The sequence below is a fragment of the Pteropus medius genome, unplaced genomic scaffold (genome assembly GCF_902729225.1).
Source record: "Pteropus medius unplaced genomic scaffold, Ma_sr-lr_union100, whole genome shotgun sequence".
Lineage (NCBI taxonomy): Eukaryota > Metazoa > Chordata > Mammalia > Chiroptera > Pteropodidae > Pteropus > Pteropus medius.
Genome location: NW_024351730.1, coordinates 34,250,278 through 34,394,456, shown reverse-complemented (window position 1 = coordinate 34,394,456; position 144,179 = coordinate 34,250,278). Strand labels below are relative to the sequence as shown.

At 36.3% G+C, this 144,179-nt stretch overlaps 1 protein-coding gene and 3 pseudogenes across 3 annotated transcripts; all 4 read left to right on the top strand.

Moving 5' to 3' along the window:
* Nucleotides 1–45,987: 45,987 nt before the first annotated feature.
* On the top strand, nt 45,988–112,304 carry GPRIN3 (GPRIN family member 3). 3 transcript variants are annotated; one of them, XM_039845709.1, is made up of 3 exons: nt 45,990–46,122; nt 56,363–56,449; nt 101,222–112,304. In XM_039845709.1, the coding sequence occupies exon 3, from the start codon at nt 101,336–101,338 to the stop codon at nt 103,682–103,684; it is 2,349 nt and encodes a 782-aa protein (XP_039701643.1). In that variant the 5' UTR covers nt 45,990–46,122; nt 56,363–56,449; nt 101,222–101,335; the 3' UTR covers nt 103,685–112,304. The 3 variants fall into 3 exon arrangements, with proteins under 3 accessions (XP_039701642.1, XP_039701643.1, XP_039701644.1); XM_039845708.1 differs by lacking the exon at nt 56,363–56,449 and having other exon boundaries at nt 45,988–46,122; XM_039845710.1 differs by lacking the exons at nt 45,990–46,122; nt 56,363–56,449 and adding an exon at nt 46,252–46,375.
* Nucleotides 49,993–50,111, top strand: LOC120588436 (uncharacterized; annotated as a pseudogene).
* LOC120588662 (uncharacterized) lies at nt 81,527–81,645 on the top strand (annotated as a pseudogene).
* On the top strand, nt 84,887–86,045 carry LOC120588321 (low molecular weight phosphotyrosine protein phosphatase-like; annotated as a pseudogene).
* Nucleotides 112,305–144,179: the final 31,875 nt, after the last annotated feature.

The following is a 144,179-nucleotide window of genomic DNA, read 5'->3' as shown; positions in this document are numbered from 1 at the left end:
GAAATATAAGCACTCACAAGTCTAATTACAAGAGAAATGAGAAATTCTAGAAAAGAAGCATATATGTTGTCCTATAAGAGCACAAAATTATAAATGAAATAGAAGAGAAAGTGTTGAGCATAGGCTGAAAAGATAACTAATCACCTCCAAGTCTCTCTTCAGAGCCCCATACTTGGAGTGCCACTATGGGCATTCTATTCCAGGAACTCTCAGTGTTCACTGGTGTCTTATTTACCTTGGGGCTGTCGTAACAAAATATCACAGATTGGGTGGCTTAAACAACAGAAAATTCATTTCTTACAGTTCTGGAGGCTGGGAAGTCTAATTTTGAGGTGCTGGCAAGGTTGGTTTCATACTGAGGCCTCTTCTCTTGGCTTATAGGCAGCTGTCTTTTTGCTGCATCCTCACATAGTGGAGAAGGAAGTTCATATGTCTTTCTTCTTTTAAAGACACGAATCCCATTATGGGTCCTCTACACTCATGATTTTATCGAAACCTAATTATCTTTCAAAGACCCTACCTCCTAATACCATCACATTGGGGATTAAGACTTCATTATATGAATTTGGGTAGAACACAAACATTCAGTCCATTGGTCTAACACATGGGCATTAGAAGTTAGAAGTAAGAGGACAGCAAAAATATTGCACTAAAATTAAAAAGTTGAATTTTTTTTCTAACCTTTTAGAGAGTAGAGAATTGATATCTGGAGAATTTGGGGGCAAATTTAAAAGAGTAAGTGTATGAATAAATAATAAATAAGTGTATAAATGTCTAACTTTTAAAATTTTAAATAAAAAACTAAAAAAAACAAGTGGAAAAGTTTGAGATGTTAACTTTGGAGGAATAAATCCGATTTTGAGAAAAAGTGGTGTTAATCATTCAACAATAAAAATACTTACTATTTTAAGTCCTATGAAAAATATAGTCATAAATATGACATGGTTTTTTAGTGCAGAGAACATATTATCTTAGAAGCAAAGAACACATTTGCTTCTAACCGTAGCACCCAACACAATATAAGTGACATATCGCTCAGTTCTAAATTGTTGACTCAACATTTCTGGTTTAAGATGTCTGGCTTTATCTTTCTTCCTTCAAAAAAAAATCACACTGAAATGACATAAAAAACAAGTACTCAGCAATCCTGTCAATCCAGGAAATTTGTCATCAGCACACCAGAACAAAAAAGTGTTTCTGATGAGAATAAACTAACAGAAAAATGCAATAGAGCTGAATTACAAAATAACAATAAGTTTAAAGGTAATGGGGCCTAGAAAAAGTGGCTTATGGTTCTTTTTGGCCATAGCAGTCCCCTCCTTCCAGAAACTAACTTGGAGCAAGTACCTTCCACAAGTTGAGTCTTCTGAAAATGGGAGCCTGTGGATGGAGAAGCAGAACAGTGTTCCAAGTGACCTAGTGCAGCCATAAAGAACACAAAGCCCCTGACCATAGAAGATACATTCCCCAAAAGAAAGCCAACCTGGCCATGTTATTGTCACATGCACAAATACTCACACACACATGCACATGCACATACACAAGGAGCGAGGTTTCATCTTCTGAATCTGTATTCACTGCCAAGATGACATACTTTCATTGGAATATTGAACTATTTTCCTCCTGCCAAGAGCAATCTAAAATATCAACTATAGACATAAGAGACAACGAATATTCAGCAACGGTTTGAGAAAAATCAACAACATGAAGGAAAGCTAATAAAATTTATAAACATGCCCCAAGTAACCAAGGAGCATTTGAAAAGGAGCACAACTAGTAACTTCTGAAAGATTCAAAAAGATAACTCATCCATTAAGAATGAGGTTGCTAAGAGAAAGAAATTACTGAAACAATCAATAAGAGGGTTAATTAGAAAATGAAATGCAGCTGAAAATCAATCCTATATATTGCCCTTGAATGCCATGTAAATAAGTAAAGAAATAAAACCTAAATGATCAAAAGTATAAGAGAAGAGTTAGGAGACCGAGGCATGGAGTATAGATCTAAGAATTCCAATGTCCGTCATCCAAATGTTTCTTTGCAGAGGGAGAGTGAGGGTTAAGAGAAGGAGAGGGAGGGGATAGGAAGGGAGGAGAGAATAAGAAGAAGTAAAAGAAAAAACTAAAATAAAATGTCCTATACTTCAAAAATAGTTTATAGTTTTAATGGCCCCAACAATTCTGGTCTATAAATTAAGTCAAGTTCATCCAAAATTTGTATAAAAGAGTAAAGGACCAAGACAATTTGACAGATAAAATAAGAGGGCTTGCCTTCTCAGATAGTAAAACACAATAAGCTGGAATAATTAGACAGTGTGGTTTAGGACAAGGGAAGATAAATGGTGTTATGAAACCTAGTAGAAAGTCAAGAAACAGAGTGCTGCCTTTCGATAACCTAGCACATAACTAAAGTGGTAACAATCAGTGAAAAAGGAATGGGTTGCTCAATAAATGGTGCTGGGACTATTGATTAACCACATGGGAACAGGATCCCTAACTCATTTATAAAGATAAAATCATTTCCGTGGGGTTAAAAAATGTGTAAATTGAAACTTTAAACCTATAAAAGTAAATTCAGAAATATCTGTCAAAGAAAATATAAAAAATGGAAAGTCGTGGTTTGAGTGAAATTGGCTCCAGCACTTTGGAGAGCAATCTGGCCATATCTACTTAATATGCATTAATGATAATTTGAATTGAAGGTGTGCATATTCTCAGACCTAGCAATTCTATGTCTAGATATTTGCCTTAGAAAAGACAACACATATTCTCAAAAAGATATCACAGGGTTATTTAAATGGCAAAAAAAATAGAAAACAAAATAAATAAAATGAAATTTGAAAACATAAACATCAATCAATAGCAGAATAAATAAATTGTGATATATTTATAAGTTACATGATGTAATCAGTGAAATACTACATAGTAAGTATAAAAACAAATCAGAGCTACTTGTATCAGCATAAATAAATCTCAAATAAAAGCAAGCTGCAAAATTGTATATATAGTATAATACTATCTGCTTAAAGTATAAAAAAATACAAAACGTCCTATTTACATGTACGTGTATTCAAAATATGTAAAATTACATGGGAATAATGAGTACCACTTCACGGTAGTGGTAGTAGTGAAGAAGGTAAGGTATTAGGATCAGGATGGCATACACAGAAGGCTTCAACTGCGCCTGAAGTTTTTTTCCATATGTATAGAAAATATGGCAAAATGTTAAGATTTGATAAAATGGGTGAATAATAACCATTTGTTTTTTATTTTTCTACACATTTTTGTATGTTTACAATGTTTCATTGTAAACATACAAAACATTTTGTATGGACAAACATTTTACGATTCATTCAAAAACAATAAGTATATTTTAAAACAGTGAACAAATAAATCTGTAAAACTTGTCATTAGTCTAAATAAGGGTTAATGCTCAGTGCCTTTTCAATGTCTCAAAATTAATAAATGGCAGAACCAAAATTTAAACTGAACCTTTCACTGAGCACCTCACTCCCCTGCTTAAAATACTAGAATAAAATATAGAAGCTAATTTTGAATGTTGGGTTGGGTAGGCCTTCTTAAATAAGATATAATACCCAAAAGCCATAAAGATGAACAGCACTATTAAACAACTAAAACAACTTTAGAACAACTAAAACTAAAATACAAATAAATACTGAGAGAAAATACTCAGAAAATAAAGAGCTTCGACTCTGAAAGAAAAAGATGATGTAATAAAAAATAAAGCATATGAAGAAGCAGTTGATGAAAAAAAGAAATACGAAGGGTCAAAAAAATGTATGAGAAGATGCTCCAAAATAAAACATTAGATAAAAAGAATTCAAACTGCTCATCACATGCACTGCTGGCCAGAGTATGGAAAACACTTCCCTGCATTATTGTTGGGACTGAAAACTGAATGGTAATTGGGTAGGGCCTTTCAAAACTAAAACTACATGTCTTGTGTAGTTCGAGAACAGTTTTCCCACAAAAATGCAAATGTATAGCTATATTATTGTTTGAAATAAAGAAAAATTAAAGTGTCAAAAAACCATCAATAGGGAAATGGTAAGAGAATATTCACTTTATGTAATATAGTGCAAATATACCATATATTATATATATAATTATATATAAAAACCATGTATTATGTCTGAAATCATGAGCTATATACATGCGTACTGAAATAGAAAGGTCACCAAGGAAAAAGTAAGTAAAGTGAAAAAAGCACATCAAAGAATAATTTAGGCTAATTCTATTAACTTTAAAAAAGAAAATAAACAAAATTCAATTAGATTATATATATGTTTTACTTATATATATGTATATGTTTTATATATCATCTATGTTATGTATGTATATATTCTGTATGTAATGCATATAATCACAACATGTTACACATACATATGGATATCTATAAATGTTTTCTGGGGAAGCATACCGAACTATCTCTACCACGGATGACCTGATTGAGAGGGGTAAAAGAACAAATAGTAGAAGAAAATTTAACATTTTACTCTGTGGGCTTCTATTTTTCACAGTGTGAATGTATGACTTTGATTTACTTTATGATTGAAAATTATGAAACATTCAAAATATAAATTTTATGCTTTCATTGTAATAAATAAATGCATGCTGTTATGGATTGAATTGTGTTCCTCAAAATTCACATCTCGAAGTTCCAACCCTCAGCACCTCAGAATATAACTATATTTGGAGATAAAGATTTAAAGAATTGATTAACTTAAAGTGAGGCCATTATGGTGGGGCCCTAATCCAATAAGACTAGTGTTCTTACAAGAAGAGGAAGAGATACCAGGGATGCACATGCACAGAGGAAAGACCATGGGAGGTCACAGAGAGAAGACAGCCATCTACAAGACAAAGCAAGAGACTCTGGAAGAAATCAACCCTGCAGACACCTTGATCTTGGACTTCTAGCCTACAGAACTGTGAGAAAATAAATTTCTGTTTTTTAAGCCACCCAATCTATGGTATTTCTTTAGGGCAGCCCTAGCAGACTAATTCTCATGCTTAGGATTGCATTTGGCTTTGCCTATGCAGTCATGAACTTAATAGAAGATTAATGGTAGAACAGTACATGGGTTGGTCCTGTGACTATTGTAGAATTCACTCTTTTCTTACCTTGAATATAGTTATCTGGCAAATAAATGCCTTCCATGGCAGTATCGATAAATTCTAAACATTATTAAATACTTATAATATACTATCTAAGTGCACTACATAAATGATCTCATTTATTACTTACAACAACCTCTTGTAATAGATGCAAAATTTATTCCCATTTTATAGACTCGAACACTAAGCTTGGAGAGGTAAGGTGAAGTTGGGATTCAGACCCAGGCAGTCTGGCTCTAGGGCTTGCTTTTGCAACCACTGCCCTCTGTAGCTTTATTTCTTTTCATCTCTTCTGTATTGTCTCTGCTGCCTTTGGAACAGTGGGATATATCTAAGATTAAATCAGTATGTTATGATAACACTTAAATCCTCAAGTTTAATAAACTCGAACAAAATTCAAAATGAACTGGCCATGCATGATATTACTAATTTACACACTGTACCAGTACTAATTATTCCTTTGAATAGACTATAGGTTATTGAGTTAAGACACCCTGTCAATTGTTATTTGGGTATTCTTTTCTTTTATTGACTACTCTGGCAGCCATACTTCATTCAGAGTGACAGTAAGTACTACCTTACTTACCTCTTTTGTTACAGAGCATCAATATTGATTCTTTTTCTAGCTCAACACTCTTAATATGATTGAATACTTACTGCTAGTCTTGACTGAAAGTATAATAAATGATGATAACATATCAAATTTTAGAAAGTCACAAATTTTGGAAAAGACAAAAATATATTAGATTTAAAAGATAGCATTTTGAGAGTTTTTCTTTTCTTCCACTGAACTATAATCTGAGAATCAATTCACTGTCTCTTCCATTGTTATTCTCTTCTACTTTAATTGGTGGAAAAAAGAGGTTTATCAAGTATTTGTTTTTGAACCATCTTTCTGCTAGCTAGCTGCTTACCCACGTAATATGCTCCAGTCACCTCTTTAGTTCTTTTGGGCCACAGATCGCTGATGGGCCTACCCTGAATCCTGGATTATAACAGGATCTTCTGCCTGGGCATCATTGGAGAGGTACATATGAGATGTGCCTCATGTTTAGTTACTTACATGTCTCTTTATTCTCCATATCACCATCGGAATATAGTTGTGAATCAGAATTTATTGAAGAATTAAGACAAACACATTAAAATTGAATATAGAAAGAGAAAAGAATTAACTATGCATGTGCATTTTTTTAATAGTCCAAGAAATAAGCATCAGAAAGAGTTGGTCTTTTATCTTTGGTCTTTGAGTACCTAGTCATGCTTCTTGAGCCTCAGGTTCACATTTCATTACATAAATACCTCTCTACGTAATGCAAGTTAAATTATAGGTTTCATTCAAAAAATTTTTTTCTTACCTTAATGTTGAGCAGGTTTATATTGTCAAAGAAAATAGAATTAATAACCTAGAGAGAAGTTTGTAGTTTTCTAATTGAATAATCTCTGTAGTCCACTCTTCCCTGAATTAATCTACTTTCTTAGTTTTATCATTACACAGAGGATTTCCTGTTGAAAATGGTATTGACAAATATTCAATTTATAACATATGATATTTTAGGAGATGATTAGAAATATGTATTTCAGAACAACTTATTTGCATGTTTAGGAGTTGAGTTTTCTAAGCATATCACTTTTTACAATAAAGAATAATTCAGAATGGATGACAAGTTCTCCACAACTTGAAGATTCTCCTGATTGAACAAAATGGCCTAGTTAGCAGAGAGGAATATAAGTAAGCTCCATAAGGGCAGGAATCATTCTTTTGCTGATTGATATATTTTAAGTACCTAGGATAGGCCTGAGTTGATTAGCAATAAACACTTGTTGAATTATTTAATTAATTAATTAAAGGTCAATATTTTTTCATTTATATATAGAGAATGAAATTGAAATGATTTGCCATTTAGTTGCCATACTAAAGAGTAAGTTCTCATTTTTAGAAGAGTTACAAATCATATCATCTAGGTCTTGGTCCTTCCGCCCTCACACACAATTAGGGACTGATATCAAAATGCAGGAGGGAGTTCCTTGGATAAAAGTAGGAGCAATTATAAAATTAGAAGGATTGGGGGGCATCGTGGACTTGAGGGGTTGATTTGGGGGCTTTAAAATCCTTTATAGCTAATAATTTTGGTGTTTTTCATTCAACATTCACTAAATAATTATTGAATACTGACTGGGTCCCAAGCATAATTTTAGGCACTGAAAATATAGCAATGATTAACAAAGGTGAAAATTCTTCTCCCATTCAATTGGGGTAAAGGGGAGGGAGATAGATAAGCAAAAACAAAGAATATAAAGATTGATTAACTGATTGATTGGCTGATTTCAAATGGTAATAAATGCCAGAAAGTTAGTTTTAAATGGACTAGGCTGATATGCTGGCATGTGACAGGTGGGGGGCATGCACATATTAGAAAGGGAAGTCAGGTAGTACTTCTTGAGGAGATAAAGGAAGAGCCAAGATCTGAATGATGGGTGGAGTCAAGAGTGAGAAGATATGAAAAATGTTTTCCATGCAGAGGGAGAGTAACTGAAAAGGCTCCTAGACAGAAATAATCTTGGCAAGTTCGAGGATCAGATCTATGCCAACATAACCAGCAGATAGCAAGCCAGGAGAGATGAAGTAATGGGGAATAAGATCAGAAAGGAAGGGCATGCAGCCATGGAAGTGCATTTCCAGTTCACTGGGAAGCCACCGAACATTTTAAAGCAGGAAAGTAACAAGTCTGGCATTTCTAAGAAGATCATATTAATTGTTTTTGTTTTTGTTTTGTTTTGTTTTTCTGTTGGTGCTGTATCTTTTGCCTAGAAAATATCTTTAGCTCTAGAAACATAAAGAGAGTAGGGTAAGGTCCAGGAGAAAAGAAGAGCTAAGAAAGGATACTTAGTTTCGAATTCTTAAGGTCACCAAGAGTGTTTGTTTAAAATGCAGATACCTGGAACCTACTCCTAAGAGATACTGATTCAGGGGGTCTCGAGAGGAACCAGGAGTTTGAAATTTGAACAATTACCTCGGATAATTCAGATGTAAGTGGCCTACAGTTCGCTTTGGTGCAGCAGTGAACATTTCAAGTTAAAGAGAGAAGAGTTAAGTTTTTAGGTTAACCAACCCAGTTCACCATTAGAGGAATACAGCAGGAATTTGGTCAAGGTACTCTGTCCAGAAAACAACTGGACCCTTGATAAGAATTGGATCCCTAATGCAAGTTTTCAGATCTTTCTTTAAAAGGAAGAGGAAGAGACAGAGACAGAGACAGAGACAGAGACAGTGAGGCAGAGTGTACCAATATGCTCCACAGTGGCCTGATGCTTTAAGCAGAGCACCACATTAAAGCAACACATTTATTTATTCAATGACTCAGTTTCCTAACCCATGCTATGCCCTTCATACTTCAATCCTTGTCCCCGTTCTCTCCACAATTGTGATTATAGTCGTCATTGTTCATGAAGCTCTGGCTTCTCTTCCTTGAATCACTGCAAGTCTCATCTTTCAGGATTACAGGTCTTTGATTCTGGCTTTTGCATCTCTCAGCATCACACAAACAAGCTACTGTGGGTAATGAGCATTTGGACTCTCCCCTGTTTTTTCTTTCTCAAGCAATATTCAAGATGACTTCTGATTTTTTTATAATTGGGGGAAGACACACACAAAAAAAGTCATTTTGCTCATGAAATCAAGGGCCACTTTACTTTAAAACTGTACCCATTTCATTCTGCAACTGTGGTGGCAGAAATTCAAACCTGGCTTTTTGTCCCCAAGAAAACACAGAGAGCTGAGCATGAGGTTCACTGAAAAATTCCACATACTTTCACAAGATGTGGTCTAAAAAATGTTGAGCATATGGCTTCAAGGAGGGTTGGCAAGTTTCCTGTGTGACAACTAGATCTGGATGTCATAGGCAGGCAGCCAGGCCAAACTGTGGCATATTGTCTAAACCTGTAGGACAGGCTGGGCAATTGCATATCTTAATAGCCTGTCAGGTCCAGGGTCCAAGCTGCCCACCATCAAATTTAAAATGGCGCCAATGCAAACAGAGCAAATCTGTTGCCCACAGCCAAGAAAGCATGGCCTGAGAAGTGGGGTGGGTTGGGACACAGCGAAGTTATCATACTCACTGTATCTACTGGGGGCCTAGATATATGCCAGGAGATATCCTGCCTGCCTGGAAGGAAAGAACTGTGCACACTTATCAATTTCCTCTTTCACCCCTGAACTTGATTCCTTCATCTGAGAAAGGGAGCTAGAATACTCAGAGCTGGTAGTCTGAAATTCCTATTCTTGGAGAATAAACTCAGGATACTAATTCAGTGGTAATGCTGAAACAGTCTTAGACCCATTTCTACACATACTTTCCAACTTGGATGTTTCGCCCTTCTAGGTATAAATACCAGAGTTTTTGTTTTGTTCTCTGTCCATCCAAGCTCTTTTTCCTAACTAAGAGGACAAAAGAAAAATGAGATAGAGCTGGGTTATTCATAACTATTAAAATGACGTTTTTATTAATACTACAAAAGTCATATATGTTTTTAATAGGGATTTTATTAGAATTGTTTGCATATTTACTTGGGTGTCACCATCTAAAAATTGATTTCTCTTTTTATAAACATGCACATAAGCCTGCTGTAACATTTTATTGACCTAAGTTACAGAAATTTGGGGCCATGCCACCTGCATGCAGGCCTAAAGGGATATTCAAATAAATAGTTACTTAATAAATTTTAAGAAAAATAATTTCTTTATAATTTTGGGGAGAGGGAAATATTCTTCTTTCTAAACAGGTATTTAGTGGCAATATCCAAGAATGTCCATTGCCTCAGCTTCCTCTATCCTCACCATTACCGTATCTCTCCTTCTGACTCTGATTTCTTCCCTTTGACCCATTCTCTAAACTGCCAACAAGATGTTATTTCTAAAATATAAATTTATTCATATAATTATCTTGCTTCATACTCATAGGAATAAAATCTAAATTTTTTTGTCTATGCTCAGGTTCTTAGAGTTCCTTCACTCACACTATTTTTGAGCTATACCAACCTATGGGCATTTTCAAGTTCAACACCTCTTACCTTACATGCAATTTGTTTTACCCAGAATATCTCCTCTCTTGTGCCTGGACGACACCTACTCTTTCTTCAAGGCTGCTCAAGAATCAGCTGACCCTGGAAACTGTCTATGAATTCATCCACCAGAAAAATTTATTCACTGAAAACACAGCCTTTGGTTCACTCTTCTAATGTATTATGCTGTGCATAGTAGTTTAGAAGCCAGCTGGGAAGCCAAACTCTTTGCAATGGAATTCCTAGTTATCACTTAATTTGTAAGCTGTGTGACACTAGGCAAGTTACCTAACTGCTCAGTGTCCTAGTTTGCTCACCTATAAAGTAAGCGGCAGAAGATAGTTGGGAAGGTTAAATGAGCCAATATATAAAGTGTCTGATAACTAATGTGTTCAATACACGATGGCTATTATTATTACTAAGCAAATTTTATATTGAAGCAAAACATACATAAAGTACACTATTAATAACAGTACAACTTGATGAAACATAGTGAAACACACCTGCATACCCACCCAGATCAAAAGTAAGAAATGGAACCTCGCCAGCACTCAAAAAACCTGCTTCCTGGCCCTGCCCATTTCCCATCTCCCCAAGGTAACCACAATTCTTACTTCTATCAGCACAGGTTGATTTTGCTTAATTTTAACTCTATACAAATAGGATGATACAATATGTAATTTTGTGTCTGGCTTCATTCATTCAACATCGTGCTTGTGTAATCCCGCCATCTCGAAGCAATAATTATACCAATAATTCATTTATTTTCATTACTGTAGAGCAAAGGGTAAATTCTGTTATCTGAACACACCCAATTGAATTATTCATTTTACTGGGGTTTTGTTGTGGTTAAAAAAGACATACTGAGATCCACCCTTTAACTATAAGTACAATATTGTACAGCAGATATCTAGAACTTTTTTATCTTGCATAGCTGAAATTTTATACACATTAAAAAAGCAACATCCCACTTCCCCAAAATTGCAATCTCTGGCAACTACCATTTGCTTTCTGTTTCTTTGAGTTTGACTACTTTGGATAGCTCATATAAGTAGAATCATACAGTATTTGTCCCATGAATGACTTACCATAACATCCTTAAGATATATTCATGATGTGGATGAATTGCATCCTCGTTGCATATGACAGTATTACCTTCTTTTAAAAAGCTGAATATTATTACCTTGTATGTATATACCACATTTTCTTTACCCATTAATCCACTAATGGTCATTTAGGTTGCTTTCTCATCTCAGCTATTGTGAATAATGCTGCAATAAACATGGGAGTGCAAATACCTCTTCAAGATCCTTATTTCAATTATTTTGGATAAATACACAGAAGTGGGATTGTTAGATCATATGGTAGTTCTATTTTTAATTTTTTGAGGAATCTCCATACTGTTTTCCATGGCAGCTGCTTCATTTTACATTCTCATAAATAGTGCACAAGGGTTTCAATTTCTCCACATCCTCACCAACACTTGTAATTTTTGTTTCGTTTGTTTGTTTTTGATGGTGGTCATTCTTACTGGTATAAGATGACATCTCATTGTGGTTTTGATTTACATTTCCTGATGATTAGTGATACTGAGCACCTTTCCATATACCTACTGGCCATTTATATTCTTCTGTGGAAAATATCTTTTGGAATCCTTTGTCCATTTTTTGATTGAGTTATTTGTTTTTAGCTTATTAAGTATAGGAGTTCCTTATATATTATGGATATTAACCCCTCTTCAGATATGTGTTTGCAAATATTTTCTTCCATTCTGTACGTAGCCTTTACATTTTGTTAGTTTCCTTTGTTGTGCAGAGCTTTTTAGTTTAATGTAGCCCCACTTGTCTATTTTTTCTCTTGTTACCTGTGCTTTTGAAGTTATTTCCAAGTAATCATCACTAAAACCAATGTTATGAAGACTCTTCTTTATTTTTTCTTCTAGTAATGTTAAGGTTTCAGGTCTTACATTTAATTCTTTAATCCACTTTTGAGTCAATTTTCAAATGATATAAATAGGGGTCCAATTTCATTCTTTTGCCTGTGGATATCCAGTTTTCCCAGGACAATTTGTTAAAAAGACTGTCTTTTCCCTATGGTGTATTCTTCATTCTGTTGTTGACAGACAATTGGCTCATTTCTAATTGTTGGTTTGAGGTTTCTTTTTGTTGTTATTATTGTTGTTCTGCCATTATAAAGAGTCCTTTTATTAACATTTTTACTCAAGTCTTTTGGTAAACATGTACACATTTCTCTTGTCTAGGAGTAGAATTGCAGTCTTTGAGTATTTTGTAATCAGCATTCACACTGCCATTTTCCAAGCTTGTAGCATTATATCTTCACCAACATTTGGTATTGTCAACTTTTTGTTTTTGTTTTTAATTTTCTTGTATAGGTATCTCATTGTTATTTTAATTTGCATTTCCATGATGACTAATGTTGATCCCCTCTGCAAATGTGTATTGATTATTTCTATTTCTTATTATGTGAAGTACTTATTCAAGTGTTTTGCCCATTTCTGATTATCTTTCCTAGAGTATTTTTCTTAAATATGTATAACTAGTCTGGACATAGTTCTTTGCCAGATATACATATTACAAATGTTTTCTCCTAGTTCTTATTTTTAGTAAAGCCCAATTTTCAGTTATTTTCCTCTAGGTTAATGCTTTTTATGTCTGTTTTATGAAAAATTTTCCTACCAAAATTATAAATATATTTTCTGTTATTTTCTAAAAGTTATTGCTTTAATTTTTACATTTAAATCTGCAACCCATGTGATTTGAATATGGGGTGAGGTAGAAGTAAATTAGATAACCAATTAACTCAGCACCATTTTTTTAATTTAAAAAATCCTTCTCCCCACTATACTTCTATCATTATTACATCATAGTTCTATCATTATCATTATCATCACCATCATCATTTGTTTAAAACCTTGTCTTCTCCACTAAAGTATTAGCATCTTAAAACAAGATTATGTTTTAATTACCGTTGTTTTCTATACCTAACAGAGCTACCAGTTAAGAGTTTATATTCAATAAATGTTTATCTAATAATTATGTCATGTCAATTTATAATATAGGAAGAGATGTTGTAAAAAAGCACATGAGTATTTTTAAAGTTAAGACATCCTATCTCAATGTATTACATGGAAAGACGTTAACAGTGTGTGGAGGACAGTGAATCACTACTGCACATCTGCAGAGAACAAGAGAACTGCTAAAGACTGGCTATAGGCTAATGTTTTAACTTTTGTACTTTTCTGGTGAGTTTTATGTGGATTCTTAGAAATACTCTCAAATGAATGTTAAGAACATTAAAAATGGAATAAAAAATTCTAGGAGCCAATATTAGTTAACTAAGAACAACTCATGACTAGATTTAATTGCTCTTTTATAACATATTTAGCTTGGTACAGTAAAAAATATATGTAGTTTTTGTATTTTAGAATGCATTTAGTAAGCTCTCTCATGATACTCTAGTGAGTAAGAGCTGTAAGTAAGACAATAAGTTTCTTTGAGGATAAAAGCTATGACTTTTTAACTATGTACTATGCTGGCACTTAAATGTAATAAATCACTGTTAATGAATGACTTATAATAGAGTTAAGAAGGTTTTTATACAGCAGAGTGTCTTTGCTGAGCACGAACCTGCACTCAGAATTTGGCTATTTGATAACCTGGCAGTTTAGTCTATTTGTGTAATTTGATAATGCACAGAGCTTTTGTTTGGAAGTGAAATAGAATGGAGAAGTTTGAAAGCATAAGAAGAAAGAAGAGGGAGACAGGGTTGGGTAAAACAGGGATGACTTGGATCTCTCCCTTGCTCTGGCTTGAGATACTAGATTTCAGTGGTGATGATTAGAGGGATTAAGGTCAGAAAACTTAGCGGATGTGTTCATAAAGGAGCTGAGGTTATGGGCACAAATGTTAATGCTCCAGGTCTAGGTGAACATTTCCCCCCAACTTTGTCATGGACTACTAAGAGGCTTTGGTAGCCAGCTGGTGTGCTCAGAGGAGCCACCTCGAGAGATTCTCATAGTGAACATGACAGCAGAGGTCATGGTGATGTGACTCATGAAAAACATGAGCCAACTTGTTTCTGGGTACAAGTAGCACATCCCGATATCCCAGAAATAACTAGGGGTGATTTCGACAGGGGCAAAGAAGTCTTTCAAAGGCAAAGGCCACATCACTATAATTTGGAAATTAATGCTAATGTGACTTGACTTGAACAGGCTGGTGAGACATACAGGAATTCTAGAACACGTAAATACTAAATGACCATGTATAATATTGCAATTATTGAAATCCTAATCAATCCCAAAATTTCGTCTATAATATTTTACTTAAATGCTTCATAACCCTGCTAAATAAGTTTCATTAGCAATAAATTTAGTTCTTTTTGCCTATTTTTCCAGATAAACCTTGGAAATATTTGTAAAATGGTTGCTTTTTAATCCTATTGAATTTTAGTTAGTTATTTTTGCATAGGTCCTCAGATATTCCAAAGATGTATGTCTGTTTTTTACTCTTTTAAAAATTCATTTACTTCATATAACCTCTGCAATTCTTGATAAGGTTATTTCTAACATGTTTTGTGTCTTTTGCCAATACAGCTTTCCCCTACTAACAGAAAGCAAAGCCTTCCTATGAAATCTTTCATAAGCTAGAGTGGTGGAAAGCAAAGTGTATCTCCACTTTCTAAAAGTTCAAGTTAGGCTAATTCACTTTTACAAAAGACCCACATTAGTATGGTAAGAGCTTTTTCGTAAATGTGAAAATGATCTTTGGATTTCATTTGGTTAGGGAAAACCGGTGTTAATGTAGGTCTTTTGTAAAAGTGAAGTGACCTAATGCAAACTTTCAAAAAGTGGGGGATACTTGTACTGCGAATGAGCTATTCTGTCATCATATTTTCTAATTGGAAATTGCTGGGGTAACACACTATTGTTAAATGTTTTCCACATGTGCCATTTTACTGAATTTTCTTTATTTTAAAATTTAGTCATATACATTTTCTAGGTATACTTCACACCTGTAAATAATAATGTTGCCTTCCCTTTTCCAAAATTTATGTATGACTTATTTCTATTTCAATCTTATTACATTAACCAGAACTTACAGAACACTGTTAAGTGATAATGTGGTTGTCAGCAGAACTGTCTATTTTTAAACCCTCCCATGTGGCAAAATGGAAATAATTTAAATTCTTCCTAACTCACTTATAATTAAATTGAAAATCAGAGGAGAAATAATCCTAAGGGAAGGATGGAAGGTGGGAGGGAGACAAGCATATGCATTAATCTACATATGGAAAACTGAGAAGGAAGGTACAAGGGGAAATCTGGGATCCGATAAAGTCAGCATAAATGAATATAACAGACCCTTCTCTGAAACCAGATCTTGAGAGAGAGAAGCAAAGAATGAATGAGAGTGTTAGAAATAGTGTTGTGAGGCAAGGTGGCAGGTGCTAAAGAAAAGAGAGAGTGGATCATATAAAACAATTCTTGTTTTCCTCATGATTTCACTTGGGATCCAGCTTGAAAACGCATATGACATATTGTATGGTGCTAATTTTCAATGTTAGTCAGAGTAACAAGTTCATATATTTGATCTCTGCATTCCTATTTTGAAATAAAAGCAATATTTTATTGTTGCCATCTTAGGCATGATCAATTTAATTCATTATGGGAATGGGAGGAATGTTTTTTTCTGAGGAATTTGTGATAAGAATAAGGATGAGGCTTAAAGTCAAGGCAACAAATAATTAAGAGAAATGGAATGAGTTTTTTCCACAAGGATAGCTTGAATTTCTTAAATGGAATCACTGTATTGGCAGAATTTACTGGAAGAGGATAGTTAATTAGGATTGACTACACAATCACACTAAGATATACTTTTATAGTAGATGTCAAACCTGCAGATAGAACCTGTGACTCTAGTTTTTTTTTAAGTTGAGGTTATTCTTCTTACAGAGAGAAGGCTTTAAAGATTTGAGAAGATGCTCCCCACAGTTGACAATTGTGAATCTCTTCTTTATAGAAAAATGTTCTTTTTCAGTCAGTTGCTTTCTTTTCAGATAATTAAATTTTAGGGAGCTGGGTTGGGGCATCAAGATTAATGAGTGGAAAGAGCATGTCTTTTGGAAATAAAATGTCATCTTGAATCATGGCCTGCCCCTGCCACTTAATAGTTTGAGCAAGTAACTTGAAACTCTGTAAACCTCAGTTTATACATCAGTAAAATGGAAATAAAACTATTCATACAATAGGATAGTGTGAAGATTGAGCAAAATCTATAAATTTCATGACCTGATGATACCTGGAGCCCTTAAAGGAAATTAAAAGTGTTAGTTCTTCTTTGTTGTTATTTGTACAGCATTTTGAAATATGTTATTACTTTATGTATTTATACTTTTTAAATCTTTGTTCATGATCTTCTCCTTATTAGCCAGAAGTGTCCTTTGCCTCAGAGTTAATATTTTTACAGCTGGGATGCAAGCATAAACAAAAATTTATGTTCATTTCTGGACTTCCAAAATAGGAACTTGAAGTCCATCTGTGAAACAATAGTCCTGAAATCCAGGCTTTTGATTGTAACTTCTGGGGCCTTTGTGATAAAAAGAAAAAAAAAAAAAAGGTTCTAAATTCCAAAAGCTTCTCTTTAAACATCAAGGAACAAAACTTACAGGTCAGAATATAGTATTTTTGCTATAAACCATAGACCAGGAAAGTACAGAATATGGTACAAATACATACCCTACAGCCAGGAGATTATAATTAGCTGAAACATACTCATTTTGTATTCCCAGTACTTTAGATATATTAACTCCTTCATCCTCATAATAATCTTTTGTATAGGTAAGAAAACTGATGCTCAGAGAGGTTAATTACCATATCCTAGTTTACACAGCTTGTAATGATGTCCCTGATATTTGATCCTATGTGAACTGGCTCTAGTCTGTGCTCTTAACTATTGCGTGGTGCTATAAAAGCTGTTTCTGGGCTTGGGAGGAGGTATTTGGAGAATACTGGAAGGAACAATCTAAAATTCCAAATACTTGGAGGGCGGGATTTAAAAATATCCAGTCATGTTTAGAAATTCCAAAGCAGAAAAGGCTGTGTAGAGATGACCTCACAAACGGCCACACCATGCTCCCTAGGACACCCACACCAAAGAGTAGACACATTGACATAGAGCATTTGATCAGAAAGAAAACTTACAGTAGCATGCTCTCTGCTTCCCACATCATACGTGTCCCTGCATGCCAGCGGGGTACCGTGGATGTTACTGGGGTCAGGTGCTCCTGGAATTCAGAAATGAGGGAGGTGTGCTGAAATGTACTTGCTCACAGAACACTGGCCTAGAAGATAGACGGGGTCTGGACAGGGAGAATACAGAGTTGCTGCTTTGGGGCTGAAGTCCAAGTCCCCGTCATGTCGGCACACAATGCTCACTGTTCACAGGCCATAAGGAGAGCAGGATAGGGAGGGGTCAGAGGATCCGATGTTTGTAGGATTTGGGGACCCCTCTGAGAAAAAAGAATACAACATGATAAATACAATGCTAAGAATGAAAGTGAATATTTCTTTAAATTGAGAAAAGAAAACAAATATATAAAAGCTAACAAGTATCATTAAATCTAGATAATAACAATTTTTATAAATTAATTATTTGTTTATACCTCAATAATACATTTTTCCTACATTTCCGTATCCTTGTGTTGACTTGCCCCTAGCTAGAGCTCCCAAATTCCTACAGCCCCTCTAGAGGGACTGCAGAGTCTTTGATCACCTCTTGATGTGGTAATTATTTTATAACATATCCCATAGAGAGAATAAAAAAGTAGCTAGTTCAGATTTTTCTCTAGGATAGTTGATTGACATTTATTTTTTATAACTGATAGTTGGAAAGCATAAATCATTTGCCCTCACACACAGATGCGCCTGCTTTTTGTGCCTGTGTCCTACAAACACAAGAATTCTATTTTGCAAAAGTTCAAAAATAATATATATGTAATATTTATAATTGTATATGCTGTATTATTCAATGTATTCTTGGCCTGAAAAATCTCTATATCAAGTTGTCGATGAGAACCGAATCCTCTACTTAAAATTTTACCCTCTGATGTCACTGGAGTATCAGGTACTCCTGGAATTCAGGCTTTTTCCAAGGCTTTGTCCCAAGCCTTTTTCTCCTGTACTCCCACATGCTTCTAATGCCAGGCATTGTAGGCACTGTATCCTGATACCACCTCAGCCATGCACATTTCTGAGATGGTGCAGCAGGTAACGGGAATATTTCTAGAAGCCATTTCTACACAAGCTTAACCAGCATATAACTTAACTATTTACAAAAGCGGTAGTAAAGCACATAAATACATCACACTAAATACAAATTGAACATATCCTTGTGTCGACTTGCCCTTAGTTAGAGCTCCAAAATTCCTACAGTCCCTCTAGAGACACTTTATACAAGAGAAAGTTTTGATAGAGTGGAAATCAAGTGGTAAGCAACAGTGGTCTTAATCAATTGCTGTTAAAATCTTTTACTTCTGTAAATGCTATAAAACCTTACCATATGAACCCATCACTGCAGCCCCTTCCAAGGGCTCAGAAACAGCCCTGAGAATGAGAAGTCCTGCAGTTTAAGCTTCATTACCTGCATGGTAAATGCAACTCTCGGTATGAGCCACCTCAGGAAGACCAAGGAAGACAGGAGGACAGAACAAGGACTAGGGGCCTTTTCCCAAGGATCTAGATCCCATCCTGGGAGCAAAAAAGGGAGCAGAAATACTGACTTACCCTGAAAAAAAAAGGAAGCTTTAAACTGAAAGTGACTTTGAAAATTTAGATGGACAACTTAAAATCCTTCATTATTCCTGAGCAGAATTGGGGGAGGATGTGGGGGTGCAGGGAGGGGGGCAGGGGGCTCATGGGCAAGTTGAGTTCAGTTACAGAAAATAAAATTACATTTCTGCATTTCTAAGTAGTGACTTTAAATATAAACCCCACTACATATGAAAAGAAAATGATTGAAAGGGAGAAAAAGCCAAGGAATTTAACCCTCTGTCCTAAAAGAATTGTAAGTTAATATGAAATGCTAAAAAAAGGAACAGATAACAGCTTGGATATCTTTAAATAACTTTCCATGGTATCTAAATCCCCAAGGTTTTGGATGATTTTGACAGAGATGTGGACCCAGAATGGGTTTATCTTGTCTCGGATTGAATGTGACTCTGACTGCTGATTGTTCCAGGTTTGGAAACACCACCTGGTGATTGGCACGGATGCTCACCCCTATTTTTACCCTTCTCTCACCAGAAAGAGTGATGATGCAGCTGAAAGAAACTACTCCATCAAAAGACAATGTAAAAAATAAATTCTGTTGGTCCCTGCTATGTGCTAAATTGTATCCCCACCCTCCAAATTCATATGTTGAAGTCCTAACTGCCAGTACCTTACAGTGTGACTTTATTTAGAGACAGGGCCTTAAAAGAAGTAATTAAGTTAAAATAAAGGCTTATGGGTGGGTTCTAAACCAATATGATTTGTGTCCTTTTAAAAAGAGAAGGTTCGGACAGAGACAACATAGAAAAGACAATGTGAGGACACAGGGAGAAGACAGATGTCTTTGAGCCAAGAAAGGACTCAGAAGAAACCAACCCTGCCAACTCCTTGATCTTGAGTTTCTAGCCTCCAGAGCTGTGAGGAAATAAATTTCAGTTGTTTAAACCACCCAGTCTGCAGCACTTTGTTATGTCCACCCTGGCAAACTAATACAATCCTCAACTGAAGTCTAGGTAAAATAGTAGGTTCTCTCTATGCCCATAAATGACCATGATATTCATCAAAGTTTTTCTTTAATAGTTGCAAACCTATATCTACTATCTTTACCAATTTTTCTCTCATCTACTGATCCCCTCTAGGCATTTCTAAGCCATTTTCTAAGGTAAAAAATGTCCTAAAAATTAACTTTGCAGTAGGATTAACACCCTTGCTGTCAGGCATCTTAAACACAGGCTGTGGATCCCAGGGACTAGTGACAGTTTCTATGTAAAAATTATTTTTTCTCTGTGATTTCTATGCCAATTTAATATTTCTTTGGTAATTTAATATTTTTACCTTTGAAGTAAATTGCTGAACCTATATTTGAGATGGGGTTTTCTCCCATTAGTTTTGTAAAATATATATGTGTGTGTGTGTGAACATGTGCACATGTGTTCGTTTGCTATATAAAATACTAGCACTTCCTTTTAGTGCCAAAAGAAGTTGTCAGCATTTGAGGATGGGCACATGTTTTACAGGTCAAAAATGGGAAAAGAGTTAACTCATTTTCTATATTTTATGAGCTTTTGTGTAAAAGTAAAGTCACCATTTAAGCAGTTAGTAGGACTATGGTTCATTGTTGAGGTATCTACGTGTGCCATGGCATTGATGAGGCTTCTCATTGGAAAAGATCTAGAAGGCTGGGATATGTCAAGCCCTGCTCTTTTTCCCCTGCATGAGCTTCTGCTCCACAAAGCAGGGTGTGGTGGGCTGAAGAATGGCTTTCCAAAGAAATCCACAGAACCTATGAAAATGTTATCTAAACTGGGCAAGAGGACTTTGCAGAAGTGATTAAGTTAAGGATCTTGAGATGGGGAAATCATCCTGAATTACTAGATGGTGTGATGTGATCACAAGGATCCTTCTAAGTGAAAGAGGGAAATAGGAGAGAAAAGCCGAGGTCAGAGAGAGATAAAGAAAGATTTGAAAACACTACACTTTGAAAATGAAGGAAGGGGCCACAAGCCAAAAAACACAGATGGAAAAAGCAAGGAAATAGATTTTCCCCTAGAGCCTCCAAAAGGAACACAGCCTTGCTGATCCATTTTAGACATATGACCTCCTGAACTGTAAAAGGATAAATTTGTGTTGTTTTAAACCACTAAATTTGTGATGATTTGATACATCAGTAATATTCAGTGTATACTGCAGTACCCTCTTGCAAGCCACAGCCCTTTCTTGGTCCTGAAAATGTCATGAAAAGACCCTTAAAGAGTTCCACCCACTACTAGAACATAAATTAAATTATGCTGTCGGTCTGACTTAACAAATAGCCTACAGGGAAGAAACATGGTGATTTTGCAGCCTTTGAATCCACAGTACTTCCTGTCTACCCCTTCTTCCCCAGTCTGTGTGGGCCTCTTCTCAGCACAGAGCTCCTATTTTGAAGCCCCTTCTTCTATCTTGACCAAGGCACCTGGCTTTCAGAGCCATGACTACATAACTCATATAAACTTAGCTACAAGGTACATTGGGAAGGAGGGCCCCATGCTGACATAGAGCAGGTCTTAAAGCAGAGCAGAGAAGCTAAACCCTTTTAGAAAAGGATCAACATCCTAAGGCTGAGAGCAACTTCTTAAAGTCTAGTCTAGTAGAAGAATATAAATAATAGGTAACATTTCTTCGAGTGCCCAATTTGTACCAGGAACCTTACCTACATTATTTTTTTTTAATCCTCATGGCAATACCTATGAGGGGGTATTGTATTACCCCCATTTTACAAATGAGGAACCTGAGGAATTCAGGAAGATAGTTAGTTTGCCTAATGTGACAAAGCTGGGACTTGAGCCCAGGCAGTCTAACTCAGAACATCTGCAGAAACTTTTAGCCAGCAATGTGGGGTCGTGGGCGGATGTTTCAAAGCTACACAAGTAATACAGTCAGCAGTTACCACCTCCTACTTTAAGGAAGCTTTAAGAAGCTAAGTGGGGAGGATGTGAGAGACTTAGGGCCCCAGATAAAGGGGATGGAGTTCAGGACAGGTCCCCAGTCCTAGAGAAGCACAGAATGAAGGCAGAAGAGGAAACCGCAGAAAGATCATCTGCAATGGAACCTGGAGCACAGTGAAGCTGCAGCCCTCCGCTCACCAGGGAGCCTGGGTGAGCTAAATTCCTCCAGTGCACATCAGAGGGTGGTGAAGAGCAGCAAATTTTCTCAGACTTCACTAACAAGGAAGTTCCTACAGTATTTTCAGTGCTGGTTTTTACTGGCTTGGGGTGCAAGAGGGGCTGAGGCTTTTGGTGTTTGGCCACTTTTACTGGCTACAGGAAAGGATAGATAGGACAAGGGGGATAATAAGATATGTGATAGAGTGGTGATGAGGATGGGTAATGGAGCCCCTCTGGCTGGGCTCAGGTCCTACCCTGTTTCTTACTAGCTGTAAAACCTAAGCAAGTTACTTAGTATCTCTGGTCTCAGTTTTCTGATTGCAAAATAGGGATAATAATAGAACCTACCTGATACGGCTTTGAAAGAATTAAATGAGAAAATACATGTACTATAAAATGTTTACAACTGTGTATGACACATAATAAGCTTGCATTAAATATTAGGTATTATTTTTACCTGGCCCTTGGTATATTTCTTCTTCCCTGTCCACCAAGCATTGACATGTGGAATTTCCTTTAACAACAACCTCCTATCATGCTTGATCAGGCTCAGTCATCTTCTACTCCAAATAGCTGTGTTCACCACCTGCTCACACATCTTATTTAGGTAGCACTTTCCTCCAGGCCACTCATTAACTAAGGCTGGTGCTGGGAAACAGAATAGATCTGAACTCAGATTTTGAGAACCTGGGCCAAGGATTTGATTGTCAAAGTGCAAACTTAACCACTTCACATTTCACGGTTATAGCATATGCTAGACATCCCAACAAGCCTTGGAGAGCAGTGAGCTTTCCTATCACTTCAGGAATCCTTGGGGAAGAATTGTTCATGTGCAGGAGAATTTCCTCTATCCTTCAGCCTTTAAAAAAATTCTGAATAACAATACAAATTATCTCAAGAGCCTTTCCAGGAGGATTCTATACATAAGATCTTTGCACTCTGCCCAAGAACACTGGAAAAATAAAGCCTCCCAGTAGCTTGGATGCTCAGGAAAATCTCTCCCAGAAAACATATACATATGTCCTTGAAATTTTGCCCAGAATCTCAGGTGGTTCGCAGTACCCTTGAAATTGGCCATGGATCCCAAGTTAATTCCTAATTGTCAGTTATAAAGCATTTCCCTTATTATTCTCTAATTTTTTGTCATTTTTCTCTCACCCCAATTCATGCATACTTACTTCCCAATTTTAACAATCAAACCACGTACAAACATACATATGCACTCTGTATCTTGATTTCTAAACAAGTATCAATCCAAGAAATTGTTAGCAGCTAATTATAGGCTCAGCACAGATAAAACAGTGAATTAGAAACATTCCCTGACATTACAGAGCTTACAGACTATTAAATTTATCAGTAGGAGATATCTCTCTATAAAAAGGGAATTGAGAAGAGAGATGTAGAAGTTCAGAATCATATCCATCATGACTAATAAAATGAAACTAGATTTAATGGAAAGCATCAATGAAGGAACATCTTGGAAGGGTACAAATTTCATGATGGCAACATTGCTAGTCTGACTTCACTTTATCTTTGGTTTATGTTAAATTAAAATTAATTTCAACCATCATTGATATATTTAAAACTATTAGGGGTTTCCTCAGAGCTAAATCAATAAGAAGGCCTAATGGCTTCAGAACAAATTGATCAAAATTCATTTCAAGTCTGACATTTAAAGCAGAGAGTTACAAGTAGCTTACTGGCCCTTAAGGAAAACTTAGATGTAGAAGTGCTGTAACTTAAACTGTTCTTTCAACGGTGAGGAAGATTGAGATTTATTAAAATGATGATAATGATGATGATGATGATGATAAAGACATCCGCCTTTCATTAAACACCAACTATATGCCAGACACTGGTAGGTCTTCACATGCATTGATCTCTAGTCCTTGCAACAACTCTAAAAAATAAGAACTATTTATTTTACATAGGAGAAACTTGAAGAAATTTGCTAAAAATCACACAGATGATATATAAAAATGTGCGCATAAACGAGCAATATTTACATGAAAGATAAGTCACTTTGCTTTATTTGTATGAATATTTTATAACATGCATTATTTAAAGACCACCTACTTTGTTTTCTCTTATTCCTGCAACTTATCTTTCTATCTTTAAATATCAAATCTCTATATAGTATTTCCCCCAAATTCTGAGAAACAATGGTAGATAGCTATTCCTTTTGACTGCCAAGCATTCACACCCCCTTTGAGTAATACCACCTCTGTCCACCCTCAGTACGTGTGATTAAGGTAGGCCTGACTCCATCTTCTGGCTCCAGAGCTGGACGTATGAGTCATGCCTAGCCAATCAAAGCACTACATTACCCTGGCTACAGGGTAACTAGTTCCAAAGTGGTCATATGACCAAGCAGGGCAAAAGAGAATTCTCCCTTCAAACTTTGATTGAAACTATTGAGAAAGAGAACCTTTCTTACACTAGAGTTGCTAGAATGACAGGGCAAAAGCCTAGAGACAAACAACCTGCCTGAATTTTGTAATTAGCGCAGAGAAATAGAGTGTCACGTGATGAAGAAAAGCAAATTCCTGGATCCACCTGTGCATGAAGCCATCTGGGCTTCTCTATTTAATGATCTAATGAATATCTTTTTTTCTCACCTCAATTTCTTAATTAAATCAAAAGACTTCTAATACAGAGCACCGTTTTAGTCTATAATTTTCTACTGTTGGTCATTTTTTTGGAAACACTAAGACAACAAAAATCACTGAGCAGATTCTGTAGTAGGTAGAAAAATAACCCCCTCCCCCAAAGATGTACATATCCTAATCTCCAGAACCTCAGAATACGTTATCCTACATGGAAAAAGATCTTTGCAGATGTGATTAAGGATAAAGAACTTGAGATTAGATGGCCTGATCTAATTCTATAAATCCTTAAAAGTGGAAAAAGGAGGCAGAAAGAGGTCAAGAAATGAGATGAAAGAAGAATGAGAAAAGATGCTAATCATGAGAGAGACTCTACCTGCCATTATTAGCTTGGAAGCTGGAGGATGCAGGCATGAGCTAAAGAACATGTTGTCTTCTAGAAGCTGGAGACAGCCCTCAGCAGGCAGCAAGAAAACAAGAACTTCCATCCTACAACCACAGGGAACTGAATTCTGCCAACTACCTGAATAAGTAGGAAATCTATTCTCCCCTACAGCCTCCAGAAAGAAACAGAGCCTGCTGGCACCTTGATTTTAGTCCGATGAAACCCACACTAGACCTCTGACCTAAAAACTGTAAGATAAGTTCATTTTGTACAAAGTCACTACATTTGTGTTAATTTATTAGAGCAGCAATAGAAAAATAATACAAATTCTCATCTCTGCATTTGTCTTGGAAAGTCTGGGATATTAGACCATAACACCAACATTTCTGTTAGTAGGATTCCCTGGAGTTTGGGGTAGGAGTGGGGACTTTGGACCTAATCTGCAGGCAGATGATGTTAGCACACCCATATCGAGAGGGAGGGTGGAAGGAGAAGCCTCACAAATATAACAGAAGAAAACCGTAAGATCTTAGGCTGATAAACATGTGTCTCATTTTGTGTCACTGCACAATCATTGATGAGGAATATATTTGCTATGCTACACTTGGGCTTTGGCAGTCATGTTCAAAATTTCTAATACAGCATTAGTAAGGACAAAGCAGCAAAGCTGGGCCTTGGAGGCCTACAAAGCACTAAATCATGATGGAGAAATTTCTCTCCATCACTGTTAATACCAGCGGCAGAGGTTTTGACAGCAAGGAAAATAAGCGATATAAAGAGAGAGCAGCAAGGATATTGATTGAGAGTAGCAGCAGCAGCAACACTTTCAGGCCTGGAATGATCTGGGCTTCAGTAGTAGCAACGTTATAGCAGCCACTGAGAAAGAACATGAAGTCCCCAGAACCCTTCAAGTAAGAGTGGAAAGAAAGTGCCGGAGTCCCAATGAGAATTCTGGGAAGGATGCAAAGGAACCAAGAAAATACTGTTACAATTATAATACAAGTCCTCAGTATCCCCAGAGCCCCCAGTTTGGCAATGTAAGGGTCACCATGCACGCCGGTTTATATTTACAGAACCTTAGAATATTTTAAATGAGCTCATGTCCATTTTTTCAAAACTGTCGCTGTCTTCAAGAGAATGCCTTGAAGGCCCTCTCAAGGTCCATTATTCAAGGCTTCTGAGTATATTAATAACAGGTTTGTGCTGGCATGGCAAGGCATCAAGGTTGCAAACTTACGACTTGCTTGTGTTGATTTGATGCAGTGGAGAAAAGGCCTAGGTACTTCTGGCATGTTGTTCTTTCTACTTCTCAGTTTGGTTTCAGAGGTCCTCTGAGAAGAATTAATCAGGGAGTTGTTTAGCTACAAATCTCTCAAGATAGTACTTGAAAGAAAGAAACGAAGCTTATAAAGTAGAAATCTTAATAAATGTTTTCTTCATTCAAGGAAAGTAACATTTTTTACTAAAGCATCCAAGCCAGCTTTCTCTCTTAAGTAAATCGATAACTTTTCTTTCTTTTTTGTAATGTGCTTGGATTATACACTTAAAATGAAAGGTTATGTCATATGAAAGATTATCCTATATTTGAAAAATCCTAAGAATATTTGAATTATTCATTTAACTTCTTAAAAATACCAAAATCCTATTTAAAGACTCTTCTAGCTATTTGGACTTAGATATTACATGGGTCAAGAAAGAAACAACAGAGTAATTAACAATAGTAATAGCAACAAGAATTGGTTAAGGACTATGCTTACTGAGGAATCATAAGGAATTTATAAGGGATTAATACAATATATTTTAAAAGTCGTAGCCTAGAAGTTTTCTCCATATATTCTTTTACTTATTTATTCATACAGAGCTACAAGGTCTTTATCCATTAATGACTCAGTTGAGCTGATCCCACATAATGTATAAAATGAGAACTACTAGCCTCTCTATATACAGTTTGGAGGAAAGGATTCTAGTTCATATTTCTTATAGTAGTCGGAGCTTGGGAAATTTTAAAGAAGACAACTGGAAATAGTTTTTTCTGTAAAGCTATATTTAGTTTTATTTGTTTATCTTCCTTTCTGCTTAATTGAAATGTAAACATGAAATAATCTGATTTCTAGTTTACCAATCTACATCTGCTAAACAGAAGACAATGGCATGTCCTTTCGAACCTCCAGGGTTCTCTGAGCTGGGAAAGGCAGTTAATTGCACTCAGGTTATCCAGTGTAAAGAGCCATACACTGCTTTCCTTTGCTCATTAAGATCAATTGTTCTTTGTAATTCCCAGAAATAGAAATCTGTAAGGTTAATAATACACAGTAACACAATGTAAGTTTTTCTGTCCTTTGTTTTTCTTAACAAATAAGGGCAAGAGTTTAAAGACATATTAAGCCAGTGCTGCTCATTAAACTCATCCACTCCACACACTCAAACAAAAAAAACAAACAAACAATTTTATGGCCAAATCCTGTTTTTCTATGAATTATTTTGATTCCAGGGTTTATGAGAAGTCCTTTTATATATCGTAAGACTGAATTTTAAAAATATTTTTAGGAATTGCATTCTCCTTTCTAATTGGTCTTTCTCTCTACTTGCCAAAATTAAAAATTACAAATGAAAACGAAAACCTAACCCAGATCAACAACAACAACAAAAATAGAAATTTAGGTTCCTCTCATTTCATCTTTGCTTGACAAAGTAAGATGACTCAGAGAATTAAAGGGTGGAAAGAACCTTGATATTATCTACTCCATGCTGTCTCTCCCACACCCCACAGCCCTGCTCTCTGCGCAAGGAACATGCCTGGTTTGCTCTCCACTGAACCCCATTACAGAAGAAAAAGTTGAGGCCCGGAAAGTGGTGACTATCATCGCCTCATTATCTATTAAGACTACAGGGTGCCTAACTTCCTGTCCAATTTTTAGTTCCTGCGCCAGGGTCCCTGGAGGATGTGAAAAGTCAGAATAATAATCCAAATAATGATATTGATATAATGTTACAGCTAGAAGGAATCTATTCATCTCATTCAATTCCCATATTTTCTAGATGAAAAATATGAGGCCCAGGCAGATTTTGATTTGCATGAAGTCATTTGCATTGTCAGAGAAAAAAGCGGAACACAATGGTGGTTCTCCCCCAAGTACTACCATCCGAAGTCAACAAGAGCTCTGCGGTGGGACCTGGAAAAGTGTCATCGGCTCCTGGGATCTAACTGGCTCTTTCATCTCTATCTCTCATAGATGAGTTCTGTGTAGGTGACTTACCCCAAATGGAGTGAGTTAAACTATTTCAAAGACCCAAATGATGAAGTCGTTCAAGACTTTCTAAATTCCCATGTTAGTGATGCCATACAATTGGCTTTTGAAAGGAAACACATTAACCTGCCTCTCATTCTTTCTCTGCTCATTGTACATCAAGGACAGGGACATCTTCTGTCCTAACTTGGGGTTGAACATTGTAATTACATTCTGGATTCTCCAATAAAAAATAGCGATTATCAGGTACCACTGAAGCTCCAATATGTTTCTTTTTAGACAAAAGAGGAAACGGGTTCTAGAGGAGAAGCAGTGCTTAAAGAATCAAGAGGAGACTTGCTTTTAGATGTACTTTTTACTTAATCTGTTGCAATGGACTGAATGTCTCACCCTGAAAGTCACATACTGAAATCCTAATCTCCAATATGATGGTGTACGAGGTGGTACCCTTGGAAGATAATTGGGTCATGAGGGTGGATCCCTCGCAAATGGGATTAGTTCCTTATACAAGAGATCCCAGAGATCTCTCTTTCCCTCTTTCCACCCTGCGAGGATATAGCAAGAAGGCAGCTACCTATGACCCAGGAAATGGGCCTTCCCCAGACATTGAATCTGCCAGAACTCGGATCTTGGACTTCCCAGCTTTCAGAACTGTGGGGGAGAAATGTTTATTGTTTAATCCACCTAGTTTATGGTATTTTTTTATAGCAGCCTGAACAGACTAAGACACCTGTAGTCTACATTTTCGATAGGAAGAACAGTGCAATTCACATTACTACACTCTCAAACTCAGCAGGACATTTGGGGACCCTAGTGAGATAAGCATTTGAGTGGGTTTCAGAAGATGTCTGAGCGAAGGAAAACTTGGAGATGGAAGCTTGACACTTCTTAATCAGAATAATATTAAAATCCAAAAAGTGGAGCAAAAATAAGTACTAACTATGGGATAGAGTGGGAGAAGGAAACAATAAGATTAAAAACGTTTTAGAAATACTAAGTAAGATAGAAGGAATGTAGGAGGTGATGAGGGTGATAGTGTGGTTGGCAGGGGTGGAGTTTTGGCATAATTTTAAGTATATACCTAATAAGATTTAAACATGAGCTGTCAGAAGAGTAGTTTCTAGGTTAGAATAAGATATATACAGAGACTCAACAGGATCATAAATTTATCACTGTCTCTTAACTTCTTGTAAAATATTATATAATTATGTTGACTCCCCCAGCAATAAAAATTGACCTACCCTCCACATTAACATGAAAGTTAAATCTTGTCCAAGGTTATTCAACCTTGTAACATTGAAATATTAACGATGAGGACTTAGACTTTATGTTTTTAGTGAGATAAAGAGTACATGCAGTGTAACCTATAAGTAAAAAATGTATTATCTGTTTCCTAGGATTCAGCTATGAAGCTACATACAAAAAAGGAAATCTTTTTATTATTCACCCTAACTTTTACAGGCCTCATTACTATTGTAATTATATTGGCAACAACTGCTCTGAAAATTGTCATTTGCTGTAAAGCAATAGGTAAGTAGATGATGGATGGATGGATGGATGGATGGATGGATGGATGGATGGATGGATGATAGACAGACAGACAGATAGACGGATTGATAGATAAATAGGTAGGTAGGTAGGTAGGTAGGTAGATAATAGATGATAGATAGATGATAGATAGATAGATACATACAAAGATATGCTTATGTCTGTAAGTGTCTGTGTGATATTTGTATACTATATTATTTTAATCAAATTTTGGTTGATTGAAATATTTCTAGACTTCAGAATTTTTAAATACCCATTTCCAGGCTCATATATGACTATTTATGGTTTGGGGGTTTTTCAGTATTAAAATATCATGAAATTATAAAATTACCCTATGTTGCCAGAATCATAAAACATAATAATAATACAAAAAAGAAAACAAAGACCCTTGCCCCTGTATCCCTTCACTCTCACAGACCACTCCTAGCCTGAGGTAACCTTAGCTGTCTTTTCACCTTTGTGTGGTATTCAGCTCAGGTTTAGGATGAGTCCACTTATTTCAATGCATCTGATAGTTCTTAATATTATTTTGTAGCCATTTGGTGATAGAAACATGCCACGTGTCTCAAGGTTCTATCTTACTTAGTGAGTGTAAATTACAAAATTTATACTCAAAAATGTGTCTTGATATTTCTGGAAGCCCTATGAAAAGCTCTGTCATCAAATATGTAGAATATTTGAGGAAATAAGTTCCTATGTTTTAAGTTTTTCCATTAAGGACATCATAGAAAATAAAAAGACTAACCCCTCCCATGGCCTGAATTTGGAGCATGTTCTAAAAGAGAAATGTTTTAAAATGTTTGATCTCATCTTCCATAACCTCTGTGGTTAGTAATGTTACTCAACCAGTCCAGAATAAGATATATCTTTCTTACCATTTCTAAGTAAACTTGTTCTGTACTCTTTTATATTAGCAGTTTATATTATATATTTTAAATATTTTTAGATAAAAGATGAAAGATAAAAAAAACCACTCCATGCTACATAGATTTTCTTTTTCTTATTATTATTGATTATTTTGTTGCTAAACAATATACTCTAAAATCATTAAAAGTGCTATAAGAAGCCAGTGGATATTTTATTCTTATCCTGTCTCAAAATTTTCTAATTCTATTTAACACAATGCCATTTCTGGGCTTTTTGCCCACTACAGAGACTCTCTTTAATGAGCCCTGAAGCATCTATTTGTGCAGAACCTTCAGTGAAATGCAGGTAAATAACTTTTAAAAAACTTTATGCTGTACATTAAATACCTACAAGAAAGCCTGGAGAGGATCACAAACATTAAACTATTTGGTCAGATACTTGGAGAAGAACACACATCAAACAAGCAACAGTTACTGAGTTAAGTTGAAGATGCAAGATAAATATGATATAATTGCTGCCCTCCAGAGATACGTCTAATCTTGACTTAGGAAGAGTTCAACAGCAAGGTACCACTTGGTATAAGTAGAAATTAAGAATGATTTGAAAAATAATCAGTGAGAGGAATCATATTTATGAAAGCAACATGGACAAATCTTTTCCATCCTGGGAGATAACTTTGATGGGCATCATCACGTAAGTCAGCAGTTGGCAAACCTTTTCTGTAAAGAGCGAGGTAGCAAATATTTTAGGCTTTCCAACCCATACAGTCTCTGTTTCAGCTACTAAGCTCTGCTATGTTCCAATTAAACTTGATTTACAAAAGTAGGTTGCAGATAGATTTATACCGAGAGCCATAGTTACTGACCTCTGATATAAATTATTACGATTTCAAACTGATACCATTAATAGAGAAAGAAATAGAAGGAAAGGCAAATTTCATCAGAAAAAAAAATGAGTTTGGTACTGATATATTTGATTAATATGACAAATATTTTCTGAGCACTTACTGTATTCTAGGTAAGATATTATGTGTAAAGGATAAAGAAACAAACAAAATGTGAGCTCTGTTCTCAGGGAACTCACAGTCTGTCATACAATGTGATAAGATTATATCATGGAGTCACAGCATTAGGGAAGTATTGAGTCTTGAAATAACCAAGCCACACTCATGGGTTCAATAAAGTGCCTCCAATCAAATCGCTTTAGTCCACAAAACAGGCTCATGGTTCCGTGCGCTGGGCTGAGATGGGCAAGCTAAAAAATTGCCAGCGAGTGTTAGCAAAGTGAAGATAGGAGCACTTGATGGGTTTTGAATCATGTGGATGAAAATGTAATTGAAAAATCCAGACAAATCAGGTTACTAGCAGCTGCAGTCATGCTTATTCCCCTAAGAAGAGCACTACAAGTTGGAATGGGACATGAAACTTCAAATGCAGAAATATCATAAGGATATTGATATTTTAGGTAAGCATATCAACTACTTCAAATAGGATGTGTTCTGTGTACTTGAAATCACCTGTACCACTGATGTTGTCATATATTAGTATTCACTCAGAAGAGTTTGCCTACATACATGTCACATTTGTGATTTTGATGAAGGGAGTAAACCAGTCCCACTCCTGATGAAGTTGAGAGAAAACGGGAAATAGGATGATTATCTAATCCAATGATTTTTAGGATTTGACAAGTTTATAAACCCTTAGAAAATGTAATAAAAAATAGAGATACTATTATCCCCAAAAATGTGTTTATATATAAAAACAAATGTTCATGTAAATAGAGAGGATCAAAGATTCACCAATTCCTATTCCCTAGAAGTTTGTGCACCAAAAGTTGAGTGATCCTGCCTACAATAAGCCGAATTATTTTAATTATCTCAGTTGATCTTCAGACAACAGAAAACAACAGTTGACTAAGGTCCTGTTATTACCATTTTATAGAGATGAAGAAACTAATGTTCATAGTGGTTAAGGAATTTGCTCCAGATCACAGTCTAGAAAGTGGTAAAACTGGGTCTCTGAACACCCTGCCCGCAAGTATAATGGAACTCACATGTGCCTTCATGTTACAGACGCCTACCTGAAAATTATGAGAAAGAAAATGAAATTGTTTTTTCATAAAACAACTTCCGTTACACTCCAACTGAAACCGTCCCCAAAAGGAAATACATTCTTTGATCTTAAATGCTGAAAAAGTGTGGTAGGCTGAAAAATGTGCTCTATCTTCCCAAAGATATCCAGATCCTAATCCCCAGAATTTAATAATACGTTACTTTACATAGCCAAAGGGACTTTGCAGATATAATTAAGTTAATAATCTTGTAATGGTGAGACTACCCTGGATTATCCTGGTGGACCCAATAAAATGACAAGGCTCATTAAAAGAGGGACAAAGGAAACTCATAGGAGAAGATACTATGATAATAGGAGCAGAGATTAGAGTGATTTGGCCACAAGCCAAAGAAGCCAGCAACCACTAGAAGCTGGAAAAGACAAGGAACAGATTCTCCCCTAGAGCTTCCAGAAGAACCAGCCCTGCCAGCACCTTGATTTTGTCCTGTTAAGTCGCATTTCAGACTTCTGACTTCCAGAACTGTAAGAGAATAAATTTGCAGGGTTGTAAGTCACTAAATTTGTGGTAATTTTTCATCATGGTGACTGGAAACTAATATAAAAAGTAAAACCAAGCTAAGTCATAAAATAATCAAATTACTTTTTTTTTCTTGAGCTTCATGAAAGCAGAGAGTTTTATATTTCTAGAACCTAGAACAATTCAAGAAATAGAGTATATGCTCAATAATAAAAAAAAAAAATGAAGCAATGAATGTTCATAGTAATACCATGACACTTGAGAAAGAATTAAAAACAAAACTAGAGAAACATTCCAGTGGGGGTGGTTAACAAGGCTGTTGGGAACTATAATAACCATGTGTTTACAAAAGATGCAAATGGGGGAGAACTATATCTTTTCAAGGTTAATTTATTAACTATTCAACGACATTCTCCAAGTTCTTTTCTCATATAATCTTTTGTTATTTATGAATGAGGTAGTCCAAACTTCAGTTCTGCTTAATAAATAACTGTATTTTTCTTCTGTGCTTGTGATCACTCCTGCTATTTTTCTTGGAACTAGGCAGAGAAAGAGTTAGGGAATCAGGGGCTTGTTATGGGGAAAAGGCAGATGCTTATCATTCCTATAAGCCTTGAAGTTCATGTTTATAACCCTCAGTGTCATTAGACAAAGAGTGGCTATCCCTTCACTTTAAAACAAAAGCCTTCAGATTGATCTGCTGGGCCACGTAGCTTCTTTAAGGTTTTTCTAGTTGGAGGTAGGGAGCCGATATAGGATAAATTATAAAATAAAAAAGATAATTAATTTAAATACAAAATTTAATAGGTGACCGTTTTCTAACCCTACCTACCACGTAGCTTTATTAGTCAGAGTCAATGGCTGTTATAACAAACCCCCAAATCTTGGTGGCTTAGCATAGTTAACCATTTTGTGCTTATATAAAGTCTAAAGTAAATATTCCTCGTCAATGATCAGTCTTCCATGTGGTTAGTCAGAGAATAGGTCTTGGAGTCCTCCATGAGATAGGAAAGCAGAAAGAGGAAAGAATCCTATAGAACATTTATGTGAATAAATCTTGAAGTCATCTGGGACATCTTCACCACATTCCAGTAGTCAGAACTCTTTCGTATGTATACATATCTCCAACTGCAAGGCATTCTGAGAAATACATGACAGCTATGGAACTAAGAACTCAAGAAAACAGCTTTGGTAAATACAAAGGCTTTATATAAGCTGGCCTCTGGCCACTTCTCCAACTCATCTCCTGTTATTCTTTTCATTTAGTGGGCTCCAGTCATTTTGGCCTCCTCATTGATCTTTAAACATACTAAGGTAAGGTTCCACCTCAGACCCTTTGTATAAGCTGTTCTTAGTATCTGAAATGTTATTTCTCCATTAGATATTCATATGGATTTTCAACTAACTTCATTCTGTTCAAAACTACCTCTTCAGAGATGATTTCCTTGACCATCCCAGCCCATCTAAAATGGCACCCTATCACTCTCCAATCCCTTACTCTACTTTTTTTTTTCATTTATGACATTCATTACTATCTGACATTGTATCATGCGTTTACTTTTTGATTCAATTTTTATCATTTTTATCTATCTCCTCCACTAGAGTGTAAAGGTCAGGGACTTTTGTCTGTTAATTGTATTTGCAGCACCTAGAACATTGCCCAATACATAATAAAATACTCAGTGAGCATTTAATTTAATGAACTATGTTTCTTAATAAGGACTTCCAATATATAAATACTGCAGGGTCTCTATTTTCTGATGACTTAATCTTGAGCACAGCCCAGGTAACCTTCTCTCTAAAATATTTCCTGATCATTCTACTTCATCCCACAAATTCCTATCCATCTTGAATTTAAGTTTCATCTCAAGTATCCTCTCTTTTCCCAAAACTCCAGCTTCCCTGTGCTCTGTAGTACCTCATGCATAGCTCATGGCTGTGTGGAAATCAACGGCTTATACATCTGTTTCCTATGAATTCCTCATAGGCAGGGTTGTGTATTATTCAATTTTGTGACCTCATTGCCTATATTGTCCCTGACATATAGAAGAATCACAACAAAATTCTGTTAATCAGAACTGTTCAGTGATTTTGAAGACAACTTTTTCTTACAGCAGGAAAATTTTTCAAGGGAAAAAAAATATTCACTCAAACTTCACTAAGAAGTTTTAGTAAGAATTTGGCAAAACATTATGCCTCTCAACTTCTGGATTATAAGAATACAAACAAAATTATTTTTGAATCATGTATAATTAATGTAATGGTTATTAGAGCTGGATTGTTTGTTTTAAATAAGTCATTATGATACAGTACAGTTATAATAGTTAAGCTTTATATATGTATGTTGTAGTGCACTGAGATTCTTTGAATAATTGATGTACACATTTACATCACTTTGTAGACTTTATGTCATTTTATAGAATTTCGAACATAATTTTCTTTTAAACAACTGTAGAGATTTTAGTATTTGTTAGTTTTTACTCTGAATCATTTGTTCTTGAATTCATGTCAGAGAAGCCAGGCCTAATGGTAACATTATTGCCATAGGAAAAAAAGATCCACTTCTCATTGATATGCTTTATTACATAACTTCTAGGAATATCTTACAGAAAAGTGAAGAGATTCCTTACAGTAATGAATAATTGGAGAGATAACTTACTCCTAGAATTAACAAATGGAAACAATTATCCATTAGGTGATTAAGAAAATCAAGTATTTTCCTTAACTAGACAAATCTTTTCTTGCATTCATCTTTCATGTGTATAAAAGTTTCCATACAATCTGGCAATATTTAGACAAATGTAATCTTGTCAGAGACACTATCAATCTACAAAAAATATATATATATTATCTATGTATCTATACTTTAGGGATCCCATATGTGCATGTAATACTTTCTATGATATATATACATATGTATGTATATATACATGACACATTAGATGTAAACATACACATATATAACATTTTCTGTGCTATATAATACATATATAATCAGATATATACATATTGGGTAATAAACATGTCCCCCAGGATAAGTGATTATGTCTTTAAGTTCTTTTCCACCATGTTGTTTGCACTTCACGGACTGATTTGATGCTTGGTTCTATCTTCACCCATGCCAAGAGAGCAGGCTTAAGACATGGCAAAACTGTATGTGAGTCCACAAAATGCATTTAGCCCATTTCTATTTGTAATCTCCCCTGAAAATCAGTAATGTCTCGGACACCACTACCTGGTGAGGACAAGCCGTGGAAAACTAAGCCAACTGGATATCATAATGTTAATACAGTCGCTAATGCATATGAATCTATAAGTCTGTAGGAACCAAATAGAGCCTAAATTTCTCTGAAGTATCGAACAGACATCAGCCCCATGGACTTATAAATAATGAGCACTGTAGTGACTTCAGTTTCAAAAAGCGAAGTAAGAGACCTGATACAATCCTACCCTTGGGTAAAGTAAGAGGAAATAATATGAAGAACCACTTTCCTTTGAGATTTCTTGGTCTCCTACCATTCTGGAAGAGTTGTCAGATAAATCAGACTTTCCATTTTGTACAAACCCAGAAAGCACCATTTAGATAGAATACAATTTATGTTGTATCCCTCAAGTTGTGCAATTTCATGATAACTGGATAAACTTAACCAGTCTGGAGCACACTGAATATTTTCATCGATCCACAAACAGTATGCTTATGGCATGAGTTATTCATTCTCTAATTCAGTCCTATTAATAATTGACATAGTGGTAATGCAAATGCCAAATCGCTATTTATTCCTGCAATATTTTCACATCCATTATAAAAAATTAGGAACTATAACTTATTTTAAATTTATTTCTGGCTTATTTTTCTTTTGTGATGCAGTACTACATATTTCCACTAGCAATCTTTATAGTTCTGCATTGAAAAAATAATATTCCACCCAATATATGATAGTTTAGACCTGTCAAAAAGAAAAAGCAAGAGGCCAGCTGGCTGACTGGATGGCTATTTTAGACAGGGTCTTTTGGGGATATAGTACTTGTGTGAGTCTATCACAGGCCAGGTATTTAGCTTTGCGGTTTGCTGAAATCAGTTCTACCAGTTCACCCCCAGTGTGACCAAACTTTGGGGAAATTATTTGGACTGGAAAAACTCACTGGATGGACACACAAACCAGAGTATCAATTTATTTCTATAGGTTGACATATTTGGTAGGTTTAGTGTCATTGATCAGGATACTATACCGAAGAAACTTAATTATAGATGAAAAGGTTACTCCTGATCTCAGCCTTAGAATAATGAGAGTTAAGAATTCTTAAAAAGTATTCCATCAAGGTAAACTAGTTTTTAAAATAATATATTTAAACAGTTTTATTGATGTATAATCTATTGAGATACAATTTATTAAGATAATTCACATATCATACAATTCACCCTTTAAAAGTCTACAATTCAATGTTTTTAGTATATTCACAGGGTTGTGCACCCATCACTCATACCTAATTTTAGAATATTTTAATCACCCCTAAAAGAAATCTCATATCCACTAGAAATCATTCCCCATTTCCATCTCCCTCCTACCCTCCATCCTTAAGCAACACACTAATCTACATTTTGTCTCTAAAGATTTGCCTGTTATGGACATTTTATATCAACAGACTCCTATAACATGTAATCTTGTTCATCCATGCTGTAGCATGTATCAACACTTTGTTGCTTTTTATTTCTGAATAGAATTCTATTTTATGGACATGCCACATATTATTTATCAATTTATCAGTGATGGATATTTGGGTTATTTGTACTGTTTGTCTAATATGTTTTAATTTATCTTGGATATATTCTTGGAGTAGAATTGCTGGGTCATATGATAACTCTATGTTTAACTTTTTGGGAGCTTGCCAAACTTTTTTCCAAAGGCGCTGCACCGTATTTTATTCCCATCAGCAATCATGAGCGTTCTAATTTTTGCACATTCTCACCAGCTTTTGTTATTTTCTGTTGTTTGATAGTAGGTACCCTAATGGGTGTGAGGTAGTATCTCATTGTGATTTAGATTTGCAACTCCCTAATAGCTCTGCTGTTGAATATCTTTTCATGTGCTTATTACCCATTTGTATATCTCTTTGGGAGGGGATGTCTATTCGGATCTTTTGCCCATTTTTTAATTGGAGCACATATCGATATATCATTTATTTTGTTGTCAAATAATATTATATTGTATAGATATACCATATTTTATGTATTCATTCATCAGTTGATGGGCATTGTTACTTTTTTTTTTTTTTTTGGATTTTTATGGAGAATGTTGGGGATCTCAGAGAAATGGAGAAGAGGGAAAATTTGGACTAAGGAAACTAACTTGGTTTATGGGCCTGACTCAGGAAAATAGTGTCTGAAAGAACAGGGCAAATTTTATTACATACGTTAGCATCTTTATTTAAGGTGGTGAGAGGGTACAGGGAGGGAGTTAGAGCAGTCTTAGAAATAAATGAGGCATTTTTGATAGAGAGGTAGGGTATACCCTAATCTCACTGGCAACTATTATATTCAATAGTTAACCAACATTGTTTTTAGTATCTACTATGTGCTAGGTACTGTGTCAGGTTCTAAACATAAACCAAAAAAGAAATACTGTCCTCAAAAAAATCACAGTCTAGGAGTGGTGGTGAATAGGCAGAAAAATAAATAGATAATGAAATAATAAGTGATGAACAGTTATGTTCCTTTGGAACACAAATGGGATAAGTACTTAACCCTATCCCAGAGTCTCAGATAGCCTTTCCAGATTGGCTTTACCTGAAGCTTGAAAAATATACAGGCATTAGACAAATGAAAAGAGTTGCTATGGGGCATGAAATTATGCCAGAAGAAGCAAACCGAAAGAAAGCACTTGATACTTTTAAGGGACTCGATTAAACAGTCAATGGAATGTATCAAGCAGCCAGTCAGATTCTCTTTCCTGGGAAGTTCGAATGTAAGTTGTTCAGAGAGATTCAAGTGTGTAAGCAGAGAAGGAAGAAGCACAGTTAAAAGTTCCTTTGGAGGCTTCAGAAAAAGAAGCAACAGCAGATGGCTGCTTCTAAAGGAACATTGTGACCAAGTCACCAGAGAGTTTCTCACTGGACCATAAGCATCACTGTTGGTTACCGGGTTTGCTGCTATATCCTCAGGGTCATATGAATGAAGTCTTCCTGTGCAGCTATCGTAAGAGCATATAAGAAGTCTTCAGTTGCAGGAGACAAACCCACCTTGAAAGAATAGCCAAACAATGTAAAGTTCAATGGTAGAACTTGAATTCAAAGATGGCTGACTGTAATAGTTTAAATTATATCCCAGCTCTGTTTTCCTTTCCTTTATCTTCATGTATACCTTATGCAAATTTTTTCCAAGTAGTCCCCACTAGCAGTTTCACTTTTACATTTTACTAGGCAGGAGACTATATCTTGCTCAAGAGTTCCAGCAATAGTTTGGGTCTCACACTCATCCCTGACTCAATCACTGTGGCCAGGAACAAGTGGTTCTCCTATTGCTCTGTCCTAGGTCACAGGCTCATTGCTGGACCAGGATTGGTCCCAACTAATCACATGGACTGAGATGTGGTTCCTCGATGGAAAATTGAGATACAGTCATCACCAAGGGGTGAATGAAGCAGAAAGGACAAAAATAGCAGCTGTCATCCATAAATGGTTCCTTGTGACTCCTTCTTCTTTACATCCTTTAAGCAAGTCCTAATTTTTTGCTCCTCATAGCCTAAAAGTAAAAATAATCATTTGAAAAATTGTCCCGTATGAAATAGATTTTCTACTTGTATGACATAGAATTTTGAAATAAAAGGCAATGGTTATCTACAAGTGGATATGGCTAAAATGGCCAAATATACAGATCAAGCACTTTAATATTGCATACCCATGAAGACAGTGTAGACACAAACAGTATTCAGTCTAAAACAATTTAGGACTCCTCCTTTCTCTTAAAGTTAGCTGAGAATATTTTGTTATAAAATGATTATTTGAGTAATATATTTTTAAGTGCCTAGCACAAAACTGAAGCAGAATAAGTACTGTAAAAATTTGCTTGCCTTAAATTCTACAAATGTTAACAAGCAACAGGAATTATGCCAAGTTCGATAACAGAAAATAATATTATATAAAAACTTGGTCTTCACAGAATTCAGAGTTTATTAAAGGAGGCAAATACATAAAAACACGAATTATAGTACAGTGTTTTAACTACAACAAAGATTGATACCAGATATAGACCTATCATAAAGGAAGAAGTGATTAAACATGGGAACGGATAGTTTGGTTAAAGGTTCTTGGAGAAGGGAATAGCTAAACTGGATTTCGACAGATGAATAGGAATTTGATAGGGCATTTTAGGAGGAGGGTGAGGAAATATAAGCAAAATCATGGTGTTGTGGAACAATATACTAGTGTGTTAAAAAAAACTATTGCAGAAATGAAAAATGTGAATTTAGGGAACAAGAGATGACATGAGTAGGAGAAGCAGTGATTTGAGTGTCTCTTAGTTAATCAATTGAACAAATCTACCTTAAGAGTATTCCAGATAGAAATAATCTAAACATTTTAACAATAGGGCATTGATTTTGTATACAACAGAATACTAAGTATGACAAAAATGATGCTGCAGAAGGCTATTTAGTATCGAAGAGGGGGAAGAAAGGAGGAGAAGGGGTGAAGGAAGGAAAGAAGGCAAGAAGGAAGAAAGGAAGGAAGGAAGGAAGGAAGGAAGGAAGGAAGGAAGGAAGGAAGGAAGGAAGGAAGAAGGAAGGAAGGAAGGAAGGAAGGAAGGAAGGAAGGAAAGAAGAAAGAGAGAAAGAGTGGGGAGGGAGGAAATTAATTAGAAGCCAGACTTATTTGGCTTGCCATAGTCTTCAAGAAATCCAAGTGTAGTCAGGTAACATCAAAACGGACCTTAATGTGAGTCTTCAGGGTTTCTGTGCTAAATTTTTTGTGAAAAGGAATTATGCTAAAGCCTATCTGCTTTCTCTCTTACTAATAGAACCTCAGTTTTGATTGGGGTACCAAGATGTCTAGCACAGAAAAATCAAGGCAAGCCCATTCCTCCTTGCTATGTGCTCACTTTCACAGCCTCCCTGGGTGATTTGGTGATTGAATTCTGGCAAGTGATGTGGAAGTAGAAGTGTTAGTCTGGGAAATATTTTTTCTTCTATTAAAAAAAAAATAGAGCTTCCCTTTTCTACTGGAATTCTTTTATTCCTATTCTAAAGGAAGTTTAAAAAGATGTATTTTTCCTCTACCCTATCCCCAGGGTACTAGCCAGAACCAGGCAAAATAAAGATTGATGAGAGAAAAAGAAACAGAGTTTATAAACATGTACATAGATGCAGGAGAAACTCAGTAATGAGTAACTCAAAGTGGTGGTTAGAACTTGGGTTTATATAGCATCTTAACAAAGAACAATAAATTTGTAGGGAAGTGACAAGACAAAGGAAAAGGGGCAGCAAACTGTAGGAAGGGGAACCATGGGATATTTTAGTAAGATTTGTTTGTAGATCCATCTGGTGCTAACTTTCCATATTCTTCATGGCCATAAAATTTCCCCAGAAGAGATTTATGGCTGTCCTTTTATCTCAGAAGTTTCTGCTTTTAGTCAGATAAGGGAAGCTCCAAGAAGGCTTCTTTTTGCATCTGTTGATTTTCATTTGTCTCCAGCTCAAAATAAGCTTTATGCCAAACTGGCATATTTTGTGATGGTATATTCACATCTCCTATACCACCTTGAATGTGATTGGTAAGGATATGATTTTTGGAGTGATGGTAGCCATCTTGTAACCATGCAGTGATATGTCTATTTAGAGCCTGGTATCAGGCAGAATGCAAGGATATAAAGGAAATAGAAGGTATCGTCCTTGAGCCTAAAAGCCTGTAATACAGTGTACTGAGACATGCATGCACGAATTAAATGAGAACAATTACCAAAAAAAACTTGTATTACTCAGTGCCAAGAAATGTAGATGGCAGCCCTCCAGATCTACTGTTGGTTACTCTATCCTGCCAATGCTTCTTGCCAATCCAGATAAACTGATGAAGTTTTTAGAGAAGATTCTAGCCTCAACTTCTTATTTTTTAAAAATGCATTGCTGTTCCGGTTTAAACACCACTAACAAGCTTTCACTCAGAAAGGAAACATAGTATCAAAAAAGTATTGGGCTGGACATTGGGCATTAGTCTTGGTAAAGGCAATTAGTATTTGTAGGACATAGTGAAGGTCATTTAAACATCTGGCATCTGGGTTCCTGATTTGTAAATCAGTAATAATGATTCATTCAACAAATATTTACTGAGCACTTAATAAGTGTTGGACACTGCTTTAATCAATAGGGATATAGCAGTGAACAAAAGAGACAAAGTCCCTGCCCTCATAGACAGTAGACATATAATAAACATATATTCTATCAAGATGTAGTAGTAAATCCAGTGGAAAAACATAAAGTGGGGTGAGAAGGATAGAAGGAATGACAGGTAAGTGTGTAAGGGAGCTGCTATTTTACATAGGATGGTCAAGAAAATCTCTTTGAGAAGTGGTTTGTACTTTCTTATCCATGTGGTGTGTGTGGTTGTGTGTGTGTGTGTGTGTGTGTGTGTGCATGCGCACACACATGCACTTGCTTGCTTGTCTGGGGGCAAAAAGAAGGAAGTCAAATGACTAAAAATATGTAAAAAGCAATTGATAAATTACTTGACACTATGCGAACATAAGGTATTACTGTAGTTATTATTGCAGATTAAGTCTAAGCTCATTAGCTTGACATTTAAGGTCTTTTATAACGCAACATCCCAACCTATCTTTCCTTTATTTCCACTCCTGTATAAACCTAACTTTCAAATAAAATATTCACTTTATCTAATTCACTTGGAAATTTTTTTTCTTAAGCAATTTACAAGTTTTAATACAAAGCAGTCTACATTCATTCCTAAAAGGCTCATTTCCAATAAAAAATATACACCAGTAAAAATATTCTCACAGGAGAACTATGCGGGGGGCTGAAAGGAGCCTGGGCCGTATCCCCAGTTTGAGGACAGGCACAGGAAGAGGTTCCAGGGTGAGGTGGGAGCCCTTCTTCATCTCCAGGTTCCCGTGAGGCGCCCCACGGAGGGAGGGAGGGGAAGTACTCAGCCAGGAAGGCAGGGTGAGGGGGGCACAGGGCTTCTCCTATTGTTTCCTCTATTTAAGTCATTTATTGTTTCATTTTTTTGTGTAAATTATGTGTCCCTCATGAAATAATAAACTATATCAGAGTATTTAAGTACCTTGAGCATAAAAGGTGTTTAATAATATTGATTTAGTTTGACATACTGGTGTAAATTTTATCATCACTTTGAAAATTATCACTCTGGAATTTGGTGTTATATTCAATTTTTCATGAGTTTTGAATTGCTGTATTTATCGTGGAACAGTATACTCTTTGAGAAGCAGAATTTGAAAAATTCCATATTGCTAAAAGGGGCCTTAAATTGTGGTTAGTACTGCTCGAAGGGTTACCTCAGTGTCATTCAGAAAAATAAGCAGCTCCTCATCCTATGTGCCCTTTTCATGACCATAATCCTATGTGACCTGATAGCCTTTTTGTAACCTTGGGGTATTTCTTGCTGGTACATATTTGTTATTGTCTCTTGAATGACTTTCAAGTGAATTGTTCCATTGAAAGAACTTCCTAGCAGTCTGAGAAATCAAGCAGAAGAGACAGATAAATAAGGCATAGTAGAAACTACAGGAAAAAGTACTAAGTGAGGTTTCAGGAGGCATCATAATGACCTTCCAAAAATATCTACATCCCGATCACTGGGACCTATGAATATGTTACCTTCCATGGCAAAAGGGCCTGTGCAGATATATTAAGTTAAGGATCTTGAGATGGGGAGATTATTCTGGATTATCCAGTTGACACAACCGTAATCAAAAGGGTCTTTATAAGAGGGATTTAGGAGGAGCAGAGTCAGAGGAGAGAAGATGATAGAAATAGAGGTTCGAATGATGTGGTCGCAAGCCAAGGAATGCAGGCTGCCTCTAGAAGCTGAAAAAAAAAAACAAGGAAAGAACAGATTTCCCCTTCAGAACCTCCAGAAGGAACGCATGGTCTTGCTGACCCTTTTATTTTAGTTCTGTAACACCTATTTTCAGACATTGAACCTCCAGAACCTGTAAGATAATAAAGTTGTTTTGTATTAAGCCACTAAATTTGTGGTAATTTATTACAGCAGCAATAGATGATACAGTAATAGAATAAAACAGTCTCGTACTAGAAATCTATCACAAATTAGCCCCTACTACATGCATATTAATTTTTTAATCTCAGGAAATCACTCTACCTCAGACACAGCTTTACAGTACTTCCTAACCCACCTTCAGGAAGTTGCTATCAGGAGTTGGCATGGAAGAAGAAACAAAACATTTGGTCCCCCCCGCCAGCAGCATGGGCATCACCTGTGAGCTTGTTGGAACCCTCAGTCCAACCCCAGATCTACTGAATCAGAACCTGCATTTTGACAAGATCTGTGGATGTGTCCTGTGTACTAGTTGAGAGGATATATTTTGGAGTGATATGAATCCCAGCGGTGCAAGTTACTACTGTGTGACCTCAAGTGAAGTGTCTAAATCATCAAAGCCTGTTTTCTCATTAATAAAATGGAGAATAATACCCACATCATTGGGTTGTTATGAGAATTAGGCTGCATATAAGGCAGTTTGCACAGTGCCTGCCAACAAATACTCAGTTAATAATAGTCCTTTTCATTATATCATTTTGCACCATCTACATCTGCTAACCAGACTACACATCCATTCAGTATTGCTGGAGCCACTGGGCAGGGATGATTTCCTAAGCTATCCACGCCCAGGAACGAAAGTGGTAGTGGGGAATTGGGGAGGGGGACAGGACCGCTGTTAGCAATGCCACCTCCACATATGCAGGATACCGTTCATTTTGCAACATGTATTAAACATCAGGTGGTCTCCTTGCTTTCAGATCTTCATTGCACATGGCTTTATTAGAAACCGTCTGCTAGAGTCTGGACACAGCCATGGAGTCTGGTGACCTGTAGGAGGGAGCAAGGGCCAAAATTCCTGCTGAGTTGCTCTCGGCCCCAGCCCTCTGCCTTAATTTCTTTCTTAACTTTCCATCTGCCGCTCGTCTCCCTGCAGCAGAGCAGTAACCTGCCAGCCCCTGCCCAGCTACCCACCTTGGCGCGCAGCAGCCGCAGCTGCAGCCCCTTCCCCCGGGACAGGGAAGGCTGGGCGGGGGTGCGGTGGGGGCGGAGCTCGGCGTCTTGGTGCTGCTGCTGCTGCTACTGCTGCTGCTGTGGCTGCAGCCGCCTGAGAAGCTGCCGCCCCTTGCTCGGATGCTCAAGCCCCGCAGCGCTGCCCTGCGAGGACAGACGTGCGCATCGCGGGCCTGACGGATGAGCTCCCCCGCACCTGCACTCCCACCTCCAATTTGGCTCCGTGCCGGGCGGCAGCGGCTGCAGCCCCGCGGTGGGGGCGGCCCCGCGGTCTCCGCCCGGCTTCAGCGCGCCGCCTCTGCTCTTTGCATAGTAATTTCAGTTCCTGCAAGCACCCAGCTCGCTCCCGGAACAGGTCTGAAAAGGACTGCCGATCCCGAGCACACCGGAGCCATCCGTGTGGCGCCGAAAGCTTCTGCTTGGGATATGCGACGGGAAGCCCCTGCCACAGCGCAGGCAGTGGTCCCGCGGCGCCGGGGAGAGCCTGGCGAGAGCAGGTAGGCAGGCGACCGGCGGCCACGGAAGGAGACGCCCCCCGCGCCACCTCTGCCCAGCGTCTAATCCTGGGGGACCCGAGCAGAGGCGTGCTTGGTACTGATAGGGAATGGATTCGGTTCCACATTTTACCTGGTAATCCTTTGCCTGTTGCTCTTGTCCCCATCCCATGCTGCGCTCCAGGAGGGGCTGTCTTTCTCACAGGTGATGAATTTCTCTGCAAGGTCATTGCTTCCGTAGGCTCTGGCATTGAAGGTAAATGGAAGAAGATGCTTCCGTTTTTGTTCTTAGGGTGGGGAGAAGAAGGAGGTATTTGTAATCAATGGGGTCTGCACATTGAATGTCCCAATAGGGAGGGTGTGTGTGTGTGTGTGTGTGTGTGTGTGTGTGTGTGTATTACACTGGCATGTTTCTCATTTTCCTATGCTTATTCTCTTTCAGGTCAAAGCACTATAGTTAATATATAACATATATGCGTTTGTGTGTATATACAAACACGTTTACATATATATAGTCTTTCTTGAGATAGGTGGAGAGAGAAGAAGGGCGGGCAGAGGTTGATAAAGGAAAATCACTGTAGAGACCTGTTCAGTATCTAGAGGTGAACTTTGGAACCAGATTAAATCAGGGTACTAGAGGCTATAGAAATGGTTCTTTGGAAACGGATTTCGGAAAATATCTGAATACCATCAGCCAATACACACAACAGATCTTCATGCTATCCAGGCAGATCTAAAAGATATAGGCAAAATTTCAGACGCAACAATGGACAGTGAAAGGGGAAAAAAGAGGGCTTCTTAGACACTGGAAAGTGAATTTGGGGTAGTATTCAGGCAGCAAATCCCTGTCAAGTTTAAAGGGGCTTCTGGAGGGGCATTGGGAGGAATCTCTGCTTTAAGTGTAGGCAGTTCAAGGTTAAGAGGATCTGAATGACCAGGAAGCAGCAAAAACGGTGGGGGAAAAGGCAAGAGTTTGGAGGGAGAGGGGAGAAATGGAGCTCTGAGAGTCACCAAGAAGCAACCACATTTTATTAAGGTATCTTCTTCCTGTTACAGCAATACCGTGGATATGTTCCATCTAAATATTTTTAACAAGACATTTGTTAAAGATCCATCGGTCTATGTTTGCATTTTGTTTTTACAAGGAATCTGGGTCATGGTGGGACTGTAAGAAACTGAAGTGTTTACAACACTAGCAAAATTTGGAGAGAGAGTTGATTAAGGCTTAGCTTCATGAAATATTTACACATCTCTTGCGTGGGCTTTTGTTTGCTCTTGTTGGTGCTGCTGCATATTTTACTTTGATAATGATTTGAGTATACTTCTCCCAAATGTGCTTATTTTCCAGTTATAAACTATTCTTTCTTTTCCATTGTGTTCACCATTGGCCTACCCTGAGTAACAATTGTGGGAATAAAGATACATGAGTCACAACATAAAGAAGAAAATCTCTCTGTTGCTATATGCAAATAGCAGGAGTTTGTATTAGACAGTGTTCTTTTGAACTAGAATTATGAGGAATATTTTTTGAGTTTTGTGCGTGCTTAGTAGGGGGAATAGGATGTTGATTCATAAACAGAAAAAAATGTAGTATTTGCCATGCAAGTAGATGTTATGTCATTAGAATTTATTTTGGAAATAGTGCAGAGGAAGTCATGGAGATTCATGTAGAGTGTGTTGTGCTATGGTGAAGCTTCACCTAATCACTAACTAGACTTTTATGAAAATGATGAGGACAAAAATCCTAAGTGCATAGCTTCATGTGAGAAGTGGAAGACTGAAGCATGATATCAATCAGATGAGTCTCAATTAGATGTCAGGTGGGTTCCAACAAGCTGCTTTTGAAATTTGGATTTTTTTAAATTGCCTTAATACGCTTGCCCGATACCTTTTATTATTTGTCCTTGAAACAGTTCTTTGATTGTGTCAAAGAATATATTAGATACAACCGTCCTTCACTGTATGAATCTCATCACAAAATCTACAGCTTACAGGGAAGCATTAAACTATCAGTGATGGAATTACAGCATCATAAAAAATTGTCCTCAGAGAATCAAGACATACAACTTCAGCCCCAGCTCAGACTTGAGCTCTTTCAGTGGCAGCTGTTTCTGCCCTTTATGCTCTCATTTATTGATTCATTCATGCATTTAACATACATTTATCCTGAACTAAACATGGTTCTAGATTGTGGAACCGAAGAGTGCACAAGACACAGTCTTAGCCTGCAAAACTTGGGAGAGAGAGAGGAACAACTTGTTAAGTGCTATGACAAGGTGAGCACAGGGAGCTGTGGAGGCCAGGTTGTGGACGTGGAGAGGACAAGGACAGTTCCCAGGGATATGAAGGACAAGAGGAACTAGTGCGGTAGAGAGAGAGAAAAGCTGTGACCAAATATGCAAAGCCCCAGGAAGAACAAGTAGCTATAGGCAACTGAAAAACTGAGTAGGTAAAGATGGAAAGATGGGGGTAGAGAAGGAAGCAAATCCATCATCAGACTGAAGTCCAGAAGAGCCACTAACTCATCTGGTCAGTCAACTATTTGATCTGGAGAAGTTAGGTAAATTGCATTCATAATGAGGCTGTGCGTTGTTCACGTTAACCACGTTTATATCTTTCAAATATCTAGAAATCGTATTTACCTTAATTTATAATAGCCTGGTTAAAAGAGAGATATATCCTTGAGAAAGCCATAAATCTCTATGCCTCAATTTCTTCACACACAAAATGTCTACCACCTACTTTGCATATTGTGAAAATAAAAGAGAATGAAGAATAGAGATTTGAGTTTTATAGAAGTTCAGGGAATCTTATTTTTATGACAACAACACTCAGAGCAAAAGGATGAAAAATACTGTATATTGTAAGCATTTCATTGTCCCAGGTGACTCCAAAAGAGAAACTGAATAAACAAAAAAATAACTCAGGAACAGGGGCTAAAGACAGCCCGAAGGCCACATACAATTTAAATTTTTTTATTTTAAGTCAAGGAAGTATATACAACAATCCTATAGTAGTAATCAATAAGCATCCTTCTAGAACTGGTCACAACCCATTACGAAGTCAGTTTATTGCATATGATAGCATTTTATTTTTGAAAAAATAAAAGAGTAAAACAGACTAGAAGAGTAAATAAGTATTGTTTATTGAACTTTTTAATGAAATATATACTTATACATATGTACACACTAGACTATGATGTAAAAACATATATCTTAGTATGCCTCATGTTTCAGAAAATCTGAAAGCTACCGCTTTAAATAATAAAAAGAGATGTTTCCAGTTTGCAAGAGCCCAGGAGTCAACTGGGAGATTGGACACACAAGCATTTATGCAAAATTCTGAATGGCAGAATTGCCTGAAGAAAGGCACAACATTGTGACTTACCAGTAAATTCATGGCAGTAAATTCGTGGCGGTACAGTTAGAAAAGAGGGAGATTTTAGGTACTGAACTAGAAAGGCTTCAAGGAGGAGGAGAAACTTGAGCTATTTTACAAAAGATAGATAGATCTGGGTGAGCAGGGAAGAAGGGGTGATGATATAGAAGGAGGAAGTAAAGAATGAGGTAGCGTAATGTGAGGTTTATTTAAGAATCATTTAGAAAAAGAAAAAATAAATATCAGCTTGTGGGGATAGAATTGCAGCAGAATTTCTTTTTAGACTCAAGTATTACTTAGGAGTTGCTATTTATTTTATATCTAAGATTTCTTTTCCTAATATGGGTACTTTAAGAATATCTGGACAAAATGGCTGTAATGTCATAAATCTGTTGTTTCCTTCCTCTTATTTATTTGTTTGTTTGTTTGTTTATGCAATAATTTCCAGGCTAGACCTTGTCGCAATTGAATTTCGTGGTTGAAATATCGAAATTAGTCTGTGGCCACATTTCCCTGAACAAGCCCGATCCTGTCTGATCTCGGAAGCTAAGCAGGGCTGGGCCTGGTTAGTACTTGGATGGGAGACCACCTAGAAAGACCAGGTGCTGTAGGCGTAAAAAATAAAAAATAAGGGATTGTAAGCTGACAAGGTCCTTGCAATCTGTGAGGTCAACCAAGGGTTGCCTCCCCTAAAATATATATACACACACGCACACACACATACATACTGAAATTATGTGATACACCACATCATAGCACGATTATTTCATTTCTCAGAACACAAGTACAAAAAGCACGGGGGGCAAGGGTGATCAAGTAATTGTCATAAATGGAGCAAACCCTTCTATTCGCTTCAACAGATCTCATTTCTTGAGTCTCTCATAGGTACAAAACCCTATGCTAGGTACTAACTGTCCTGTGAAGGTGAACCAGACCACTTAGTACTCATAACCCCAAAACCCCAAGGGCAGAATCTGCTGGATTTCTCTTTTTGGTGCTCTGTGACTTGTCTGTCAACTGACGATAGTTTTGTTTCACTTAAGATTTTTCAGCTTTCTGATGGTATGAAAGCCAGACGCCTTCAGTAGAATCTGTAGTTTGACTTCTGAGTTTTGATCTTTTTCCTGGCTAGCAACATGCGGTAGGTCTCTCTCATGAGGCTGGACAGAGGCAGCAAGCTGCAGTTCCCAGTTAGCCATGCAAACACAAGAGTAAACAACTGATACTCTACAGTGTATGGATTGTGTTAAAGGATTTTGCCAACTGTAGGCTAATGTAAGTCATCTGAGCATGTTTAAGGTAGGCTGGTTAAGTTATGGTGTTCAATGTTTAAATGCATTTTCACCTTGAGATACTTTCAACTTCTTTTGGGTTTATGTCCACCTTAAGTTGAGGAGCATCTGTATTTAAATGTTTGTATGCATTTTAAATGTTCGTATGCATTTTTTTTTTTTTTAGAAATTAACATCATAGTGTTTTGCTTTAGCATAATAGTAATTTGGAGGATATAAAATCAGAGAAGAAAGTCTCTACTTGTGTTTCTGAAAACCTTTCTTGAACTTCTTTCAGCTTGTACTGTCTTTCCCATGGATATTGTTGCCCTTTTAAATAAGGCCTTACCTTTTACCAGAAGAACAGTGCCAGTTAAAATAGAGACTCATGGGCTTAAATAAGTTGATTTGGATTGTAGTCAAATATGGAAATTCACTTTTTTATAAAGATGTCCTGGACTCTTTCATCTTCTTTCTCCGCATCAGAATGTTTAGATTAGTGATAACCTAACTTTTCTTGCATAAGAGTCAAGACTGGGATCATAAAAACATCTAGAGACTGCATTTGAAAAGATATTATTGAATTTCATGGGGAAAATGTACGTACTCTTACAATGTAAATGACTTACTGTCTTGAATGCCAGTGAGAAAATGTTTCACAGCTTTTAGCAGGGCATATTGGAGTTGGCAACACGGTAACAGCTCTCTAATTTTTCATGTCTGTGATAAGATTGTCAGCTTTATTTTGAAGCTAGCAGCGTAATTTGGGGCCTGAATTATTATTACAAAACAATAATAACTGACCCTTAGCTGGAAAGTTAAATACCATGACCTATTGAATCTGAGTCCAAATCTGGAAGGTGATGCTTAGAAATCTCTATTTTACAATGGTCGCAAAAGGATTCCAATAGCCAGCTGTGGCCATCACTGTTTAGTCTTGCCTTTACTTATAAGGAAATAAAAAGGTTACAGATGAATTCCAGACAAGTTAATTAATATGTCCTAAATCATGAGCAGGGGCTAAAATCTGGACCTCCTTTTAGCTGATTCTGGGCTAAAAGGAAGAAGAGTAGGACCCAAAGAGAGGTCTAAGCATCTCCTGAGTGATGTGAGGAAAGGGGATCAAAATACCTAAAAAAATTGAGTCAATGCAGTGAGTCCTTCTAAATGACAATGCAGTGATCTCTGTCCCCAGAGTCTGGTGTGGCAGAAGAATTGTGGGGATCAGTTGTGTGATCTGAGGCAAGGCACTTTCTTGGCTTTACACACCAGGTTCAATTTTAAAATGGTAATTCTTGGACCCTAAACCCAGTGGATACCCAGGCCACCCCCAGTAATCGCTTTAGTCAATAGTCACAACTTGTGACACTTGCAGAAACAAGCAAATGCTGGGGAAAAAAACAACGCTAGAGAGTAAAAATCTATAGTCACAGGAGCCTCCAGGGACCTCAGCGCTGTTGCTAATTCAGTAGCGGACAGCTGGACAGAAAGCTCCAAAACTTCTTTAAAAAAATCACATTTGCATCTTCTAATTTCTGGAGGAAAAGGAGTTGCAGAGAATCTTTTTTTAAGCCTGAATTACAAATGGTCCAGCAAAGTGGGATATCTGGTTTAAGGAGGAATCATCAGTTGTTTTATGTGGATAGATTCTTGAATTCTAGATGTTTTTCAGGATATTGATTTCTAAGTAGCCTAAAATTAAAATAACCATATCGTGTCTATGAAACACTCTCTTTCCTTATAATGTACAACTTTGGGTAAATTAAATGCTTGAGGGAGTTCAGTGTTTGTGTTTGCTTTATTTTCTGAGTAATCAGAACATCTTTTCTGTTTCAATTCTTATCAACAATTTTTCTAAAATGTAATAGCCTGGGTGTGTGTGTGTGTGTCTTAATAAGTACAATATGGCAAATAACATCAGGTTTTAGAAATTTTCATTGCCTCTAGGTTTTTATTCTGAATTATGTGCAGTACAAGCTCCTGAATATAATATAGAAATTTTTAATTGCTTTTCTTTTTTTACTCTGAAATGAATGTTTTCTCATGATACACTTTTTTAAAAAAAAAACTGTTGTTCAAAAATACAAAAGATATTTGATCCATTGCGGCTTCTACATTGCTGACTTTGGTCTTTGCCTTTACCATTATGTCATTTTGGAATACTCATTTCTTCATCCTAATTAGTTTCTCAAGACCCTCCAAACACAGTTTAAAGCTCAATTACATCAGCAAACCTTCTGTGATTCTTATGAGCTATTTCTAACTACTACTTTATGCATAACATGAATTTTATTATACTGTTATATTGTTCTCTAAGCATGTCTTTCTTCGAATCCTATAAATTATTTCCCCTTGAAAACTGCAGGTAAAAATGAAGCAACTAGAATTTTTATGCTAATAAGAATTTTAATTAGAGCCGAGGTTAATAAATGGATATATGCTTCCCCTACATCCTGAATAAATAAAAATTGCTTATGACAAATGAATATGGATAATTCATCTTGTTGTCATGTTGAACATGTTGTGAAAGCAGTCAGAGAGCAGAAATCTGTCAATGTCAGGGTCAGAGACTAAGCTCTGATTAAGTGCATGAAAATGCCTGTGCAGCCTCCTTTTACATGGGGATGTTTCTTGTACACACATATAGATTCTCAGGGCGGAAGAATGCTTTGCCATGAGCATCTCAGAGACCTGGTACCCTTTGCTTAACCTACCCAGACCTCAAATTTGAGGATATAGGTACCAGATCAGAAATTGGAAACTGGCAGTCTGTGGGCTGAGCAGGAAGATCATATTTTATTTGGCCTGCAGGTATATATTTTTAATTAAGCCAATAGTCAAAAATCAGAAGATCTATTGTAAAAAAAAAAAAAAAATGAAGCACAAGCCCATGTTCTAGGCTAGAGCTGAATAATAATGTGTGCTACCTTTTTATTACACTACAGTCTCCACTATTCCCAATTGTCTCCCTGACACTGAGGCTTCATATAAGTCACTTGTACTCAATAGCTTCACTTGTGTTAGCTAGAACCCATAGGTATTGAGTTCGTGAAGTCTAGACTAGATGTTTTCTCAGTTCCATTGAGCTTTACAATGCTCTGACTGTACTCATGAAATTGATGTGACTGTACGAAGTAGAGAGATCATTGTACTGAATTCCCATAAACTATAGTGAGAGTCTAAAAAGTTTCCATCAGCAACGTATGTAGCTTCTATGAAGGTTAATAAATACAAAAAGTTGACCTTGTCTGTAGTAAAAGTATAGTGGATTTTGTTTGTTTGCCTGCTTGCTTGCATTTTACTGTATCATATGTGGCCAAAAAAAATTAACAATAATTTATTCTTTTAACTTGACCAATGACTACAATTTTACATTGGATTGCTTTATGAACTTTTAAATGCACCATATCTTTATTTTATGTACAACTCTTTAGGTATACACTAAACTTGTAATAGCCTCCTGACAGGCCAAATCATATCTCAATCTTCCAGGTAATGGTGCATTTTACTTGATAGGCCTGGCAGTTGAGAATAAACTGTCAGAAGTAGTATTGATTCATATCCCAGTTTGTGGTTGTGTCTGTACAGCTGAGAAATGCTCATCTAACGATGGCAGTCGGCTATGCTTTCAACTCATCAAACCGAAGCTAGTCAGATCACTGCACAGCACAGTTTGGCCACTTGATTGTGTGGAACTGCTCTGTTAATATGGCTAAGAATGAGGTGACTGTGTCAGTGCTGATTTATTCATGTCGTAAATCAAGACAAATGCCCTTTTGAGACAACAAAATGGAAAACTTAGGCAGCTCTCTAAAGTAAAGAAAACTCAATAGCTCTATGAAATCTCTCATTCCTTCTCCACTTCTGCCGCCACTTTCCTTCCTTGTGCACACTTCACTGCATTACACCCCCACATCGTGCCTCCTACTTTACTTCTAAAAACATCCTCACATCTAATTATTAATCCTAAAGTGTCGGTGCTTTAGCAGCTTCACTCCAAGAAGAAAGTGCTGAGAATAGTGTCAGCAGAGGCCAACAGAGGACACTGTGCTACCTCGTCTTTATGCTTTCTTTAGAGAGAGTGCATTTCCTTGTAGAATGATGTCCAAATCTTTAAGTATTAGATGCCATGTCACGTAAAAGACCATAGGTGTTAAAGTTTTCTAGGGATAAAGTTAATTTTTTCTTAATGATATTAAATAACATAAATTTAGTCACACTGAAATTTTGATGCATTCTTGTAAAGAAACTGTTCTCCTATTCCCCTGGTGATTATTTTGATGTTTAAAATTGTAATGGTGGGTTTTTAAAAGATCATCCCTTTGGGCTTTGTGGCTTTTGAGTGGTGAGTCTAAGTCTCAGGAAGGGATTATAAAAATTAACCTGAGCTGGATTGGATTGAGAGTATATCAGTACTTCTGCTTTGTAAGTCAAGGAAGAGCATTTTTCAAACTAGAAATAAGAATTTATTTAGGAGATGAAGTATAGATTGTGAAAGGGGGTTCGCAGAAGGCCCTGATTTAGGGAAAATGGATGCCTGTATCATTTAATAAATTTGTACTTGAGTACTTGAGATATATATATATATATATATATATATATATATATATATATATATATATATATATATATATATATTTACGTATGTGTGTATGTTAGGGATTTAAAGTTGAGTAAAATTATTTGGGAGTCTGAACTCTCAAATAATTCCCAGACACTGGACTACATAAACTTATTAATAAATATGGCTCAACAAAGTTAGAGTGGGCTCTTTTACTGGCCAGGATCTCTGGGAATTCCCCTAGCAGCCTAACGAACCAGGCTCCTTTTTGTGTTCCAACCAGACACCCCCTGTACCTCTCTCTTCCTTCCTGTAGGCTCTCACAATTCAGCTTAATTTCCGTTCCTCTTCATAGATTCACCACCTGCTCCCCACACCTGGGTTCCTTTCTTCCCAGCCAGGCCAACTTGAAAATGAGAGGAGTCTTTCCCACACTGTACTTCTTTAATATCATCAAAAATAAAAACATGGACATGTGTATTTTCTACTTTATTCTGCTAAAAACAACTAAGAAACAGGGTAACAAAAGTGACAGAGATGGGGCAGATAAAAGGTTAAGAAATATAAGTTTCTGCTGGTGGCAAGTCCATTTACTATAGGAAATTTCTTCCCCATGAGTATAGCAGAACATCAGTGTAACTTTTCATCCCCCATCCTTCTTTTTTTCCTGTTCAAGAAAACAAATGCAAGCAAGGTGAACGAGAGTAATATTATTATAGAAATTATTTATCAAGATTAGCATAACTGACAGAGAAAACTGCTCTAAATTATTCTTTAATATATTATTTGCTGTCATTGGTACTTTATCATTGCTCATAAATGGTTTGTGACACACTAGTGTATTTTAAGGTAGTTTAAAGGCCACTGTTTTAGATTATTGCTTAGACTCTCAGATATCACCTCCACCCTAGAGGAGTAATCTTGAATCAGATCATTATTGGGTAATGTACCCATTTCAAAGTACTAAAAATACCAAGCTGTTTTTATAGCTGATTGGTGAAATACCCCACTCTCTCTATCTTTTCTCTCTAAGGTGATTTTCATCACTCTTCCCTGGTCTTCCTCCCCAGGGTTAGAACCCTAGACGTTCAAGTTGGTAATTCATGTTGCTGAAGGCCTGGTGAGTGATTGCATCTCTGTATACTTATTCCAAATGATAGTGGCACTGGAGAAATAAGAAGAGGACACCTAAATTGCAGAACTAATAATGATGAGTAGAAAAGAACAAAAGACCCACCAAAACACATGGGGGAAGAGGAAGTCAAACGATGTAAAGAGTGAACAAGAGACTAAAAGCCAGTCAGGACACTGTCATCTTGTTTCTAGGTCATAAGAGAACCGTAATACATTTCTCTTTATCAGTTTCCTTTTCATTGTAAGGAAATGGGTGATGGAAAGACTACATATCTGTAAACTTAAGGAGATCCAACTCTTTTAAAACTTCATTGTTTAGGCTTCTCTGCCAGTGGCATCCTACTTAAACCAGTTCTCCTGTAAGCAAATCTATGATGTTTGTGCTATCATTTTCTCCATTTTAAAGATCAGAAAACAGATTAAATAACTTGCCCAAGATTCCACAGGTAGTAATCGATTATCTGAACTGTGTGCGAATCCAGAGTCTGCCAACTTCAAAGCCCAACTGTGCTATGTTACAATATTATTAATATTAATACTATGAACACTGGGTCAAAATATGAGGAACAGGTGGGGTTTTATAGACTGATTTCTCCTATCTTGGATTTAATATTGTGTTGCTTAAAAATCAAATGTGAAAGCTTCTAAATCAGTGATAAGTCATTTTTTAAAGAAATAGGGTGAATTCAAAAGTAAACAATTTAGGTTAAAACTTTATAAATCATTGGACAGGCAGTGAAATTGGAAAACAAAACGTTTTATTAAAATATCCAGGTGACACATATGTTCAGCAAATGAGATTTCTTTGTTTCTCAAAAGAAAAACTAAATACATATCACAAAGTCATGTGTACACACATGTGCACGTACACACATATAACAAGAAAAACCAGGCATTTGTCTGTGTTTAGCCCTACCTGTGGACTTTGGACTTAGAAACTATTTATAGAACTAGTGTTTCCGCAATTGATGTTTTAATCATAGACATTCATTTATTTATGAAAGTTGAGCAGTTCCTCATTATAGCTTGCAGCTAAGTGTCCTAGTTACAAATTGAAGGCTAAAAGAGAGGTAATCTGTGTACAGGAGGCCCATCTGAGTCACGTTCCTTCTTAAAAATATATTTCTAAGAAACTAATAGTACTTGACAGGAGGACGAATATACACATCTCCATCCATTTTGAAAATGAAAATCCACTCATTATTTTTAAAGCCATGACTTCTGCCTTGATTTTATTTTTAGTTCCTTAATAAGCAATTGATTTTATTCTAGTTAAAAAAAAAATTGATAGAAGTCACCTACAGGCATTAGTCTTTATTACTGGACTCTTGCCGTCAGTCTGGAATGTCTGTACCACTTTGTGTTGTTTCAAATGAACTCTTTATTTCATTGGATGAAATAAAGATGGCTGGATGCCGCGCTTTCAAAAGTGCAGGAGATTTACATGAGTGATCTGTGAGATGCTCTTAGATAGTATATAGATTTACTTTTTATTTTAATAGTTATGAATTTATTTTGATATAACATGTTAAAATACACTTATAAGGGTATATTTTAAAATATGCTATATGAAAAATATATTGCTGGCACATCAAATCGGATTTTACAGATGTAATTTCTTAAGACTAGGCTAATATTTTCAACTAGTGTACCAGTTATAGTTAATTGAATGGAAAACATTAAGTAAAAATAGTTTAGATAAGAAGCATATAAGTCACAAATCATGAAAGAAGTACATAAATGTCACAATCCACAAAAGTGGTACATAAAATTATGTCATTGCCCCAGGCACTTCAGGTTTTCTAGAAATGCAAAGATTGGTCTAGAAATCCCTAAAATCAACTCTAGCTCTAATGCTCTAATGTTTTTTTTAAGAGTCTTGTACTTTTTTCCCTCAGTCTTAGGCCTATTTTCTGAATTTTAGTTCTTATCAGCCTTTTCCGTAATTTAGAGGTACCCTTATCTCCCCCTCTTCATCACTACCAAGCACTTATGCCTTCATTCATTCATTTATGCTTGTACTCATGAAATAAGCATCCTGTGGTAAATGTATACAATAGGGATTTTGGGCATGAAAGAAAGATTACCAAGTTCTATACCTCTGACTTCTGTGTAAATGAGTATACATGTCTGTGATTCCCATTGAAGTTAAAGCCCTTGAAAGCCCTGGACTTCTGCCATAATCTTTTCTTTGTACTTCCTGAACAACTGAGATATCTTCAATGGAAAGTCCCCTCATTGATAAAAACACATTATCAAGGCTTGTATTACAAATTTAAAACATGTGTTGTGAAAATCCTGAATGGGATTATACATGAGACTGGACAAAGAGGTCTCTATGTTTCATAGCTAGAAAGGTCTAATTCTTGAGCCATTTTGACTACGAAGGGGAAAAAATAGGTACTTTCATGATTTTTGAGTAGATGGTAATGCATCTTTGATCCGTTAGAAATTTTAACAGGTCTGAGTCAGATGGGGAATTTAAAACTTATCAGGTTTTTAAAAATTGGTTACATTGAGGAGAAATTGAATTTCAATCGCATTAATTGTTTTTCTATATAATATACCCCCCAAAAGTGGTTGAGTTGTAACTATTATTATGACTATTTTTTCTTGGAAACTTGTCCTTGAGAGACATTGCTAAAATGTTGTAAAGCACCTGAGTGCGGTGAGTATAAATTGTCACAAGCATCTACGTAATATCAATAGAGCTGTTTTATGCTTGCCAGCCAGCAATTCATATGGTTTTTCTATACTGGTGAAAAGGATATAGCTGTGGTTTCCTGCTTGAGTTTCTATATAATAGTGAGAAAGGCATCAGAGGATGCAGTTGGTTGTGGTCGTTTGCTCATACATGGCTGCTCTTTTCTTTTTTGTAAAAAACAGGAAGCTGAAATTTGTTCTTTACTTAGTTCAAATGATGTTTAATAAGGACTTATCTGGGTGCTACTATGGGAGGATATAAAGATCAAAAGATGTATCCCTGTCTTTAAAGACCATAAAATCTTAATATTAAGAAACATTAAAGAGGTTTAAATACTTATGGCATTATTTATCTACTTTCAGTACATATACATTGTCATAAAACTGATTAATTGAAATTGTTTTCAGATTTTTAATGTTTATGTTTTATCATGAGTAGATATAATTTTCCAAGTGTCACATTAAAACATATATTGAAGAAACAGCTAGTTAGCTCAGGTGGTTTTTAAGTCTAGGAATCACACCAAAGTTCAAATTAATTTGTTAGTTTTGCTCTGTTCTCTCTTGATGGACCAAACTCTCAACTCCTCAGCCCAGTAGTTTTGAGGAGAATTGGGCAAAAGAGCATATTCCACGTCCCTTTCTCAAAAACATGATAAAATAAAATGGCATAATTAAGTTTAATAAACCAGTGTTATTGCATTTGATACTGTCATAATTTTTTTTAAAAAAGGAAGCCATGCACTGAAAGAATATTTATAACAAGATACATATTCTGAATACAAAAGATTTAATGGAAGCCGTATCAGTTTGGAAAATAGAACCACTATGGCGATATGGAATATGGATTTATTATGTTTTAAACCTTACACAATTGTGGGAGCTTATAAAGAAACCTATAGAAAGCATTGCTTTTGTATTGGGCATTGGGTCTGAAATCACCATAGGTTAGCAGAGCTAGCAATTGGGAAGAAAAGCTGGATGTGAAGTGGAGCTGAACAAGGACAAACTGGAACTTGCAAGACAAACCGGAACCTATCTCCTCCAACCTCAGTGACCTGGGAGAACCACGGAAGGAGCCAGCACAATTCACTGAAAAGCTATTTATGCAACTTCCCAGAAGATGGAGATGGGGATCTGATAGGAGATGAAAGACCGTAGCCTGACTCCCACCTAAAGTCACAAAGGTGAGCCAGGAAATCAGCACACAGCACCTGTTGTGCCTCACTGCCCTTCCGAGCACAATAACACTGCTGCTTCACTTCTACCTTCCAAATCTTACATAAATTTCCCTGGTAGCCAACTGTAATGAAGAACTAGCTAGGAAAGGGAATGGATTTTCATCTGAACTAAATTAACACCTAGTACAAAACCACCACAGAGACTAGCCAATAGAAAGAGAAATGTGTAAGGTCAGAAAGTCCCATATTTTTTAATTCTGTAAGAATCCTTTCTGCTTGAAGTACTCAAAATCCAGACAGTTTATTAATTATGTTTAAGATGTTTTCATCTATAGATTTATACAGATTTTCTTCTATACACAACTATAAGTTGTTGGTTTACTTCCATTCAAAATCTAAAGTTTCAAAAGTAGCTGTTAAAAAGTTCCAAGATTCATGTCATATAAGCCACTGAGCTCCATCTCTTCAAAATAGATATCATCTTGTAACATAAAACTTAATAAGATTAACTTAGCACATGGCTGGGTGATGTAACGATGAGCATATTTTCTGCCACAATAGATTCCAAACTCCATTTTTAGATTTCCGTAGGTGCTACAGAAGGTTTGTACAATATAATGTTAGAGAAAAACAAAAGCTTGCATAGAAGGAAGCTGCCTTCCCAGTGTTTCTTTTATTATTTCTTTTTTGTTTTGAGACTCTTTTGCTTCTAGGGATATATGAAATGGTGCTGTATGAATTGGTAAGCTTACCAGTGGTAGTAGTATTCAATCAGCAGCTATAGTCAGAATTCTCGCAATGACTGGTATGTTAGAGAGCTTCTGAGACTCATTCCATTGTTGAGATTCTTTGAGTCTTTATCAGTATCTATCAACCTCTTTTATTTTTTTGCCCCAATTTACTTGATAAGTGATGTTACATGTGGGTCCTTAATTCCAACTTTTTCTCTTTCACCTAAAAAGCACATCGACATGGAAGTAAGTGGTCAAAAACAAAACAAAACAAAACAATTTGATATAAAAAATGGTCAGAGGAACTGAATAGGCTTTTTTTTTCAAAGAATTCATATAGATGGTCAACAGATACATGAAAAGGTGCTCAACATCACTAATTATCAGGGAAGTGAAATTCAAAACCACAATGAGATAGCACCTCATACCTGTTAGAATGGCTATTATCAAACAGATGAGAGATAACAAGTATTGGCAAGGATGTGAGGAAAAGGGAACCCTGGTGCACTGTTGGTGGGAATGTAAGTTGGTGCAGCCACTATGAAAACAGTATGGAACTACTATATGATCCAGCAATTCCGCTTCTGAACATTAATCCGAAGAAAACAAAAACACTAACTCAAAAAGATATCTACACTTCCATGTTTATAACAGCATTATTTATAGCAGCCAAGATATGGAAGCAACCTAAATGTCCATCAATGTATGAATGAATAAAATGTTAGATACACACACACACGATAAAATATTATTCATCCATAAAAAAAGGAAGTTTTGTCATTTGCAACAACAGAGATGGAACTTGAGGGCATTATGTTTAGTGATACAAGTCAGGTAGAGAAAGACAAATACCACATGATCTCACTTATATGTAGAATCAAAAAAAAAAAAACTCATAGATATAGAGAATCAGACTGGTGTTTACCAGAGGGGTGGCAGTGCAAAATGGTTGAAATTGGTTAAAAGGTACAAACTTCCAGATATAAAATAAATAAGTCCTGGAAATATAATGTACAGCACTATGTTTATCATTAATAATACTGTATTGCATATTCAAAAGTTTTTAAGAAGGTAGTTTTTTTTAATTAAGTTTATTGGGATAACATTGGTTAATACAATTATATAATTTTCAGGTATACATTATAGTTTGACATCTGTATATTCTATTGTGTGATTACCACCAAAAGTCAAATTTTCTTCAGCTACCATATATTTGATCCCCCTTACCCATTTCTCCCTCCCCCTAGCCCCCTATATTTGACCCCCTTACCCCTTCTACCTTCCCCTTCCCCACCCCTACCCTACTGGTTACCACTAGTCTATAGTCCATGTCCTTGAGTCTCTGTTTGTCCTATTCATTTGTTGCTTTTAGGTTTATATCCCATATATAAGTGACATGTGATTTTCTACTTTTTCAGTCTGGCTTATTTCACTTAGCATGATTATCTCGAGGTCCATTCATCTTGTTGCAAATGGCAGTATTTCATCTCTTCTTATGGCTCAGTAATATTCCACAGCTTCTTTAGCCAGTCATCTATTGTAGGACACTTCAATTGCTTCCATGTCCTGGCCACTGTGAATAATGCTGCTATGAACATTAGTGTGCAAATATCTTTTTGGATATGGATTTTCAAGTCTTTGGGGTAAATACCTAGTAGAGGGATTGCTGGATCATATGGTAGATCAATTCTTAGTTTTTTTTTGAGGAACCTCCATATTGTTTTCCATAGTGGCTGTACCAATTTGCAGTCCCACCAGCAGTGTATGAGGGTTCCTTTTAAGAAGGTAGATTTTAAAAGTTCTCATCACCAAAAAAAAAATTGTAACTGTGTGATAGATGTTAACTAGATTTACTGTGGTGATCATTGCACAATATAGCTATCAAAACTAATATGGTGTTATATGTCAATTATAGCTCAATAAAAATGCAAATTGGTGTTCTAATTTATAAAATAAATTATAATCGCTTACTAAAGAACTAGTAAGAAAAATCTTATCTTTAATATAAGCACAAGAAATCTTTTACTCAAATAATTCACCATCTCAACCATATTTTTTAATTCTTCCCATGGTAAAGCAAGGAAACAACTCTGTAATTCAGATAAATAGCCACAAAAGCAAATGAAATGGAAATATCCCTAAAAAGGGAGGAAGGTACATAGTTATTAGAATTCCTTTGGTATGTAACAATTGATAAAATTAGGTAATACTATATTACATTTTAAACACATTAGTGTGTCATTGTGTATTGATCTCATCTGAATATATAGAAGCACTTATTTAAGTAGTATATATTACTTGCCTGTTGATGCAAATTGCTACACTTGAGGTGGAGTGGCAGTACATTATATATACAAAGATGGCTAATATTTTTTCCTTACCCATGAATCTGGGAGAGATAATATAAAGATCTAAGTATAGAAGGAAGTGGGGGCTTAGTATGGAAATGGAAATATTATGGTTCTAAAAAGATGAAGTTTCAAAATTCTGCCCATCACTAGAATGTCAAAGACAAAAAATATATATATATTTTTAAAACCCTGACAATACCAACTGTTGGCAAGGATGAGAAGGCAACTGGAGCTCTCATATGTTGTTCGTGGGGATACCAAATCATACAGCTACTATGCAAAATATTTTGGTAGTTTTTTATAATGCTAAATATTCACTTACTATGTGTTCTGGCAATTCCATTTCTATTTACCTAAGTAAGATAAAAACCTATGGTAACACAAAAACCTATTTATAGTGTCTTTATTTATGATCATCAAAAATAGGAAATACTCCAGATGTCCCTAAACTAGGGAATAAATAAATGAACAATGGCACATTTGTGCATGGAATACTACCCAGCAATAAAAAGGAATAAACTTTCAATACACACAGCAACACAGGTGAATTTCATATGCATTAAACTAAATTTAAAAAGCCAGATGGAAACAACGATGCACTTTTATATTTACATGACATTCTGGAAAAAGCAAAACTAGGGATAGAAAACAGATGACTGGTTAAGAGTAGGGGAGAGTGTAACTACAAAGGAACAGTCAAGGGGAATTTCTTGGGAGAGTGATGGGACTGTGCTGCATCTTGATTATGCTGATGGTTATACAACTATGCATTTGTCGAAGCTCATACAACTGTATACAAAAAAAAAGAATAAATATAACTGTACATAAGTTTACTTGATTCTAAAAAAAAGCCTAGCCTAGAATCACGGTCAAGAGTTAAGCAGCCTTCTCATTCTGGGGTCAGAAAAGCAAGCCATATGGAGAAGATGCTAATTCTCTTCCCTGTTTATTGACACAGAAAAATGTGCAGACTGAACAGATTTGTGCTCTCATATCCGGAAATCTTGGGTCAGTTTTGATCTCAAAACTTTCTTTAAATGGATGAAGGCAAGTATCAGGGGACCATGGATATCAGCTGACAATTCTGTTGCTTAAAATAATGTTAACTGTCTGGTGGGTGAGTATGAGAATAGTGTGTACTTGCTGTGTCCTCTACTGTGTATGTATGAATGGGGCATGCTACTCTCTCTCTCCCCCAATTTCATATTAACAGACTGAAAGAAATTGTGTATTCCAAAATTATTTATTGAGGTCTTATTATATGAGAGGCACAGTACTAAGTACCGTGAGGGCTAAACATTGAGCTAGTCAGAGTCTCTATCAAAAATATAGCTTACAACTTAATGTATGAGATGAGACATGTGACTCAATAGTTGTAAGTCAATCAGATAATGACAAATCCTACAATAGATGTTTTCTCACTGTACTATGGCTGTTGAAAGGAGGAAGTCATCACTCTCTGCTAGGAGTATCAGGAAAGACTTATTTTGTGGAGACTGTGGCATTTGTCCTGAGCTTTAAGAATCCACTAGATCCTTAGTTCTTTGATAAATGGATCACTTCTGTCTTATTCACTACTTTGTCTTCATATATAGCTCAGTCCCTGATACACTATTAATACATTAATGTTTTGGAATTAATTAATGAAAGAAAAGACATTTGGCATTTTCAAAGGCAGAGAACACATTCCGGGGGTGGGGGGCATGGCCTGAGTAAATCTTTGAAAAACTGAGCATGTTTGAGAAACTGAGGATAGAGCAATTTGACTGGCATATCAGGTGTTGTGGGAAGCAAAGTTCCAAAACTGTTGAAATCAAACCGGAGAGGGTCTTCAGTGCCAAGTTATGTAATTTGAACCTTTCTCAGTATAGGAAGGAAGCCACCCAAAGCTTTCGAGCTGAGAGTGATGTGATCAGATCTGTGTTTTAAAACAATGTCAATTTGACAGTGATTATGAGACAGTGTCTATTAGTGATTATATATGCTGTATTAGAGCAAAGTAGAGAGACTGTGCCTGAAGCACTGTGCCAGCTTGAGCATGACTTGGAAAAGGCTGTTGTTGGAATATTGCACCTGTAAAACAGGAGTCAGAGGCCCTGGGATCACATCCTAACTCTGCTTCTAAACTGTGGGACAAATCACCTAAGTTTCTAAAGCCTTGGTCTTTGTATCTATGAGGATAATGTGGAAATTATAAGAAATAATATGTGTGAGAACTTTGTATATTTTAAAGAGCTGTGTAAATCTGTGAGGTATTGTTAAGTTCCAGTTATTGAAAAGAAAGTTGCAAATATTTCTGCCAGAGATTTGGCAGGATTTGGTGACTGCATGATTATAGGGTGCAAGGGAGCTGAAGCTGTCAAAATGACTCCAGGATTTTAAATCAGATCTGACTGGGAGAATGTTGGTGCCATTAACAGGAATAAAGATGTCAGGAGGGAAAGTTCTTCTTGACAGAATGATGTCGAACCCTGGGTGGAACACTGAGTTTGGGATGTTGGCACAATATGTAGGTCAGATATCTGGCCCACAGTCACAAAATGGAGGAAGACAGGAACGTGGGGAGAAGGTGATGCCTAGAATTACAGCCATTAGATCAGCACCATTAGATAACCTACGTGTGACAGAGATTTCCTAGGACAGGGAAGGAGAAGACTGGAGGGGAGAATTGCTGATAAAACCCATATTTAGGGGTCAGAAAAGTAATAAGTTTGATCTAAGGCTACAAAGGGACCATCCAAAAGTAGAAAGAAAAGGCAACAAAAGAGAGCATCAGGGAGAAAAGGATCAGTGGTGAAAAAAACCATGACAGGCATTCAAGGTGGATGAGGAATAAAATTCAGTTTGCTCATTTTAAATTGAGAAAATAATACCTCCTTGCTGTCTTGTTGTGGAGAGTAAATAAGAGACAGTACTTAGTGCAATATTTTATACACAGCAGGCTTAAAAATAGGAACTATATTAGTATTGTTATTAGCAATTAATTCTCATTTTCAATATTCTTTAAGAATTTTTTAAAATGTAGCCCAGCCCCTGTAAGTTTTGTATGTGTGCGAGATTGCCTTTTTAAAAGATAAATCATGGGCTAAATTTGCTGCGTAATAACGTCTCCTGACCTTTAAAGGATAAAATGTATTTCCTCCCCAGTTTTAGAAGATCTCCATGCTGTTTTAACAAGAGCTAATTGTCTTTTGGTAACTCTCGTGAGGGTTTTCTCCGTGGAAAAACAGATTTCTTCCATCCAGGCCAAAGTTGAATCATAGCAAGGTACACAGGTTAAGAACTTGCTCATCTGCTTCTTTCGGCCTTGTTATGGGATGTATCATCTAAGTGGAATTAATGCTAAATTTCAGTCCTGAAGGTCATAATGAAAACTTAGTTGACCTATAAAATCATTAAGGGAAAAATTTTAAAAGAATATGGGTTTGTGTATACACTTTTTCATTGTCTTATGACTAAGTAACCAAGGCAGCATAAAACAATCACCAAATCTATTTGTCATGTTGATTATTTTTTAAATTTTTATCTAAGAGGCTGAGCATCTCTGATTCATGTAACAGCCAGTTTGCTCTTCAAAGAGAAAAAGAAAAAGAGAAAAATTCTCTCTTCCAGAATCTCATCTTGTATGTCATCTCAAATTGGCCACCTTGAAAATGTTTGCAATTAAGGAAACAATAAGAAAGCAGAAAAGGCTCAAGAACATCTGCAGTTACTCTGGGGTAAACTATCCAAGGGAAGAAGCAGGATTTCGTGATCTTTAAGGACTCTTGTGGCTCTGAAATTTGGTGGCACATATTTCCTTGTGTTTAAGTGATAAATCAAAAATTATGAGAACTTCCAAGAAAATTGATAAAAAATTTTTTGTTGTCATTTGATAAAAGTTTGCTGACTCAACACTGAAACCAGAGCAAATTTTCTTCTATATTTTTAGTAATCAGTAAAAATCAAGATTATCATGGAATCAGCCTAGTAATCTTTCTTTAGAATTTATTATGATTTTCCTAATATTCAAAAACATTTCTAAATACACACATTTCTTCTCTTTCATTCCACGTTTTAGTTAATGGAGTCATTCATTTTTCTCTCATTTCAAGGTATAGAACTTTGAAATAATTTCTGCAATAAAATCCAATTTCTTAACCTGGCATTGAAGTCTATTCATAATAGACTTGGGCCTAGAGCCATGTTTCCCAACGAGTATCCCAATCTACTCCCAGCTCTCTTCCTTCAGCTAATTTCCTGCCTGAATCCTTGCTTGGGCTCTCCGCTCTGCCATAAGGCTCAGCTTTTAAAACTCAACTCAAATCTTTAGCCTACACTAGGAAATAGCACACAATCCAATTTGGTCATTTTGGATGTATTAACTAGAGGAGATGAACCTCTAATAACATATACCTCAAAATTTCAATGGCTTAATGAAATAAAATTATATGTATATATTTTTTAAGACTTTTACCAGAACCTCCAAAAAGCCTTTTAAGTTTACCCTAGTATTAATTGAATATATGCCATCTTGCAATCCCAGAGCACTTTCCTCGACATGTCTAACATGAGAGTATTTTTAGGGGTATATCATCTCTAAAATGTTCGGTTTTGGAATACCAGCTTTTATTTATCTTTTTATACCTTTGTATAGACCCCACAAAAGTTAGCACAATGCCTAATGCATAGGAATCCTTAATAAATATTTATTGAATTTAGTTCAATTTTCCATTGAGTTCAGTACTGAATTCTTCAAAAATTTGTGGCTATGGGAGAAAATTTTTTAAAAATAATTTGCCTTGTAATTATTTCTGTGGTACTGTCTTCCAGATCTTTGTGAGATTAACAATTGGATTTGTGTGTGTGTGTGTGTGTGTGTGTCTTTATTGTATCTTAGGTGTTTATTGTATTTAACGTAATGAGAGAAAGCACGTATTTTCCTGTCAGTACTTGGTGACTTTTCTTCTTAGAGATTTTTGTTTCTTGATCATTCCAAAAGTCAAGAAGTCAAGAAGTTCCTGGAACCAACAACAAAGAATAAAACAAAAATAGGAAATTAATATGTAAGAGGAGATAGGAAATGTGTACATAGGAAATGGAAATTGGAGTTGCATTGGAGTACACATGAAGAAAAAATACAAAAGAACTGTAGTATTTTTTTGTAAGCTATCCTAATATAAGGTAGATCTTTAAATAAATAGAAAGTATATCTGATGTGATAAAGACAGAATATAGGGAAGCACTAGTAAAAGGTGAATTTGGCTGAAAGTAAAGCCTTTGACAGAGAACAAAAAATTAAAATCATTAAATACAAGATTTTTGGGATGATCATTGTATAGTGGTTCTAATGAGCATCACCCACCTGATAATCAGGCATCATGTTTTTTTAATTTTTATGTACATATACATCAGGAAAACATATCTTCCGTCAAAAAACTAGTGTGATTGAGCAACCTCTACAAAAAGAAAAATATCTAAAAGTTAAGGAAAAAGATTTGTTCTGCTAAAGAAAAAGGGAGCGAGTGAGGAATATGAGTCAAGCTAGAAAGTCATTAATCTAAGTGAAAAACTAGTGTTTTACTTCTTTTTCCACTGAGAATAAATTAAGCAGTTGGAGCAGCAGATTGTAGATTTAGGCAAAGAGTGGGCATTCCAACAAGATACTTGTCTGTGGCAATTCTCTCCCAAACTCCAGTTTGTCCACTGTTCTTCTTGGATACACTGATTTACTTTTTTTTTTTAATTTTTCAATAACAGTTGACATTCAATATTACATTAGTTTCAGGTGTACATCATAGTGGTTAGACATTCATGACTTACAAATTGATCTCCCCGATTAGGCTTACACCTACCTGACACCATATGTAATTATTACAGTATTATTGACTATATTCCCTATGCTGTACTTTTCATCCCCTTGACTGTTTCGTAACTGCCAGTTGGTACTTCTTAAATCTCTCCATCTTTTTTGCCCAAATCCCCAACCTTCCTCCCATCTGGCAACCATCAGAGTTTGTCCTCTGCATCTATGAGTTTGTTTCTATTTTGTTTGTTCATTTATTTTGTTTTTTAGATTCTACATGTAAGTGAAGTCAAACGGTATTTATCTTTGTCTGACTTATTTCACTTATTTACTTTATATGCCTTTTCCCCATCAGTATCAATTTCAGTTTGCCTACAGGTGAATCTTTAGTAATTCCTTTTAGGAATAATTATGGAGAAAGGGCATAGTAAGAAACATAGGTGTGGACTTCTGTGAAAAGTAAAAAGAAGTGATGGGTAACAGTCGGGAACTGAGATTTTTGCAATGCAGCCAGAGATTTCCAACACATTTTCAGAATCAGTATGTCAATTGATAGACCACGATCTTGTTTAATCTGTGATTGTGGAATGGATGGGGGAGAAAAAGGAGATAGGAAAGGGGCAGTGGTCTTGGAAACTACACTTGGTGGTGAGTTAGTAAGAAAGCCCAAATAATCTTCTACCACTAATAGTGCTGCTGCTGCTGCTATTAACACTGTGTGCCAAGCTCTCTTCTAAGAGAGAACAACCCTAGTAGGTAGATACTGTTTTCACCCCTGTATTACAAGTGTTTAAGCCTTAGGCACTGAGGAGTTAAGTAATTTACCTGAGGCCACACAGCTGCTAAGTGGCAAGCTGGGTTTGAGTCCAAATCTGATCCCAGAAGCACACTTTTACACCATGCTAAAACAACCTCTCACAATGAGAAGTGTTTTCAGAAAATAAGGAACACAGTAATTCAGAATGGCTAATAGTTCTCTAATGTGTTGTTTTCAGTCTCCTGCTCATGCTGTTCCTTTTGCCTTGAGTGGCCTCCTTCCCTCCACCCTTTCCTTCACTTGACTAACTCTTCATCCTTCGGGCCTGAGCTCAGGGATCATCTTGCTCCTTAAAGCTTTCCAGACCCTCCTCAAGGTGGGCAGGGTTCCTTCTCTCACAAATTTACGTGGTATCCAATGAATACATTTATCATAGCATTTACCATAGCATCCGGTTACCTTTCTGCCTCATCTTGAAACCTCAGATGCTACTTCTGTCCCGTCCTTCACTTTCAATCAATCATGGTGAACAGGTGATTTGATCTCTTTATTATTTCTAGTACATCCCTTCCTCTCGATTCCTGCAACTGCTGCCCTAATTCTCATAGTACCTTCTACAATAGGCTTTTGTGGGGTTTTTTTTTTAATTAAGTTTATTGGGGTAACATTGGTTAATACAATCATATAATTTTCAGGTGTACATTATCATTTAACATCTGTATATTCTATTGTGTGTTCACCACCCAAAGTCCAGTTTCCTTCAGCTACCATATATTTGATCCTTTTTACCCACTTCACCCTCCCCCTACCTCCCTATATTTGATACCCTTTACCCCATCTACCCGCCCCCGTCGTCCCCCACCCCACTAGTAACCACTACTCTATAGTCCTCTGGTAACCACTAGTCTATAGTCCATGTCCATGAGCCTCTTTTTGTTTGTCCTGCTCATTTGTTGCTTTTAGGTTTATATCCCACATATAAGTGGTATCATGTGATTTTCTACTTTTTCTGTCTGGCTTATTTCGCTTAGCACAATTATCTATCCATCTTGTCGCAAATGGCAATATTTCATCTCTTCTTATGGCTGAGTAATATTCCATTGTATATATGTACCACAGCTTCTTTAGCCAATCATCTATCATAGGACACTTCGGTTGCTTCTATGTCCTGGCCACTGTGAATAACGCTGCTATGATGAACATCAATGTGAAAATATATTTTCGGATATGGGTTTTCAAGTCTTTGGGGTAAATACCAGTAGAGAGATTGCTGGATCATATGGTAAATCAATTCTTAGTTTTTTTTGAGGAACCTCCATACTGTTTTCCATAGTGGCTGTACCAATTTGCAGTCCCACCAGCAGTGTATGAGAGTTCCTATTTCTCCACATCCTCTCCAACATTTGTTATTGCTTGTCCTGTTGATTATAGCCATTCTAACGGGTTGTGAGATGATAGCTCATAGTGGTTTTTATTTGCAATTCCCTAATAGCTAGCGATGTTGAGCATCTTTTCATATATTTGTTGGCCATTTGTATACAATAGGCTTTTGAAATGTACCTCTACCTTCAGTCTCCACATCTGTCTCATCAAGGCACTGACTCTGACCTGGGGTAAAGTCGTTCTAGGCCTAACGCAATCTTGCTTTATGGCTCCCTTTAGCCCCATCTCTTGACAGATGGCTTGTTTTCACCAACAGCCTTGCACCTGGAGCTCTTGCAATGCCTGACTACTTACTGTTCTAACCATACACCACCCTCAACCATGCCTCCCAACAGGTTATCTCTCACATCTGTTCACACATTGTTGATCATGTGCACCTCAAATGCCCTCTGCTACCCATGGGCAAACTCCTGTTCAACTCTTAAGGCAGCTTTGCTGTCATTTTCACTCAGAGGCCCTGGGTGGCCCCCCCTCTTAGATGCGCCAACAGTGTGCTCTCATAACACCCTCTGCCTCACTCTCAAGGGGCTTGCTACCTTGTATTTCAATCGTCCCTTTATGATTCTGCCTCTCTTACTAGATAGAAACTTCCCGAAGGTGAGGACTGGGATGTTTACCATGATATTCTCAGTGTCTGGGACGTAGCAACTACTCAATAAATGTTTGATGAATGAATTAATGAGTTAATATATATGTTAAAATGTCACATATATAAATACATATAAATAACATTATTCTCACCTTTCATGCCTGATGCTTTCCTATTTCTCCTTCCCATGCATTCCTTATTAAACTTGGAGCTGTTCTCGAAGCCCACCCTTGTATGTACCATGATCTGTGTTTACTCACACAGTGTTTCTGATGCTTTTTCCTTCCCAGTATCGCAGATGATTTCTACTGGTTTCCCAGGAAGCCTTCCCAGATTGCACGAGTTGGAATGAGTCGTTCTCTTGTATTACTTTGAAATCTCTGGCGCTGAAATTGTCTTTCTCCCCAGCATATACCAGTCCCTGAAGACAAGGATTGAGTTTTGCTTATCTTTGTGGCTCTCTAGAAACTACCATAGGCCTGGTACTAGTATATATATTTAATAATTGGAGATAGCTAAAAGAAAAAAGTAATATTTTCATGTTTAGTACTTCAGGTCCTTTGTTTAGCATAGGAGTTGCATAAGAGCTGAGAGAATAAGGAAAATAATTACTGTGAAGATCCTGATTTAATCTCATCTCATAGCCTTCAGTTAAACAAGAGGTTTTACAAGCAAAATACAAAGTCCTTGGTTAGCTTTGTTCATTTAGTAACATGTGGTCTTCTTACTCCTGAACATATATGGATGATGTTCATATCACTGTTAGAAAAAATATCCTCCATTACCGAGGGTAATATAACTGTATGTGTGGCAAATAATAATGAATTCTTAAAAGTAAACAAGTCCAGCTTATTATCTCTCTGTGAGGCAAGTTTCCACAGATTTGTAAGTCTCTAACATAAACTCTGAGACCGATTCATAATTCCCATGATAACAATGTGGGAACAGCCCACTAAGCCACTTCAGGTTATGAGGAGCTCATTCTTGGTGAGTAAAGTGCCAATATTTCTGATAAGTGAGTTCTCAGGCTAACATTCTACACACTCAGGATTGATCCTTTCTTAATGAACTCTTATAAATCTGTGGATTTGTCCAAATAAAGTAAGTGAGAGATTATAACTGCTCAATGGTCAGGCTAACAAGACATGATGTAAGTGTTCCTGACTTTCATTTATTTTATTGTTTACAGAGTATATTTTATTACTTAGATATTCATATGATATTTATTTTTGTTATAAACTGCTAGTCAAAGCAGTAAAAAAATGCAAAGCAAACAATTTATGATTTGAGATAGCATGGATACAGTTCTCATCATTGCCAGTGAATAAAATTAACTTCAATAATAGAAACAGCTCTTTTATGTTAAAGTAATTTTGTTGGCAATGCTTTGCACATTATTGGTATAATGTGAAATCTTATTTTTCCCATTAACTTATATTCACTCTACTTGATGACTTGCAATATTCCATTTGAAGGAAATAAAAATCACACTTCTCCTGAGGCATGTTAACATTCACGAAATGCTAACTGCACACCTTTTTTTCTTGCCAGGTTCATGCAGGATACTGAGGCTGCCAGGTAGGCACCCTCTCTACTCTCTTAGAGCTTACCATCTAATAAAGAAAAAACAAAGAAAAAAAATGATGACGGCATAGCAATTATATCATTATGATAGAGATATGCATAGGTGCAGTGGGAGAGCATCTAAATCAGGGGTTGGGAAAAGCTCGGGGATGGGGAAGCACAAGGAAGCCTTCACAGAGGAGGAGATGCTGAGCTGATTTGAGGTTTGCAAGGAAATAAAGAGAAGAAGGGTATATTAGTTTCCTAGATCTGCCATAACAAAATACCACAAACTGGGTGACTTAATACAACAGGAATTTTTCTCTCACCATTCTGTATGCTGGAAGTCTGAAATCAAGCTCAGGGCTGGCTTCCTTCCAGTGTCTCTGAGGGAAAATCCGGTCTACGTTCTTCTCCTAGTTTCTGATGGTGACCAGCAACCCTTGTTGTTCCTTGATTAGTAGATACATCACTCCAGTCTTGCTTGTCTTCACCAGACTTTTTCCCCTGCGTCTATGTCTATGATCAAATTTCCTTCTTATGACACTGGTCTTATTGGATTTAGGGCCCACCCTAACTCAGTATGACTTGCCTTCACTTGATTATATCTACAAAGACCCTATTTGCAGGTAAGATCACATTCACAGGTTCTAAGTGGGTCTGAATTTTAGGGAACAGTATGCAACTCAATACAGAAGGCATTCAGGAAGCTGGAAGCAACATGACTAAAAGTGGAGAGGTTTTGACACCTTTGATCAACCTTAGATCCTTCTCAGTGGTTGGATTGAAAGACTCTGGGGATATTAACAAGTTAGGAGACTTAAGAGGTAACAGGAACCTCACCACAAAGAGCCTGTGTGCCAAGCTCAGGAATTTGAACTTCCTTCAGAAATCTGTGGGTGTCACCGAAGCATTTTAATTTGGGGAGTTACGTGATCATATTTGCATTTTAGAAAAGTCTCCGAGAGCAGTGTAGAGAATTGAAGAAGATACAAATTAGAGGCAGAGAGATTATATAGGAAGCCCTTGAAATAATTCTGGCAAGAAATGGTAAATGCCCACATTACATTAGCAATAGGGAGACCAGAGAGGCGGTGTTAGATAGAGGAGATATTAGAAAGGAAGGATCTATAAGACTTGGTGATTTGTTAGATGTAAGGAATTAGAAAAGAGAGGAAAGAGTTGCTTTGAAGTTTCTGGCTTATGTAAGGAGATGGAGGTGACATTTGCTGAGGTAATTAAGGAAGAACATGCTTAGAGGTAAGAGTAGATGAATTTGGGGCCATATTTAATTTGAGGTATCAGTAACACTTCTAAGTGAAAAGCTGCTATTTTGGAGATCGATAGATGGATTTGAGATTCATGACATATCGGTAATTGTGTTCCCCAGGTTTAGTGTATAAAGTGAGAAGAGCAGAAGGTCTGGAAAATGCCAACATTTAGGAAATGAACTGAGGAAAAAAGAATCAAAGAATGGCTTTAAGAAGGAGACTTCTGTCGAGAAAAGAGGAAAACCAAGTGAGAGCATATCAGAAAAAGAGTTTCCACGAGGACAGAGTCCTCAGAATGTCAATTGTTATAGAAAAGTCAACAAATATAAAAAGAGAAAAGTATTTACAGTCATGCCTCACTTACGGGAATATGTTCCGAGAAATGCACCATTTGAAATGTGTCGTTATGGGAATATTATAGACTTCACTTATACAAACCTGGATGGTAAATCCTAATACACACCTAGGCTATGTCGTATGACCTCTTACTCCTAATCTACAAGCCTATACAGCATGTCACGCTATTGAATATTGTAGGCATTTATAATACAGTGGTTAAGAATTTGTGTATCTAAACACATCTAAACAGAAAAGGTACAGTAATAACAGAATAAAAGATAGGGCATTTATTATGAATACAGCTTGCAGGACTGGACGTTGCTCTGGGTGAGTCAGTGAGTGAGTAGTTAGTGAATGTGAAGGACATTACACTATAGACTTTTAAACATTGTGCACTTAAGCTACACTAAATTCATTTTTTTAATGTTTTTATTTCTTCAATAATAAACTTAGCTTATGGTAACTTTTTTACTTTGTAAACTTTTTAATTTTTAACTTTTCAACTCTTGTAATAACACTTAGCTTAAAACACAAACACATGTTATAGCTGTACACCAATATTTTTTCTTTTTATCCTTATTCTATAACCCTTTTTCTATTTTTTTTTTTTTTTACTTTTTAAATATTTTTGTTAAAAACTAAGACATGAACACACACATTAGCCTAGGCCTCCACAGGGTCAGGATCATCAATATCTCTTGTACCTCCCCATCTTGTCCCACTGGAAGGTCTTTGGGGGCAATAACATGCACAGAGCAGTCATCTCCTATGATAATATTCTTCTGGAATACCTCCTGAAGGACGTGCCTGAGGCTCTTCTTGAAGAGGTATTATTCTTTTCGGTGGTTTGCTTGGCTTGTTTCTTTTTTTATTATAGAATAGTTTGTAAGCAGATAATAAAATATGGATGTTCCTCTCTATTAATGAAAACCTTTTAGTGTTGGAGTTCATGTTTTCACACTTTCCAAGGAGCTTGTTGAGGTCTGCAAGAGCTTCTGCTAAACCCTTCACTGTGAATTTTCAGGGAAGAAGGGTCTTCATTTTATTCTCCTGTGATTTCCTGTTCTCTTGCCTCTTCTTTGTTTATGCATTCCTATTCCAGTTCCAACAACTCCTCATTAGTCACTTCCTCAGGAAGCACCTCTAGGAGCTCTTCAGTGTCACCCTCATCTACACCCAGGTTAAAGTTGTTTGCCATCTCAACCACAGTCTTGTTGACTTTTGCAGGCTCCTCATCTGTGGCAAGTCCTTTGAAGTCATGGACCAACCTCTTGATATCTTCTTATAGTTGCCATTCATACATTCCTTGGTGACATCACCCCAAGCCCAAGCAAGGTTCTTGAAGCAGTCATAGATGTTGTAATTCTTCCAAGCTTGCATCAGTGTCTTCTCAGTGCCATCCTCAGTTGCAGCAATAGACTAGTCAAAGGTTCCCCTCAGGTGGTCGGCCTTAAAAGTGGCTTTAACTCTTTGATCATTTGGATCAAATAGGTAGTGTTTGGAAGTAGAAATCTACTTCGATTTTAGGATAAAGATCACCAATAAAAGGAGTATTACCAACAATAAGGAGTATTACCAACAATAAGAAAAATCTTGAAAAATCTGTCATTCTCAAAACAATTTGTCTCCATTTCACTAGCATAGCAGTTCAGGAGGACATCTTAGAAAAGGAGGTGGGTCATCCATGATTTCTTATTGCTCCTGTAATACTCTGCCAGTATGTGCTTATTGATATGCTTGAAGGCCCTAGGATTCTCACTGTGCCAAATCACAAAGACTTTCAATTTGTACCCGTAACATTACTCCCAAGTAAGATTGTTATCCTGTCCTTAAAAGCTTTGATACCTAGCATTGATTTGGCCACCTTATGGGTGAACACCCTTTTAGGAATTTGTGTCCAGAATAGGGAAGTTTTATCCATATTGAATATTTGCTCTAGCAAGTAATCTCCTCCTTCAATCAGCTTATCTAGAGCACACAAAAATTCTTCAGCTACCTTTACATCAGCACTCACAGACTCACCACTCACTTTCACATAACGTAATGAATAACGATTGTTGAATCATTTAAACCACCAAGAGCTAGCAGTAAATTCAACATTGTACGCAAGGGCAGCTTTTCTTTTAACACTGCAAACATTTTTCTTTGGCCATGATAATCATGGTGCTTGAGGGATATGCTTCTGGATCTGATCTTCAATCTAGGTCATTAGAAGTTTTTCCATGTCTAACAAAGGCCCTTCTCAAATTTTTGGTAGTCTCATTGCCTTCAGTGAAGCAGATCCTTTAACAGCTTCTGTCATTTTGTTCAAAATTTTAGCTGTGGTAGAATGGGATACGCCTGACTGGTGAGCAATAACTGTCACTGATTTTCTACCTTCATCGTTCTTAATCAGTTTAATTTCATTTTCAGGTCAATTACTTGATGTGGCCTCTTACTGGCAACATTAGCAGTGGATTTTGTATGCTTAAGGTCCATAGTGAACAAAACAACATGAGATTAAATCAAGCACAAGAAAAAAATGATGCAATCAAGAGACTTAGTAAATGCAAGATGTATGAGGCTGCTGCCCACGTAACATGGCCTACTGTTTTACAGCAAACATTTTCTATCAGTAGAAAGAGTACATTTTAAAATAATGATAAAAAGTATAGTATAGTAAAGTTTCTAAAACTGTAACATACTCATTGATTATCATTATCATTATGTAGTATTATGTACTGTGCATAATTGTATGTGCTATCTTTTTAAATGACTGGCAGTGCAGCAGGTGTGTATACAGCAGCATCACCACAAACATATCATGCATGTGGTATGACATTATAAGCACTACAACATCATTAGGGGGTAGGAATTTTTCAGCTTCATTGTAATCTCATTGGACAACTGTCATATATGCTATCTGTTGTTGACCAAGACGTCATTCTGCAATGCATGACTGTATTTGTTTTGGCAAAATCTAGTCATTGGTGACTTTAGCAAGGGCTGTTTTGGTGACATGGAAAGAAGGACAGAGGAAGAAACAAGATGATAGATTTGGAAATGACTCTGCAGGAAGGGAGGAATGAAGGGATTGTAGACTATCTTTTCAAGAAGTTGGATAGTGAGAGACTCAAAGCTATATAAGAATCGAGAGCTGCATGAAGTTAGGGAAGAGTTTTTCCCTGATGGGCTCTGTTGAGTGGCTTTGGGGCGGGGGCAGGAGAGGGAAAAGGAGTAAGGACATTCCTTCCAAATAAAGCTGTATACTGAGGACATATTCTTAAGACAGTTGAGGAATTTCTCACACAAGAGTTACCGTTGTGAACTCTTTATTAATATGAATAAAAATCTTCTTTTCTTCTGTTTCATGTAACGGGCATGTTTTTGTTGCCTTCCCATATTCATTTCCCTTCCGTTTACAACAATACTTTCATTTCCTTTTGAGGAATTGATTCTTTCCTCTGTGTGCAGCCTTAGTAGAACTATCAGTCACGGTGCCTGCCCTCACCCAGGCAAGGGCCAACTGAGCCTCTCTCCCAAGATTTTGAATCTGGAGACTTTAACTGATATCAGGTTTTGGGAATGGAGAAGAGTGTTTAGAGTTCATTTACCCCAGTGACAGTTCTCTACTATGCTTTGCTTCTGTAGCCTACCACTAAATTCTATGGTAACATATATCCTTGGATAGGTTATAGTGTCTAAGATTCTGAAACCACAAAGCTTAGGTTCAAATCAAGCTTTGGTCACATCCTAACTGTGTGATCTGGAGTAAGTTCCCTAACTTCTGTGTTCCTTGTTTTTCATAATTATAAAGTAGGACTTGTAACAGTGCCTAAATATAGTCATACACCACATAACAACATTTAGTCAATGACAGACCGCATTGAAGAACTAAATAACTGGAGAGGTATTCTATATTCATTCATAAAAAGACTCAATATTGTCAAGGTGTCAGTTCTTCCCAATTTGATCTATAAATTCAATGCAATCCTAATAAAAATGCTGGCAACTTATTTTGTGGGTATCAACAAATTGATTTTAAGGCTTATATGGAGAGGCAAAAGCCCTAGAATAGCCAAAATAATATTGAAGGAGAACAAAGTTAGAGGGCTGATATTACCCAAATTCAAGACTTCCTATAAAGCTACAGTAATCAAGACAGTCTGATATTGATAAAAGAATAGACAAATAGGTGAATGGAAAAATTGATATGTCATCAGAGTCTAGAAATATTCCTACATAAGTATAGTCAACTGATCTTTGACAAAAGAGCAAAGGGAATACGATGGAGCAAAGATAGTCATTTCAACAAATTGTGCTGGAACAACTGGACATGCAAAAAAGAAGAAAAGATTCTAGACATGGACCTTATACCCTTTACAAAAATAAACTCAAAATGGATCATACACCTCAATGTAAAATGCAAAACTATAAAACTCCCAGAAGATAAGATAGGATAAAACCTAGATAACCTTGGGTATAACAGACACCTTTTAGATACAACACCAAAAGCATAATCCATGAAAGAAAGAGTTGATAAGCTGGACTTCATTCAAATTAAAAACATTTGCTCTGCTTAAGACAATGTCAAGCGAATTAGAAAACAAGCCACAGTCCGGGAAAAAATATCTGCAAAAAAACACATCGAATAAAACACTGTTTTTCAAAATATACAAAGAATTCTTTAAAACTCAACAATACGAAAAAAAGCAAACCAATTTTTAAAAAATGGGTCAAAGATTTGAACAGCTACTTTACCAAAGAAGATATACAAATAGCAAATAATCATATTAGTAGATGTTCAACCACCAAATGCTGGCAAGGATATGGAGCAACAGGAATTCTCATTCATTGCTGGTGGGAATGCAAGATGATGGTACAGCCACTTTGAAAGACAATTTGGCAGTTTCTTACCATATTATCCACTAGATGCACTGCTTGGTATTTACCCAAAGGAGTTAAAAATTTACATCCACACAAAACCTGCATATGAATACTTATAACAGCTTTATTCATATTTACTAAAACGTGGAAGTAACCAAGATGTCCTTCATTAGGTAGATGGATAAATAAACTGTGGAACATCCAGACAATGGAATATTATTCAGTGCAAAGAAGAAATGAAAACCCGTGAAAAGACATGGCAAAACTTTTTTTTTTTAATTTATTTTTTTATGGTGACATTGGTTAACGAAATCTGGTTTCAGTTCTACATTTTAACAGTAAGGCATATATATTTACATTATGTATTCACTTCTCATAATTAGATTTCTTTCTGTCACCACGTATTTCACCCTTTTTACCCTACTTACTTCCCCACCCCACCCCTCTACTCCCTACCCTCTGGTAACCACTAGTCTATTGTCCGTGTCCATGAGTCTCTGTTTGTTTATTCTGTTCATTTGTTGCTTTTAGGTTTATATCCCACTTATAAGTGATATCATGTGATTTTCATCTTTTTCTGTCTGTCTTACCTCACTTAGCATGATTATCTCAAGGGCCATCCATGTTGTCACAAATGGCAGGCATGGCAAAATTTTAAATGTATATTACTAAGTGGAGGAAGCCAATCTGAAAGGCTACATACTGTATAATTCTAAATATATGACATCTGGAAAAGTCAAAACTATGGAGACAGTAAAATAATCAGTGTTTTCCAGGAGTTAGGGGTGGAGTGGGATGGGAAAAAGGATGAAAAGGCAGAGCACAGAGGATTTCTAGGGCAGTGAAAATACTCTGTATGATACCATAATGATGGCTACGTGTCATTATACATTTGTTCAAACTCATATAAGATACAACACCAAGAATGAACCCTGATGTAAACCATAGACATTGGGAATTATGATGAGTCAGTTTCGGTTTATCAATTCTAATGAATGTACCACTGTGGTATGGGATGTTGATAGTAGGGGAGGCTATGCCTGTGTGAGGAGAGGGAGTGTATGGGAAACCTCTATACCTTCCCCTCAATTTTATTGTAAACCTTAAACTGATCTAAAAAACATAAAAGTCTTATTTTTTTTAATTTATTTATTTTTACAGTGACATTGGTTAACGAAATTCAGTAAGCTTCAGCTGTACATTTTAACAATGAGGCATATATATATATATTTATATTTATATTGTGTGTTCAACTCATAGTTAGATTTCTTTCTGTCACCACATATTTGACTCCTTTTACCCCATCTACACCCCCTTCCCCCCTCCCTTCTGGTAACCACTAGTCTATTGTCCATGTCCATGAGTCTGTTTGTTTGTCTTGTTCATTTTTTTAAAACATTAGTGTTTCTCAATAGTGAAGTTAGGGATTTTTTTTTCATTATTACTTCTTCTTTAAATTTTTTGTATTCTAAAGTTTAGTTATAGTCTACAGCCATGCCACCCTGAACGTGCCCAATCTCATCTGATCTTGGAAGTTAAGCAGAGTTGGGCCTGGTTAGTATTTGGATGAGAGACCACCTAGGAACACCAGGTGCTGTAGGCATTAAAAAAAAAAAAGAACTCTTATTAAAATAAATAAAAATAAAGTTTAGTTATAGTTATTGTTGTTGGTTTAATTAATCATACTTCTCAACTGATTATAGTTTATGAGCAGTGGTCTGTAAAGGACCCGATCTTGTTTAGTTAATTTAATATGAATCTCCCTTCATCCTTCTACTTCATTTCTATGCCTCTTCCCTTGAGCCACAATGGCCAATCTTTCCTTTTTCATGTGTTCTTATAAAAAGGATGTCATACTAACGACATGTCTTTCTATTGTATAAAATTTTTAAAAAGAAACTGCTAATTGTGTCTTTTCCAGCTTATCTTTTGACATTTATATATTATATAAATAATAAGGAAAAGGAAAATCCAAATTCTAGTTTATAATAAAAGGATTTATAATTAAGAAAGATTGCATTAAAATATAAATTAGAATGTCATTAGCAAAAGCTATGATAATAATCTAATCAAAATAAATATTCTAAAAAGAAACTAAAGATCTGTGTATAGACAATTAGTAGAATAAATAAGAAGCAAAAGCTGTATAAAATACAATTATACATGATCATACCTGCATACGAGGTGATCAATAAATATTTGTGAAAGAATGCTTAGTGTATTCAAAATGTATTATTAGTATCAAAAATACTCTATATTATTTGGTATGTTGAAGAAAGACAGATAACTCTGAGCTCCAAAACAAGTCATACTGTTTATCCCTTTACTACTAATTTAAGCAAGAATTTCTTGGAATTCAATTCTTCTGAGGCAAGTTAGGCTCACAGAACTTTCCCTTAAAATTGTCTGCTTGACCTTTGTTAATTGTAGACATTATTCATTATGGAACTGAGAGCTCCACATAAACCTGACCCACTGTAGAGATCATTTAGGCAAATTGAGGTTTTGTTTTTCTTTTTTCTTTATGAAATGTGTCAGCAAAATTAACCGGTCTGATTATGATCCCAGATTGCGTTACAGTAATGACGTTACAGTTCATCATTACTGGTGACATGAACACAGAGGCAAATGAAGGTCTATTTCACTAAGGAAGAAATAAATAACAACCAAGGAAGGGGTTGCACAATCATTGTTCCTACAGCTCTTTGCAGGGCTCGTAGAAAATGAGTGAGGAAGGAGGGCTACATTCTGCTCCTTCAAAAATGTATGCAGTTATTATTGTGTTAGCCAAGGCACAGGCCTGCCAGAGCAAATCTTATCCCACTGTCAGGGAATGGTTCTGAAGAAGACGAAAACTATTCTTTTGTCTTTTATCTCTGTTTTGATTCTTTTTCTCCTTCTGATTCTAGGATACTCAAATACAACCTAAAGTTAAAGAAAGTGTTAACTCCATCTAGTATTGAGTGGCTGCTGGCTCTAGGCAGGTTGCTATTATTTTATTATTGATGTAGACTCATTGGTAAAAATTTTGAATTTTTACTGCAATCTTAAATAGCGAAATGTAGACTCATTGGTAAAAATTTTGAATTTTTACTGCAATCACAGGGCCAAACCTGTCTTCTATTCAAAGTCTTTCCTCAAGCAAAGGCACTGCTTTACTCTAAGGTTAGTTGCCTTCTACCCCCACCGCCATGTGTGGGTGCGCGCGCACACACACGTACACACACACACTACACACACACAGACACACAGACACACACACACACACACACACACACACACACAGAGTTTGCCTGGCCCGTTACTAGCAAATATCGAAGTCAGCAGGACATGGTACTTGCCAGAGGCCAAAGTTTCTCTGGCCACATCTATAGCTCCTATGCCTGTCTTGCCTCAGTGACCGTATTGGATGCCAAACCTCAGCCATCAACCTCAGCCATTACTTCAGTTATCTGTCAGTAATTGACCATTCCCAGGTAGGACAGCAGCCACCTGGTCTTCACTCCCCCGTCTCAGTGCCAATCTAAGTATTTGGAAAGGTTATAGGAAGGAGGGAAACACTGGAAAAACAAGGAGATGGGAAAGAAATAATTGCTGGCAGAGTAGCTCCATTTTTACCCACAGCCTCAGCCAGGGAGGCCCCAGTCCTTGCCTGGTCCTATAAATACCTGACCTTGATTCTTTATGAGCTGCTGCCCATCCCAGTTCCTTACACCTCTGTTCCCTGGCCCACTGCCAACTCTCCAGTTCCCATCTTGATAGCAGGCACTGTGGGAGCCCTGGCTTGCACCACTTGGCAGGTGGGAGAGATAGCCAGCCCTCAGGAAATGCATTCCTTCGAGGGCATCTGACACAAGAAGCCAACTGTCTAAGTTACCTGGGGCCATGTTCACTATGTAGCTACACTGCTTAAAGTTAGATGTTCCATGCGTGTTTTAGTGACATTGTGTCTGCAGTGGGTGCTTGATAATACCCACTTAAAATTTTTTCCTCTGGTAAATTATGGCAGACATGCATTATGGTCTAGAACTTTTGAAGCAGGGCCAGAGCAGTTTTCTGAAGAAAAATTTGACCCTGTAAGTATAAGTCCACTTGGCAGAAGGAATAGCCTGCTATGCATGTAAAAAGCTCACCTAAATCATAATAGGATGTGAACCACCCCCCCACACACATCCCGGTTGGCTTTTATATGAAGCTGTTTCTAATTAACACATAGATTGAGTCTGTAGAGCTAGGGGGACACAACAATCTGTAATTTCTTTGAAGCTTTCCAGAGAACTCAATGCCCAGCTAATCTAGGCCAACCCTCTTATTTCCCATCTGAAGATGAGCATGAGGCTCTTAAAGATCAATCCCCGTGTCTTCTGCATAACAGTGTTCTTCCTACTGCCCCATGCCACCTTCCTGCAATTTTTCTTTTGGAAATGTCTTCCAAGACACTATGAAATTCAACATGATTACTATAAAAAAAAAAAATTACCCTTTCATTCCATCAGTGCAAATATCACCATAGCCAAAAGGCCAAGTAACTTCTTAGTGCCGTTATAAAAGTCCTGACTTCACAGACCCTCAGAGACTTTCACAGACTGTCCTTGGAGATCTTCCGAAGTACACAAGCAGCTTTCTAGCAGTTATCCCACACCCTCATAAGAATAGCAACAACAAACAAAAGTAAATGTGCTTATTTTAATGTGAAAAAAAGAATGAAGAGTTTGTGAAAAAGTGTTTTGTAATCACTAGGCACATTTTCTAGTTACTATGTGTTCTAGCAATTATAGTTCTGTTGCTATAAATCTATTTTACTCCAGATTAAATTTTCTTACAGCTTGTTAAAATTGTCTGAATCACTGTAATATTCTGATTAGATATGAACATCACCTTCTGGAGATTTAAACCCCAATTTGTGGTGATTATTGGATTAATATTATAATTGGGATTACCCATTAATTTGAATGTGGGACTTGGGAACAAATTTACTAAATTGGCAGATAGTGAAACTGAGTGAGATTGCCACGTAATGATTTTACTGAATCTTTCTTAAGAAAAATGAATGATCTACCAAAAGATGTGATTTCCTCCTTCTTTCTTGTTTTCAACACTTTTAAAGCTCTGTGTGCTAGCTTCTGTCCTGGGCCCAGAGAGCCAAGCTGAACATGTGGTTACATCATATATAGAGCTCTGAGTTAAGTTCCCTGTTTTTCGATCTGTGGGTCACTGTGAATATCAGGTCAGTGAATTCAGTCAGCATTTTTAAGTGGAATGGGATCGAATAGGAAATACCAGAAGTTAAGTATTGTTTTTTAGTAACATTTTATTTTTACTGGACTAGATAAACAGTTGGATATGAATGCATGTTCTGGGTTATAATTTTTTTTATACTGCATTGTGTCAAAAAAGCTTGAAATTCACTGGTATAGCTAATATATTGACAGAAAAAAATTGTCATCTCCTGACTAGTCCATGGAAGCAAAAATCCCAAGACTCACAATTGTTTTAAAAAAGAAACATACCATCAGGCATGGGAAGAAGGTGAAACAGGTCCCCAAGTCGGTGCTGTTTGTGTGTCTGGGTAATGTCTGCCTATCACCCATTGCAGAAGCAGTTTTCGGAAAACTTGTAACTGATCAAAACATTTCAGATGCTTGGAGAATAGACAGTGCAGTGACATCCACGTATGAGATAGGAAACCCTCCTGATTATTGAGGGCAGAATTGCATAAGAAGCATGGTGTCCCCGTGAGTCACAGTGCCCGGCAGGTTACCAAAGAAGCTTTGCCACATTTGATTACATACTATATATGGATGAAAGCAATCTGAGAGACTCGACTAGAAAGAGTAATCAAGTTAAAAACAGCGAAACACAGGTGGACTTGCTTGGGAGCTACCATCCGGAAAAACGACTCATCATCGAAGCCCCCGCTATTACAGGAATGACTCCGACTTTGAGACCGTCCACTAGCTATGTGCAGGGTGCTGCAGAGCCTTCCTAGGCAAGGCCCACTAGTCCAGCTTTAGTCCCTATTCCTGAGTCAGCTTGACAACCTCCGCAACATTCTCCAAGCGACTGTGATTTGAAATCCAGGAATCATCCTGATTCCTTCTCTAGTCTTGCTTCCTATGGGCCATCAGTCTTTTAATATTACTGCCAGTGCTACTTCTGCCTTAGTTTTCATAGCTCTGTTTTCTTTATATTCTTTATGTTAACGACATCGGTGGACTCTTCTCTACCTCTTATGTGGTAATAGGCTTGTAATTGATCTCCCCACCTGTGGGTTCTTCTCTGCTAGTCAGTGATACTTGAAATCTGCTTATTTTTTAAACTTCCTAATTGTTTCACTGTTGGAAAACCTCTAGTAGCTTCCTACTGCCTACCCAAAAGACCAAATTTGTTTTAAAAAGCCAGTAAGACTTTCTACCCAATCTAACAACTCAGCTTTTAGCTCCCAACAGCCAGCTTTATGTAACCACATATTAATATCAGTAATTATACAAATAGCATTCAATCTGAAAAGTCAGGCATATCCAGGCATGTAGTAGCTAAAAAATATTTTAATGATTTAATTTTAAAATATTTTTAATGCTTATAAGTACAGTATGTTTAAATGATCAGGACAGCTTACTTTTCTCTGAATAAATAGTATATTTAACCCCCCACCCCCATGTCTGCACCATTCTCTTTGTGGATTCCACTAATTTCCTGACCACTCCCCTATACCGTATACTTGAAATCTTCCCTATTATTCAAGGTTGGCCTCAAATATAGACATTAAAAAACAGTAAGAGGAGATAATACTTAAAACCAGAAGTAAAAGAGAAATTACTGTGGCATCTAAATGGTTCTAACTAGAAGCCAGAGACCGACTGGAGCCCTGGTAGGAAAGAATATCAAGGACCAATAATGAGCAGCAATAAGCAACTCCTAGGACAGGCATGTGAAATCTGTTGAACCAGAGTCATCACGAGCCTTGCAGTCAGGTGGTTGGAAGCCTTCTAAAGCTTTTTAAGTACTCTACCTCAGCTGGGCAGGATTAACCCCAGATGTCCTCCCAGACATCTAGTGGAGTCATTATATACTTAAGACTCATATGTAGAACTAGTTTAGAAAAAGTAAAGAGCTGAGATAATATCCGAAGACCCAGAGAGTGCATCAAGATAAAACAAGATCTAAAAGTGCAATTTTAGAGGAACAGCCTTCTCGTTTTTTCACCATGATATTCTTAGCAATGGGAAACTCAAGGTTTTAACATGGATTATAAAATGAGAAACCTTGGGGCTCTGGGGTTTAATTTGGTAGGAATCTTGTTTCTTCATTCTTACTCTTCTTTATATTTTTTGCTACACTTTACACAGTTGAAATAAAACTATGTTTACAGGGTTTTAAAACTACAAGAGAATAAAGAATAAAATTTTTTAAATGACCCATAATCCCACCGTATATTAACCCACTGATATTTTAATATATTTTCCTATTTTCTTCTAATATTTTTTCTACACATATATTTTCTCTACATATTATATTAGATAAATATTTTACAGCCTATAGCATCATGACTCATTGATACAATTTATCAAATATTAGAGAAAATGAGAAATTATAAAAATGATATATATATTCCTAAGATTCTTCTTCCAACTTAAAATATTTGTATTCTCTTCATTTGCCAGCCTTTTGATACAGGGCAGATGTTTTCTTTGCGAGTGGAATCATGGGCTGGAGTTTCATATCCTCTTTCGTAAACTCATAATGGACTCAGTATTTTTCTACTCCTTTTGTTGCAGTGAAGCAAAGCATTTCTAATTCAGAATTAAAATGTCAAGTGTTTATAATTATGTTCCTCTTCTACAGCTGTCTCACTCAGTCCTAATTCAATGGCTATATTTTTCAGCAAGAAACAAGATCGATTTTTCCTTATTTTATCCTTTTTAGGTAATATAGTTGTAGTCAAGTTATGTGGTGACAAGAACAAGGACAACTGGCATGAACACATTCAGAAAGAGCCACTGACTCTTGGTCATCAAACAACATAAGTGATAGGAGCAGAACTGGGCAGACCCACCTGAGAGGTGTCTACCAGCTGCCAAGTCCTGGGTTTCATCAGTAAATCTTACATTAGGAATGGAAAGTTCATCAGTTGGGGGGAGGTTATTTAGAGAACGTCTACTATATAACCATAGAATGAATTTCATTGTTCATAAACCCTTACTAGTTATTTTATTTACTTCCTTAGGCTCAATTCCCAGAAATAGAATTATTGGTTCAAAGGATATATATATATATAGGTATTTGTGATGTTCCAGATCTGTTGATCAATATGTGTTTCCATCAGCAATGCCAACAATGCCATTCTCATTCCATCCTTGCGACCACTGAACGTTATTTTTAATCTTTGCCAATTAAATAAACAAAAATATGGCATTTTGTGTGAATTTACTTGAATATGGCATATAATGTGTTGGTTCTCAGCTCTGCAGGCATGTCAGCTTTACCGAGGAAGCTTCTTAAAAATTTTTGTCTCATAATTTTATGAGACAGAGTATATTATATTGTTATAATGTAACTAATAAAATATATTGATTTATATTCTTGCTTTATATTACAAAATATTGATAAATTATATTATGTCTATACCAACAAAAATAAGGAAGAGGGGAGAGGAGAGAAGAAGGGAAAGAGGAAAGGAAGAAAAGAGGTTAGGTCCAACAATAGTATAGTAAAAAAGCACTAGCTGATGTATTATGGGAAATCACACAACATTTTAATGTTCTACCTTATACAAAATTATAGTAATCTGGAATTTTAGCGTCAGTGTAAGTTCCTAGCAACCTTTGCTTAGTGAATTGCAAAGTTTTAAATGTTACATAAAAGATATGAGGAGCAAATATAAACATAGGTATTCCCTAGGTTGGAAAGACAAATCTGAAAGGATATTGTGTAATTTTTGGTCTTTTTCTATAAATTTATTTAGAGATTACATTTTCTCTTAAGTACTTTAAGTAAAAAGAGGCATTATAATCAGTTACTTACAAGTCTCCAAATAAGATATATCTTACCTGGGGATGGATTAGAAATTGTCCATCTCTATACATAGCAGATACCTTCAGAAGAATAGAATTTATCATCTAAATTAGTTAGCTGAAAAAGAAGAACATTGAATAGATAGATAGATCCCTTTACATTAAGACATATCTTAAAAGAAAATTGAGGCAAATATAAAAATACTTATGGTGGCAATATAACTCAGTATTTTGAACTACAATTATCCCCAAAACATCCATAATGTATGGTTACCTTGCCTGTATATGTCCTCAAGGAAAAACCTATCCTTAAATGCAATCAGTAAAAGCTAAATGAAAATCATAGAAACAGTAACATACTGTGAAGGCAGGCTAAAATGAAAAAGGCAGTATTAACATTTGCTGAGAGCTTATTATGGGCCATTCACTAATCTAGGCACTTGGGGTACATCAGTAAGCAAAAGTCGACAAAAGTGTTGCCATCTGGGAGCCTGCATTCCAGCAGGGGAAGACATCAGTACACAGTAATCACAATAAGTGGGCAAATGTTTTGGTACTTTAGAAGGTGATTAGTGCTATGGGGGGAAAAAAAATAAGTAAACAAGTAAGACTTCAGAAGTGACAAAGAGAGGAAGTCAGAGGACTTGCAATTTAACCATAGCCTGGTCTGAAGGGACCTCATTGAAAAACTGACACATGAGCAAAGACCTAAAGAAGCCCTGTGTGATCCCTCCATCCTATTTCTCTATCCTGCCCTCATGCTCAGATCCAGCAGCCATGTCAAACTCTACTCTTCCCCACAAGCTCCCGCCTTTGCACTAGCAATGCCTGCTGCCTGGAGAACAAAGAATGAGGCAAGATGTGAGAAGTGCCCTGAGGTTGGTAAAACAATAGACAAATTGCTACAAGGAGATGAGAGATGGAGCAATTGCTTTTGGTTAATGTTATCGGGCAGATTTTAAGGGAGGATTATCTTTCAAAATGCTTTTCAGATTTACCTGCTTGCTGTCTTTTCCTTTATTTGCATATATCATGAATTCATTTTTACCTCTCATTTTGTCATCTTGAAGGTGGCAGTTTGGGAATCAGGCTCACCTGGTTTTGAATTTCAGCTCTGTCACTTACTAAATGTACAACTTTGACAAACTGGATTTCTTTGAGCCTCTTGAGCCTCAGTTTTCACACCTGTAAAACAAGATAATAATTTTTTTGAAGCTTGTTGTAAAAAGAGTAACATACAAGGTATGGCAAATGATAATGAGAGAGGATACCAGTTTTGAAAGAGAAATGGATCAGATAGTGAAGGACATTTTTAAAGCTGTGCTAAGGAGAATATATCTTAGTTTATAGGTAATGGAGAACTATTTAAGTTATTTTGCATGTAGAACGGAAATATTTGTACTTTAATCCATCCTAGATGGGATGCATCTTATTTGGAGGCAGCAAGTGGAGGATAAGTTTTTGGAATTGATGAAACAAGACCAAGTAGTATGATATTGCACTGTCGTAAGATTTGATAAATTCATTTAAGCCTGGTGGTGACAGAAAAGGTGGATTCGATAACTGGGAATTACAATATCTTTTCTAAACTTTGTTCTTGACATTTAGTCAATTCTCAAAATATAGACAAAATAAATACATTTTTCTTAAACATTTTTATTGATGTTTTGACTCAATCTCATGGAGTTGCACTTTTCCTTAGATTTATTGTTTGAGGGATGTATGATTTTAGGACTAACTGCTAGAGTTACCAGGAATAGAAAGTGGCGGGAGGGGGGAGGTGAAATCAACTGATAAACAGGAGCCAGAGAGTCTGGGAAAAGAAACTTAAGTAAACTTTATTTTGTGGCCCAACAAAACATCACTTTAAAAAAGCATTTCTCAGATGTTGACTTTGAAAAATAATTGCATTGCCTAGCTTGGAGCTTGTAGATAACCTAGATGGATAAGGAAATTATGGTTTCTTTTTATTAGTGGAGGGGCTGGGCTAACCTTGCTTAGCAAAGAGCAGATGAAAAGAGTATAGAAGGAGAGATCAGTATAAATCTTTCATCACTGACAGAAAACTTTCAGCGTGCATGTATGTTCCGTTTTGCCCAGGTGAGGACCACCAGCTTTTAAATTTTTATTATTTTTGAATAGGTAATACATTCACATAGTTTAAAATTTTTAAAGTACAAAAGTATATAGAGTGAAAACTCTTCCATGCATCCTATCCCCAACGTACCCATTTCCCCTCCTATCTAATATCAATTTCTTACTTATCCTTGCAGAGATATTTTATGTATATACAAGCAAAAGATATTAATTTTTTCCCTTTTAATACAAATGGTAGCACATTAAATATATTACTTTTTAATCTCGGGGTTTTTTATTGGTGTCATTGGGTTTTTTATTTTGTTCTAGTTGTTTTACTTAATATATTTTGGAGAGTGTTCCATATCAATACATAAAGAGTTTCCTCGTTATTAAATATGGCTGCTTAATATACCATTATATGGAAATAGTACCATAATTTTTGTAACTAATTACCTTCCTATTAATAGACATTTAGATTTCTTCTAATCTTTTGTTATTTCATGCAATGAATAACCTTGTACATATGTCAATTAGCACATTTATTTATTTTACTTATAAGGTTGGTACCTAAAGTGGAATTGCTGAGTCAAAGTGTATGTGACCTTGTGTCTTTGACAAATATTGCCAAGTTGTTCTCTATAGAAGTTGTACTAATTTGCATCCTCACCTGTAGAATATGAAGAGCACTATCTTTGACTTGAGAGCAGGAAACTGTATCATTAATTCCTATCTAAGTGGAGTAAGTTCAAACTCTCTTTCATCAACTCACAAATATTCGTTCTAAGGATATTTCTTTCTGTCAAAGGTGAACACGCTCATCTCCTAGATCAATGGCTCTCAACTGGAGACAATTTTGCCTCCCAGAAGACATTTGGCAATGTCTGGAGACATTTTCCATTGTCACAAGTGGGGCATAGAGGTGCTGTGGGCATCTTGTAGGAAGAGGTCATGAATGCTGTGAACACCTTACAATGCACAGGATGCTTTAAACCTTTTTTTTCCTCCACAAAAAAATTATCTGGTCCAAAATGTCAGTAGTGTGCAGAGGTGAGAAAATCTGTCCTAGAGAAGTATCTACCCTCTCTCAACCGTGTTAAATAACATCTTACAAAGCTTAAGATTCTCCACTCTCTGTAACCTAAAGTCTATGCTGAATAAAATAGTCCTCAGTGCTTCCATAGTACATTTTTTTTGTTTTTCGTTTCTTCTACAACATTTATATTGTACTGAAATTAGTGATTTGCAGGAACTGTGAGTTCCTCAAAAACATAAATGTATCTTGTTTATATTTGTGTCCTGAATATCTGGCACAAAAAGGGCACGCAATTATTAAATGAATGAATGGATGTTAACATTAATTCCTAATTGTCTCAGCGTGATTTAAGCGATTTTTAAATTTTTAATCAGATCATTCTTTTTACTCCACTTGCTTCACTTTTCTCCTAATTTCAAACATCTATTTTTCTTTAGACTTCCATAAGCAATTTTTTCTAGCCTATAGAAGAATTGTACCAGGAAATGTCAATTGAATAAGAAATATTGACCTTTCCCCTGATTTGAACTTTTATGCAATGTAGTTTATTACACAGCATTAGTCACTTATTTATATACTATCTTGCTCACTTATAGCTTCTGATTGAATTTGTTTTGTCTCCTCAAATAGATTGAAATCTCCTTAAGGACAAAAATCAAAACTTTTAAGTACTTCATGCTGCCTTAGTGTTTTACAGGCTGTAAAGCAGGAGAGTGACAGATTCTCTTTTTTTTACTAACAACTCACAAACCAAACCCGAAGAAGATCCAGACCTCAGCCAAGAAATTATTCATTCTCAGGAGCAGAGCAACCCAGTTTCTCTCAGACGCGCAGATCCTCTTTCCAAAAAGCAAAAGAGCAATACCACAGAGGGCCCAGACCGAGGCCTGGAAGAATCTGCTTGATTCATAACTTGCCCCCTCCCTGGTTTCCCTGAGTTCTCTAGGAGTAGGAGAGCCTAATCTGACCAGCACCCTGCACAGCCCTGCTTTCCCATCTATTTCCATGACCACAGTACTGCCACCAGATGCTTCCCCATCATTCAACTTGATTAAAGATCCAGGTGTGGGAACGGGAAGAGAAACTGTTGGCTGGTGTCTGACATGAGCAGAATCACTAACAAGCTTTCAGCCTGGGGCTAGGTAGCTGGAGTCTCTGCTTAGGTGCCCACCTCTGCACTTAGGAGCTGCCTTTGCAGAAGAAAAGTGGTTCAAGTGGAGACTGGCTTTTATGAGAACTGCATGGTGTAGGGGGAAGTGTGGCAGCCAGGGAAAAACACAGCAGATCAGCAAGGTCAGGGAAGAAGGAAGCAAGGACAAGAATACTTGTTTGTAAAGCCGAGTGCACTAAATATATCCTGCAGAAAATTAGGATGCAGGGCAGCTTTGATCATATCTAACACAGGATTTTAAAATGCAAATGTAAAGACATGCAAATGAAGAACTGCTTAATTTATTTCTAATGGATTTTTTAACCACCATTTAGCCCTGAGGTCCTGGTGCCTTCTCTTTGCAGTTAGCATAAGTTTGCAGTTGAAGCCCTTCAAAGCTGAGTTGCAAAAGGAAAACATTCAGATCTGAATATCTGTCAGGCAAATCAAGGAAATAGTAAAACTTAGCTGATTAGAGAAGGTAAAAAAAAAAAAAATGCAAAACAAATATTTTAATTAGTTCTTTCCTAGAAGGGTTTAAATTTTTTTAAAAAAACTTAGGCACTTATAAACAGCAACTTTGATATTTAGCTATGAATTATCTCCGCAGGTAGGAACATGGAGCTGTTGAGGGGTTAATTTTTTCAACGTTATTAAAAACTGAGTGTTAAATTTGCTGAGAAAGAATTCATAGGTCCACATCTCCCACACAATCTAAAAAAAGACCTCATTATCGTGTTAATCTTCAAGTTAGCTAAAAGTTCCTTCTTTAAATGATAGTCTTTAGGTGGGTGTACAAGAACACAAATTAAACAAGTGTTGGACCATTTAAGATGGACTCTATAAAATATATTGCATAGGTCCTGCCTTCTTAGGTATATGATGGCAAAATAATAATAATTCGTAATTGTTTATCTATTATCTTCCAAGAACCATACTAAATATTTAACTTATTTCACTTGAGCTCTATAACAACATTTCGAGGCAGGTAAATTTAATTTTTCGACATTTTTCTTTAGATAAAGAGTTATTAATGTACAGTCTCTGAAAGATTTCCAGGCATATATGTGGAGTCTTCATGCTTCTTAAAGTCATTATCTACTTCTTGTTTTTGTCTAGTCCTGCTTACAATGGAATTTGATGTGATAACAAGGCACGTATTCATTTTTCTGGAACAGTATTGAACAAAAGAAGAACCAGATTGGAGGGAAGGGATGCAGCTCATTTCTCTTGAGCCTTTATTAAAGTAACCATTAAAATTGAAAGTCTACATGACCTTAGTGGCACTAAGCAAAGCAGCCTTCTTTTCTCTTCAGCTATTCTGAGTTGCTTTAGACACAGTTCAAAGGAAAGAACCAGTTTTTCAGCTAATATCTTTGAAAAGTGCATTTGAAGCCGCTATTAGTGTGAGGGTATGATTTTTTTTTTTTTTTAAGAAAGAAGAAGGAACTGCTTTTCCTAACCTGTGGGTGTTTCCTGGGATTGAATCACCTCTCCTTAAAACTGTGCACTGGCAGAATCTGCTGGGTTCAGGATGCGAATGATCTAGGCAAAGGTCCTGATTAAAAGGAACAAATAAGATGGAATAGGATGGGAGATATTTTTTTTTTCTTTATCCTTTCTCGAGGACTAATAGTCTCATACCTCTTGCCTCACTGTTCTCTAAGGATTTTTACACCATCCATCTGAAGGCTAAAAGCTGCTATCAGACAGCTGGAGACAGTTACTCACTGAGGTCCTTGTAACACTTGCATAATGTCACTAAAGAGATGCAGTGACATCCTGGAGCCCTTGTTCTAGCAAAGTGGCAGTTTTGAAGTGGGCAGAGGTAATTGCTGCCCACAGGGTTACTGCGGTGACCTGCAGTATATCAGCATCCTGCTGGTCCAGGACTGCCAGGCCTCTCTCCATATACTCTGTCTAATGCTCTTCCCACCAGAGCTGCTTTGGAGCAAGTCACAAAGGGATGAGATTCCCTGCTGCCTGTTTTATTAAACGTGGGTGTCTGTTATGAAAATAGGCAGCGTGGCATAGTAGTAGAACCCAGAATTTTCAGAATGAGCAGTGGCGGTGTCAGCTTTCAAACAGCCAGGCTTTTTCATAAAGTGACCGGTTATGAATGAAATTGTAGTGAGTGTTAATGCCATCCAGGCTGCACTTGAGTTGCAAATTCCTAACAAAAAGAGGGCTCCCTCTCCTCCAGAGATATGTTTATGTATTTTTTAAAAATTTTTTCTTTCTTTCCAATTTTTTCCAGAGTTACAGATAATACAGAAGAAGCACAGAAGGGGCCAGGACTTATCATTCATTAGAATTCAGTTCAACGGGAATTATAAGTATTCAGCCCTGAGTAGGTTACTTAACCTTTGGGCCTCAGTTTTCTTCCCTGTAAAAGGTGGATGTTGTTTACCTTGCAGACTCACTGCATTTCCAGAACAAGGTTTTAAATCTTTGCTCATGATTCTAAGGCCAGACGTGCCAAAGGGACCTGCTAGCAAGAATCCAGTTCCCATCAAACGAGACAAACTCATTTAATCTTTAAGATACCGTTAGCTTCTCTGTGTTTTGTGACCAATTCAGAAAGAATTCATAATACTTCAGAGTCTTATAAGGAAATCCGTATTCGCCAGTGCAGATGACAAAGACTTCCTCTTTGACAAAACTTTAGTCAGTCTCCTCTGAGCCCTCTTCTGCACTAGGCTGCATTCTTAGGCTTCCATGTCTGTCCAGTTTCAGCAAGAAACCTGCTAAGCCAGTTTAGAGAGAATCCTCCCAGCCTTCATATCTGATCATCCTCAGTATCCAATCAATTTCTTCACCCTCCACCATCCTCCAGGTGATAGCCGATCACCTGCCTACTTTAAGCAAGAATCCTGTTCAGTGGTTTAGCAAGAATCCCCCGACCCTCAGTGTTTCCTCTTAGTAATTTTCCATCCATTGACCCCCTACACCCCATCCCCCACCCCCTGAACATGCTTCTTGGTTATAAATCCCTACTTGTTCTTGTTGTATTTGGAGTTGAACCTGACCCTACTCCCCTCCTGTGAAAGTTGTTTTTTTCCAACCTTTTTGAAAAATATATTTGACATATAACATTGTGTAAATTTAAGGCATGTAACATTAATTTGATACATTTATATATTATAATTTTATTTCCATTGCAGAGATAATTAGCACCTGTATAAAGTCGCATACTTATCATTTCTTTTTAGTGGTTGGAATAAAGTTCAAGTCTCTTAGCATATTTGATGGTTATGATGTAATATACAGTATTTCTTTCTCTGTCTGACTTATATCACTTAGCATAATGCCCTCAAGGTCCATCAATGTCATCGCAAATGGCAGAGTCTCCTTTTTCATGCCTGAATAATATTCCATTGTATATAAATACCACATCTTCTTCATTCATTCATCCATTGATGGCAAGATGATGTCCCTTGGCTATTGTAAATAATGCTGCAATGAACCTGAGAGTGCATATATCTCTTTGATATACTCTTCAAAATAATTTAAATATCTGATAAATTTCTCATGCAAGAGAAATAAATATTCCTTAGTACGATTGAATTATGAGAATATAAAGTAATGAAAATTTAACAATAACCTACATGCCAAAATGGAGGATTAGTTAAGTAAAATATAGTCCATCATAAAATGAAATACTGAAAATATTCACCTCATGTAGTCTTGATACCTATCATAATAGTCCTGACTACAGGCTGTCTTACCATTTTAACAAGTATCAGAATAATTTTCTCCTTAACACAGATCAAAGCTTGTATGTTGAGGTTTTTAAAGAGGCTAACACTTATAAGGTGCTTAATATATGCCAAGATGCTGTTTGTTCCAAATGTTAAGTCTGTTCCTCACCACATCCCAGTGAGGCAGTACTATTATTATTATTATCCTCAACCTATAGATTAAATTGGGGGTCTGAGAGATTATTTGCCCAAGTACATAGAGCTAGAACTAGGGAGTGGAACTGACGACATTCTAATTCAGGGATTCTGGCCCCAGGTTCCATGCTCTTCAGTGCAATTCCAAACTGCCCTCAGAGGACTAAAATTAGCCTAGGAAGTCTACTCTGTTCCTACTTTTAGAGTAAAGCTGTCAAACTCAGCTGCCCACAAGAGGCCAGATAAGTAATGTAAAGGAGTAAAGCAGGGCCCATGGGGAATGGGCCACCAGGAGAGTCCACGCCATCAAGGAGAACAGCCCTTACCTGCGCCATCTAGTGTTGCTTTCTGGAAATGCATACCTTCCAAGTTTTTAGAGAGAAGCAAGAGAGAAATCCGGATTCTTATGAAAGACCTCTTCAATTCAAAAGACAAAGAAAGGAAATGCAAAGGGGAAAGAGGGGAGAGAAAGGGAGGGAACGGAAGGGTAGGACACGGACACACACACGCACGCACGCACGCACATGCCTGCAGGAGCGGTTGTTTAAGTCTGTGAGCCACCTGTTTGAAACTTCATTTTTAGAGGTTAAATCTTATCATGATGCACTTCAGTTGATTTTTTTTTTTTTTTGACCCTGGTTGATTTTGAAGATATATTCTTCGCACTCTAAACCACTGAGTAATTACACTTTTTAAATGTCCTCTGTGTCTAACCTGTTGGAGACTAAAGATTTCTGCTATTTGGTTGGTGATGGGAGAGGGAAATGCACTGGGCAGGACTGAGGGGTGGGGGTTGTAGGAGAAAAATTGTCTCAGAACTTAGGCAGTTTTCCTGGGGTGGAGATGCTATAACAATTATATTAGCATAAATGTTTGAGAATAGTGTTGACTTCCTAACTACTCATAAATCAAGAGATGTCTAATGACAGATGTTAGCCAAGCAATCTGGGCTTTTCTTCTTAAGTGTTCAACTGATGGATAATTTAACTAATATTAACAAATCAAGTAAAGGAAGACACCCTTTCAAATTAGTATAATCAACTATCTCTGAGGGATGGAAGTAAAGTAACTTCAGAGAATTTTATGAAGTCCCTTATCTTTTTCTAAGTCTTCAAACTTTCAGTTGCTAAACTTTGAACTGTTTACAATTTACAGTTCTCTTGGCTAAGTGTCTCGGTTCTAGGCATATGACAACAGGAGACATTCTAAATTCCTGGCTTTATGAGACCTTCCAGCTTTTTGTAACCCATGTCCTGTGTACTCATTTTTCATTGTCTAAACCTGGATTACAGATACATAAAGCTTAATAAATACAATCATTTACTTACAAAAACGGTGCTCTTTTTTATTGTTTTTGTTTATATTTCCCACCATAGGTTTAAATTTCCTATTATTTCGAAGTTTGGTAGAGCATTAATAGTGGCCACTATGGAGGGAAATGGGATGAATTAATACCTTTTTATGCACAAGATCCTGCACTGTGTCCTGTGGAGTGAACAGAAAAGAATCAGTAAGCTTGTCTCCTTCCTTTCTGGGACTTGAAGTATTTCTGGAGAAATGATAAGTAACAAAGGTACAAAAACAGTGCATTAAAAGCACAATACAAAGATCGCAGATGATCATAACTGTAGGATTTTTAAAGGAGAGACAAACTTAATGACTTGAAGGTTTTAGAGGCCTTCAGAAAGGAAATGGGGTTTAAGTGAGGCCTCAGAGAATGGGTAGGCTTTTTCAGAATGAGAAGGGCAGAGAGTGGGAGGAAAAGTATAATAAAGACATATGTAAAAGAGAGGGAGAGGGAAAAATGGGTTTGGGGCACGTGACTGCAATGGAAAACTCCAGTAAGGAAGAAATGGAATATAAACCAGGGAAGTGGTCTGAATGAGCAAAAAGTAGTCGAAACCAAGGATAGGAAGATAGTCAACCCATTAATATGAATTATGAAGTTAGAAGGAAGAGCTGGTTTGGGGAAGAAGTTGGATATATTGTTAGATTTCATATCATAGTAGATCCTCCAAATATTGAACCAAAAGATAAAATTATATTTTCAAAATCTGGGCCTAACCAGATTTGCTTTTGTCTTATTTTGACCCTTTATAGCCCGAGTTAAGATTGTGCTATTTTATTTTTTATCTATCACATGCAAAAGAAGTGAGATCCTTGAAGGATTATTTGAAATCATATAATTCATTTTGCCAATGAGTTAATTACCAAGCAATTAGCATAAGGTCACGGAGTCTATGAGTGATAGAGGTAATATTAAAACACAGTTATCCACTAATTTCTGAACCATTGCTTTACTCATATCTTTTATTATCTGGTTGTTCTTTCTAAAAAATTTTTGTACATGAACACACACAAATGAATTTTTAGACGTACTTTTTAATGTTCAGTACTTTCCCACCTTTGGGTACCACCATCTCTCTTTCCCTGTGTCCAGCTCATCATACTCCATTTAACACCTAATATGTCTTCCAAATATTTTTAGAATTTATATAATCATATACAAACATATCTGTACACACACACACAGCACATCCATATGTTGTGTTTTAGGTCATTGTTTTACAAAAATGAAAATGTATATATCCTTTTCTGTACCTTGCTTTTCTCATTCGACTATATTTTGGGGAAATTTCTCCCAAGTAAAGAGTTTCTTTTAATGGTCATATAATGCTCTGGAGATGTGTTGTGATTTATTTTTCTACCATTTCCCCTATTCATGGAGATCAGTTTGTTTCCAGTTTTTTTCCTCTAGAAACAGTACTTCAGTAAACATACTTGTACCTATCTATCTATATATGCTGGTATTTTGTTTCTGTTGATAGGGCTGGGATAACGGGGTCAAGGACATGAGTATACTTAGCTTTAAAAACTAAACTGCTTCCCTAAAAAAGGCTGTAACGATACATATTTACACCTACAATTAATAAAAATGCTTTCTTTAGCTAGGTTTCCCCAGGCTATTGTGTTATAACTTTATTTTTAACATTTTACAAGTGTAATCAGTGTAAAGTAAAATCTAAATGTTACTTTATTTGCATTTCTTTGACTACAGATGAATTCGATCATCTTTTCATAAGTTTTTTGGCTGTTGGCTTTTCCTAGCTCTGCTTCCCAAAGGGACCACTGTACTTTCATATTCTTTATCATTTTTCCAATGAGCTGTTTTGTCTCCTTGTAAATTTTTAAGAGCTTCTGCTATACCATATTCATTTTTTGCCTGTCCTCTACCGTTATGAACTTTTTTTTTCAAACCTATTATATTTCTTTATGGTATCTTTTGCCATGCAAAAGTTTTGAATTTTATTTAGATACTTTAGTTTATATTTTTCTTATAGTTTCTGTATTTTCTGCCTTGCCAAAGCACACCTACTCTCCCTTCATAGATTATGGTTCCTAGATTCTCTTATAGGATTTTGTTTGTTTGTTTGTTTAATATTTTAACATCTAATCTATCGAAATCCATTTAGGATTTATTTTTAGAATTAGTGTAAAATAAAGATCTAGTTTTCTTCCAGATGAATAACCATTTGCCAGCCTCTATATTATTAAGTAATCCATCCTTTTGCCACTAAATTGAAATATCTCTGTTGTTGCATATTAAATCCTCATTTAATTGTGGATCTATTTCTAGATATTCTCTTTCAAATATCTGTTTAGGCCAGTTTTCAATACTTATTGATTTGATTACAGTAGATTCACAGAATTTTCTGATATCTGGTATATCAGATTATAGGTAATTATTAAATGCTTAAGTAAATGCATTAAAAACCTATTTGCTAGACAACAGTGAGATGCAAAAAGAAACTAATGTATCAAAATGATACTCGTATAATTAAAATATTTTTTCTAAAATCTTTCCAAGACCTATGTATTTTTATATGAACAGATATGGGAAGAAAAGTTTTATTGTGCTTATGAGATCTTATACAAGTGACAGTTTGTTGTATTTTCAGTCTTTGAATGCTGTACTATATTAATGGTACTGTTTCCTTAATTCACAGATTGGACCTTCAGCGGAATCATCCGTGACTGTGTCTTCACTCTGAGCTACAACGGCTTCCCAGTGGGACCACTGCTCAGGGGAGAGTTCTGAGGTTTTCCTAAAGAGAAATTCCATGGGGACTGTACCTGACCCTCTGAGATCGGCCAAAACGTCCCTGATCACAGCTTCTGGAAAAGAGGAGGATCAGAGAGAGGTGCGGGCTGCCTCTCCTCAGCCTGTACCAGCCGCGCTGTGTAAGAACACCAATGGCCTTTCCAGTGCACCTGCCGAACCAGACCTCAGCCCCAGGGCAGCTGCCAAGGCCCTGATGCAGGTCTGTGAGCATGAGACTACCCAGCCAGACATGTCTTCTCCTGGCGTCTTCAATGAGGTGGAAATAGCTTCTCCCACACTCAACTCTCCTGCCAATACCCAGCTGCGAGGAAGCAGCAAGCCTGTAGCACCAGCCCCGTGTTCTGCAGCAGGAAAGGATCTTATACACACAACATTTACAATGCCAGCCAGTCAGCAGACCCACCAGGCCATCTCAGGTGAACAGCCTAATGCCGGTCACTTGTCAGGATCTGAAGATCCCCTGGTGAAATCACAGAGAACCTCAGATGGAGAGCAACCTGAGAAGTCAAGTTGTCCAGTGGGAAGCACTTGTAACAACAGCAAAGATCAAGTGCCCTGTGATTTTTCTTCTCAAGAAACAATCCAGGGAATGGTGCAAACTGCAAATGCAGCAGCCAGGGTGTTCAGTCATGCCTCCTCTCCTGTAGGCGGACCTAAAGGGGAAAGGCAGGGAGCCATTCGCGACTCACAGATGAGGTCCTGTAAATCTCCAGCAAGAGAAGACAGATGTTTAGGGAATAAACAGCCCTCTGCCCCCACCTCAAACACCCAGGCGGCGACTTCTGTGACACCTCAAGCATCCCTCATTAGCAAAGTTTCGACGTTTCCTCCAGATGCAGAAAAAGTGCTGCTACCAGCACAGCATCAGGTGTCAAAGTTCAAAGAAGCAAGTACAATGACGAACCAAGCTGAAAATGAGATCAAGGAAGTTCCCAACAGGGCTCGGCAAGATGCTGAGGTGCAGGCAGTGGCAAGTGTTGAGAGCAGATCAGTCTGGACCAGCCCCAGCATCCTCACTGCATTCTTAAAGGAAACCTCCCCTACTCCTGAGCACTTTGAACAACATGAGCAGCTGCGTGTCATTTGCCATGGCAGTAGAAGTCACACACTGGAGCTGTCAGACAGCACCCTAGCCCCCCAGGAGCTGGGGCAGTGCCCTAGTATCATGCCAGAAGTGCACATCCAGACAGTTGCAGCTGTTTCTGCAGCTTTCCAAGGGGATAGTAAATTGGTGAGCCTACCAAGTGAGGTCCTCAAAACCTCATCAAGCAGTGTGGCATCCAGTAATGCTCAGGATACATGTAAAGAAGATGGGAGGTCGGCAGGAATGACTCCAGTAAGAGTGGAGCCTACCTCTAAACAGCTTTCAGGTACTAATTCTAGCTCCCTGAAAGCTAGCCCTACTGACCAGGTTTCTATCAGTGTAGGAAGTCAGGATGAAACAAGTCATGGATTGGGGAAATTTAAAACCAAGCCATCTGAGCTTGCAGTGAAAACCACAAATGGCCACAAAACAGAGCCAGATTGCAAACTCTCCAACTCTTGTGGCCCTGCCAGCCAAGCTGACCAGTCCGGGAGCTTGGATCCCACTAATAAAGGAGATGGGAGAGAGAAGAAGCCTGCGTCTTCTCAGATAGTAAAAGAACAGGAGCCTAAGGACACTGATATCCTCGATGCCAGGGCAGGAGCAGAGGCCAAAAATCTACTCAATCCTAAATCTCAAGAAAGTGGAGGCACGGGATCAGTTGCCAGTCCCATACCCTCCCCGATTAGAAATAACCAGGAGGGCACTGTGGAAGAAATTAGACAGACCAAGACAGCCACCAGCCTGAGCCTGCCGTCTGATTCCATGGGTGACTCTAGTCCTGGTTCGGGCAAGAGGACCCCTTCGCGGTCGGTCAAAGCCAGCCCGCGCCGGGCCAGCCGCGTCAGCGAGTTTCTCAAGGAGCAAAAGTTAAACGTGACAGCGGCTGCCGCCCAGGTGGGGCTCACTCCAGGAGAGAAGAAAAAGCAGCTCAGCGTGGACTCCAAGCTGCAGTTGAAACAGTCCAAGCGTGTCAGGGACGTCGTGTGGGATGAGCAGGGCATGACCTGGGAAGTGTATGGCGCTTCCCTGGACCCGGAGTCCCTGGGCGTCGCAATCCAGAACCACTTACAGAGACAAATCCGGGAACACGAGAAATTAATCAAAGCGCAAAGCAGCCAGAGCCGGAGATCCATTTCCTCAGATACTTCTTCAAATAAAAAGCTCAAAGGAAGGCAGCACAGTGTTTTCCAGTCCATGCTGCAGAACTTGCGACGCCCCAACTGCTGTGTTCGTCCTGCCCCTTCCTCTGTGTTAGATTGAAAGGGAACGTGTATTGGAGCCCTTGTATACATTTAGGGTCTCCTTAAATGTCAGTCCCTGGCAAACCTTAGTTTTTGTTGTTGTTTTTTTTCTGAGAGACCAGGAAGAGAAAGCGAGGATTAACTGTAGGAAATTGCTATTAAGAAATGTTAGGTCCTTTGATCGGGGCTCCATAAATTAAAATATTGTTTCAATTTGAAAGAAAGAGAGAAAAGGAAGCTTCACTGAAAGTTTACAACCTTAATTAAGAGGAAATAATATTCACTGGGGTGTTTAATATGATGTTGCTTTTAGAATTAGCATTAATACACATGTCATTTTGTGTTACTGTCTCAATTTATCATACTATGGTATTTCCATTAAACTCCCTGCTTTATATTGAAAATACTAAAAACACTATTAGCAAAAGCACTGTTATACTTTCTAGTCCTATTACAATAAGACTGCTGTTACCACACAAATTGTAAGTGGCTGAGAAGAACTATAATGTAAAAATTTGAAAAAAAATTTGACTCATTCCTAGGTCAGATGATATTAAGTAAAAGCATTTAAATGCATAAATAAAATACCAAATGTGAATTAATATTTGTAAACATCTACAGATAACCATTTTATAAACCTTCTTATACCTCTTAATAAATGTAGGAAAGTTATATTAGGGAAATTAGCTATGCTTTTGAATATTAATACTGCCCACATAAAACATGAATTTTATATACAGACTTTCCTGCACTGAAAGCAAGGTGCATCTCTGTGATTCTGACGAGATTAAATTCATATTTCCTTACCATAGAGGAAGTACACGCTCCTGAATTCTTGACAAGAATCATCATATTATCTATAAGACTAAATTTTATGTTGTACAGATATTCTCCAAAAACATTGTACTGAGAACATTAAGGTTCAGGTAAGGAATTACAAACAGCCAATTAACAAACACTCTTCTTTCTATGTTGAAAAATGAAAGCTTCCTGAGTAACAAAAACAATATGTTTAATTTAGACTCCTGTAAACATGATAGAGTTTGTGTTTCTCTTTTGATTTGGTCAGTAGCTCCTAATAGAAAATGTAGTCAACACCAAATAGAACACAAGCTTCCTCACAGTTTTTGTGTGTAGACTAGTATCATGTAATTGCTTAAGTTTCTAATCTGTAGCAAAAAGGTAAACTCTGCAAATTTACTGATTTTAAAAGAAATAACATTATATCTCATCTTTCAAATTCTATAAAAGAAGAGGCCTCCCTTAAAACACAGTGTGAGCTCTGGGTGGGCTATAGTACTTGAGAACATAGGTGCCTGTTTGAGCTCAGCTCTTATCTGTCTCCAGAAGACCCTGTACAGGGGACCCACGAGTGTCTTGCAGAGTGCTGGGCTGGGATGACCAGCAGTGGCTTGAGAGTACTGGTAGTGTTGAACAGAAAAATGAGCTAGGGCCCTGGAAAGGCTTCCCCTCCTAGATTAATTGTAGGGAGATCACTGGTCTCTACCTTGCATTTAGAAAATCAGATTGTCAGATGTTGGAGAGGCACTGGTTGCCTTCTCTGAACTCATTCCCCTAGATAAGACAGATGGCCATGTGTTCTCTCTCTGGAGACTCATAAATGCCAATTTTACATGAACTCAAAATCTCTGTTTTGAGTTCTTTTTTTTTTTTCAATTTTAATTCTTTTGCAAATTCTGAACATATGGGGAAAACTCATACCTAAACTTTCACACCACAAGCTACATTGGATGTAACTTAAATTAGTAATAGCCATTGATTTCTTTCAAAATAATTAGATTGCATATGAGGTCTGCATAAGTAGACCACAGTCACAGCATTCTCAGAGACTGAGAATGGTACTTATAGCAGTTGTACTTGGAACTTACAATGAATTTTTTAATGACACATTTTTCAGTTTCTTACCAATTTGCTTCTATTAAGAATGCTATCTAAAGTAGAAATTACCGTCAAATTAGCAATCAAATGACTATTAACAATTAGAGATTAAGTCTACAATTCTCTCTTTTGGCCTTAAATATTTGTTTGTAGCAATGTTCATGTCACTTCTGTCAGAGATGCCTTTTCCAGGATGTCATCTCACTTCTGTCTCTCGCTCACTGGCTGTCTCCCTCACACGTTGGCATACATGCTGTGTATACACAGAGAATACTCTGTGTACACACTGGCAGCTGTCAACAGTACCCACTCCAGCTGAGTGGGCCCCAAGTAATCCTCTGCTGTGAACTGGCTAGAACAGGCTGTTCCTGCATTAAAATAGGAGAAAAGGAAGAATTCAGCATCTGGTGATAATATTTATTTTCATGAGTTTGGAGTAACCACATGATTTATAAATAGTTAAATGAAGCAGAGGCCTAAAAGTGTTATAGACACTTGTCCCACATTAAATAAAGAAATTAATAAGATTTAACCAAATTAAAGCTAAACTTGGTGTTATTGTGCCTCATATTAAAACTTAACATTTTAGGTAGTAACTTTAACTGGTTTTCTTTGGTGCTAGAACTTTTCTTTACTTCTTAATCTTTAATTTTTAATTTTTTATCTTCTAACATACTTTAGAGATTGTCGTAAAATACTACAAAAGCTTTCTTGTTTTGTAGCTTATTGAATCTCATGCAAGGGACGGCTTTTAATTTCTTTTTTTTTTTTTAATTTTTTTCAGTGAAGGAATGGCTTTTAAAAACAGTAACAGAAATAGATCATTAAGTGGATAAATAGGATAGGAGCCTGTTCAAAAAAACCATGTTTGGACATTACGATACCCTGTGTAGTCTCACAATAAAACCTTGATTTGAAAATTTTCCTTCACTTCAATCTGTGACACAGCACAAACATTCAGTGCATTATTCCTGACTCCTTAGGTTCATTCAACAAATGAGGTTGCAGAGCAATTTTAGTGGCAGCTTCTTTGAACTTGGGCTATTCTTTTCCTGAGTGACACACATTGAGATGAAAATTATTTTTGTCCTTAATTTCTTTTGGTTACGTTTTGATCCTTTTTAATGCATTTTAGTTGTTGAAATAAATGAAGAAAATGTTTTATTAAGTAAATAAATATAAAATATTTCTTAAACCAGTAGGAAAAGAGAGATGCGTTAGAACACAGATTCCGGAGGATAAGGAAACATTTAAAATGTTAAAATGCTATCTAAGTTACCCTGTGAATACTAGAATTTTTAATTTAAGTATTGATTTTTCTATTTTTATGACCATAAGAAAAATGTCATCCCTCCAGCTGTCATGTTTCTCTTTAGTGCTTTTCTAATTATATCTTTCCAAATTATTAGTTTTAATGTGTAAACATATAGTAAGATCCTAATTACCTTTTCTGTGCTTTGGATCACTGGCATAATTTGAACATTTTGTTAGGCCAAGGTTAACCAGAACTTTTTGTTTGCATCCAAAATGAAATATTTATAAAATATATGATTACGATTTCCTACCTTGACAAGTTCAGCTGTATCGAATATCATTTGATTTTTTTATGGATTTTTAATTTTAGAATTGTCTGATATTCATTATTTTGGATACCAGTGTTCTCCATGTTATAAGTAAAATATAAAAACTGAAATAAATTGGACTGAATATGCATGTGTAACATATATCCTAGAGCTTGAATTTTGGAACCAAATCCTTAATAGGATTAAGTTTGTCATCTTAAAGTAGAAAGCCAAAGAGGAAAGTGGCCTTTGGTTGCATCCCCGAGTATTGAGGTTTTATTGTTTCTAGCTTATTCTAGCATTATTTCTCTTATTTCTGGGAGTTCCTTTCATTCTGGGAATACCTGTATATACCATGTGAAGAGTAGAATATGATATGACTTTATAATTTGTTTACAGAAGATATATGTGAGTATGCTGTTAATGTAAATTGTTCGGCCTTTGCTGTATCCACTGTTACTATTTTACTGCCTAAATGTGAGAAATTATCTTCTCTTCCTCCAACATATTGTACAAGTGTTAAAAGATTTGCCCGCTTCTAGTACCATATAATTCACCACATCACTTGTCTACTTTTTAAGAATCAGTATAAAGAAAAACAATACATTAGAATAAAGTTTGCATATATGTATATGTGTTTTTACTGAAAATCAAGCACTTGTAGCTTTGTGTAGGCCTCTACCTGTCTGATTTACTAATCATCTACAATGCTGCCATGGAGATGACGCTGTTTACTCTCCTGCTTTGTCCTAAATGGTGTTTGAGAAATGAGGCCTGTGAATTTCCCTTTGTGAGAATGATACAGTGAACTCAGCAGTATCTTGGACAGACGAGCTGAACATCTTGTCCCCACCCTGTTTTGTCTATACAGTTAATCAGAAGTCTTGTCTATGTCTGCTTCAGTGTTTACTATTTTATTTTCATATCTGAGCATTTTGTTTTCTGTTAGCAGTATTCCTTGTTGTGTGGCCCTTTTGATTGAATCTCTCTAATTGCTGGTCAGCTGTTGCCACTTGGCACATAACAGGTGATGTGCTGAATCTCATGGTCATCCTTGTAACTATGTCCTTCTTAATGAATTCTGCAGTTGGCTGAGTAATTATAAATGTAATCTGTGCAGACACATGAGCTTAAGGATGTCTACAAAATCTTAAGACATTTTTGCAAAACGAGGAAAAATAGTCTTATAAATGTTGAAACAGAATGCCATGAACTTTATCCTACTCTTAGGAAAACATTCTCCTTGGCTACAGAAATCAAATAAACTTGATTTGTAATGATCAAGGACATAAATGAAGTGGGTGAAGGTGGAAAATTTCTGTCTCACAGGTAATCAGTGACATCTGCCAGAGGTCATTACAGCTACTTTTAACTGTGAACACTCACCAGCTAAACTACTCGCCACAACCAAATAACCTCTAAGTAAATCCAGTACATCTGTATATATGTGTAGATAGAAACAAAAAATATCTTGAAAACTTACTGTTGGCTCTTAGATAATCAAGGTGATGATAATTTTAAAGGACATTTAAATAACCACGGGCCTTGGTGAAAGGACTATGGAGGCCAGAATGGTGCAACAAGATGTTATTTACAAGTTTCGTGTTTTCTTTTTTTCTTAAGTCCCAGATATTTCAGATACTAATCACAAGAATAAAGACTGTTGAATATGAAATAAAGCCAAGCAATAATGTGCCCAAAAGAGGCAGTTACACCAGCAAGCGCATCTATTATGGGCACACCATTAGATAGCTATGGTCTGCTCTATGAAGACTGTGACCCAAAGGATGAGATAAGCAGGGGCATCATTTCTGCTTTCTTGCTGGAAAAGCTTGTGTATGAGCTCCATAAAGAGGTACAGCACTAGTAGACTTTAGTAGGGATATGGATGACAGCTCTGTTTTAATTCTAGCCAAGACAGAAAAGGAGTCCGTAAGTCCTGCTACCTTAAAACTCAAGACAACTCCAGCTGGAAACTTTGTTGAAATGGAGAAGTTAAACATATAATACTCTTCCTGGACACTTGCATGTAGAAAAGCAATTCAGTTAACTATGCCTGGAGGATTACTAGCTTTAGCTATGAAAAATTGGTTCCCAAATGTAAAATAAATAAAACGTGAGGCAAAAAGGGCCTCAAATAATGCCTTGCAGAAAATGATGTTCCAGATGGGCATTTCTAAGTACCAGTTCTTCATGAAGTATCTTTCTGGGTTCAAGCTCAAAATCGATTGGCTGCAAAACAGAAATAAAAGTCACATATTTGACGCTTCAGAAAAAGATACTGATGCTCAACCAGCATGGTAAGAATTATGGTGAGAGATACTCTAGTGATGTGTGGTAAAGAGAATAAAATGGGAGAGAAATGCTAACTTCTTCCTTGATCTCTTAAGATGTGGGGATGTCATCCACTTATCTGGGGTGAAAATTATAGCTTGCCTTTTGACACTGCTGCTAGCATTACTCTTTGTTACTTTAAAAATTAAATTTAAAAATTAAATATTCTTTAGCAAAACTTTTAAGCAGTTACACAGCTTTTTTTCCGATTTATATCATTGCTTTCAACAACATAGAAAGACCATATAGAGCAAACTATATTGAATGAGTAAAAAGGGCTTACCCAGGTTTATCAATATCTTTTAATGATTTTAGTTTAGATTCCTTAGCATTTATTTTAACCACATCTTTGAGTAAAGTATTTTTCATAATATTTTCCATCATGTCTCAAAATGATGTTGGTAAATCAGGAGATTGCAGTATTATAGTCATACTCCTCAGTCCCCAGAGGAGAGCTTGTTTTAAGGGCATCTGGCGATATCTTTACTGAGGTTGAAAAAGGTCAACAGAGCCCAAAAACTTAAGAAAGAAATACACTAACAATTACTACATTTCTAAACATATTTATTTCTGCCGTACTAATGTGAACAATATGTTGTGCATAATACTGTAGCTGGTTGTGGTATGTCAATTCATTCTGTAAGTGTGTACAGTCTGTGAGTAGTTGGTTCTCTATTTTTATGTGTAGAAAAAATAACATGCTTTATCCCATTTTAAGGTCAAGTTCTGTCATCAGGTAGGCACATGTCTGAAAGTGAATAAAGCTGGCAAAAGTGTGCATGTGTATTCAGTAACAGAATTTGTCCTTTCATTTTTGAAGGTCAGAAAGGGCTGTTGGTTTTACTCATCTTCGAGAGTAGATAACATAATTATCATAAAGGCTGAATATAGTAATCAGTACATCGGCATGTTATTAAATATGCCAGAGCTAATTAACCACGCCATTAGTCACAGGTAAGGTCATTTCTTTGACCACCTGGATGATTTACATTCCTCACACATCCTCCCTCTGCTATGTGTGTGACTAGGATGTACATACTATGGGTGTGATCGTGTACATACCTCGTATGAATTATCTAAATCCTCAAAGCAGCTACAGGGAAACAGGGAGAAGAAACAGTTGTTCAAAAGCCTCAAAAGGGCTAATCAAGTGTATTTTCATCTTCTACACATAAAAATGTATATATATATCATAACTGTAAATAGCTTACCCACATATATATGCACACATAAATGCATTTTATTCATACTAGTATATTAAAATAAATCACAAATTAAAATGACTAATTGAAAACTGCATTTTTTCATGACTGTTCTGTTTTACATATATTAATATTGGATCAGATGCTTTCTACTAAATGGTGTTACTCCCTGGTAGCAGATGTGGTGCTTAGGAAAGCCCAGGCCCACTGGGCCATGAAATCTAGTTAGTGTCTTACTGGGGCACAGACTGTACCTGAACAGCTTCAAAAGTTTAATGCTGTTCATTAAGCACCTAATTTTATATCTGGAAATGATAAACACTGAGGAAAACCAATTATGTTTTGTAGACTCCATTTGTACATTTATTAGTGTGTTTATTTGCACAAGCAATAAAGGCCCTACCTTTTTGGAGATATATCCCTAGATTTTAAAATAGTGTATATCACTTGAAGTGGAAAATGACTGTAGGCATTCTTCTCTTGAGATCGGCAAAACAATGTTTAGCAACACCAAAGAGAAGTCTAGAGTAAAAAACTTTGTTTCAATTATAAATGATATTGGTAGGCTAATTGGATATTAGCAATTGAGAGTTTCTTAAGACAGACTCAGATAAATTACTATTATTGTTAATAGGTGATACTATGTGGACTTTATAATAAGATTAGAGTCATTAGCCAGCAAATGTCAACACAGGACAACATTTGTCAACACAATTCCAAATAGTAAATTGGTATTGTTTGAGTTTCTCTCTTTTCCTCTATAAGAAAATACTCTTTAGAGGTCAAAAAGTCTGACTTTGTTCCTGAAACCTAATATGATTTGACCTCCATTCCTTGACACTAAAAATAATGTTGTCTGGGTATTAGTTTGAAGATATGAATGGAAATACCAGAATTGCCCATTAATAGAAAACTCTGTGTGGCGAAGTGCAAATATAACCTCAGTAGAAAGTTAACAATACCATTTACTACATATTCATGTTTTAGAGAATGAATGTGCCATCTTTATATCTTAGATAAATGTTAAAGGTTAACTAACCATAAAAATACTATTATTAGAACTATAGCTGGCTGTGTTTTTTAACCACTAGAAACATACATGTTTATAAGAGCAGCATACCTGAAATCTTGATGTTTGTCAATATTTATTGTTGCTTACAAGATAAATTTATGTAATTATTCTGGAAAATGTGTAATAATTTAAGTGCCACCCAGAAAAATTGTAGCTGTCAATGTGAGAATCATTTATGTTTGTAAATATTCAGCTGAGAAAGACCAAAAGTGTAGCATAAGGTTAAATCACTGAAGAAATAGTAATATCAAAATGAAATTTCATTAATGAATGTATTAATATTGAAATCTAAAGTTATGTTTTTTTCACAATGTCTATGTACAAAGGTCATACAATTCTTAATTCAAGAAAGTCTTCATCCTCCAGAAATTGACCTACAAATTAAATTTTATTTCCTAGACAAAAGGTGAAATGTTATCATTTACATAAGTATAGATCAAAACTTTGGAATTACATACACTTCTACCTTCATTTTGGATTTGATTTTTGAATGGATGAATGAAATTCAACCAATGATTTAGTATTACCGTCGAGAAAATTTCAAATATGACATTTTGAATTTCATTTTCCACAATAAACATAATATAGATTAAAATTTACTGTCTTTGTTTTTTGTTATTGTTGTTTTCTTTTGCCACTACTGTCAAAATTGTCCTTTTAGCCCTACATGTTTCAAATCAATTGATTTTAAGTGTGACACACTTCTGCTAGGAATCTTCGGTGGAGCTGAAAGTATTTACAATGAAAATCTTTTTTTCCTTTAATTAAGATAGAATTTCATAGACTCGACAATGCCTGAGGATCATCAGAAAGAGTGGTTTTACCCTGCTCTTGATGGCTCTGCAGCGTGTGTGTATATGCGTGTGTGTGTGTGTGTGTGTGTGTGTGTGTGTGTGTGTGTGTGTGTGTATAGTTCTGCTCTTCCTTGGTAAGAGTTAATGAGAACTTGGCATTCATGGAAATACAGGAAGGGGTACAGGCCCCATCTACTACAGGTGGATCACCTATATTCAGGCTTATATTGTTTCATGTCTAGGCTTAGCTGCCTCTTGTCCAGGGCCATTCAGGTGTGTGCCTATTAGTTCTAGTCTCCTTGCCTACTCTTCCGTCAGATCCTGCTATCTAGGTTCTAGAAAGAGATAGAAAGCCCAGCCATGCCCTCCAATCCAGCTTAACTATTAATAAAACTAACATTATAATTGGGTTCCTTTTTCCTCCTTGATTCTGTCTTCATCAAGGATCCGTAGAGTGGGAAAGGTACAAGATTTATGAACCTCAAATCTCGAAAAATGATTTAGCGAATTTTCCATGAACTTTAAACAGTGATTATTTCAAGACTTCCAAGTGTCATACTCTCCCTAGACTATTCTGCGTTTATAAATACACACTATTTTCCGCCTAAAGTGTGTCCTAGGTCTGCCATTATCTAACCTATGTATACTTGGACATTCATTCTTGACAAAATTAAACCTCAATCATTTCCAAAGATATAAAGGCTCTTCTTTAGATCATGCAAGAGTCCTCAGGGGGGCTGAGATATTTTGTCTTATGCCTGTTGCTGTTTATGTCGCACCCACAGGTGTTTTCCCTGTTAAGCGTCATTTCTAGCCAGCTGTTCTGGACTCATCAACATCTTTCATGTTGAGTAGTAAACAAGACGAGCCTTCTTAGCATATCCGGCTGCACTGGACTGATCGCGAATTCAAAATACCTCTTGTTTCTTGTGATGAATCTGCCTTTTGTAAACCTCAGAGGATCACTTTCGGTCTACCACACATTCTTAATAAACTTAATAAACTCATGAACACCACCCATGACTATCAGTGAGCTAATTTACAGAGTTCTAAAACTTTTAGACCCTCAGAAATATCTTAATGTTCTGCAGTCAGTTTTTCTAAATATATCACACAGGACTAACATAGTCAAAATTCAAATTGTCAGGATGAAAGCTGAAAGTGCTCGAAGAGATTTCTGGTAGGGGTATCAGTATCTCAGAGATGATATTTCCCTACATCTTTTTTATTCCCACTTGACACCTCTCAATCAAACTGTACAGGAACCTTGGCCTGCCATTCAAAAACAAAAACAAATTAAAAAAAAACAAAAAGCTAAGCAGAATGTCACTGTCAAAGATATTATAGGTCTTTAAAAACAAGAAAAGATTTCTTAAAGGGCTGGAAAGTATTTGCTTGTTATCTATGTTCTGTTTGCCCAAAGTCAATACAAAGAATAACAGCTATGTGTGGAAAATGCTGCTGGGCGCTTCCACGTACGTCTCAACCTTAGCGAGTATCATGTATAAATGCGCGCTGGTTTTCGGTCAATATTTTTGCAGTGGTAGATTCTTGAGATATTAATTCGATGTTCAAAGAGATATACTGGTAAATACTCAGGCTTAGAATCAAAGAATCCTGGGTTCAAATTTTAGCTTTAAAGCTAAATTCCTTGGCCAAGTCATTTAACCTGAGGCTCAGTGTGCTCATCTGTAAATTGAGGATAACAATACATACTTTGCAAAATTGTGTGGATTCAACAATAGACAAAACAAATGTTAGTTCCTTCCCATACTCCTTTGAGTTTTGCTTTCTTCTTTGCTTGACTTTGATCACTCTCTTGTAAAAAGGCTGGCATTTTGCCATTTTCTTTCATTTAGTAAACTTTTTATAAATCTAGATAAATGGTAAGAAGAGTTTTAAATATGACTATGATACCTAAATTGTGACTTTATACATATTTCCCTTTTGTTTAAAACATGAGGATAATACATTCAAACATTTAAAGTTGTCAGATCTTCAAGAAAGGAAAAAATGTTCTATTAACTTTGTCATGTCAAATATGATTTTTAAAATATAAAGTTAAATGCTAATAAAATACAACCAATTCAAAAAAGGAGGAAAAGAGGAAACAATTGGTAACTTAACTGTACTAAACTTTAAAACTTAGTTATGATAAAAAGATTCCATATGCAAATTAGAAGTCATGTAACTGACAAAATATTAGAATCCAGAAAAATAGAAAGAACACCTACAAAATCAGTTACAAAAAGGAACAATACAACAGAGATTTGTCAAACTATATAAGCAAGCTTCATAAATGTATAAAAATATGTTCAACTTCACTCACAAATCTCTATTCCTCACAGCTGAATGCTGTTGGAGGAGACTTTCCAGATTCGCCAGGCTGTTAGGAGCTTTATGTCCGAGAATTAGAAGATAGTACTTTACCTGGATTAAGAGATATGCAAGTTGGAGATCCTTGGTGATGTGTATATGTGAGGGAAGGAAAGGAAGAAGGGGGAGTGTGGAGGTGAGGTGCATCTCTAAAGAATCCACAGAAAACCCAGGAATATAAACTTTCCAAACTCCCTGTTCCTCCCCTTCTCTGGTCTACAGCCAGATTGTTTGGCAGAAATAGAATCTCTAAGAATTAAAAAGAAACAGGAATCCAAATCACAGACCCCTTCTTCATGTGAGTCTGTGGGGCTAATAAGGAGAGAACTTTCAATTATAGATAGAATAATGATTATTACATGAGACTGATCATTTCACATTTGAATTGAGACTGCATCTGCAATTTTGAGAGACTTATGCCTGCTGAATTGAGGGGGGTCCCCAAAACTGAAATACACAACGGCAGTAATGATGACCTTGCCACCTAAAGGTCCTGTGTGGGCATAAAATACTGCAATTTCATGCGAATGAGCCTTGCAAGCTACCTGCTTGGCCCCTGAAGGCATCTGCATTTGCAGCTCCTGCTAGAGGCCCCACAGTTACCTTAGGTTTTAGAGGTCAGCAACAACATCACACCTGAAGGTTATAGAGGAAGAGTCCCAGGTGATTACACTTCGATGTACTCAGGCCTCCTGTGGTAGGCAGAATTCTAAGATGGTTCTGAGAGTTACAGCTCCTGATGTGCACATGCCAACCACTGCTCTGAGGTGATCTTGCAGATGTAGTCATTCGGGTCCCAAGTCAGTTTACCTTAAAACGGAGACATTATCTGCATTGGCCAGACCTAATCACATGAGCCCATTAGAAGATAGTTTTCTCCAGCTGGTGCCAGAAGTCAGAGATACACGCTCCAGCTGGCTTGGAAGAAAGCAAGCATCCATACTGTGAATTGCAAAGGCAGTCTACAAGGCAAGGAATTGCTGACATTCTCTAGGAGCTGAGAAAAATCTTTATCTGACAGCCAAAAGAAAAAGAGCTACTCAGCCCTATAACCACAAGGAAATGAATTTTGCCAATGACCAGTGAGCTTCACCAGTGAGCTTTGAAGAGGAGCAGCAAACTTAGGTGAGAACTGCAGCCATGACCAACATGTTGATTTCAGCAACACAACACCCAGAGCAGAGAATTCATACATACTTCTGACCTACAGAAATTACAAGATAACAAATTCGTAATTGCTAAGTTTATGGTAATTTGTTACACAACAATAGAAAACTAATACAGCACTCAATTAGGGATTTGAAATCACCAAAGATCAATTTTGCACTCAAGGACTTTTTTACTTCTGTGCTAACCAAACCAGGACACCTTCCATCCTGAAGTATCAGTTTTCCTAAAGCTTCTGATGGTAGTTTTAATGGGTATGTACTTAAGTCACTTTAATATTGGAACAAACGTAAGTTTGTGGCATTGTACTGGATATCTTTCATTTGCTCTTCTCTAGTCACTCTCCATTCTTATTCATCCTGCCCTGTGCACTTGGAGGTTGACCTATATAGACAGGCTCCCTTGCCAGGTTGCTACCCATTGCTTTCAGAGGTGCTGATGGAGATGGGTAGAAGAGAGGAGAGGAATTTGAAGCATTTATTTCTCTGATTCACCTGCCCATAGGGTGCTTTGTGTTGGCTGAGTCACATTCAACAAAGCTAGAACCCCTGCCAGGGTCTTCATTAGTCTGGGTTCTGGTCACTCCTCCGTTCTTTGATTCCTCAAGCCTAAGAGTGATAGGCTGCACCCCAAACTGTCACTAGATTCCTGGCACTGCACTACTACTTTGTGGTTGCCTAACGCTTACCTACACCTGTAAACTTCTTAACTACCCAATTTGGAAATGCCAGCTCTTTCCTACCACAATCTGACAAATAAATCAAAGGACAAATTCATCATTTTTAGATGATAAAATTTCAGATTTCAGATAAATTTTTCTCATTTGGCTGACTTTTTCTAGCTGTGACCCTTCACCTTCCAGTATTGTTAATTATTCTCATCTACCTTTAGGGATCGTACTGCATAAAATTTGGTGTAAATAATGTAGATCATACAAATATAAAATTTTCGTTACTATGTGATAGGGTGCATTTTCATTAAAGAGGAAGTCTTATGGTGTGAAATAGGCACTAGGTTGTTACAAGATCTCTTCGGGTATAGTGCTTATCTCAGGGCTCTTAGGATAGACATTTAATGATATTCAATTTCCCCATTCACAAAATGGGACAGTATTATTCATCCCTTGTTCACAATTACATTTATATATAAATAATTATACTTTGATATTTTTTCCAGACTGTTACCAGTAATAATAACAGCTAAGGTATATTGAATGTTTACTATACTGTATACTAGTCATTATTCTAAGTTTCTTATACACATTATTTTATTACTCTTTACGATAACCCTATGATGTATTATTATTATTATGCCCATTTTATAGATAAAAGCTGAAATGCAGAGAGGTTAAGTTCATATAGCCAATTAACGATGGCACCAAAACTCAAACCCACTCTAGTCTTGTGTCATCATCTACTTATCTAACTAGTTCATGATGGTGCCTTACAGTACACAAAATGCTGTTGACAAAGAGAAGGGGATTATCAGGATGGCAGATACTACTTCAGTAAAACCTAATGGTTTTTTCATTATGACCTAAGTCATTCTTCTACTAGCCCTTAAAAAGTTTTATTAAGTTAAGCTACTAGAGTATTATTTTGTGCATCACTAATTAAGTAACAAATCTTCCCAAATCGGAAAGGAAGAAGTAATATTTAAAAAGGGAACAATTACTTGCAGAAGAAAACAAAATTCACTCAAATATATTTTCTCTAAATAGTGTATATAATGGGAGGAAGGAAAAAATAAAACATGTAAGTTATCAAAATATTATTTCTACTCCATGCAAATCTCATATTCACAATAACAATTAAATTTATACCAGGACTGCAAAAAAAACAGGAGAATACTTACTGAAACTATATAAAATCACTTGCCCATTTCTGAGGAAAAGAAAAAAAAGATCTGGGTGTATGAAAGCATTATTTTATGTGTATTCTGAGGTACAGTTGCAAAATTAGACTAAAAGTAAATTTTTGTCTAATAGCAAATTAGGTTGTTTTCTACTCCTACAAATATTTAAATAATTAACTAAATTAAATTTGTATGAACTTTATAACTCATAAAATATATGAACAGGCCTTGAGCATATTTTAAAGTAATTAATAAAATAAAATTATTGGAAGATATGAATTTTTAATTATGGTCTCCTTTAGGAAAGAACCAAGGCCTAGTGTAACTTCTTTTCTCCCTCAAAGGTGAAAGGCTCATCTAAAGATACTAATTCTAATAACATTGGCCAAATGCATAAACTGACATATTGAAATTAATTATGTTTATAAGTGATGTAATCATTTCATTTGAGAAGGTTTTTGACTGATCTTCCAAGGAGTTATATCGCAACAGAACAGGAACCATCAAAATCTTTGATGTGAATAAAGAAGGAAAGGAAGCCACAAACACAGTGTATTACTATTTCCTGTCTGAGAAAAATATTAGAAACACTAAAAAAATAAGCACCGACACAGATGACCGGGCAGATAAATTCTCAATTTTTAAAAAGCAGAAAATCACATCTTCTTCTGAGAACTTTCCAGGGCATTGTAAGCAGCTCTGCCTATACTTGAAGTAATTTCTATACTAGGTTAAATGTTAACCAGAATCTTAATCCAAGAACCCAAAATAGACTTAAACATCAAAAGAACTATTCTTTCACTCAGTAGACTTAAATTAAACATCTGCACCAAGCACATATGTGATATTCAAGTATTAGAAGTGTGAATGACCCACAGCTCTTACCCTTCATATCCCGGATATACAGACCACAAAGCACAGCAATATCAAAAGGGCAACAATAGAGCGATTATCAATTACTATCAGAGCCCAGAGGATGAAGCACTGACCCCTGCCTATAGGGGGGTTTATCTTCAATCAAGAAGATAAAGAATGGAAATAGGAAGACACAGTGCATAGAATATCAGAGTGTATATTGCATTGCTGTGTATTTATAGTATCTTCTATTATAATGGCAGAAATTATTTGTTACTAGACATATAGTATCACCGTAATGGCAAATTTTAATGCACTTTTCTTAGTCACGCATTAATTGGTGAGATGTGATCATTTTAAGCTGATAGTACCATGAAAAATCATTGTGTGAATGAACACTGAAAAGAAAAATAATATAATATGTATTATATAGAATATGTATATACAAAATACAAGATGATATACAGTGAGAGATGAACCTTTTTTATCTAAAACCCCTAAACCATGTTTAAAACAAGTAGGTGAGGAAGGTTTATCTGAACCAAAATAACTTTTAAGAGTACACTTTTTTTGCCTGCAAAACATATGGGGACCGTTGTTTCCTTTCACTTTCACGTATTGTGTTTGTGATCTCTGGAACATAAGCATAACAAAAAATGCCTGATGTCAGTTCAGGATTAAAAAAAAAATGAACTACCAGTATTTAATGTTTATTAGTGCAAAACCAAAAAATCACCTGAATTCCTAAGCGGAAAGTCATGAGGATCAGCACAAAACTGGTGTGAAACAGGAGTGTTTACTTCCCATTGTGCTCAGTTTGGGGTTCTCTAATGTAATTCACACCTAGGTGCTCAGTATGCCCCGTAGGAATTACAACATTGGAACAGAGTGTGGTAGGGGCTCCTGACACAGCCATCAGGAATTGGATATGTGAGGATTTGAGGCAGAAGCGGTGTAGTGACTGAGCTCATGTCATAGACAACATCAATTTGTGTTAGCAGTCCTGTTCAGACACCAAGATTCCTCACTGTCCCTGTCTTGCCTATTGTTGATGATCCTCAAAACGAGATGCCAAGAGGCAACAAAAATGAATCAGAAATGACGCCATTAATCTAAAACTCTCTAACACATCCTTACACGTTCTTAAGAGACAACTTATTTTCTAAATGGTAAAGGCTGCGCAGTTCTATCTCATGATGTTTATCTCGTGTGTAACACATGTCTTAGTCACAGAAAAAGACAAGGTTACTGTGGCCTGGGTTTTCTTTCCCAGTCTCTAATTCCACTCTTGGGATATTGGAGAGTCTTCAAAATGAAAACTCTCTCAGTTTAATTTAAAAGGGCCATGGAAAGGTTCTTTTCTCTATTTGACTATAAATTTCAGGGAATTTCTGCCCCCACAACATAAATTGGATTAATATTTAAGTTCTCCGATCCTACATGCTACCTATAGTATAAGCTAGCACCACAAAAATGTTGGCTTTATAGTTAGCAATGCCACTCCTCCCATAGTGCCTCTACATCCAGGCACACGACACCTATATTCCTCAAGGAGAGAGAGGCAGAAACTATACCTTTTTATGACTTTGCATTAGAAATTACATAACACCCCTTGTGAATTACTCTATTAGTCAAGGAAGTTATAAACCCTAACCAGATTCAAATGGAGAGAACATAAACCCCATTGAGAGGAGTGTTTGTTAATCATCATGTAAGAAAATCATGTGAGATTGAATAAATATATTGATGGCAGCCATCTTCAGAACATATAATCTACATTCTGTCACACCCTCTCTCCAAGGTTAGTAGATCTCATTCCTTAGAAATATAATGGCCTTCCCCTCAAGGGTAGGAAAAATAATTTTATTTATCCTCGTACAAGAATAGATAAAATTTTTCCTCTAAAGAAAAATTAAAATGATATATTTATATCCCCCGGAGGTATATAAACTTGTTTCTGCCACATAAATTCATTAATGGGAATTTTTAAACCAAAGTTAATGTCAGAAATTGTCAGATAGGAGAGAGATTGTGGACTCAAGTTTCTGATTGGGTTATTGTAATATCATGATTTATAAAAAGAAATATATATTTAATCTTTATCCTATTTCTAGCACGGAGCTCCTAAACTTTTGGAATTTTCTGAGTGATGAGAGCTATAAAGGTATCTTTTGTTATGTTTATGAAGTAACTTTTGGACATAGCACTTGAGGTTAGGAGCTGGTTGCCAACTTCCAGTCCCTCTCCCTTCCCCAAAAGTCAACCCTCTAATCACATGGTTGTTTCCATGTGATTAGAGGGTTGACTTTTGGGGAAGGGAGAGGGACTGAAAGTTGGATTAATCTCAAATGGCCAATGACTTCATCAGTCATGCTGTATAAAGAAACCTCCATAAAAACCCAAAAGGACAGAGTTCAGAGAGCTTCCGGTTGGTGAACGCATGGGATCTCGAAGACTTGGAGAAGGCATGGAGTCTCCATGCCCTTTCCCCATGCCCTGCCCTATGCATCGGTTTCATCTGGCTCCTCCTGAGTGATACCTTTCTATTATAAACCGGTAATGTAATAAGTAAAATGCTTCTCTGAATTCTGTGAGCTACTCTAGCAAATTAATCAAACCCAAGGAGGGAATCATTGGAACCTCTGAACCACTATCTCTAGGTAGATAATGTCAGAATTGAATTGAATTGTAGGATACCCAGCTGGGATCCCAGAATTGCTTGGTGGTATGGAGAACACCATCCCCGCCATACATATACACATTGGAATTGGGTGTAGAACTCTTGAGTTATATTACAATTTAGAACCAAAGAGTTACTTTACTCAGTTGTAATATCATTAACTAGTAATTTTATATCTATAACAGATGTATGGCAAGAAATGAATAATATTTAAATGTACCCAAGTAAGAAAGCAATAGGTTAGACTTAATGATGTACTACTTGACTGCTTATTAAGAGGTGAGTTTCTTGAATTAACTTCCCTGTAGAAACAGAAAAACATTTTGGATAATTTGGCTAAAATATACATTGAATCCTAAATTCAAATAAAAGAAGAGAAAGAAACAGAAATTAATTGAAATCATTTATGGCATATAATGATCTAAAACCTAGATGTTGCTAAGAATAGCATAACATTTCATTTTCTTATTTTTAAATACAAAGTTAACAGAGTTGTAGACTATGGACTTGATTAATTACTGCAGGGTAGGAAAATAATTTCCCTTCTACCTTTTTGAGTTCCTAGCTGAGACCCCTTTAGTAAAAGATTAACAAGAAAAAACAAACAGAAGTTATTACATGTATACCTCAGTATACATGGGAGAAAACCAAGGGAAAATGAGTAACTTTCTGAGGCGGTTTGAAATTCAGGCTTAAATACCATGTTAATAGGGAAAGAGGAGAGGGAACATAGACCTTTTAGGAGAGCGTAAATGATTTTTAGGAAAGATGAATAGTCCCTTTGAAGAATAAAAGGGAGGTATGTTAGTTTGTAACAAAGTTTATTGGGTGTGGTGTCTGTTTCTAATCTCTCCTGCAATGAAACTCCTGGTGAGGAGATTTATGACAACTGAGTTCCTTTTGGAGGATTTGTCTTTAGGCAGGTAAGGGGCATTCAGAGAAAGCCTTTCCCTGAATGGCTGTGTTTCAAATGCCCACACCTCAAAATAATCAATATGCAAAAAGGCATACTTTTGGTGGCCATATTCTGCTACCCTTCATTATCAAGAATCACTAGCAAAATAATTAATTGAATAAGTGCTTTCCAGGTATTTGAAGTCCCTTAAATAGGTGGTTTTTTTCTCATAAATTTCTTAAATCTGTTAATACTTTAAATTTTCTGCTTTTAACCATCTACCTTTTTTTCTGTAACTTTTAGTTAAAGTAACCATAACTTGAGTCAAGCCTTTGTCAAATTCATATTGAATTCTGAATGGACATATTCCAATGACAGAGAGCTGATCAAACTTTAGGGCAGGGAAGAAAAAAGAAAATTTATGTCGACAGACCCTCAGTTCCATGTTCTACGTGAGAAAATGTTGTTAGATTTCCACTAAGGTCCTCTCTGGAATTTGAGATCTTAATAAATTCCTTTTCCCTTTCTATGGATTGGGGAAGATTCCCCCTGCCTAAAAGACAGAGCTGTCTTACCCCATGCCCTGGAATCCCAGAGTTAGCTCACATCTGGAGGTGAAACCCAAGGCATGAAACCACAGATTGCCTGAATAAAACCAAGCTGTGACCACCATCTGTTGGAAAGGCCTAGAGAACCAACCTCTCTGAGATTCTTTGGTAGGCTCAGATGCCAGTTTCTCTCCAAATCTCCCTCCTGCCAACTAAGCCCATGAATAGCCTCTCTAGAATAGCCTCGATCCTCCCTGCTCCAACTTACCACCATGCTGGTTCTTTATTCTCCTGAGGTCTGTGCTGTGGCTTCTTAAGTAATACTAAGCCAGTAAGCCTTGAATTTTTGCTTTCTTTAATTAGTAACCAAGATGACATTCTGCCAAAAGCTCGAGACATCCCTCTCTCCCCCATTTCTACCCAAAACATCAAAGTACTCCATCTTTAGAGCTGAGATGGGTGAAATGGACTACCAGTATATCTGACTGCTGTATGGTTCACTAATTGCTCTATACATTGCTGAGTTACCTTCTTATAACACACAGCTATTGCCTAGACAAAACAGGGTACAAAAATCTAAAAATACTGAGTTAGAAAAAGAAAGCTGAGTTCTAATAATAGCTTTATCACTCTGGGCCTCATTTATCCATATCTGAAGAGAAAGAAATGAATTACATCACTATTTCCAGTTTAAGGTCCTCAGATCCCCCACAAATTCTAGAATGTACTAAAAAGAATCTATAAACTACGAGTGACCTATGCATGAATGACAGTGCATATAGTAACTAAAATTATATTTTTAAAGCCTTTAATTTTAATTATATAATTATTAGTAAAAATATAATAATAATAATTATTATTTTTCTCCTAGATTAATACATTTGAGTTTTTTAAAATTTATAGATTATCGCATAATTTGAAAACCTTGGGACTTCACCTCTCTGTGGATTTAGTGACTTTATAATATCATTTAAGCCAAAATTTATCTGGTTCATTACCCTCATCTGTATAGCTATCAGCTATCTCCTTAATTATCTCTCTCATAGTTACTTCTGAGAATACTTGGGAGTTACACAAATGCCCACAAACCAGTGAAATCCTATTCTTGTCTTCCTATCAACTAGATGGTATCTGCTCTCTGTAAATCCATCTGAGATTGTAAGTATCACCACCCTGGTTGCAGACACCTTCTAGGAACGTATGCCAAGCCCATGAGGTTGTCTCTTTCAAAACCTTTGAGTTACTGACAAGTTCATGTACCCTCTAGCACTTACTGCACTTAGACTAAGCCAGAATAAGCACAGAAGGAAGGAGAATGCCTTCTCTATATAAAGTTCAGATACAGCCTTGAAAACTAGATAAGTTCAGAGCTAGGGAAGCGTCCACATGCTCTCAACCTCTATCTTACAATCTCTGAAGCCTTACCCCATGTCCTCTTCATTCTCTGAAGAAGAAAAAGAGGAAAATATTACTCTCCTGTCCAGACTCTGTTCTCTCACACAAATTAGTTAATTCACTGGCACATCAGACTCTTGGTAAACAGATTTACTCAGAAGAGTCAGTGGGAAAAAAAGTGATAAAAGAAAATATTGGTAGTGATAAATCTGAGGACTCTGAGCTGAATAGTGCTTGAGCTCCCTTTCAAGACTTTCTTAATGGTACAGCCCTTCTGGCACCAACTTGTCCTCACCGGGAGTGTGACTTTCCTGGAAAAATTCCTCCCCATCACTATTCCTACTACTAACAATTCAATACTTGTTTTTGATTCTTTCCTCTCTTGTCCTAACAAGCATTGCATATCTTATCTATGAAGTGCCATCATTATTGTTTATACTGTTTTTATTTTTCCTACTCTCAGATGTCACTAAATAGCAATTTGAGAGCTTAATATTGATGTCTCTTTATATATTATGAAAAGATAATATCCACAAATGTACTGAGTGCTTATACTGGGTGCTTTAGAGATATCACCTCGTTTTATGTCATACTGTAATAAACACATTCCTATCCCCATTTAGAGGATAAAGAAAATAGAGTAATTTGTTCATAATCAATAAAATAATAGAGCAAGGATGCAAAACCAAATCTGTCTTCAAACCCATACTCTTAAATCTATGCTCTGGAAAAACTAAGAACAAGGAAGAGCACAAAAAGAGGCCTTTGCAACCAAAATAAATTTCACATAATTTATGAACTAAAGCTTATGAATTCATCTCCTCAAGAATCCCTCAGGATCTTAATCAGAGCCTAAATATTCAGTCTAATCCTAATCACAATTCCAAACTCTCTGTATTCTAAATCTGTGTCAGCTAAAAACAGCATGTTGAAACCAGTGAGAAGAATAAAAGATGTAATGATCAGATTCAGAAAAAAGAAGAAACAGGAAAGCTCTAAAGTTAGTCTCACAAACCAAAAAATTCCCAGCAGGATAGGACTATTTGGAGGCAAATAGCTCTTCATTCTAATATCAGATTAGTGCAATAGTTGGTGTTCATAAATTTTGAGGAGGCATTTATTTGTCACTCTCATATCCCACCTATACTAGTTCCATTAAATCTTCCAAAAGACAAGAATCAGCAGCTGCTTGTTCTCATTTACACTCTTTTTTTACTCATAAATAACTTTGTGCATTAAGTATTCTAGTACACTGCTGGAAAACAATTGGTTTGATCCAAAGTGGAGACTGAATTTATGAGACCATTCAAGATTCTATTCATGAAGACTATATTCAATATAAATCCATTTTTGCAAAGCTCAAGTAGAAGCAAAACAATATATTGTTTAGTAATACATTATAAAATATTTTTTAATGCAATACATTATAAAAAAAAAACAATTTAATGCTTGGGAATAATGGCCCTAAAATTTGGAATAATGCTTCCCTCCAGGAGGAGGCAGGGAAATAGAATAATCAAATAAACAATTAAAAAATGGACAAAGGATTTGCATAAGAAGCTATACCAATAAATTGTACTGATAAGCTGATAGGAACATAAAAGATGCTCAACATTACTCATTAGGAAAGTGCATATCAAAATCACAATGAGATAGCATTTCTCACCCACTAAAATGGGTATATAAAAAGGACAACAATAACAAGTGTTGCTGAAGATGTGTAGAAACTGGAATCCTCATACGTTTACTGATGAGAATGTAAAATGATGCAGCTACCTTGGAAAATAATTTGGCAGTTTCTTGAGAAAGTTAGACTTAACAAATGACCTTGCAATTCCACTCTTAGGTGTCTACCCAAGAGAAATAAAACCATATGTCCACACAAAAATGTGTACATGAATATTCATAGCAGTATTATGTACAATAGCCAAAAGATGAAACTAGCTCAAATGTCCACCAAATGGTGAACAGGCGAACCAAATATAGTATATCCAGAGGATGTATAACTATTCAGCAAAGGAAAAGAATGAAGTACTGATACATGCTACAATATGAATGAACCTTAAAACATGCTCAGTGAAAGAAGTCAGACACAAAAAAAAACACCAACTGTATGATTTTATTTATCTGAAATGACCTAGGAAGGCAAATATATAGAGAAAGAGAGTAAATTAGTAATTTTCTAGGGCTGTAGGTGTGACTAGGAAGTGACTAAATAAGCACAAAATTTATTTTTAGAATAATGGAAAAGTTCTAAAATTAGATTCTGGTAGATGATTGTACAACTCTGTGAACATACTAAAATTCATTGAATTTTACACTTAAAATGGGTGGATTCTATGATATATAAATTATGTCCCAATAAAACTCCTTTAAAACATAACAGATTTTCAACTTTTTCCTATATAACTTTTTAATAGACAACCCACATTATTCAACGTTTCCATGAAATTTTTCTTAATTGAAGCAACATATGACTATGCTGTTCATCTCCTAGATTGTGTAACTGTCAGGTGGAAAGGAAAGGCTTAATTACCTACAAATTACTCACATTATCATCCATTCCAATTTAAACAACCATAGTGTGGTTATGAGTAATGTCTCTAAAAATGTGCCAGTTTGCAGTCCCACCAACAGCAGGAAATAGTGACAACTGGTGACCTTTGAATCGTAATAACGTGGGTACATCTAGCTTGCAGTCCTGCCTCTGCCTTGGGTCATGCCAGAATATGTCACAAATTTTATGTTAAAGTCAAAGAAAGGAAGTTGATAGTAGTTCTTTTATTTAAAAAAATCCATTAACTTTTCTTGATTCACCTATAAAATTATATATATATAAGCCATCTACAGGATAAGATGGAAAAGAAATGAATATGGCTGAAATGCAAAAAACGCATAAGAAAAAAAATTAACTTAGAGACATATTTGCTATTCTTCCGAGAAAGGACTCTTTTGCTTCTTCACATAGAACTTGGCAAGTTTCAAGATTTCATATCATTTTTATTTCCCCGGAGACTCAGGTGAATGTTTCTGTCATCGTTGTTTTTAATGGAGACATACTCTTTACATTTATGTTGAGTGTGTTATTGCTTTATGGGGTTTGTGGTGGTTGTTTTTTACTATGGCTGTTTTGAAAGCTTTTTAGAAGAAGACCTAGGATGAACCTTAATGGCTTTGTTTATGCTTTTTTATAGAGTGGGTTCTTTATACCCTGCAAAATGAAGAAGTTATTTGGGGAAACACAGCATAGACTGGCATATTTTTCTCAGATCTGTGGTATGTTGCGATGAGGCCAGAACTGTCAGACCAAGACAGAAAAGCCATTGAGAGTGCATTAGCACTGCAATGCGCACGGCCTCATTTTCTATCACTGGTGATGCAAAAGGAAAATACAGCAGTGTAGCAAGGGAACATTACAAGTTACTTCTCTCTTCATTTATGACTTTGCGTTCAACCAGACAAAGCTGACTGACGGGAAGGAAAACAGCATTGGAGAATTCTCCACTTGTTAATAGAGTAATTTATATTTAACAAATGTTATTAATCATCTTAAAAGAAGTTCCCTTGACTATATGAGTTTTTGTTGTTCAGGGACTTTCCTTTTCCTAAAATATCTTCCTCTTCCATCTCCTCCTGATAAAATTCTGTGCTTTGGAGATTAGAACAGAAAAAGGACATTAATGGAAAAAATGGGGAAATCTGAATAAAATCTGTAGTTTAGTGAATAGTATTGTATCAATGTTAATATACTACTTTTGATCACTGTGTCAAGCGTATATAAGATGTTGATATGAGGGGAAATTGAGTGAAGGTTATAAGAGAACTTTCTGTACTACCTTTGCAACTTGTCTGTAAATCCCAATATATTTTACAATAAAATCACTAATGAAAAAAAACTTCAGGAAAGTTACTAAACTTAGAACAACAATATAATTCTATTTCTCATGTAAGAGCCGAATCGGATATCTTCCCCATGATGTCTGTTTTTATCCCCCACAATGAGAACTAAAGCTTTACATTACATACTTTTATGGCCTTTTGTTTGCTTACAACATGTATCACATTCTAACTTTTTTCACTGATGTAAATGTTTAATCTCTCCTATTAGAAAAATAGAATGGGTTAGAACCAAAGAAAATATGAGTTTAAATCTTAGTTCTTCCAAACTTGGATAAATGACTTAATCACCCTGAGTCTTATTTTCTTTATCTAAAAAAGTGAGAATGATAAGTTAGTTAATCATAGATAAGTTGACATTAGAGGCGTAAAGATTTTTGGACAAAACCTTACGCATAGCAGATTCTCAAAATACTCATTTATGTTATGGATCCATTATCATTATTGTTAGACTAAGTATTGTGACATCAAGGACTTTCCTGTTCAAGTTCACAGAAACTTGAAATATGGATGATCAAAAATGGGCTAGTGAATTGAAGTGACTCCAGAATGTAGTTTTTCAAGTTGATATGTTTGTCGAACATTCTCATTTTACCAAATATTCTTCTCTAAATAATTATCGTCCTCTTTACAGTGTTTTAAATTGTCAGAAGTACACATTTATTCTATTATATCTAGCCCAACCATCGAAGTTTCCTATCAAATTATAGTCAATCAAAGGGTTTTTTTTTTTTCCCCTACAAAGTTACTGAGTAAACCCAAATGTTTCCCTTTTACTATTTTTCTCTTTGAAGCAAGACTTTACCTCTCGCTGCCAGCTCACTAGCCTGTGTCACATTCTCAGGCCTGTCAGTACCTCTGACAGGATCTTGATCAAAATCTTCAGTGCATACCCTCATTTTTTAATATCTTCATTCCAAACCATAAAGCAAACGTTATATACTCTAACCCTACTTGTGCCTATGTGCTTTGGGACTGAATAAAACAGATAGTCCTGAAGAAAAATAAAATGACATGTTCACATACTTTTCATATAAATATTCTGAAAATGTTTTTTAGCGTAAGTTTAGTTGTTTTCTCATTCATTTATTTTTTCATAAAGGGTGATTGATTGTTTAGTACCTACTGGCTACTAAGCTATATACTGAAAATACAAACTGGAAAAAAATGCAGTTCTTACCCTAAAGAGCTCATATCCTCTAGTGGGACAAACTTGTAGACAGCTCATTAGAATGCATTATGGAATGTGCAATAATAGAGACATTATAGAACATTAGGGAATCATAATCGAGCATTTCAAACTAGGGAGAAAAGGAGTGTTATGACTCTAAAGCAGTGTCCTTAGCCTTAGGTGCCACAGAAATCACCTGGGAAGCTTTAAAATAAACTGATTCCTGGGAGGCACTCACATAAATTCTGTGGTAATTGTCCTGGCATGTTGCCTAGGCACTGGGACTTTTTCAGACTTACTGTTCTAAATAATGAGTAGAAATGAGCCAGACTGAGGACAGGGAAGATGGGGAAGGGAATGGAGAGAATTTATGTCAAGCACAGAGCAGCATGAGCAAAGGCACTGAGACAAGAAAGAGCTTAGCTTGTGATAGATGAGACAGTGTTTCGATTTTGTGAGAAGGCAGTGTTGTAAAAATATTTTCAGTATTATGAGAGCAGTGGTGGGAAATGAGACAGGAGAGGTGAACGAGGAGGCTATGTGCTGCTTTGGGGACAATGGATTTGGGGCAGAGAAATTATACGGTCAGAATTACATTGTACATAGCTTTCTCTGCTAGTTAGATAGGCAAGACTGGAGGCGGAGAGATGAACCAAGAGGTCCAAATAAGACACAGTTAAAGCCAGAAACTTAAAACGATATTAGGAAGAGATTACTAAAAGCTGTTTAGGAAGTCACATTAGCTAACCTTGGATATTGTTTGGATGTGGTGAGAGAGATTGAAAAAGAAATCTGGTGAACAGGTGGATGGAGATTAATACCTACTGAGACAGAGAAGATAGTAATGGCAGTAGGTTTAGGAGGAAATATGATATGCTCAGTTTGAAACACGATACATTTGAGATGCCTGTGGAGCATTCAGGTGGAGATATCATACTAGGCCACCTGGTCCAGGTTTAGGATTGGATAAGAATACTGAGTTGGACTCATTCAAGGTTGCCTGTTGCTTTGGCTTGCTCCTGAAGCAGCAAATAAACAAAGCAAAGATAAGAATGCAAATGGCTGATGTAGTTCCTCGTTGACTCTCTTTTGTCTTAAGGAGATGCACTGCAAATGTAGTATGTTAGTAATCTATCTGGACAATTTGTCCACCATGACAGAAGAATTATAGTCTATGGGCTTGCCGACTTTTGTATTGCCAGCCATGTCAGCACCTAATAACTCAGAGTAACATTTGAAGCTACATTTCTTTTATTCCACAAACCACATTACACAGGCCTAATGTCTGGGTTCTGAATCTTGAAATTCTTTCTCTGTTAACACTGGGGAAAATTAAGCATGTTTCTAGGATGAGTAAAGAAGAGGGAAATCTTGAGGACGCTGTAAAAAGAAAAGACATTTCTGATCACGTTTTTGGAGGAAAGAAAAAAGGAAAGAGATGAAAGTCAGGCTTAAGGAATTATTTTAAACCTAAAGAAAGGAAGGATAGATGTAGATGCAATTAAAAGTAGCAAAAGCAACTAAGTTGTGAATCTGTGTTTGTTCTTATTAGGTTTTACTCCTTTCCATTGAGGTGGCCAGGCATCTGTGCGCTCTTCCTTAGGGGTATTTACATAGTAGAAGCAGAACGCTGAAGTTTCTTTTTTATCTCTTCTTTCTTTGTGGCCCTGAAATGAAAGTCTCATAATTTTGATATCCAAAATATTTTTGTTAAGAAAGCAGTACAATGGTGGTGAATAATAGTGAAATATAAATGTGTAGCTTCACAATGAATTTGTAACCCAGTGTAGATGACAACATATTTTTCTAATACTCATCATAATTTTAAAAATACTTTATATAAATGGATGAAATAGATTAATTAGGGTATGGGCTAAGCTGTGATAACAGAGTTCCTAAAGTTGTGTGGCTCTAACCAAACAAAGCATTAATTCCCTTTCTCTTTTTTTTTTTTTTTGGAGATATAATTGACATATTAGTTTCAAGTATATAACATAATGATTAGATTTTTGATATGTGGAAAAATCATCACAATTAAGTCTAGTTAACATCCATCACCACACATAATTACAATTTTTTTTCTTCTAATAAGAACTTTTAAGATCTACTCTTAGCAACTTTGAAATATACAGTACAGTATTATTAACTATAGTCGCCATGTTGTACATTACATGCCTAGGACTTATTTTATAACTGAAGACTGCAATTTGACTGCTCTCATTTATTTTGCCCACTATCCATCCCTTACTTTGATAGCCACAACCTGTTCTCTGTATCTATGAGTAGATTTTTTGTTTTGTTTTGTTTTTAGATTCCACATACAAATGAGATCATACGGTATTTGTCTTTCCCTGTCTGATTTATTTTACTTAGCATAATGCCCTCAAGTTTCATTTGTGTTGTTGCAAATGGCAAGATTTCCTTCTTTTTATGGTTGCAAAATATTCGTGTGTGTGTGTGTGTGTGAGTGGGAGTGTCGCGTGTGTCTTGTATTAGATGGCGTCGTGGTGTGTGTGTGTGTGTGTGTGTGTGTGATATCTTCGTTATCCATTCATTCATCAGTGGACATTTAGGTTGATGCTATGTCTTGGCTACTATAAATATGCTGCGGTGAATATGGGGGCACATATATCTTTTCAAGTTAGTGTTTTCGTTTCCTTTGGATAAACACCCAGAAGTGGAATCGCTATTTTTAACTTTTTGAAGAAGCTCCATACTGTTTTCCATGATGGTTGCATTAATTTACATTCCCACCAACAACACACAAATGTTCCCTTTACTCTATCTCCTTGCCAACACTTGTTATTTCTTATCTTTTTAATAATAGCCATTCTAACGGGTGAGATGACATCTCATTGTGGTTTTCATTTGCATTTTCCTGGAGATTAGTGATGTTGAGCACCTTTTTATATACCTGTTAGAAATCTGTATGTCTTCTTTGGCAAAATGTCTATTTGAATCCTCTGCCCATTTATTAATTTGATTGGATTATTCTGCTGTTGAGTAATATGACTTCTTTATATATTTTGGATATTAACCCCTTACCAGATCTATGACTCGCAAATATTTTCTCTAAGTCAGAAGGTTGCTTTTTGAGTTGGTAATGATTTCCTTTGCTGTGCAGAAATTTTTTGCTTTGATATACTCCCATTTATTTATTTTTGTTTTTGTTACCTTTACTTTGGGTGTCTGAACCAAAATATCATTACCAAGACATATGTAAAGGAGGTTACCACCTATATTTTCTTCTAGGAACTTTATGGTTTCTGGTCTTACATTGAAGTCCTTAATTTATTTCAAGTTAATTTTTGTGTGCAATATAAGAGAATGATCCAGTTTCATTCTTTTGCATGTAGTAGTCCAATTTTCCCAACACCATTTATTGAAGAGACTGTCTTTACCCCATTGTATGTTCTTGCCTCTTTTGTTGTAAAAAGATTGACCATATATGTATGGGTTTATTTCTGGCCTTTCTAGTCTGTTTCATCAATCTATGTATCTTTTTATGCCAATACCATAGTGTTTTGATTATTATATCTTTGTAATATAGTTTGAAATCAAGAAGTATGATTCCTCTGGCTTTGTTTTACTTTCTCAAGATTACTTTGGCTAGTCAGAGTCTTTTGTGGCATACAAATTTTAGGACTGTTTTTTCTACTTCTGTGAAAAATGAAATTTTGATAGGGACTACATTCAAGCTGTAGATTGCTTTGGGTATTATGGACATTTTAACAATACTAATTCTTTCAATCCAAGAGATTTCCATTTATTTATATCTTCTTCAGATTCTTTCATTAGTGTCTTAGAGTTTTCAGGGTACAGGTTTTTCACCTTCTTGGTTAAATTTACTCCTAAGTATTTTATTCTTTTTGATGCAGTTATAAATGGGATTGTTAATTTCTTTCTGATAGTTTTTTTAGCGTTTAAAAATGCATCGAATTTTTGTATGTTGATTTTGTATACTACAACTTTTTAATTAATTAGTTATAACAGTTTTTTAGAGGAGTTTTGGAGGTTTTCTATATAATATCATATCATCTGTAAATGATGACAGTTTTCCAACTTGAATGCCTTTTATTTCTTTTTCTTTTTTAATTACTTTGGCTAGGACTTCCAAAACTATGTAGAATAAAGGTGGCAAGAATGGGCATCCTTGTCTTGTTCTTGATCTTAGCGGAAAACTTTCGGGTTTTCACCATCGAGTATGAAGTTAGCTATGGGCTTCTCACATGTTTAGGTACATTTCCTCTACACACACTTTGCTGAGTATTTTTATCATAAATGGCTATTGAATTTTCCGAATGCTTTTTCTACATCTGTTAAATAATTGTATCATTTTTATCCTTAATTTTGTTAATGTGGTATAACACAGTAATTGATTTGCCAATGTTGAACTATCCTTGCATCCTTGGAATAAATTCCACTTGATCATGATATATAATCCTTTTACTGTATTGTCGAATTTGGTTTGCTAATATTTTGTTGAGGATTTTTGTATCATGTTCCTCAAGGATATTGGTCTGTGGTTTTCTTTTCTGGTGATATCCTTGTCTGGTTTTGGTATCAGAGTAACGCTGACCTTGTAAAATGAGTTTGGAAGTGTTCTCTCTTCTATTTTTTAGAAGCATTTTAGAAGAAGTAGTTATTAATTCTTCTTTAAATGTTTGGTAAAATTCACCAGTGAAGCCATCTGGTTCTAGATGTGTTTGTTGGGATGTTTTTGATTACTGATCCAATTTTATTTTTTGTTAATGGTCTATTCAGAGTTTCAATTTCTTCTTGATTCAGTATTGGTAGGTTGTATGTTTCTCGAAATTTATTCATTTCTTCTAGGTTGTCAAGCAGAAGCTCCTTGAAGACCGACTGCCCTCAGGTTTTTTTTTTTTGTTTTAAGTTACTGAAAGTTACTGAAGGGATTATACTCAGTCATCCAGTTTGAGAATGAACCAAGAGTCAAGTAACTTTAAGAGGAGAAGTTGAAATAGTCAGAGAAAAAAGGACATGCCATTTCCCTCATCTAAGAAAAGCATTGAGGTTTTGACATGTCTTAGGAGAAGCCGAAACCAGGATCTCCAGTTTCTGAAAGCATCCCACGAGATGGCCAAATCTCAGAGGAGAATTAGATGGGCCATATATGTTGGATGCTAGGTAGAAAGGTACCCCACTTCTGCAAGAACAAAGTAGTAGAAATGAAAGTCTTTAGGTTGGCCAGAGGTTTGGACCCTGAAGTAACATCATACCATAAGAGATGGGATTCCAGAGGCCTTTTCCCCATGTACCAGGCCCTGGATCCTGGTACAGCTTCAGGGCAAGAAGGAAATTGAATTTCTCATAACACTGGTGAATTCAATTCTGGTGAACAAATATTCAAAGACAGGCTTAATTTATAATTTAGTTTTAAAATACAGGAAAAAAATGTAAGGAGGAAAAATCATCCCTTCTACCTCATGTCCACTTGAACACTATCTGAAATTTTATAGTGAAAAGAAGTTAGAGGGAGATTCTGTCTAGAGATTTTTTTTCTTTTTTTTCTGAAAAATAAGATTTCTGCTATAGGGCCTGAACAGAGAACATGTGGAACTGGGTTAATTTGGGAAAGGTTGTTTAGGTAATCAAGAAGGATTCTGACCCAGGACTTCTAGAAAATGCTAAGGCCTAGTTGACTATGGAAATCATGACTTTTGGGTTGTACTAGTCAAACAAACGATGTGATTGTCTCCAGTAGTAGTCAGCCATTAGGATAAAGGAGTAAAGAAAATAGATTGCTGAACTTCTCTGGGGTCGAGGTTTTGCTAAGAGGGCACAGCAGGAGAAAAATGTCCAAAGCAAAGAAAGGTGTAAATAAAAGTGTTTCTCATAATCAACTGTGAGTTGTAGACTGACTCAGGAAGGCAGATGGCTAAGAATGGCTGATAACCTGAGGGAAAAGAAGAAATTAAGAGTCTGGAGTTTTGTTGATGTTTTCGTTCTTTGTTTTGTTTTGTTTTTCGAACTGGAAGAGCAGTGCCTCAGTCACTATCATCAGAGTCCAATATGATAGAGGCGGCCATCCCTCAAGAATCTCTTCTAAAAGCAACTCAGAGACCTGGGCTGCTTCTGTCTCATAACACTGCCATCTTGAATATCTTTACATCCAATCAAAAGAAAAGAAAAAGAGATTGTAGAGAAACTATATCCACCCTTTGCTGTCTCAGATGGGAAATGGCACGTTACATCCACTCATTTCTGTTGACAAGGACTCAGTTTCAACCTAAATACAAGGGAAGAGTAGTCTTTCTTTGCCCCAAGAAAGAAAATTGTGTGACAAACATACATTAACTTAGCCACAGCAATGGAAGCGAGAACATGAAGATTTCTAAGGCGAAGCAAGTCCAGGCAATGACAAAGTACCCAGGAAGGTTTTGAGGTTATTAGAAAAATGTTTGAAGAACTAAGGGCTAAGTGGTTGGATGAATACCTGTAGTGGGTGGAGTGGTGTCACCCATATTCCCCCAGCTGCTGAGAAACATCCCTCAGCTATAAAATCTGTTTAGAATTTCCTTGGCTAGAGAGAGTCAGCTCTCCCAAGTCTTGGGGAGTTTCACATCAGAAGACAATGCAGTTGGATGGAAACCTGTCTCCCTTCCCTCAACTTAGAACAACTCTAAAGTCTACCTTAGCATCAGAGTCTCCTTTGGGGTTGGGGAGGTCTTCACTGAGACTGCATCAGAGCTCAGCTTCTCTTCCTGCCCAGGGCTCCTTCCTTCCTTTCACTTCCATAAGTGGCAATACCGAAAACAATCCCCAATATACTTCCTCTCTGCTAATCTCCATCTCAGAATCTACTTCCTGGGAAATTTAACTTGTAACAAAAGTCAGGTTTGCCTATAAAATTTATGAGACCCACAGCAAAATGAAACTCATTCAAAAATTAAAGATGTCAAGATGGCAATAGCAAAATCTTTAACCAAGTGTTGAGCCATCTGAGTGTGGAGCTCTGTGTGACAGTACAGGTCATATGCCCACGAAGTTCGTTTATATATTCCTTGTGGGAGTTTGGGTGTTTAGGAGTTTGGGTGGGTGTGTCAGCACCCAAGATGCTGAATAAACAAGGAGAAGAGGCCAGGTCATTGACAGAAAAGGGATTTTGAGCTCAAGCTAGCTTCACACAAGTAAAATTTCCAAGTTCTGGAAGCAGCAGATAGCCAGAGGAAGGCCAACCTCATTCATGAACCTTTGGCACATGAGATTTGGGAGAACACGTTTCTGCAAAAAGAATAGTATTCTCTGTCAAGAACCAAATTCTAGTCAAGGCAATGAGGGATAAAGAGCACCGTAATAGTTACATGCATTTTAAAATGATGTATAGACCTTATTTCAGAAGGTAACTGGCTGGAACATGGTTAATTTTGTTCAGCTACATAGTATCTGTTTTCTACACTCACACCAATGTAACAGTTGCAAAGCCATTCCTCAAAGGCCTCAACGCTAAGGACTATGAGAATATCTACTCTAAACATATTTCAATCCATTTATTTTATAAACCACCCTTGTACAAAAGACCCATTAATTTTTCTTCATGAAAAGAGACTTCATTTTAATTACTGGATATGCAAGATGTAAGGGTTTTAATTGTGGGGAAGACTTTGGAGGTAAGTGTTCTGTCTGCTCTTGAAGATACACTTGTCTCAGTCCCATGTGTTGTTTACTTTTTTAGTAAATGTACAATATACTGAAATTGCAGCTTCCAGGGAATGTTGTTAAGCTAATTATGAAAATACTCTAGATAATGCTAGATTGTTCTCTCTCTGTGTCATTCATTTAAAATACAAAATTGGCACCTCTGTTACCAGAACCCCAATGTTTTTTTTCCTTGAGTCTGCCTGCCTGCCTGAGCTCACTGGCCCACAAGAAATGCATGAGAAGGAATGTGCAGTATAGAAAGAAAAAAATAGTTTAATATGGAATTGGCCAATATGGAGATGGGGAGCTATGCCCCCAAAAAACCGACTCCCCAACGGCATGTAGGTTACAGATTATATAGGGCGAAATCACAAGACGTCAAGTTTAGAGGTTATGGGGTCATGCTGGAAGCTGATAGCCAGAGCTGAGGTAAGGGTAATAAAGAATTTCTTCAGGTCTTGAGGACAGTTCTGAGATCTCTTCCAAAATCCCTCTGTCTGGTCTCATGGGACAGTAAACAAGGGGGCATTCCACCTTAGAGATCAGGAGCTGAAACATAACTTAGGTCAAGATGTTAAAGTCAGCTAGCAGGAAGTCCAGACCAGTGACTATCAGCCAGGTCCAAGGCTAATGTCTTCTGCTGCCTCAGGGGTTGCTGATTATCCCAGAAAAAGGTTGGGTCTCAGAGGGGTTTGGGGGTAGGGGAGGTATGATTTCAAGAGCTAGGATTTAAAACTAAATTTAATCAAAGTCATAGGGACCTTTAGTGTCACTCCCTTGAATGCCTTTGCTTGGCCCAGATCATCAGTACCTTTGTGAGAAAGACTAGATGAGCAGCAAACATGATTTTTCATCATTTTGAAGATGAAACCAAATGACCAACAACTGAATAACTTCCAAGAACAGTAATGATGGGAACTGTTGCAGTGCTCAGAATCTCAAACCTATAATTCTCTAAGCTAAAATTCAGTGTCTGCTTGGCAAAATTTTCCATTTTTCCTCAACCAGAAGGGAGAGGAAACAATTGAGTTTACTTCTTCCAAAAGAAGAGATTTGCTAAATATGCTACCAAAACTTCATGTAAGTTTATTTAAATTGATAATATGGACATGATCAGTGAGGTTTGTACACAGCAGTATATGAGTGCCTGTAAACTGCATTCAGCATCTAGTCAGAACCTTAATCCCAATTTGGGTTATTATAATCAAAGTTTGTGTGAGGACATACAAAAACGGTTCAAGAAACAGGAAAATATGTAAATAAAGAAAGGCTGCCGTAGGCTACCATTTACTGGAGATCTTACTGTGCTGTCTAAGTTTGTTGCATGGTAGGGGCTACAGTTTGAGAAGTGTGAGCAAAACCTAGATAGAAAGATCCCCTTATTTCAAATGTACTTCAAGCAAATATGCATGAGTACTTACTTTTTATTATAAGCAAATATGCATCAAGAACTTATACTTTAGTAACATCATTAGAAGCCATATTAACCCAGATTTCTGCATCTAAAAATGCAAAAAAGGTAGGTGGCACAGAATGCTTGAAAAAGTAGTTACCTTGTCAAAGACTCCTCTTATTCTCTTTTCATACATACAGATACCCATTTTATATTTGCTTTTCAGCATGAACAGATAATATGGACCTATTTGCTTTCAGGCCAAGTGAATTGTCTAATGAGATAAACATCTACTCAGCAGATCACTGATGGTTATATCAGCTTAGCTATATTGCAAGAATCCTGTTTTTGCCAACAGGATTTCCTTTTTTGCATAGCAGGGTCAGTTTAAACACTTTTCCTACATACACCACTCTAACTTAGTTACCTAAGTTAAAACACACCCTCTTTACCTCAGTCAGTTTGCCTTCCATGGTATCTGTAGAAAGACAGGAGGAACATGGATGAAGCTGGTGCACTTACTGCTCATTTGTGACCTGTTTCTTGATAAGGCGAGGCTACAAGGAACCTGTTAGAGGAGTTTTAAGTTTAAAAAACTCTACTTAGATATGAGGGGTATCAAGGTGCAGGGGAAGAAAGAGATCTCCTCGAATCTCTTAGGGTCTCTGGCTGGGTCTGAAAATTAAACTGACAAAGATTAACAGGAGAAAAACATACCAAATTATTTAATATAAATTTTATGCGATGTAGGAGACTTCATTAGGAAATGAAGATTCAAAGAAACAAGCCTGGGTATTTTATCTAGATTTGATGGAGAGTGGATAGTCATGGAGGAATATGATAGGTAAAAGAGTATGAGATCAGTATAGCAAATTGGGGTAAACTTAGTAAGGCTGTTTGTTCAAATTCTGCCTGGCATCCCTTTGTCTTCAGAGATAAGGATGCTCCTTTCCTTCTCGTACAGGGAAGGCACCTCTCACATGAGGGTTTTATGACCTGTTTCAGGAAGAAGGTGGGAGGTGGTCACAGTGACCTTCCTATATGTTGGGGAAGCATGTCCTAAGCCTCAGCACCACAAAAGGAAATTGTCTTCAAATCCAATTTCTCCCTCTCCACAGAAATAGAGGAATTTTATGCAGGCTAACTTGGAGAGGAAAAAGATGAAGAGAAAAAGAGAAGTCTAGTAGAGAGGAGATGGGGAGGGAAGAGGAGGAAGAAGGGAAGAAAATAAAATAATTGCAGTCCCATTCTTCCTGGTTTCTATACAATAAGGAAACTGAAATATAAATTAGTATTTTTATGTCACATTTATTATTTCATTTAAGCCTCACTATACCCCTATGAGATAGGGTACAATTTTATTTTTGCTTTACAGATGAGCAAACTGAGGCTTAAGCAGTTTAAGTGTCCTGCTCAAGTTCATACAGCTAGTAAATGATGAAGACTGAATTAAAAACAAGATCTGCCTGACTCTAGAACCCATATTATTAACCACAACAAATACAACCTCTTTAACTGAAACACTGCATCATTCTTTGAATACAATGTTGTATTTAACAAGGCACCCAGCTAATGGAAGGTACTCAATAAACATTTACCAATTCAGTGACAAGTAAACAATAGTTTCTTAACACAATTTTATTTTTCCTAAAATATATTTGTCCTCAATATGATTCCCAAAAAGATGTGCCCAAAATAATATTTTGTCAAAGAAAACATGACAATATAAACTTATATAACACACCTTTTCTTGAAATTATAAATTACTATTCTGTACTTTTAAAAGCATCCACTAAGGATCAAAAGATTGTCGTGTAAATTCATTTTAGCTGCTAAAGGAATACAAAAAGAAATCCTTTGCCAAAGATCACTGCAAAGACTGATCAGAATGAAAGCAGAATTGAGTTCAAAGCTGTATTTAATGGCGTACTATGCAATAAAGTGAGAATTTTGTTTATTCACAGAGAGAGAAAAAAAATGGAATGGTGCCAGCCTGTTGTTAGCTGTTTCTTTTATTCCCCTTTTAATTAATAAATATTCATCTTTTGAGAGGGCAAAAGTGAAACTTGATAATTTTACATATTCAAAAAAAAGGTAAAGAAAGACTAAAAAGAAAAGTGGACCCTTGCTCTTTGAATTTTCTCTTCATCTGTCCTTTCTTGAGAGAAAGCCAGTAAATAATATAAGTTTACAATGTTCTTTGATTATTATTCCTTTCCATAAACTGGGCTCCAGTCTGGGCAGGAAAATCCTTCTTCCCTGGCTCTACTGAGAACTCTAGATTTCCAGGTGGCACTGGAGAAGGTTGATAATTTTAGTGGCTGCTCCTGATTGGTGAGCAAAGACTAAAATTGTTGACATAATTAATTTGCAAGGCATTTCCTACAAACTTCTCAGAAATTCTTATTACATATTCTAATAGTTGCCATGTCAAGCACTTCAGATATGTCAAACACATCCAGAAGATCAAATTGGTTCCTGCTAATACCATGCAGCACTTATATCAAAGTGCCAGCAACTTCTGTAGCACCTCTACGTTACTTTTAGCATTCTCACAGATGGAAACCAGGTACAAAATGTTAATAAGGGCTTAATAGCCTTCAAGACTACTCTTGAGATAAAGCTTAAATTTATGCCAAGGAATTTGTAATTATCTACTCTTTGAGAAAGGATTTTGGAGGTTTTGTTGCTGTTGTTTTTTTTGTTGCCTTGGATTCCTAGATTGAGAGACACCACTTTAAATCTTTTCTTTTTTTTTTTAATCAATAATTATAAAATACTTAGCACACCAACAGCATAACTTGACAACTCGTAGAAATACTATCATGCGCAGTTGGCTCCAACCAAAACTAATATTTATCTTTAATTAATATGGCATTCTTTAACTCAGGTTACTATAAAAACAAACTAAAAAGATGAGATGACTTAGTTAAGAATTGCTACAATGGCCATGACCTTTATATGTTTATTATTATATTACCTCAATTTTGGATATATATACATACATACATATATATATATATATATATATATATATATGTAATCTATGTCCTAATGTCACCTTTATACACACACACACACACACACACACACACACATGCATACACACACCAAAGCACAAAGAATGTAGTGTCGTAGTTCTGATATTAATTTCCAACCTTGTATCATAAGGATGCTGGAGGCATCCTTTGAGACCAAGGATAGATGCAGATACAAACTCAGATACAGATATATAAACATAGCTTTTTTTTCCTTCTTTCTTTACTGTTCTGCAATATTTGGCTAATCCACTTTTCCTTCTCATGACTCTTGTTCATATATCCTAATGCTTATTATTAGGATGGTTATTTCCTTGCATATCTCTGATTGTATTTTCTCAAAGTTCGTTTAATCAACCCCACTTCCAAAGGTGTTTGATTTCCTTTTCTGAAATAGACAGGTTATGACTATTATCTAGAAATTCTCACTCTCTCTATCTCAGCTGTGATGAAGACATAACGGGCCTACGTTGGAAGAGTATAATCATTGTCCGAATACCCAGGAATTATGCCTACTACCCAAAATCATGGAGTCGAACTTATATTATTAAGCCATTAGATTGCTTGAAGATGCTGTTCTTTCTTACTTAACTGTTACATATTCACTTTTGTAGGCTGCATGTGCTAACATATATTTTCATTGTTATTACTTAAGATAAGAAACAAAATTAGGACTTATTCTATATCCCTCCATGCATGCTGGGACTCCACTATTGCCATTCTTTCTTCCAGTTCTGAGAAAATGATAAAATTGGGGGATTCACAATATATGGTTTATAGAGAGTGTTAAAGAAACAAATATAAGAAAAATGGCAGTGGTCGGTTTTCATTCCAATAATTAAAATTCCATTGCCAGAACTCTCATGAGCTGTTTCAGTTTCTAAACATATCTTATTAAACAATTCAATTCACATTCTCCAAATATCATGCCAAGCACGGTGCTAAAGGATTAGAAAAGAATGATGACTAAGGCTCAGTTCTTTTCCTCAAGGAGATGAAAATCTAACAAAAGAGAAAACACAAATAAAACAGGATAATTAACTCAGGAAAATTAATATGTAAGAGAGTATTCAATAGAAGTAGGGATTGTATTTTATATGTATGGTCATTTTTATAAAACGAATAACATTTTCAATTTCTTCAAGGCTTTGCTCAAATGAGGCCAATGCTGACCGCTCTATTCAAAAACTTCAACCCACTTCACCCCTTATTCTCCCCCATTTTCTCTTTTATCCAATACCACTTGTTATCTTCTAACATACTAAATAATTTAGTTCTTGATTATGCTTATTGTTTATTGTCTCCATCTGCTAGAATGCAAGTTCTACGAGGGCAAGGATTTTTAGTTGTTTGCTGAGGTATCCCAAGAGCCTAGGACACTCCCTGAAGATTGTAGGTGCTCAACAGATGTTTGTTGAACAGTTGAGTGAATGCTTTGTGGTTTAGATTAGACAAGATATAGGTCACACTACATATATAAAGTCCTATATATATAAGATTAGAATATACATTAATACATATATGAAAACTTTGTGAGTTGGATTAGTTGATAAATGTTCAATGTTAATTGCCCAAGATTCATCATAAGTCTTATGAGTTCATTTGTAAAACAGCTTATTTGTTTCCTGGTTGAGATTTTCTCAGAAATTAGAAGACTAAAGAAAGCTATATCAGAAGGATAAAAATTATATATATGTGTTTTAAGATAAAGTCCCAATTTTTAATGTATAAAATGGAATCAGAACATTAGGTAGTCATTGTTAAAGATAGTAATAATAATCTTATGAAATAATCAATTGGCGGTTATGATTCATTAAGAAGAGTTTAAGTTGTCCACTCAAATATTATACCATAGAGTTTCTTTTTTATATAACAAATTTGGATTAATGAATTTTAGAGTTACTAAGTCACCTGGGATATTTGTAACTTGGCCAAAATTTTCAGAAATATCTAAATTGTATACTATATATTACTTTTTAAATATACTACCAATATGAATAGGCTTTGTCATCTTTGAATTAAGGTTCCATATAAAGTAGTGGATTGTTTGGTTTTTGTTTTTGGAAGGTCTTTTGCATTTTATTTTTTCCTTTTGTCAGTTTGTTTTTATTTTTTTCCTTTTTTTAAGGAAAACTATTTAAAAATAACTCATCAATAAAGTTAGTTTGACTAAATACAGACTTAATAAGGATGACAAATTTAATGTGCATTATGAAGTTTGTTTCAAATGCAGCTTCCCAGGCTCTGCTCCCAGAGAATCTTACTCAGGATATGTTAAATAAGGCCTAGAAATCTCAATTTATAATGAGTTACCCAAATGATTCAGAGAACATGATGAGAAATATTAGTTTAGTGAAAAGACATGAACCTGAGACCAAATATAAGTATATGTTGATTTTTATCTAGTTTAGATTAAGTAAATGATAATTTTAGGTGATATAGTCTATATTCTCAATATTTAATATATATACTAAATACATAATATATGTTATATATAAAAATATATAGTCCCAGATTCATGTTGATTGGCATAGTCCATTTATTTAGTGATTATATAATAATTTTTATATCTTGATGTAGTGAAAGAGCTTGGTTCAAATCTCAGTTCTGTTACTTAGTTAACTAAACAATTTTGAGAATATTATTTAACCTTCATTACTTTTTCTATTTTATATTAATAATAGTGGCTAAATCCTTGCTAAAGATTAAAAGAATTAACA

What these genes read in the sequence shown, in the direction of transcription:
- GPRIN3 (XM_039845708.1), top strand. Translation starts at nt 101,336, where the DNA reads ATGGGGACTGTACCTGACCCTCTGAGATCGGCCAAAACGTCCCTGATC.